This window comes from Epinephelus fuscoguttatus, linkage group LG21 (genome assembly GCF_011397635.1).
Source record: "Epinephelus fuscoguttatus linkage group LG21, E.fuscoguttatus.final_Chr_v1".
NCBI classification, from domain to species: domain Eukaryota; kingdom Metazoa; phylum Chordata; class Actinopteri; order Perciformes; family Serranidae; genus Epinephelus; species Epinephelus fuscoguttatus.
In genome coordinates, this window is record NC_064772.1 from 20,314,126 (window position 1) to 20,458,304 (window position 144,179).

At 40.9% G+C, this 144,179-nt stretch overlaps 6 protein-coding genes across 7 annotated transcripts in view; 1 reads left to right on the forward strand and 5 right to left on the reverse strand.

Annotated features, from left to right (window-relative positions):
- Positions 1-841: 841 nt before the first annotated feature.
- On the reverse strand, positions 842-60,874 carry vipr1b (vasoactive intestinal peptide receptor 1b). The gene is made up of 13 exons (XM_049564774.1): positions 60,637-60,874; positions 49,900-49,990; positions 44,850-44,960; positions 31,798-31,898; positions 28,034-28,131; positions 23,155-23,287; positions 13,421-13,574; positions 13,210-13,270; positions 13,042-13,114; positions 9,663-9,754; positions 8,263-8,392; positions 7,657-7,698; positions 842-5,047 (listed from the first exon to the last, which is right to left on the reverse strand). The coding sequence occupies exons 1-13, from the start codon at positions 60,688-60,690 to the stop codon at positions 4,853-4,855; spliced, it is 1,335 nt and encodes a 444-aa protein (XP_049420731.1). The 5' UTR covers positions 60,691-60,874; the 3' UTR covers positions 842-4,852.
- A 51,067-nt stretch (positions 60,875-111,941) lies between these two features.
- si:ch211-161h7.4 (neurofilament heavy polypeptide) lies at positions 111,942-123,180 on the reverse strand. Of its 2 annotated transcripts, none has more exons than XM_049564773.1 (17): positions 122,740-123,180; positions 122,212-122,255; positions 121,525-121,586; positions 121,298-121,434; positions 120,730-120,790; positions 120,395-120,608; positions 120,179-120,262; positions 119,856-119,939; positions 119,005-119,181; positions 118,128-118,855; positions 117,365-117,892; positions 116,383-116,962; positions 116,211-116,287; positions 115,660-115,794; positions 113,505-113,665; positions 113,266-113,356; positions 111,942-112,237 (listed from the first exon to the last, which is right to left on the reverse strand). In XM_049564773.1, exons 1-17 carry the CDS (start codon positions 122,761-122,763, stop codon positions 112,155-112,157), a joined length of 3,270 nt encoding a protein of 1,089 aa, XP_049420730.1. In that variant the 5' UTR covers positions 122,764-123,180; the 3' UTR covers positions 111,942-112,154. The 2 variants fall into 2 exon arrangements, with proteins under 2 accessions (XP_049420730.1, XP_049420729.1); XM_049564772.1 differs by having other exon boundaries at positions 119,856-119,942; positions 122,740-123,179.
- A 918-nt stretch (positions 123,181-124,098) lies between these two features.
- Positions 124,099-126,697, reverse strand: LOC125881591 (uncharacterized). The gene is made up of 8 exons (XM_049564775.1): positions 126,515-126,697; positions 125,888-125,996; positions 125,616-125,760; positions 125,339-125,452; positions 125,079-125,223; positions 124,807-124,955; positions 124,568-124,707; positions 124,099-124,344 (listed from the first exon to the last, which is right to left on the reverse strand). The coding sequence occupies exons 2-8, from the start codon at positions 125,985-125,987 to the stop codon at positions 124,193-124,195; spliced, it is 945 nt and encodes a 314-aa protein (XP_049420732.1). The 5' UTR covers positions 125,988-125,996; positions 126,515-126,697; the 3' UTR covers positions 124,099-124,192.
- Positions 126,698-128,280: 1,583 nt separating this feature from the next.
- LOC125881592 (uncharacterized) lies at positions 128,281-131,469 on the reverse strand. The gene is made up of 8 exons (XM_049564777.1): positions 131,434-131,469; positions 131,189-131,302; positions 130,893-131,037; positions 130,681-130,794; positions 129,283-129,427; positions 129,048-129,196; positions 128,822-128,961; positions 128,281-128,683 (listed from the first exon to the last, which is right to left on the reverse strand). The coding sequence occupies exons 2-8, from the start codon at positions 131,286-131,288 to the stop codon at positions 128,532-128,534; spliced, it is 945 nt and encodes a 314-aa protein (XP_049420734.1). The 5' UTR covers positions 131,289-131,302; positions 131,434-131,469; the 3' UTR covers positions 128,281-128,531.
- Positions 131,470-133,818: 2,349 nt separating this feature from the next.
- Positions 133,819-134,978, reverse strand: LOC125881593 (nanos homolog 1-like). The gene has a single exon (XM_049564778.1). It carries the CDS (start codon positions 134,844-134,846, stop codon positions 134,094-134,096), a length of 753 nt encoding a protein of 250 aa, XP_049420735.1. The 5' UTR covers positions 134,847-134,978; the 3' UTR covers positions 133,819-134,093.
- A 1,615-nt stretch (positions 134,979-136,593) lies between these two features.
- Positions 136,594-144,179, forward strand: part of kpna1 (karyopherin alpha 1 (importin alpha 5)) — an 11,740-nt gene continuing 4,154 nt past the window's right edge. Inside the window, exons 1-10 of the mRNA XM_049566080.1 lie at positions 136,594-136,606; positions 139,827-139,958; positions 140,732-140,865; positions 140,975-141,088; positions 141,215-141,314; positions 141,635-141,729; positions 142,730-142,861; positions 143,066-143,154; positions 143,265-143,364; positions 143,562-143,725. Of these exons, the coding sequence (XP_049422037.1) occupies positions 136,594-136,606; positions 139,827-139,958; positions 140,732-140,865; positions 140,975-141,088; positions 141,215-141,314; positions 141,635-141,729; positions 142,730-142,861; positions 143,066-143,154; positions 143,265-143,364; positions 143,562-143,725 (1,073 nt within the window). The remainder of the gene's footprint in view (positions 136,607-139,826; positions 139,959-140,731; positions 140,866-140,974; positions 141,089-141,214; positions 141,315-141,634; positions 141,730-142,729; positions 142,862-143,065; positions 143,155-143,264; positions 143,365-143,561; positions 143,726-144,179) is intronic.

The window sequence follows — 144,179 nt, forward strand, 5'->3', positions numbered from 1 at the left end:
ACTCGGCGTTAGCTGCTGCCTTAATTAATAGTTTAAATCATTGTGTGACTTTTCTGAATCTGAACTAACCTTTTAAAACATCAGTCACACAACGACATTAACCTGATCGAGGAAACAGCAGTCCAGCAACTCCGTTTTCAGCAAGACAAAATTACTGTTAGTATTTTTAGTGGAGTCTGGCTTTGAAGAGAGCATAGATAAGCTGCACCTTTGGTTCAGTTTCCTGTTGTAAAGGAATGTCTGTTGAATGTCTGTAATTTGTAAGCACTTTTTCCACGTCATTTCCTTGTTTGTTTTGTCAAACTTTCTTTCTTGTTTTCTTGTTTTGAATTTTCTCTTTATTGCTAATTTCTTGCAAATGTTTTGGTCATTTCTTCTTTCATTGCTCATTGCCTTCTTCCTGTGTTTTTGAAAACACATTTTTGAAAGAAATCAAGCCAATTTGTTCAGGTTTCAAAGGGTTAATAGTGCTTTTTATATACATTTATTGCTCCATGTGGGTGCAAATGTCTGCAAAAGCTTGTAAAATGAAATAAGCTAATCCTTCTAATTCATTTAAATCCCTTCTGACTGACACAGAGCAGTGTGAATATGTGTGTTTTCTATGAACTGATGTTGTCTCTCATGTTGATGTCCTTGGCCTGTTTGCTGTATAATTTGTTGACTGTACCTTTCGTGTGCTTTGTTGTTTTGTATGTATTGTAAAAAGGGCCTAAAAGACAGTTCATTCTCAATGGCCTTGAAAGCATCTTTGTAGCAACATATGGCGTGGAGTTCTTTTTCATAATCTCCATGAAAAAGTGAACTTCTTTTTTCTGTATTTCTAAATAATTAATGTTACACAGTTTGAGTGGAACAATGTGAAAATTTTATGGTGAGTTAAATTTCCTGCCAACACAAGTCTTTACATGCACTGTATAACAAAATTAACCATGATCATAGTAACAGTAATAATAATATTAATAGACAAAAGAAGTGGTCTTATGTGAGCAGAAATAAAAACTTACGATAATAAATACTGACAGTACATTTGTAGCTTCACAATTTTATGCAGCAGTGTTACACACAAACAAATCTTAAATATACACAACACAATATCCAGTTTGCAAATAAACAAATCTATAGTACACATGCTTCTATACTGAATACTTATTGTAAGTGCACAATTGGATGATTCTTGATTCAATATCACTTCTTAATATTGTCTCACTGGTACAAAACACCATGCCAGGTCACCTTAACACAAGAAGATTACTGTATATTCACCTACACCCGTGACTTGAAAACACTGTATATTTAGATTGTTACTTCAATATGTACATATGTATTTACATTCACCATTATGAGAGGTACAAATTCACACAATTACATTGAACTTTACTGACAACAGAAGACAGGCACAAAACAATGTGGTATAATGAGTCGTGAAGGGAATAGCTTGACATTTTGGGAAATACGCCGACGTGCTCTCTTGCCAAGAATCAGATGAAAAGACTGATACCACTGAGAGTGGTATCAGTCTTTTCATCTGTTTACTAGAAAGTGAATATTTCCAAAAACATTGTACTGCTCCCTTAAGTCTTTATCACAAACAAAACCTCCCATACACTATGAAGGCCTTTGATGTTCATCAACATTAGCGTGTGTTATTTAAAGGGAAAGTTCACCACCTTTTATGTAGATGTCCAGTCAGTGTTGATGCTAATGGAGTCCACTGGAGCAATAAATTCTTCGATGCGTGCTATATTGACCAAGAAAGACGAGTTCTCAGCAGCAAAATCTGTTGTTCTTCCTGCATCTATCGCCATCATTAGATGTGACAGGGGTATAGTTCAATCAGGAGACAGAAGAATGAAGTATAGATAATATTTAATACAGAATATGAGCGTAAGATTTAACAGAAGTCTTTTATTTGGCACTTGGACCCCAGAGGGAGATATATTGGGATCAAGGGACATCTGAGCGACAGCAGGATAAATCCCCCCATGGACTTAAGACACTGGTGGAGGTGCTGGCTGATGACTCTGAGGCTGATGACTGCTGAGGCATTTGAGGCTGATGAATCTGTAAAAACTAGGTGGTGATGACTACTACAGCGAGAAAGAATTACAGCAGAGGAAGAACCATATTTAAAATGAGGAGCAGTGAGATGATAGGCTGACAGAGAAGGTATGAACTGGTTGATTGTGCATCAAGTGAGTGAGCATGCATGCAAGGAGTGGAGGAAACTTAGAGCCTGAGCATGAAGAGTATTGTCTTCCTGACTAACTTTCACTAGAGCTTCATTTGGAGGCAGGGAAGAACTACAGGTTATTCTAGCTTTGATTTCTCCTCTGACTAGCCGGGAGCCGTGCTCTTGACGCCACTCAAATAAAGAACTTCCTTGTTCTCTGTGCTTGTATTGCAAACTAAGTATGTTTCCAACAGCAAAATTGGCTTTGGATGAGAATCTATTTTAAAGTGTTTTGGCTGACTGATATTCAGCTGTATTTATTTGAACCAGAGAATCTAGTTGAAAAAATGAGGCTGTGGCTGCAGGAGGATCTGGCTGCTGGAGCCCCATCTAGAACTTGAGCTGCAGAGAGCAAACACCAACTGGCGGTGCCTTTGTTCAAATTGCCCTCTGATGCCAACAGAAACTAAATCACTCCGCTACAATGAATTAAAGCGTGAATAGTTTTTGTTGGATGTTGTCGCCAACACCGACCCTGAGACAGTCCATGTGTGATTTGTCAATGATGCGATCTGACCAGCTGAGCTGCAGGTGACACCATCAGCCGGCCAGTTCACACCACTGCAACCTTTCTCTGCAACATTCTAAAGCAGTTTTGTCTCTGCATGAATCACTGGTCTGAACTGGGTTTAATACAGTCTTCAGGATCCTGAAGATAAGCTGGAAAAGAGAATTAAGCCTAGCAGGGCCGAGATGGCATCCAACCACTGACTATTGTTTCATTTTATGCTGTTTTGGCTAACAAAGTAATGGCAATGGGCATCAGAAGCTTGTTTGCAGTGGATCCTGGTACTGGGACTGTCTCCATGGCTCTGCAAACAGCAGAACTCAGCGTTCTCGGTATATAGTATAGCACACACTGAGGAATTCATTGCTTCAGTTGACAACATTTACCATCAACACTAACTGGACATCCACATAAAAGGCAACATTTCCCTTTAATTTCACATGGTGGTCTGTGGCAGTCTGACCCTATATCAGCTGCAGGTTGAGCTTATGTTTTTTTTTCTCCAGGCAAAGCCGGACCTTCCTCTGTTCCCTCTTGCATGAACATGCAAGTGACTTTCAAGTCCAACCTCATAAGCTGAAAAGCTTAACGATAGCATCGCTGTGACAGGACCAGTCATCCTTGTCACCTTGCTTTGCTTTACATAGCGGCTCTACTGACATGTCAGCTTAAACCTGACAAACCAACGGAGGATTCTGGAAGAGATTCTGACAATTTAGGATCTACTGAAGCAGCACCAAGTCAGCTTCTCTGTACAGGTCTGAGGAGTGTTTTAAGTGTAATGCAGTGCCTTTTATTTAGCTGTTGGCATTTAGCCACAGACTGCTACATAAACAAGCTTGTTTAAATATTCCTTTAAATCCCACATGTTGCAATAAACAGCAATAACATTACTGATATCGGAGCCACAATACGATCGCTATGGCACAACAACATGTTTTTCTGTGTGATGTTTAAGGACACCTCCCACATAAATGTAAACATTCAAGGACTGAATTGCTTTAAGGCATTTCCTCTCCAGAGCAGCCGGTGAAGATTCGACTGAAAGTGTCACTTCAAAACACTGAAACCAGCCACTCGTCAGTGATTGGCACAAAACTGCCACAGTGCCTCAAATAACAGAAAACAAACCTACAACAGGCTCAGAATCACACAAGAGGAGGGGCTGTGCTGATACAAGGGAAGGCAAAGGGCAATCAGTCTCTGGTGAGAGTGATAGTGCAGAGAAGGGCATTTATACTCCAAACCCATCATTGTGAATCAGCATCACACTGGTCACCCGGTCTGAAGCTGCATTCATTTGGCATTTATGGAAAAAACTTTTTTCTGTGTTCCTACACACAGTTTGGTTCTTTTTAGTCGCATAAAAATGCATTAAAATGTGTTTTTTTTTCTATCACCACTCACATTCAAACACTCCCCCATAATGCATTTCTGGTAGTTTTCTTTGCCCGTGGTGTCGCTGCACACTGTAACAATGTAAATAATGTGATTCCCTGTTGGAAAGCGTCAGCTCCTTTTCTTCAAACGGCTGTGTCTTCGCACCAGCCTTGTTCATTTGGCACTGCAGGAATCCACTAAGTGATTTTTAATCAGCGCGTAATTACATCTAGTGCGGGGCTGCTGGTGCCATTCACATTTAGATTCCCTCACCTAACCCCATTATTATGTGACATTTTGCCTTGCATCGTGTCTGAGCACACGGGGAGCCTAATAACAACTGACCAAACGATCCGTAATGGTAAAACTCACAAATTCACCTGTACATGTGCACTGAATCATGGAATACAAAAAAAAGTGAACAGTTCTCATTTAAATGTGCAAAAGCTGTGTCTGCAAAGCAACGCGCTTGTATCTTTGTCACTTCAACCAATTTTTTTCAAAAAGCATGGAGATTAAAAGCTGCTTAGAAGCCGTCACACTATTTTCTTATATCTTTTTGTCTGCTGTCTCAACACTTTCCTTCGTTCACATCACACTCAAGTAGCACTTCCTCCAAGAATGCATTTGCTAATGAGGGAGTGCGTATTTCTTTATTCTAGAGCTCACAGTCTGCCTAATGTTTGGCACCACAGTATTTTTTTTACAGCACGTATCGCTGTCTGTGTGCGTCATATGCTAGACAGGTCGTCGTGACAGGAAGCTGAAGCCCGCCGTGTTTTCGGGCTGCATCGCGTCAACATGGTGATCTGGGTGCTGAAGTTGTTGCTGCTGCTGCCGATTGATGGATGTTGGTATTTGGTGTCGGAGCCCATGTATCTCTGCAGGTGCCACCTCCGCCACTTCCTCTTGATCTCTCCTTGGACCTGCAATGGATTAAAACAATATCACTTCAATACAGACCACAATTTTACCATGTAGTGTTGTGTAATTGAAAATACACACTGCATGGGAGGTGAAATGGTGAGCGATCTACGATAATATTTAATCAGGATGTGCTGTTATGTCAAACCAATTGTAATTCTTTTTGTATGAGTTATTTTCTTTCAGTGAAGCAGAATGCCACCTTGTTGGGAGGCTTGGCACCTATGGTGAGGTCCCTGCACTTAATGCATGCGAGTAAAAGCACCAGGACACGAGTGTAGATTGCACAATTTTGCTGTTAGTATTTCTGTGTTGCACCTGAGGTGAATAGGTGGTGGCACCCCTGCACACCCCTCAGTGTAGTCTGCCTCTCCATGAGTGGCTTCTGCGTACTTCTCCTAGTTTTGTTTAGTTTAGTTTTGTGTTGGACAGAATATTCTATCTAACCGGTGGTTTTAGATTTTGGATCAAGACTCTTTTAAGCTAACTGTGATAGAAAAGTGGTTTAATTCCCCCTTACTGGTATTTGTGTTGATTTGACTACTAATGTTTTTTTCTCCCAGCAACTCCAGTCCCTGTTTATTTGCTCATTTTGGCTAAAGTAGATAAAACATTTGGTTTATTTTGACTTCACGTCTCTGTCCTTGTTTCAGTAACAAGTCTGTGTGCACTGTTTCTAATTTTCAACGCAATTTAAAATTCTTGAAAAAGTATTTCCTGGGGTGGGATTCCCCCAGGTGGCGTTGTCGGTCCTCCCTACTTTTTCCACTTATTGCCACCCTATGATTTTTGATTAAATTTGAGTTTGTCTTTGAACACAGGCACATTTCTAGGGTGGCAATCTAAATATATCACAAGGACCCATTTTCTGCCTAACATATAGCTGGAAGGCCCTCATCCCATGGGTCCCAGTGCGACTGCTCTACCTGCACTGTCTATATTTACGTCCCTGCTTAAAAGGTATATTATGCAGGAACTGTCAGATACTCTTTGTGAACATAGTGTCTCAAGGTCTTGTTCACAAGTGAGGTTAAAATGGAGCGCGTGATTGACAGGCGGATTGGTGCGGCATCAACAGTAATGAGGGCATTGTGCTGGTCCATTATGGTGAAGAAGGAGCTGAGCTGGAGGACAAAGCTCTTGATTCACCAGGCCGTCTATGCTTCGACCCTACACTATGGTTGTGAGATTGGATAGTGACTGAAAGAATGAGATCACAGATACAAGAGGCCGAAATGAGTTTCCTCTGTCAGGTGGCTGGGCTCAGCCTTAGAGATAGGGTAAGGAGCTCAGACATCCAGAGGAGCTCTAGTGGAGCCACTGCTTCTTCGCGTCAAAAGGGGTCATTTGAGGTGGTTTGGGCATCTGATCATGCCTCCTGAGAGCCTCCTGTTAGCGCTTTTCCAGACACCTCTAACTGTTAGGGGGCCCTCGGGTAGACCCAGAACACACTAGAAGGATCATACACCTCATCTGGCCTGGAAATGCCTCAGGATCCCCAGGGGGAGCTGGTGTTACTGGGGAGAAGGGCATTTGGAACGCCTCGCTCAGCCTGCTGCCCCCACAACCTCATCCCAAACAAGCTGAAGATAATGGATGGATGGATGTTTGTAACCAGTTGTGCAGCTTTGTCCACTTGGCGTTTTGCCTTGCTATATTTGCTTTTTTTGGCGCTGTGTCTGCGATTTTTCATGGTTTCCTCTTGGATGCCTGCTGCGTACAGTCTGGTACCTGGATGCTACCTTTTTATAAAGTTCCCACCTCACCTGTGCGTTGCACCCAGGAACATCCCGAACATAGCAAAATATGAAGACGATAAGAAAATACAGGCAGATGGCAGAGTGAGAGGGATTTCTTTTGTGTGAGTCTGTACATTGTAAGGAAGGAAACATCCTGCACAGTACACTTTTAATAAATAAATAATAATTATTTCTCTGACTTTCTGTCTCTTGCAGAATACTTGCCATTGTTATTTTTGTGCCATTGTTTTATTGTAGTTTACATGTACGTGAATATAATGCAATTTCTGCCATATGTCGATATTACATGTCCTGTGTTTTTGTCGATACCAGTAATATGACAAACAATGAGAAATGATTCCAGGCCTGTAAAGCATTCCTGTGGCTCGAGTAATTTTAAAACCCTACACGCTAGGTTTAACACTTCACAAAGGATACCTGAACATTGCACTGGATTAAAATTCCGGCAGCATCGTGTCAAACCTTGCCATCCAGCCCATCACTGTGATTTAATCTGGCCCAGCACTGGGAACATAACTAACACAGAGAGCCTCTGCAGACATCACCGAGTACTAGCTCCCTGCCAAAAAGGCTGTGCTTTTTACAGCCTTCCCACCCTGCAGGCAGAGTGCAGAAAATATGCTGCGGGGAGGTCCAAGGGAGGCGTTGAGCGCTTGGTGACTCATCCTCACAGCTCCATCCACCTTTCAGGACTGTGTGTGAATGTAAGTGGTGCACCGAGGGAGTCAGAAAAACTACAGATAAGCTACATTTTCTGAGAATTACTGTAGACTGTCTCTACATGGAAATCTTTTAAAAGTGTGTTTATACAAAAAGTGTTTACATCACTGCGAGGGGGGGGGAGCACCTACCTCTCCGTTGAGGAAGCAGTAAAGAACTGCGACCACAAAGCCCTAAATGGAAAGAAAAACATAGATAAGATAATGGCGTGTGTCATGGGAAACTTTCCAGTTGCATCTGTTTATCTTGTCTTTACAACTATTTGCACACTGAAGCAAAACATGTGACATTCATGAGACATATAAATGGAAAAACAATGCAAAGTGTGTGACGGTTAGTTTACAGTCATAATGAGAAGAATGATGGGAGGAATGTGCTGGAAAGGTTTCCTTGGTTTCCAGGCAGCCTGTAATGCAGCTGTGCTGTCTGGCTGCATTCTCCATCATTCCTCATTATGTGATGAACTGAAATAACACTTGGGGTTTAAAATGGTAACACTGCCACTGAATCAGCCAGCAAAACCCCTGGAGACCTGCCATCATTTCCTGCAAGGCTTCCTTCAATAGAAACACTCACAGGTCGGAGCTGACAGGACGCCAAATCGCTACTTTAAGCACTGAGGAAAGTTTAATTTAAAAATGCAAGAAAAATGTGTCTCGGTGTTGAATGACCTTCATGCAAGTCATCAAATACAAATTCCTCAAAGTAAAATTGTTCCCAAAAAGTTGACGTTTTACCTGAAACGACCCCAGAATCAGGTCAAAAACCAGCCGCAGCTCAGTCTTCACTTGCTCTGGGATGAATGCAAACACGATAAAATTGATTCCAAACAGAGGAATCAAAAGCAGTGTTGATTTCGCCAGCCTCCTGAAACGACAGAGAGAGAGAGAGAAAAAAGGGAAATTTCTCCCTCCGGTGAAACCAGTTTTGAATCTGTCTCTATATGTGCCAATAATGAAATGCAACTCAAGAGTACTTTTCATTTTACATTTCAGCTTTGAGGACCGGAGATGGGGGGAAAAACACCATTAAAAAGAATCAGTGGGAAAATAGCTCATGCATTATGACCGGCTTATGAGACTCCCTCCATCACAGGAGAAAACACTATATCAAGCACTATATCTCTGTGCAAAGCAGCTGTCAGAGAAAGGCTACTGTGATGAGTATCGCATAAGGCAGGCATTGAATTTCTTTTCTGATGTTGAAAAAGGATTGGTCATCCCTGCATTGCTTTGAGCATTGGAAGTTAAAAGGAGCCACGGACAATAAATGGAATTCACAGCAGACTGGACCAACAGGACATATATGTGTATCTTAATATCAGCTTCCTGTGTTGATTTGAGATACTCTTTTACTTTTGTGAATGCAGCTAACTTTCACAGAATGTGGACCCAGGACAGAAATTGTTGAAGTGGTGTAGACTTTCCCCAACGTGTGGAGACAACCCATTCTCATCCAAACTCGTCAAATAACCCAACTTTGTCAGTAGACGTAAACGTCAAAATATGATGCCATAGGTACCCTCCTGCATCTGTTTTGGATGTTCAAGAACAGTGGCTCAAATGACGCTTGTAAATGCTTTGCCTCTTTTGAAAATACACTTCTATTTTCAGAGGAAATGTACATGTTCCATGTATACAGCCTGTTCAAAATGAACTTACAATGTACGTCAAACACTTTTTTTAGGTTTAGGCAACAAAAGATCATGGTTAGGTTTAGAAAAAAACATCATGGTTTGGCGTAAAGTAAGTAAAGTAAGTAGTGTTGTCGGAGTGTCTCGCTCTACAGTAGTTGCCGACAGCACTAGAAATATCTGCCAGTTGGTTTGTATCATATTGCCGCAAAGAGTATCTCTGTGTTGGTGTCTGATGCTGCCATCCATTGACAAAGCGGCTGAATTTAAGAAGTTTGGTTGTTGCCAGCGGCATCAAAAATAGCTGCTGCCTGGTGTGTATCGAACCAGCACGAAAGGTGCCTCTCTGCGTCGGCATCTCACGCAGAGATCACAGAACAAGCAGTGGTAATTGATGAGTTGGGAGTGAGAACGGGCTGATAGGGATCGATAATGTTTCACCCTATCTGACTTAGTCAATAATACAAATTTAAAGCATGGAAAAAACTATGGAATTATACTTACGAGTACTGATTGGATTCATTTCTTCCAATATCTGGGCAGTTGATCTTCTGGCGAAGTATTCGTATGATGCAGATGAATAGAATAAAGTTCATCTGTGGAGGACAGTATAGCAGTATTTTATAATCTAAATGGGATTTAGTGCCGGTGGTACAGGAAATATCAATCAGAAACATAAAATCTTTCCAAAATGAAATTCCTACATGGATAAAAAGCCCATTTTAAGGTCACTTCCACATGTTTTCAGTGTCTAATCTAAAGGATATGAAGCAATGTTTGAGAAATGCCTCTCATAACAGAAGCTTGATGCCGACTTTAATCTCACTCTGACTGGATTGTGGCGCTGCCCTGTGGGGAAAAGAGCATTTCTAAATTGTTAATTTGTGTTGGACCTCTGAACTGGCAAGACATCACAGTCAGAGCTGCTGTGGAGAGAAGAGACAGAGGCATCTGACAGCCAGGCTGCTGATCCTGATCCTAATGTGAAAGAACACAATTAAACCTGCTGTGTCTGCTGCCAAGCAAAGACCCACAAAGCAAGGCATTAGCAGACATCAGTAGAAGAGCGTTATCTCAGAAAATGTTTTCTGCATCCCATAATGTCCTCTTAAAACTCTGGTATTTGGTATAGTCTTTATGTAACTCCCCAAAACGGAACTAGTAAGTAAATTCATAGGTAGGTTCCTAGAAAGGACATTTGGTATTAACTATGAGGTGAATGGAGACAATGTTAGAAACAGCACAGTCAATTAATTCTAATTATTTTCCAGTGTAAGACACTTTTAGTGGGCTGGTTCTCAGAACTTTTATATTTTATTCTTTGCTGTACCCTGACTTTTTCTTGCGCACCACCATCTGCGGCTATCATCACTGCTGATGATGAGAAGACTGGATCTTTAATGTAGCCTCAAGGGCCTAACACAAATGTGTCTGGGCCTTATTGATTGATATCAATCACCCTCCACTACCAAACCTACTTGTAAAACTGATCAGACCCTGGCTAATTAAAAAATTTTTTTTAAAAAAGCTGAAGCTATATAGAAAGGAAAGTGTTCTGTAATAAAGGAATAATGAGGAAACATTTCCTTTGAATGAAATGGAGCAGTTCTTTCAAAGAAATTATTTGAGGAATCAAAAGCTAAATACACACTTATAGCAGCTAATTAAACTCAATGCTGTTCTCTATTGTCAATATAATTACTGCCAAATTAAATAGTTCTTTCAAGAAATAACAGACCTGGGGAAAAAAGCATTCAATGAAGCAGTGCAAAAATACTGGGCAGAGACGCAGTTCGTTTACTGTAAGTACTTTTCCTTCTCACCACTTAACATACTCTACTGCAGCTTCTTGAGTGCTACTTGTTGAAATAATCTTAACCCTCCTTTTGGCATCTCTTCGAAAGTGTATCTCACTCACGGTGACATACCCATACAAACACACAAACACAAACATGCTGCCAATGCAGATTGCCGTCTCTTTTTCTTGTGAGATAAGTGGTTCAATCTGCAGTTTAAAGCTCAGGGAAGTTCAACCTTTTCGCTTTCATATCAGGGCACTAAATATGAAGCGACAGCCAGTTAGTATAGCTTTGCACAAAGACTTATAGGGGTCAAATAGGGCCAAGCAGCCAACTTGGTTATATTCTACAATAAAAAAAATCCACCCACTGGCACTTCTTAATATACCTCTAACCAGAATTACTGCCCCACGGTTGTATCCCCCTGTGCACCAGTCAAGTTTCTCTTACAGTTAACATCCATTAGTGCCACCAGTTCTATATCTGACCAAACACCCCGCCTTCTGTTCCTGAGATATGACATTAAGTAATGGCCAGAAAAATGTTTTATGCAGAAAATTATGATGTCACAGTGAAGTTGATCTTCAACCTTTTGGATAGAAAATGACATCACTTCATCATTTTATCCTATTAGACATTTGTGTGAAAAATTGCCATAATTAGATTATGAATTCTTGAGTTATGGCCAAAAACATATTTTGTGAGATCACACTGACCTTGACCTTTGACCTACAACCACCAAATTCCAATCACTTTATTCCTCAGTCAAAGTGAATGTTTGAGCCAAATTTGAGGACATTCCCTTCAGGTGTTGTTAAGATATCGCATTCAGGAAAATGAGACAGATTCAAGGTCTAAGGGGATGTATGTGCCAAATTTGAAGAAATTCCCTCAAAGCGTTCTTGAGATATCGTGTTCATGCAAATGGAATGGATGGACAACCTGAAAACAAAATGTCTCCAGCTACAGCTAGCCCCGGCGCAGAGGCATAAAATATATACATATATATATATATCATAATAAATAGTGAGCTTTAAAAGGTGCTGGTAGTCAGATTGTTTTTACCTTTGGACAGAACTAGGCTAGCTGTTTTACCCTGTTTCCAGTCTTTGTGCTAAGCTACGCTAACAAGATACTGGGTGTAGCTTCACATTTACTGCACAAAAATGAGAGGTATTGATCTCCTCATAACTTGTGGCATTAGAGCAGTATGGATATTTCCAAAAAATGCTTAACTATTGCTTGGGGAGCTTGGCAGAAGGCAGCTTAGCTTAGCATTGAGACTAGAAGCAGGCAGAGACAGCTAGCTTGTTTTTCTACAAAGTTGTACCAACCAATATTATCTTGAAAGCTCACCAAGTAACACAGTAGGCTATATGTTGCTTGGTTAATTCGTACACAAACAGAAGAGTTACATGCTATTTTTCTTGGCTAACAGCAGCTGAGCTGTTTTCCCCTTCTGCTGGGCATGCTAAGCTAGGCTAACACAGCTCCGTATTTAACGCACAGATATGAGAGGCACAGGTATTGATCTTCTGATATATATCAGAAGATCAATACCACTCTCATATCTGTGCATTGGATGAGCAAATAAGCTTATTTGGAAAAATGTCACACTAATCCTTCAACATCTGAGGAACATCTAAATGTCAGACTATTTTTCAAGGTTAATTCAAGTGCATCTACAAACACTGCTAAACTTATGTCCACAGATGTTGATGCTGATGTTGAAAATGGAAACTGAAGGAAAAACAGCAATGAAGGTGCTGAAAAATGAGGTAAATGATGACAGGCAAGTCAAACTAATCGATGCTGACTATCCTGCCAACTTTCCAAAGTGAAATGAAAACTTTGAGGTCGTAGGCTACCTCTCAGTTGTGTTGACGTACAGCAGGAATACCAAGGAGATGAGTTCAAAGGAAATCAGATAAATTACACTGCAGATAAGCCTGAGGTGGGCTGATAATAACTGACAAATATGTTCCTTCTGTCAGTGGCAATTAGTTTTACTTAAGAAATGTCTGGGTTAAGAGTGTGAACAGCTCTAGATGCATACATGTTAAAAGAGTAATCTGTAAACTTACCAGGATTGACGCCAAAATAGGGGTTTTAATGATCCACCAGAAGACATCAGTGTTCTCGATTATATCCCAGCACCTGGTGAAGAATGAAACAATATTCACATACAAGATGAAATAAAAGCAAAATCAGACCTAGATTTACACTCTTGAGTTTCCTGGTGTTTTTCTTACCCCACATCGTTATAGTAGGCTTTAGTAATGCTCCACGCTGTGATGAAAATTGTTGGACCTCCTAGGGACATAAAAAATACATAAAAGTGTGCACCTAAAGTTATTATTGCATCCCAGCAGCACGGGTCACAACCTGTAGCTTGTCTTCAGCTGAGGTCTCACTCCAAACGGAGCAGAGACGTATCAAAGTAATAAAGGAAGGTGATCTCACCCCAGCCGATCAGAATGTAAGCCCAGAAATACTTCCTCTCGGAGAAGAAAGAGACAGCCAACAATGCATGAAGATAAAGGCCTTCCACCAGCAGCCAGAAGAAACTGGCCATTATGCAGTACTGGAAGAACACAATCACGACTTTGCAGCCAACCTGGCAATGGGCACAAGACACAAAAGCATGAATCTCACAACGATGTCCTTTGTGGAAACACTTATACTGAATACAGACGGTAAAGACATTACAGTGCAGAATGATGGCAAAATTACATGTAGAAAACAGAAGAATGCATATATTAATTTTCTCTCTTTCGCTCAGGCTGCCTGTATTTAACCTCTGAAATAAGATGATACATTTTTGCACACACAGATCCATTCGTTTCTATTAGTTTCTATCAAACAAGAACAAATTAACCATGAGAGCAAACTGAAGGCAGCACAAGCTGGCTGACGTGCCTGTGAGCAGTCATTTTACATGTTAATCAGACAAATCCACTTCAGAGCTGTCAGTGAATTAGAAGTGATTGCAGGCTAATAGTGAGGTGGTAATAAAGAGGTTATTCTGCATCACAGACCATAGGTGTCATTTAGGTATGGCGAGGTATGGCAGCTGCCATACCTTGGAATCACGAGAAAAAAAAAGAGAGAGGTTCTGTAGTCATCTTACTTTTGAGTGTCCTTCATATTTGTTGCAAGTGATCAGATATGATATGTTAGATAGTCCGAGGCGCACTGGCTGGTTGTTTTCATTGTATTGCGCTTAAATAGGTCAATAATATGCTCATCAGTGAATACGAGTGTTAGTGAATCAAAATTGTTCGCCACTTCGCTCCTCCACGAGTTATGAGTTATGTGAGTTATCTGTGTGTTGTAAAATCATTTTGCTCTGCTGCTGTAGACAGCCTGTCTAAATGATGTCTTGAAGCCTGTCTGATTGTATGTGGGTTTCTTTTCTTCATGTCGGCATGTTAAGCTTGTATTTTCGGTCTCTGGAGACACTCCAATAAATTCGCCTATACAGTATTGTACCAAATTGGCCTTTGTTTTACTGTGTTTCATACACCGGACCCCTTGGTTATCTTCTAGAAATGAGCTTGTAATTAATTTATTTTCTTTATTTTCTATGAAGTTAAACACATGACTAATGATAATTAAACATCCGCTCGCTGTCCGTGGTGCTGAAATATGCACCGAAATAGGTCTGATGTTTTCACTGCTCTCACCAAGTCGTGCATTACATGCAAACATGAGGTATTATGAATGTGAGAAACAGCTTCATGTCCTTTGAAACAGTTTTCAATAGCATAGTATGTACTTCTGACAGGTCAAAGACCAAAGTGAAGGTTTATATAAGTTCATATTTTTGAAACTCCATCATCAGTAGCTCTATGACGTCATGTCATATTGCCATACCTTAGCTTTTGCTGAAACGACGCCCCTGATCACAAAGGTAATCATTTTAGTCTAATATCAGCAGCTTTATTCCCTTAAAATATGTCTAATGACAGGAGTATCTCCCGGGGGCCATTAAAATGAAGGAGCATGATGTCAGAAAGGACATTGATTTGAACATGTGAAATGTGCTTCAAGCACACTTTGCTTTCTTGAAGTGTGTGACATGTTGAGCTTGAAAGTCATTCAAGAATTAATCTGTACCAGAGTCCTGCATCGGGTCAGGTACTCAAGAGTTCCAAGCAGGTGACCCACAAAAAAGGTGATTCGCTGCTGGTATTTTGTAAGGATTGAATATGAAATATTCATTCAGTCATTTGGGAGTCTATCCCAGCTGACATAGGGCGAGAAGCCGGGTACACCCTGAACAGGTCACCAGACTATCACAGGGCTGACACACAGAGACAGACAGCCATTCACACTCACATTCACACCTACGGACAATTTAGAGTCACCAATTAACCTGCATGTCTTTGGACTGTTGGAGGAAGCCGGAGTACCCATAGAAAACCCATGCTGACATGGGGAGAACATGCAAACTCTGCACAGAAGGGCTCCTCCACCCCAAGGCTCGCACCAGAAACCCTCTTGCTGCGAGGCTACAGTCCGATGTGAAATATATTAAAATAAAATGACAATATCAATAATTTAATTTAATGTTTTAACATGTTTTTCTCCCGACTACTAACTTTGTGTCACCTCTCTTTGTTTTTGCGCTAGCTGCCTAACCAAATTATTTAAACAGTGCATGGTTAAAAGGTGATTTGTGGTGACAGGTCGAGTTGTAAAACTATTGGGCGGGTGACAAGGTGGATGCGATATCCCACGTCACAGTTCTGGTTCGGAAGTGGATCTTGAAAATCAGACCCATGTAGAACTCTGATCTGTACCACTTATTAATAAGGCAACATTTATAAAGAATATATGAACCTATAGTGGCCATATTATTGGTCAATAAGTCCATTGATAAGAGCAACTTTTGGGCCCCTTGGTTTGTCCTCCTGCAGGCAGTGTGACACTTGATTTGTAATTTCACAGTAGCCAGAACTAAAAGTCACTTTTTACAGTAAGAACTTAACATTTACAACTGCGACTTTGATTAAAATATTGACCAGACAGCCAGAGACATTTGCCCTGATGCTGTGCTTATTAATGGGTACTAACAAGTGGTGTAGTGGAGGGTATACACCAGTATACAGGGTATACCCATCTCCCTTCCTGGCTGTTTACCTATCAGGCTAAAAGCCACTGGAATATGCAGGAGAGTATTCCCACTTCCTCCCTGGTAACATACTGACATACACTAACCTCATCAACTACCACCACACCCCTGATAAAAACTAATCTATCAAGTATTAATGAACCAGTAAAGCCATTAATTTCTACTTATGTAAACCTCTGTAAAGGGTAACTTATTAGAAAATGGGACCATCGAATCATTTCAAAAATGCAGAACTTTGGTTTCTTTACCAAACTGTGTTTTATGCATCAGATAATTTGCACTGACAGTTGGTACCGGAGAGATATAAGTGATACAGGCAACATATAATACAAAGTGCAGAGATGTTCCGGCAGATATTGCAGGGAGGGAAAGGACAAGAGAGGAACAACTGAAACAACCACGCAGGATAACACACTCAGATCTATTCTGGTTGGCTGAGAGCACAAAACTTCCATCAGGAAGGGTGAATTCATTCAGAATTCAGTTTGCTGCTGCTGAACACCGCGCTGCGAGGCTGCTATTAAACTTGTTACACAACAAGAATGGGTATAAAAGGTTCATTTTCCTAATGATGTGGGTGGGCTGAGCGTGTGGCTCTCTCACAGGTCCAAAGCTGATACACATTTCATAAGCCACATATAAGCTGTTTTGGGATCCTAGCAATCCTACAGGGAGGGCACCAAGTAGATAAGAAAAATCAATACTGTGCCCATTGAAAATGACTCCGTGAGAGTGAATGCATTTAGCACTTTAGCAGATATACCAAGATGCGAGACACAGGATGAACTGCGAGGAGGGAGAAAAGAACATAGTGTGATTAGGAACAAAGTGAAGCACATGACAGATATGGCAGTGTGGATAGCAGGGCAGAGAAGTGAAGGCAACACAAATATGATAAAGACACAAAACAGAGTGGATGAATGAGGCAACAGCAGGAACAATCCACTGACATTAGAACAGAATCAAGGACAAACAAGCCATGATATTACACTGAGAAAGCCCCACCTCTTGTCTCAACCTGAAGTCCTAAGAATGATGAATGTGTAGGGAGGTGTAATGCCTGAGCTCCTGCAGAGGAGTCGTACTGTTCATGGAAACATGAGCACCATTAATCATCAATGAAGATGGAAGACATGGACGTCAAGCTGCTTCTCAAAGTTTAGTGCACTGATACTTCACTAGGTTGTTGAATCTGGGGTGGGCAGTTTTCTTAAAAGGCAAAAAGCACCTTTTCACCAGATGAGTACGGGCATATGCACATGCTTCACATAGTAACCCAGTGTTTCCCATACATACACTGACTCATTTAATTTTATTACACTGTAGAGCTCTCTCTGTTTATCAGACCACAAATGAGACAAGAGTTAGCTAGTTACCACACAGTGCGATCCCTCCACCTATGAACTGCTTGGGGGAGGGCAGGCAGTGGCTCTGGGGACTGACCTTAAGTTGGCAGCTGTAGCAGCTCGAAGTTAGTGGTCACAGTGGGCTATTGGCCAGTGGGTCTAACCCAGGCATGCCCAAAGTCTGGCCCGGGGGCCAATTTTAATCGGCCCTCGGCTTGACTTATACCATATGTGGCCCTTTACACAAAAATGGTTAATCAAGCAAGATCACTTCGCATTTTTACCCTTCACCTCACAACGACAGGACTATCATACAGTATGTACACAGACATCAAGTAGTAATAGTTCATTAAAAGATAAAAATGGTTGCATTTGTCTCACTTTTTTTTTTTTTTTAGGGATGCACCAAATATTTAGTAACCGAATATATTCGGCCGAATTTTGCAAAAAAAACCACACATTCGTTATTCGGTGGAATAAGTGAAAAGCAAGGCCGAATAATAGCGGCGTGTTTTGATAATGCAATCAAACAGCGTGCAGTGACGGACGGAGTAAAATGTTGGCAGTGTGGCGATATTTTACTCTGTCTGTCACCACACTCACATTTGCGACTAAAAATAGTTTTGTTCGAGCAAAATAAATTATTCAGCACGCTGTGCGAGTACAGATTTCAACCAGCAGCAGAAATGAAAGGCGAATCCTGCCGGTTGTGGGTTGAACAGGGGTCACAGACACAGACAGGAATGTATTCCTGTCAAATACGGCGGCCATCGGCTTACCGCGACGGAGAAGTCCGGCTCCAATAATGTCCTCTTCTTGGCGTCATGACTGCCCAAAAGTACCTGGACAACCGAGCCGTGGCGGCACACAGGTATGTGACGTGTCAGAAGAGAAACGAGCCGTTCCATTGAAATATCAGTGATGTATTATATAGAAAAGTGATTTATCTTTTTATAAAGGACGAAAGGCACATCTGCCTCATTTTCGCTGTGGTATCGTGATACTACTTAGAACCATGATATTTTCATTGGTATCATACAGTGGGTCCCAATTTTGGTACCCTGACAACACTAATCTGGAGGGGGTTCATCTGCAAAAACTAATGAAAAACTAAACAACGATATTCGGTATTCAGTACTCGATATTTGGCCAAGCGTTTAATTTTATTCGGCTTTGGCTTCGGCCACAAATTTTCATTTCGGTGCATCCCTATTTTTTTTTTTTTAAACCCATTTGATGGGAGAATCTGTTGGCCCCCAGGTATTTTCACGTTGTTCTATCTGGCCCCCATTCAAAAAAAGTTTGGACACCCCTGGTCTAACCCCTAGCTATGGCAGCAACAGAGTCAGGAAGTCAGCGTGGTCCAGTTACATTGTGACATTGCTACATTTTTGTATGATAAGCATTTTTAACAAATCAGGTATCAAAAAATCTGTAAAAAATATTGATCTTTACATTTTACACACATTCTGCAAATGTGTACCAGAAGTATTCGTACAATCATTTTGGCACACCATCAATCAATACCAGACATGGTAACATGTAGCTGGATGCAACTGGTGTGACGGGGAGCTACGGACTTAGTTGTATTGCTACTTTTACTTAAAGGTGACCTATTATTCTTTTTCTTATTTTCTTATATATGTTACTGTGGTGTGGTGGTAAGCACTGTTGCCTCACAGCAAGAGGATTCCTGGTTTGATCCCAGGAGGGAGCCCTTCTTTGCAGAGTTTGTATGTTCTCCCTGTGTCAGCGTCGGTTTACTCTGGGTACTCCGGCTTCCTCCCACAGTCTAAAGTTGCCCATAGGTGTGAATGTGAATGTGAAATGTGAATGGTTGTCTGTCTCTATGTGTCAGCCATGTGATAGTCTGGTGACCTGTGCAGGTTGTACCCTGCCTCTTGCCCAGTGTCAGCTGGGATAGGCTCCAGCCCTCAAGAGGATAAGCGGTTACGAAAATGGATGGATGGATATATGTTATCGCGTTAGATGTTCATCATAAACATGGCCAAAGTTTCAAATAATGAGGTAAACGTATGTAAAAGAAATCCCACATCGGGCTTCAGATCATCCTGAATACTCTGTTTTAACAATTTTTCTACTTGGCTACAAAATGACGTCAGCTCATGATGGATATTTTAAAATATTGTAATCTGCTCCAGGTTTAGATGCTTTTATCAGTGATTTTTAACAGTAGAAAGTGCCGCTTTATTCCAGTCATTCCCCCGGCTGAAATTATGGTGCAGAGATGCTGGGAGTTCAGATGTGGTGGAGCTGGAAACACAGTCAAATAAGAGCAGACAGAGCTTTTTCGGGAGGGGGGCTTAAAGAGACAAGCACTAAAACAAGCGTCTCAGACGGAGAGTGAATACAGGTGTCCCAGCACGGACAATATAATGAGTTTTAAACACTTAAACATGTTCTAGGGGAAACCCAAAACAGAAGTATGAACCTGAAAATGAGCACAATAGGTTCCCTTTAAAATATAAGATCACACATCTTCTACTGTTATTAGGACGACTTGCTGAAGCAGGTTATCAGTGTAGTGAGACTTCCTGGTATCAGCTCTGCCTCTCATATATAGCGGGTGAGTTGGCTTGTTGGATCTCATACACCTGGGCCACTGGTGGAAATTTACACATATAAATAAAAAAATTGTCTTCCTGTGTTTGTTTTCTGAGACCCACTACTACTACATGGGGGTAAAGTTCTGGAGAGCTCATTAAAACAGCTGGCAGTGAAACTGACAGGGATTTGGTCGTCTGTACAAATTGATTCCCACTTGGCATCTTGAGAGGAAGAAAATGGACCCAGATGGGTTGTCTGAAGTTCTCTGCTACTTCTAATGCATGCAAATCAGTACAAATTGTTTGCTGGAGCTCCATTTCAAAGAGCCTGTCATCAGTGGCATGTGAAGGAATGATGCCTCACACACACTCACACACAGTAACAAACACACATGTACCTTAAATAATGCATTTGTCATATTCCTCCCCACAGCGGTTATATCATGAATTAATCTAATGGGTGACTACGGCAAACATCCAACAGTGGAAGAAGGGTAACGAACCAAGCACGCCAACACCTACATTCACAAACATAACATGCACACCTATACACACACACTGGAAGCGACAGTAACTGAGCCAACAGTTGTAATGGAGGTATTGCCGGGTTATGATGAGCCTTGCAGCACCAAACCTGTCCCTATAATGTCGTTTCCATCTGACCCATGACAGCAGCTGGCTCCCGTCAACCCAGTACTTCCATTAACACAAGAGAGAGTGCGTTAATAAATACCCTCAGAGGCTCCTCTTGTCGTGTGGCCACATTATTATTATGTAACATAAAGCTCATGGTCTATGGTTCGGCGGTATGCAGTGAGGTGGTGGGGGAAAGCTGATGGGAACACATCCAAACATTGTGGTTTGATATAAGTCCAAGCATAAATGGCTTGTAACCCTCACATTATTTAAGGGCAGCCTTGTTCCATGTGTTTAACATCTTCAGCTACTGTTTAATGCAGTTTTGTCTGAGACCCCTTAACACCTTGAATCAAAATGCATCTTCTATCCCGACTGTATCTAGATAACCTGGTTACATTTACAACTGCTATTAGCACCAGGTTTGTGTCTCCAGTGTCTTTAATGAGATACAATCACTCTGTCTTGCTAAAATAAACAAATGTTTGTAGCCGTTCTCCACCATTTGCTTAGCCATTGCTCCATGTTAAAAGTCCATGTAACTGAGGAATTCAGCTGCTCCATTTATGCTGGTTTTAGTCTTTTCCTTATGTGTTTGATGACTGTATTTCCTGTCTGTAGCGTTTTATTTCTTAACTGTAACTGGTGTGCTCTCTTGGCCAGGTCTCCCATGTCTCTCTCCTACATTTCTCTCCCAGGTCTCTCCCAAAAGAATCATCCATCTAAAGGGACCTCCTGGTTAAATAAAGTGTAATTAAATGGCTCAGTTGTGGCATGAATTACCAAGTTCTGCTTGTATACTTTTGTCGAACCAAAGTCAAAGCAGCCACTTTATCCAAGAGTGTCTTGGATATTTGTAAGCTTACTTGCTAGCTTTTTGCTAGTAGCTCAATAACTGGCAAAGGCTGCAACTGCACTGGTTTGGAACAGTCTGGATTATATATTTCCACCCATGTAGCTGTTGTATGTGAATTGAAAACACAATTGCATTTGCTATTGTGTTTAATGTGGTCACAATGTGTCTCTGTGGTTTTGCCAATCAGATTACAACCTGTCCTTAATATGTTGTGGTTGCATTCACACTTGTATTTTGATGTTGTCGAAAAGTATCAGAGTCTTATATTAGCAGTCTTTCAGGTAAACAATTCACTCTGTTATATATATATATAACAAATCCCCTGCTCTCATCCCCAACCCCACTGGGGGTTGGTGGTGTGTCTTCCTCAAGCCCGGGACCTCTTGGGAGTTTGATCGTTCTGCACAGTACGTTAGCTGTTCCTAGGACTGCACTCTTCTGGACAAAGACCTCAAATGTTACCTGGAAGAGGGTGAAGCCACTCCCAGTTTGTGGGCCACAGCCCCCAGTGCTCCAATTACCACTGGCATCACTGTTGCCTTTACTCCCCACATCTTTTCTAGCTCCTCTTTCAGCCCTTGGTATTCTTGAGCAAACTACTTATGTTCTTTCTTCCTGATGTTGCTGTCATTGCTGCCACTACCTTCTTATATTGTTTCTCCATCAACACAATATCTGGTTGCTTGGAATGGTGTTTAGATATTCAGTAACTGTCTTGTTTTTGTTATCCATTACACACGACTTGAGTTCGACAGTGTAAAAAACCTTTAAAAAAAACCTATGAATGTGATTGGCATGACTGGATTACCCTTCTCTGGGCTCCCATTCACCCACCTTTTCTTCCTCTCCTTGCACAGTTTGTCTAAGCTGGAATACTAAAATACGGAATATGTATTATACCAGCACAAAACTGAAATAATTAGAGTCTTAAAACTAGACGTTGACACAGGGACTCTCTACGACACAGGGCCTCGAATGATAAATTCTACCCTTGTTATATCTGTAGATATTGTACCTAAGTGCTGCGAACTCCCAAACAAAATTTAAGCACAGTAAACCAGGAACTTTAGGGGCCCCTGGAGTTCTGAGGTTGGTAAACCAGTCTCACTGATTGGCCTCAAAAGTCCAGTATTAGTTGGGCTCTAATAAACAATTCCTACTAATGATGCAAGAGAATATCTACTGATGCAACAGAGCAATAAAGCAGACTCAAAGAGTAATTTAATTCATATCCCTTAGCAATAAAGTACCTCACTTGACTCAGTTATTTATGGTCAAAGAGGATACTGAGAATTGTCTCCTGCTTGAGGCTCATATTATGTACTGTAAAACTTTTAAATCATAACTAATTGATATCTTCACTTGATTTTTTCCTTGTAGTAATGAGAGTGGTCATTTGACAGAAGCACTCAGGTTCCCTATTTCTCTGCTGTCAAACATCAGCACTACAGGGATCCATCTTTTCATCCCCATCTGAGCTGAGGAGGTCTCTCATTAATGGTGGTTTAATGTGGATAATAAGCCTATCACTGTCATGTTCACTCACTGAGCCTCTTACGGAGTTTGGCTGGGTTCAAGGACAGCAAGAATCCCAGAGTCTTTCATCTCACAACACCCACAGCAAACGACAGCAGCGTCTTGGGTTATTAACTCACAGAGCCTGAAGAGCAGTTGTCCACCTCCCCGACCTCGTAGAGGACAACATCCTTGATGAACACAGCGATGGCCTTCAGGATGAATGACACAAAAAGATGCATGTGGATGTAGTTCCTCGTGCAGTGGAGCTTCCTAAGTACAAGAAGAGATACAAGAATACAGGTCAAGACAAAGAGACACACACAATTGACAGAGGGTCGTCATGCTAATTATCCAATGTCCTTGGAGTAAGGGCTTAAAAAGACAACAGATCACAGAGTGACATCACTCATAATTGAGCTCATCAGCTCCTTTTATAACTATGTGGGTGGATCTGCTTCAGCGCACGATGAATGCATTTTCCAGTCATTCACACGCCTCGCCAATAAAATCAAGAGAGGTGGATCTCAAAATGGCTAATCACAAACATTTAGAAATCCTCCTTTGAATTTTTTCTGACTTTCTGATTGCATTATCATACTTCAGACGGTAAAATGATTAGGGAGAGATATGAGCGCAAACGTCTGCAGTCGTGTCAAAGCTCCCATTAGCTCAGATAATTTGCTAATGCCGGCGATGCTTGTTCTCAGGGTGGTGAAATATTCAGCTGTGACACAGCACATTCCCAATCACTTAAAAATCCCCTCTGGAATCATTAAAGTTTCATGTGAGCTTATCTCACAGCCAGGAGAGCTTGTTAACACTTTGTCAACCATTTAAAAATGACAATATGCAAACTGTGACTATTATTTCATTAAATGCTTGTTTTCAGCTGCTACTGCAATGTAAACATCAACATTTCCTGAACATTTTAGATATTAAGAACATTTTTGTGGCTGAATGAAATCAGTCTAACTGGCATATACTGAAACAGTAGAAAGCTCAGCAGAATGAAAGTGATGAAATACAACAGGTTTAATGATTTGTTTGTATTTTGGGGGCGAACGTGAGATCTAATCTCCAACATGATGCTGGCCGCAGTCCACAGACCTTTCATCCACTTCTCTTTATCCTCCAGTTTCAGTATGTAGTGGCAATACACCACATCTTGTATGCTAATTAAGTAATGGCCATAGAGTCGTACCAAATGTCACTTTTTTACATTCAAAGCTTCTTCTGATGTTTTTTGAATGACAGTTTGAAGGTTTGTCATCATAATCCTCCCTTTGAGGAAAGAGGATCGGGCCCATTGTGTGGGAGAACAACAGGGGTCAACAGACGTTTGACGAAGAGAGTCCCTTCTTTGAGAAGAAGCTACGTCTGGGCAGTCAGATGGCAGTACTGGCCCGTAAGGTGGCTAAGCTGACAGCCAATAGCAGGAACCCAAGCTCAGACTCCTCCCTCATCTCTACCACTCCCACTGAGCTGAGTGCCATGGGGCATTTCATCCTTTCTTCTCCTCCAGCAACAACAAGGAGATCATCTCGTGTCTCAGTGATGGCTGTCAAACTTGATAGAGCAGGTTAAACTGAACAGACAAGAAGGTAACTGATGGATTCAAGCTTCAATCAACTACAACTGAAGTGGAGAAACTTGTGAAAAGACTAGAGAAGTTCAAGTTAGTCCACCACCCTCCACCTCAAACACCAGCAGCACCTTGAAGGTTCCTGGCACAAAGAGTTCCCTCTAAAGCTGCCCTGCCCAACAGAGGAGGACCTCATTGTTGGACCCTGAAGGTGACACCCAACTTTCCAGCACCTCCATCAAAAGCTGTCCTGCCCAACAGAAAAGGACCTCATCATGGGACAAGCCTCTGTCCCCAAAAGGCTGTCACAAGCTAAGATGACCTTCAGCCTCTGGTCAGTCCAGGAGAAAGCCTGTCCTCAGATGACTGGTAAGACATCAGCACTACAGAGGTGTAGAGATAGGCATCAAGACCAAGAAAGCCAACATGCTACACTCCCTCTTGGATGACAGATAAGTACGCCGCCCCAAGGATCTTCAATGCCCCCTTCATGCCCTCACAAACCTGCCTCATACATGTGGAGCAATCTGTCTGCAGGTCTTGGAACAGATAGTGGCCAAGAGGATCTTCTCAATGGACTCCTACCATCCTGACTCCATCAAGGCACAGGAGAGGGTGAGGTGTTGCTTTTCTGAAAAGCTCATAGTGCAGGGTGTGGCCACCAGGAAACCCCAAGACTTCATGCTCTCAACAAGCAGCAGCTCTGTCAATGGATGCTCAAGGTCTGGGGGAGTAAGGAGGCAACATCCCAGTTGGCAAGGTGCATGACAGCTGCTTTTATCACGGAGGGAACAGCTCATCAGCTAATGTCATAATCAGATGGAGAAATAAGTTGACTGATTCGTACCTAGGAGACTTAAATGAGGTCTTGTGTTGGCAGATTGTTTGCCAAGAATATAAGATACTATGCACTGGGGTGTTTTGTGCCATTTCATGTCAAGGCCACTGGGATCCATGCCCTTACTCTGCATTCACACCAAAAGCGTCATGAGCGTCATAAGTGGCCGGCAGCCATTCATTTTCAATGTACGCTTGCTACGAAGGGCGTCTGGAGTGTTGACAACAGCGAGCAGCGTGATGCCAGCGACCGGAGCGTCACTGTGAAGTTGAGAGAAGCTCAACTTTATGCAAATGAGCAGCGCTGCCGCCGAAGCAGCAGCGAGCAGCAGCCAATTGCAGACCGTGAATATTCTCAAGGCGGGACAGTGAAAGAAAGAAAGAAAGAGATCTTCTGCAGTGCAGCTTGAAAGCCCCGCCCCTTGGCAGCCTTCTGCAAGCCCTGCCAGCGACCTGAGCGACTGCTGGCGCTCATGATGCTTTTGGTGTGAATGCACAGTTAGTCAACCAGGAGGAGATGGACAGCAGGGTTATACTCCACTTGCATCATGCCGGGAAGCTGGGCTTCACGTTGGCAGTAGTGAGAACCCCGGACACCAACACCTTCCATTTGATCACTGGTGTCTGGTAAAAATGAGTCTGGCTTTGTATGTTGTCTAGTTCAGGAGTTATGATTATCTGTGCCACTCCTGTGGACATCAGTACAAGATGTCAGCCAAACAAACCCCATGGGCCAATGCAATCTCTCTAAATGAGAGCGTGCAACAGTGGAGGTAATGTCATGCTGTCCATAGTAAAGCTTATATTTCAACATACGGTAAACGGACTCATACTGTTGCTCTGTACCTCTTATCAGTGGTGTCTTTCAGAAACAGGTGGGACTCTCCACATCCCACCAACACTCATTAATCTCCCTCACTGTAACCCCCTCAGCTCCCATCACCTCCCACTGCCCTGTCATAACTCTCCTTCTGGCTCAAACCTGTGGTTTGCCTTGATTTCACACTTTTCAGTTTTTCTTTTTTTTTTCTGACCTTGGCGTTCCTTGTTGCAAACAAAACTCTCAGGTAGATACACTTTCACACCTACAGTGGGAAAACATGAAACGAAGCTCTGATCAGTGACTAACTCACACCGTGTGGTAGCAGAGAAACTATTTGGGAGATACATGAAATGCTACCCCCAAAAAGCAATTTCCTGTTTCCCTCCCTCTCCTGTGGAGGTGGGTACACAGCAGAGAATGGACGGCATCACATTACTTTGGCTGTGAATTCAGGGAGATGAAGCGAACACAGAGGACTCATGTAACAAGAGGAAGTGTTTTGCAGCTAGTGTACTTGTGGGCATTTGTGCAGCAGAGCAAAATGTGTTTTCACTGACAAAATGAATCTTATACAGCTGAGATAGACAAATTACGTACAATACAGAGAATTAGCTACAAGTTGTGCACATACACTGTGTATATTGTCTATTTATTGTCCTTTAGAATGAAGTATTTGCAACTGAAATCTGTTATCTCTGTCATCTTTGAGGAGTTTTCAATCAATCCCTGACCTGTCAAATATCAAACATGAGTCTCTTTAATCCTGCTGTACTTTAATCTCCAAACCGCTGCAGAAATATGCCATCAAAAGATCAAGACACTGAAATGCATGATAGTATTTGTATCTTTCTCCTTGCCTTTCATAGTTTAACAAAAGCCTTGAAGCTGCGCTGATTAGAGATGATCAAATCCCACTTCATGGTGTTTGATGTGTGACACTGAAATGTATATAAACTGTCATGTTGTCCATATGCCCAGCAGGCATATAATGTCAGTGTCAATGTGCTTTATGATAAGCAGCAGTGACTGCTTTTGTTCTTTTTCTTCTTTATTTCATCCTCTTATGCTTCTTCTAAACAACCGACCACACAAGGCAAAGAAACAAGTTTATCTGTCAGGAGTTATCAAAAAAAGTTAAAAGTGTGAATTGTTGAGTGAAACAACTGCTGTCAAGAGTTTTCTTTTTCAGACTTTCTCCACAAACCACCCACTTTGGGTCAAAATTTGTGCTCCTTCTCAGAGTCTTCACTCAGTCAAATCTGAACACAGAGACATGATAAACATATTTATAGATTCAGTGTGACTTACACTTTCCAGGGACATCATTCTTGCTTCCAAATCAAAGAAAAAAAGATGCTTGATAAACTCCAGATCTTACATTTTCCCCATTTTTCCCCAGTGTCGAAGTAATCCAGTGATAGCCATGTGCACATCACTGAGTAAATTACATATAAGTACTGCTAATACTGTACTGGCATACCTTTAAAGGTCCCAATTTCAAAAAAAAAAATATGCTAAAAGCTGTAGTACACAGCTGACTAACTGACTCCATAGCAACATACTTCCTGTTTACATCCCCCAAAGCATTGTGGGAAACTGGTGCAGGTGGCTAACAGTACAAATTGTAAACTGCTGTCAAGAGTGAAAACATTTCTTTTACTTTTTCAAACTTTCTTGCAAAGTTTTATAAATTGACCATGATGATGTTCCTGGGGAGGGCAACAGCTGAGCTCTGTTGTACAATCGGGTACCATGTGACTGTATTTCTATGTACCTGAAGAGGCAGAGGATCACGATGGCTGTGGTCAGAGATATGAGGGAAACACTGTGGCCAACCGTGTAGCCAATCTTCACTTGCCAGAAAAACTTGCCCTGAAGAAAATAAAACAGGTCAACAGTGAATGAAATTGACATGAAAGGTTAGAATATTTTGTATTTGTATATTTAAAATACATCAATTTGGTTTAATAATTAGTTGAAGCAGTCCTTCTGCTTTATACTGGCCTACAAAAAGCAGTCATTGCAAAACTACAAACCATTCAGAATGCTGCTTCTGGGGTTTTCACAAAAAGTAAAATGAGAAAGCACATAACTCCTGTTTTATGTAACCTGCACTGACTGATTTTAAAGTCCTTCTCTTAGGCATTAAATGGCCGTTCCCACTTTTATGTCACAGACTCCCTGTCGTTTTATGATCCTCCACAGCTGCTCTTTAAACTGTTCCCAAGGTCCTCACAAAAACCTTTTGGGGGGTGGGGGGGGGTGCTACTTTTAGGGACTATTCCTCAAAAATATGGAGCACAAAAGTGTAACTTTTTAATATGGCCTTTAACTAACATCTGTCTGTTTTATGGTTTCTCTTGAATCTTTTATGATTTTCTCTTCTTTTTATTTAATGTCTTTTGTATAGTTATATGATTTTAAACTTATGTTTTTGGTGGTTTTGTGTTTGCTGCTGAATTCTGTGTGCTGCATGCTTATATATAAATAAAGTTTGTTCATTTCATTCATTCGTAGTTGCTAATCTTTTTTCTTGATACTGTATTTTACTGGCCTCAAACGACAACTCATAAAAATTCACTGTGATAGGGGGGTTGCAAGTTGACATATTATAGAAAGGGAAAGAGCAAAGGAGGGTCAAACGTAACACCACTGCAAAGGACAGCACCACTTACGTCTTTATCTGTAGAAATTATCATAAAAGTAATGGGAAAAAAATCCTCATACTCTTCTGAAAGTGAGCTAATTCCTGACTCCAGTGACCTTCAAGTGTTTAAAATTGAGATTTCTGCCCCCAAAAAGAATCAATACAACTGGCTCTGCTGACGTACTCCAGGCTTGTCCAATATAACAGCACACTGGATTGTTCTTAAGCACACGTGGAGCCTTTCAGAGTCTTACTGCCATGTCACTTATGTTTGGTGCTTTATGAAAATGAGATTAAGAGCTCTGCATCCTGTGGCACCCCACGGCATTAAGTATGCAGAAATACAGACATCGAATTCCTTTTAGTGTACTCCACCAGCCAGGTCCCTCCTGACTTCCTATGTGGCATACTGATGAGGCGGCTGCTGTGACTCAGAGAGCAGAGTGCCCACCAAGAAAGCTTTTACCACCCTGTAGCGCACATCCACTCTTCACCCTGCTCCACCTCCATCAGCACAGACAAGATTAGATTTCTCTGCATTAAAAGTAAACTAAATAAAAGCAACATCTGATGTATTCATTCAGTTCCTATCCCTGAAGGCAACATGAATAACCTCTAATGGCTCATAATGCTGATAATAGAGGCAGGAACTACGAGCTGACTCGGCCTTGTCAATGACAAGTTTGTTGTTCTTCATAGATGTGCCTGCTTTGGCAAATAATATTAACTTATTGGTCTATTCATTTTAAATGTAGTCAGAATATTGTTGCTTTTTAGGTCATGAACTCTATAAAAAACCTAAAGAAGTAATCAAACATTTTTAATAATAATAATCATAATCAATTATTTTTATAATTACAGTGGGTCAAAGCTCTGTGCAATGTGAAATGAGTCATTCACTGTACCAACCAGCTGATAATTATCACCTTAATCTGCAGTTCCTCTCAGTCTTTCATCCAAGGCACAGTTAGGGACTAAATGGTGGACAAAGTGGAGCATATAGCTGCTAGACAGCGAGAGATATATTTCCCTCAGGAGTTGGTCTGGAGAGTGAATATTGGCCAGGAACACGACTCCTACTGAATGCTAATGTTGCATTAAATTGCTGGATGTGTAAATAGCCAACTGTTTGTTTACAAGTTTGCCATATTAACTTAAAAGGTGATAATTAATTAATGTTGTGTTGGCGGATTGTTTCCATTACCCCCAGTTGGCTGAAGAAATTAGGTATTGCGGGTTTAAGTATGGTACAGTATACTTTCAGCTTTCTAGTCGTCAGACCACTCAAAGCGCTTTTTACTCTACGTGTTACATTCACTCATTCACACACACAGTCATACACTGGTGGCCGAGGCTACCATACATGGTGCCACCTACTACTCAGTTGTTTTGTTTTTTTAACACTCTTACACACCAATGGAACAGCCATCCACAACCAGTAAGGGTTCGGCATCTTTCTCAAGGATGCTTTGACATGCGGACTGGGGGAGCGGGGGATCAAACTGCTGATCTTCTGTTTAGTTGACGACCCGCTCTACCTTCTTAGCCACAATCAATGAATTAGCATTAGTTAATTAATTAATCAACCATACATTAACATAATGTAAGAATTACAAACCAGGAATTGTGCGATAACTTTCTCTTGGTTAACCAGTGGAGGCACTGCACAGACATTTCTAAAGTCTCACCAAAACCAGTGGTCACATCAGTCAGTCAAAAAATTTTCGTTTTTATTTTGTATCAACACAGAATATAATATGGTTTTTTTGTAGTTTTCACTTTCTTTTTTTCCAACACAGAACATTAATTTCAACTTTAGAATTACAACAATATTTAGCAAGTAGAACAAGCTGTGGTTTCCGGCCACCAGATGGCGCTATAGAAATTGGGATTGCTGCTGAGGCTGTCAGATGATAGACTTTATTTATTATTTTATCCACTTTGCTTCAACCGATCACCACCAAAATTTTATCATCTGCTCCTTGTCCCATTATCCACCTTTCCTGAAAATTTCATTAAAATCTGTTCATAACTTTTTGAGTTATTTTGCAGACAAACAAACAAACAGACAAACAGACCAATGCCGGCAAAAACATAACCTCCTTGGCGGAGGTAACTAATGTTAATTAATGACCTTTAGAGGTATTGAGAGGTGCATTGATGGGGAGAAGCTGTGGCTCAGGAGGTAGAGCAGGTTGTCCACTAATTTGAAGATCAGCAGTTTGATCCCGGCTCCTTCAGTCCCCATGTCGAGGCATCTTTGAGCAAGATGCCAAACCCCAACTTGTTGGTGGTCGTAGCGGAAAACACGCTTTGAGTGGTCAGACGACAAGAAAGCTATACAAGTGCAGGTCCAAATACACCATTTCCAACTTTGGAAAGAGCCTGCTTCCAGTCTTGCGATGTCTGTGACAGGCTAGCTCGGCTAAGCTAATAACCAGCTAGCTCCAGCCTTGTATTTAACACACAAGAGTGACATACTATTGTTCTTTTCATCTGACTATCGGCAATAAAGTAAAAAAGAGCAAATTTCCTACAATAAGTTCCTTAAATAAAATTATTTATTGTAATAAAGTATTGTTAGTATTGTTTTTGAAGCCCTAGCATGGACATACAGTTCAGAGTGTCCTGCTGTAAATTCAGTACGTCTGTTGTATTCAACCCAGCCCCTCCATGCTATTCACAACAAGGGGCAAACACTGGAGTTGTGAAACCAACAATAACGAGCTCTTATCCTGATGGACCCAACAACACCCCCCCACAGAGAGAAGAAACATTTCCTAATTCAATTCTTCCTGCCCACTGGCTCTCCACATGGTTTCCCACTGTGCTGCTGAGTTCACTCGCAATGGGACCATTGGGTCTCTGCACTGCTGCCGTGTCTTACTCACATCATCGCTGGTGCTGTTGAGATTATATCCACAGTTCATTGCGATGTCAATGGGATGCATCTCAGTCCAGCCATCTGCTGTGCAGGTTTTGGAGAGGTTACCTGGAGATGGAGATGACATAAAAAGGTCACGGCCACCCAGACTGTAGATTTCTCTTTTACCTGCTCACCAAGTTCAATTTGGTCCAATGCTTCATGTACTGCTGTGAGACACACTGTGACATTGTCAGTGACCTCATGTGCTCGGTTGTTGGGTCATCTGCAAAGAAACTGCAAAGCCTTGAACTCCACAAACTGCTGTATGACTCTCTCCAGCTGATGTGAGCTGTTACTGACTTGTGCATTATGTGTGCCTGCACAAAGGCACTTGGCTGTTACAGATATTGACATTCTGATCCTTCCATTGTCACTCATCCAGTTGCAAGTGAAGATTAACATGCTCTTGTTAAGGAATTGTATACATGACATATAAGGAAATGTCAAGTCAGACCATGATGTATTAAAATTCCTAAACTCTAATAAATCACTGTAAATCTGGTTAAAACAAGCCTGTCTCCTACAACAGACATTCACAATTTCAGTTGTATTTCTTCCCTTATTTCTTTAGGCAATAAAACTACTGACCCACTGTAACTGAGTGCTGTGTGTGCATCAGTAGTATGCGGAAGTTAAATCATGCCTGTGTTGCTCTAGCAGCTAAATTTTTCTTTCAGTCTAACATGTTGCTACTTGTCAGATTATGTTAGTTACCAACACCTTATTATGTTGATTAACAGCTTCCTCATGTCATGTCTGGTTTTCACCACCTACTGTCTTTGAGGCCAAATACAAGCAGCAACATACTCAGATGATTCAGAAAGCAGGCTGTATTGATATTGTTTTGTAGCTGGACTGGCTAAGCATTTTGTGTTTTCTGTCGTGCTAAGGTGGGATTTTTGTCCTTTTGTCCGTGCTTTTATTTTAATATTTTCTTTCATTTCTATTCTTACCTGTAAATTTCCAATCTGTTTTTTTTTTCATAAGTCCTGGCTCTGTGATGATGAAGGATATAAAACAGGGCCATCTAGAGTCATGACCTCTCTGGTGGTGACGCTTCCTATTACGTCATTTGCATTGATTCCCTATAATTGAGATTGTGTTTATTCTTAGGCGTGTGCTCGTTATTTGTTGTTGCTGGCTTGGTTTTCTTTTGCTTCTTTTGTCCTCTGTTGTCAATGCATAAATTTAATCAAAAGTTGGTCACAAGATATAAAGACATGATTGTTAAAGTGTTGAACACAGATTATCATTTCTTCCTCCTGTATTAGAAATAACCTCCTGTTTCTCTGCCAAAGACATGAACCTCTCTGTGAGAGGAGCACCAGAAATAGTCTGTCATAGGGCTTATTATTGGGGTTCATTAATGGTTAACTCATTTTGGGAGCATTGGGGTTTTTATATAAACAAACTCAAACTCAAATGAGACCTTAACTACAATGTGACCGACAGCCCATTTGCTCTGTGTAACTGATTAAAATGTTGTTTTCCTATCATCACTGATGTGGCTGAAATTGAGTGTCACCCTGGGATGATGTTTGTGAATTTGCCCTCATCTTTTGTTTTATTTCTCCTCAATATTTTCTTTTATTAAAGGGAACCTATATTGTTTGTACTTATATTCTATCATGTATATATAATGCTACAGTGTCGCATGTTCATATTAAAAGTGGCCAACGTTTCAAACAATGAGGTAAACGTATGTAAAAGTAATCCCCATGAGCAAAACCTCAGGCTTCAGACCATTCTGAATACCAACATTTTTTACTCCTTTGGCTACAAGATGACATCAGATTGTGACAAATGTTTGATATGGTCTCCTCTAGGCATGCTGATGCAAGTGTTTACATTACGTAAACCACACCCCTACATGTAACGACATGAGGGCACTGTACAATCTTGGGTGCTGATGTAAAATGTTCCCCGATTTCTGATATTTCCGCTGAAACATGTGTGGTAGTTGAGATTTGTTTGCAGAAGCTTTTATTTGTGATTTTTAACAGTTGAAAGTGCTGCGGCCCGGGTTCGATTCCAACTCGTGGCCCTTTGGCAAAAATACCCCCCAAAAATATCTTAAAAAAAAAAAAAAAAAAGAAAGTGCTGCTCTAAACCTCACAGTCATTTCCTTGGTTTCAATGACAGAACAACGATGCCAAGATACGGAGAACTCACAAAGCCTGACCAATCAGAGCAGACTGAGCACTTTTGAACATTTAAGCATGTAAACATGTTCTAGTAGAAACCCAAGATACAAATATGAACCTGTAAATGAGCATGATAGGTCCCCTTTGACCACTGTCATGATTGTGTAAGTTACACACACACACACACACACACACACACACACACACACACACACACACACTGCAGGAAGGCACAGGCTGAGTGTCGTTAAAAACCCTGAATGGAAGCACTGACTCAAGTAGATTTGGAGTCATCTGTTTGTAGTCAGCGGGGTGAGATTCAGTCTTTTCAACAGCTTTATTGCTGCACTGCAGAACTGCAGAAAGGGGAAGGACGCACAAGCACCTGAAAGCAGAACAATTTTACCTGGACTCAAGGTCGTTTCACAGACAGAATATTCTGGCAGCTTTAGCAGATTTACACATGCACAGGTTGTGAAAGCCTCATGTTTTGTGTGCAGGACACCATCCTGCCTGCCTTCTCATCCAACCTCTTCAGCTCTGTAAGATAAGAGATCAACCTGTACTGAACTTTTGAGGGCCGTATCAGTTTTCATATTTGACCCTTTGAATGTGGGCTTGAATGTGTGAAATGATATTTTATGAGAGGACAACACAACAGCTGTACGAACATGAAATGTCCCATGCTGGCAGGAGTAGAGGGCTGTTCCTCACAGGTCGTCTCTGACCTTAATCCCATGTTAATTTGCCATAACCCTAATTTGTCAAATGAAAGTTCCACTGCAAATTACCTATCGTATTTTGCCGAACATAAAGGTCATGTCATAATATTAGTCTTGTGTGAATCAGTATCTTGTGATTTGGTGTCTTATTTACAGTTTTGTGCACCTTTTTTCTGCCTCTTTCCAGACTGGAAATCACAGAGGCTGCGTTGGCAATAATCAAAGTTTTGACAGCATTTTGAATGCAGTAGGCTCGTCTAGCTACAAAGCACGGAGCCCCGTTCACAGAAAGAGCAAACTAAAATCCTTCGGAAGAGCCAGATTTCAAAAGATGATGAGATGGGTAACATGACAGTGTGTTTTCAGTGGAGTTACAAATGACTGTGCTGGCAGTCTTGACTTATTCCGTGTGAAACCACCGCCCGAAACACAGGCATAATTTCTCACACGAGGTATATAGAATTTAACAAAACAGACAGATTGATGTCATTTCTGTGCTGGTCCCTCAGGTCATAGTCAGACTTTAAGTGTCCTCTTAACCTGGAAATGTCAAATAGTAAAAAAGCTCAGCAGACAATCTGCTGTCAGAGTCAGTGTCTGTGTGGCTACGTGTGAAGAAAGTACAAAAGAAAAGTACGAGGGAGCTAAACTTGGGACAGGAAACTTTAGTTTTTGAAGTTGTGGATTTAGAGAGATTTGTGCAGCCTCAGTCTGTGTCTGTTTATCTCTCCGGTGGAGTTTATGTCAGGCTGTTTCTGTCTCATTATAGATGCCTTGAGTTTGGAGGTACATTCCTGCAGTATTTGCATGCACTGTCATCCTTGTTAGCAGCGCCATCCTCACAGGAGTTAATACCATCAAACCTGCACCAGTTTGCATTTTATTTTTGCAGGTTTCTAGAAATTCACACAGCACTCCTGCAATAACCTGATACTAGTTTCTCACATTCCATGTATGTTTTAATATACTGGATTAGACCTTCAGGACTACTGTTAAACGAACATGTCTGCATGGTTTTATGTCTGAAATAAATAAATGAAAGACAATTTTAGTTAAACCTGAAATTGAGAGTTAAGAAGAAAATGATTTTTATGGATTGTAAAAGTCTGTCAGCATGCCTTTGTACTATCAGGCTGAGAGGTGTTTTTATCAAGTTGTGGCTTCGTTTTGCTGCAACTTCGATTTTTTTTTGTGTATTTGCTGAATGTGCAAAGTTCTTTTCATAAAACGCAGAGGTGAGCTGAATCAAGGCAAAAGCTATTCCTCCTCATTGAGTTTCTTTATTAAAGGTAAAGCAGTCACACAGGAGGAGATGTATTAAAAAAGAAAAAGTCCAAATCGTGTTTTAAATCTAAGAGACAGTTGAGATGTGGCTTGTGCGAAAAGGGCTGCAACTCAATAGGAGGAAAAGGTCACAAATACTTTTTACTTTCAGCATATCAAAGTGAGAAATTTCATTATAAAATGACATTTGCCTTCGACTGAAGACGCCTACACCACCTAGTTTAAAAGAACAAGGTTATGCACCTTTATTAAAATCTGGTTTTATGCCAAAATCTATTTTTCTTAATTGTTTTGTTTTTTGTAAAAATGGTGATTCACTCATAACAGCTTTGAAAATCTGACGCTGACGCATAAAGACAGACAACCATTCACACCTATGGGTAATTTAAACCTGCATGTCTTTGGACTGTGGGAGGAAGCTGGAGTACCCGGAGAAAACCCACACTGACATGAGGAGAACATGCAAACTCCACACATCCTGGGGTTCGAACCTCCCACCCTGGGTTTGAACCAGAAACCCTCTTGCTGTGAGGTGACAATGCTAACCACTACATCACCGTGCCGCCCAGGGATATCCTTGCAAATAATGAAACGTAATGCAGAATGAATGATTCTGTAGGAGCGTGTGTGTTGGTGACCCCAGTTCATGTACGTGGCTAATTTACTGTGTCAGCTTTACATGCTTTAACCACAATTGCTTGTGTGATATAGGTAAGGAAATTTAGTAAAGACTAATTTATAATTCTAAATGTTTTGGCAAAACAATGATAACTAATGTTCACGGATGTTCATGTAAAATGTATATTTGCTGAGACACTGACAAGTGTTATTAGTACTCACAAACAGCACTATAAATGCAAATTCAAACATGTTGTTTGGACCATTTATCATCGTCAGAACTCATGTCATGGGTTGTTCCACTGTATACTTCTACTGATGATAAAAATGACAGCAAGGCAGTTGTCCTGTATTCAGTTCTGCCTCAGTGGGAAAACAAAGATTTCAGGACAGGTCTTTTATGTCATTTATTCTCAGGCCAACGAGGAATCAGGCAACAAATTATTTCAACAATAACAACAGGAAAAACTGTTTGTCCGGCACAATGTTACGAGGCTCTCATGGCTCCCAATTAGATGAAAGTATGTCTCCAACTCACAAAGAACTTGTTCTTATTAAAGCCCAAATGGCCTATTATACTGATGTATACCCACAATAAATATCCAAGGGGGGATTCTCTGATGTGCTCTACAGAGGACCTACTGATACTGATGTGTGTCTACTGCAAATCACTGTCACAGTGCAGTTTACTAAAAACTTAAACCTGATAATCAAGCCTACATTAAGAATGACATAAGACACATAAAAGAGTTGTTGGCCATTTTCAATATAGCATTAACACAATGCAATGCGCATGCAATTAACATCTGAAAAATAATGCATCATTTTTTAAAATCATGTTAATCCTGAGCTGCAATTTTGTCACTACGTGTCTTTCAGAGCTAAAGATGGCTGATGATACTGGTATCATGTGAAACTAGAAGACCTAAAAAATCCAGTGGTACCAACCCTTTTATGCTAGCTTTTCAGGAAGGGAGCTAAATAATACTCCAAATTTAGGCAAGATTTTGGTGAGGGAAAAACAGCATGGCCATTTTCGCAGAGGTTCCTTGACCTCTGACCTCAAGATATCTCAATAAAAATGGGTTCTGTTGTTACCCATGAGTCTCCCATACACAGACATGTCCACATTATGTTAGTCCCATATAGTTTGGGGAGTTTGGCACAAACTATGCACTTTTTTGCATGCAATGTTGCACATTAACCTGACACACAGTGCTGAGCTGTATCTCAAATTAATCTTCAGGTTTCCAGCTTTCAGGTGATATATACCACTTCTATGTAGCATATACTGTTGACCTGCTATCTCCCTCAAAAGATCCCCTCTCCGCCTGAAAAAATACAAAAATTGGTCTATAGTTTGTGGGTCTCAGAGAGTTGATTGCGTGCTACAATTTCGTCTCTTCGACCACACTGTTGTAGCAGTGCAGCAGATTTGGAAGAGATAAATCTCAAAGTCGAGACCATAAAGTAAATGTCTTTGCATTCATTTGATTTCTAATCAGAACACACTGGTAAGAACTGCTTCACCTTATTAATGCAGACTTCAAAGCTTCTGAAATTTTAAACCTGCAATCAAAAAGTGCGAATAATCGCGATTAATAATGGAAATTCAACTATTAGTAGTGATTTTTAAAAATGAATCGTTTGACAATCCTAATTCTAAGGTATTATCGAACAATTCTTCTGCTCAATGTCTGTGGCGGTCCATTCAAAGCGTTCTTACCCCAGATTTTTTTCCATCAGCTTTAAGCCAAGACACACCAAACCAACATTAAAGAATTAGCAGTGACAAAGGCCGACTGGAAGACATACAGGGTGGATTCATGACGCTAGTTAGCCAGTTAGCATATTAACAATACACTCGATGAAGGATATTCACTGTGCACTAGCAAACAATAAACAATTACAAACCCTTTCTGCCAAAGAGAAAGAGTATGTTTTGATCTTGCCCTCTTGACTTTAGCTGTTTGTTTACTTTCCTCACTTCTTCTCTCATGCACTGAGCTAAACTGACAAACACAGTGATGATCATTCACTGACAGGCTCCAATGTCTCAAACGTAGATTCAACATGCTGAATAGGTTGCAAAACAGCCAACAAAAGTTGACTAGTGCCAACGGTGCAGGACACACTGCAAAAACTAGATCAACAGAGGCTCACAGATGACCTGGCACTCACCAATGGTCAACAGTCAGCTTGGTGTGTCACGGCCCTAAACTCTACCATGCTGCCACCGATTCACGTAGAGTTTAAAAAGTGCATCCTCCATCTTTGAAGTGTCACATTTCACTGTTTTTACTGCCTGTATGAGTGAAGCAGCACTTCAGCGTACATTAGGATGCACAACTTTCTTAGGTGAGATAGATCAGTGGGAAAATAAAGATTTATTCACACCCACAGAATATGCAAAGGCACAGTATGTGGAAGGTTTCAGGATCCAAAAGTGGAAAAGACTGTGGAACTGCGGTCAAAACTTTAGAAACTTTGTCTGAAACTTAATTACAAATTAAATCCAGATTTAAAACTAATCCTTCTTTTAAATAAGCATAGAGATATATATGGTTCAGCATTTAAACACTGATGATGCCACTCTCATTTAATATTAAATAAGGCCTGTTAGCTTAGCTTAGTATAAATACATGGAAAACAGATCGCCTGGCTTTGTTCAAATGTAGTAAAATCTGCCTTTGTGTACCTCTAAGGATAAAGCCCGGCTAGCTGTTTCCAGTCTTTGTGGTGATTACAGCAAATCTATGGTATCTATATATGTTTACAGCATGAACTCATTATTTTTTCCCTTGTGAACAAAGTGAAACTAGGAGAACAATGGAAACAGAAGTGACCAAGATTCAGGGGAAATCAGAATGATTAATGAACCAATTTACTGTAACACAAGGTTTTAAAAAAGGTGCAGTCTTGAAATAACTGTGAGAGCCAGCAATTATTAACGCAAAGGTATAAAGTATAAGGGAAAAAAGGGTGGACACAGAGAGGGTTATTACACATTTACATTGAAGAATTTGAAACTAATGAGAGGCTCTGTTCTTGAAAACCTGCTGTGAGTGCAAGATTTCTTCCCAAGTTAGTTTCTGACTCAACTCATTAGAGGGTCCAGACAGTATATATTTCACAGTGAGGTGACATCTATAAGGTAGTGGAACCGTAAAAAGCCCATCAACCCCATCTCCACTAGTTATGAATAGTTGGATTATAGCACATCTCTCAGTCAGGGGAAAGAATAAGCATTGACTGGCTGGGTCACAGAGACAGGAGCAGGTATAGAGCTGGAGGCAAATAGCCCAGAGGTGCTGAAAAGAAGAAATGGATATCCATCAGCAGAGATGTGAAAATAACTCTGGGTTGAGGTAAAAAAAAAAAAAAAAAAAAAAAATTGGATGTGAAGGAGAAGTTTGGGTCAGAAAGCATAACAGAAAGCTGGTACTGATTTGCACTACAGTCAACCCCGCTGTGATGATTATTAACCCAATATTCAGTTCAAGTCAAGTTTACAGTCAGACAGCACAGGACAAAAACCTTTATATATGTGGCTGTGATGACCTCTGGCCTTTGTACTCAGCCCCATTTAAACATTAAATCAGCTACAAGGAGTTTTTGTCTGGTTATCAAACAGTTTCAGTTTAAAAATGATGCCTTCATTTGACCCACATTAGCTAACAGGACCATCAGACTGGCTTTTTAATGTCTGTCCTCGGGTTTTAAATTCCCAATGAACTATCTGGTAAAATTTCAGGGCAGGTATAAAGATATTAAAAATTACACACTGCCCAAGCCTAATTTAAATGCAAAGAGAGTGACTGCACTGATGAACGCATGCATTGCAAATAAACAAGGAAAGGTCCTTTTTATTTGGCAGTGTTCTCACGAGTTAAACCACTTAAATGCTAATCAGATCACATACTTCACTTAGGAGGTGACATGAGGAGGACCAGGTCAACACAATTCACTATGAAGAGCATGTCATTGGTCACTTTCAGCAGGACACTTACACAATTATCCAAAATATGACGTTGGTCTGAGAGAGACAGCGCTAAGTAAAAAAAAAAAAAAAAAAAAGTGACATTTTCAGGAGAATTAATGTTAAAATTTCAGCTGTCAAATTTAACACATTAATAACGAGTCAATGCAAATTCCTTTTAACGCCACAATTTCTTGATGCGCAATTAATGCATGTACTTTCTGTGATGATGACCCTCTGCCAACCCCGTAGTTTGGGAAATCAGGAAGTGATGCAGCAGTAACGTGTGGCTGCAAGCAGAAACAAACCTCATGAGCAGAAACGGAAAACCAAAGGCATGTTCAGCTTCAAAGCTTGGCCAGATGGTTCTCTCGACAAGACCAGAGTTATTTGAATTTGCTGTTGATAGGAACTGAGTTACCACTGGAGTACATCGAGCTGCTTTCAAAAAAAAAAAGGGGATATTTAGTTAACATTTACAGGAGTAAAGTTGGATGCTACTTTGTGTTTGTATCACTAAGAAATGTTACATTCAGGTCAAAATAATTCAGGTATGTCTTTGTGTTGTTGCTTGTTGGCCTTGAGTTTGCCATGAATCCGCTTTTATGTCTGGAATCTCCCGTCTACAACAGGCTTGAGACGCACCTTCGTTGAAGACTTGGCTCAGATTCCAGAGTTACTCTCTTATCCTGAAGCCTCCTTAAGGAAGCTAATCCCGTTTGATTCGGCGGGGGGAACCTATTACGTCTGCATTCCTTTGCTGATGTCGACCCCAGCAGGACTTGAATTCGGGACCTTCGCATAGAAGACAAATGCTCTGGAGAATATTCTGGACAGTATTTGTCGTCGTTTTGGGTTGTTGCAATAACAGTAATCATAAATTTGCACAAAGCAAGCGTATTTGTCCACTTCCATGTTGATAAGAGTATTAAAAACTTGAAAAATATCCCTTTAAGATACAATTAGAACAAAAGAAATGTCCAATTAATATCGATTTAAGTATGGACAATCATGTGATTAATAACTATTAAGTATTTTAATCAATTGACAGCCTTAGTTAAAATGTTAAAATGCAGAATAATGAAATCAGTTTAAATGAAGGGCATGACAAGAAGGCAATGTCCAGCTATCGTTAACTTAGAAACCATGTTCTCACAATCGCGTTGACATAATCTGCTGTGACATCACTAACTGAAAGTTTCTACCCACTGTACAACACAGTAAAGCATTAGATACACTGATTCACAAATGTGGCACAGTGTACACAGATCACTGGTGATATCAGGGCCATTTTCATTTCCTTTCATTCATGAAGGCGACAGAGTCATGAATGAAAACGCTTATGTTACACTGAGCCAGAAAATAATTCCCTGGTTGTTGGGTCAGGTTGCTGAGGCAGCAAAAGTTTTGATAGTCTGAGAGGAGAAGTTGATGTAACCCAACGTGCCACATAGTTTGTTCCCATGCCCCCAGGAGCAGCAGCAAGCTTTGAAGCCAATTTAACATAGAGGCAAAATGTGGAATCACAATGTCCAGGTTTGTCACGTGATGTCATGGAGCCCAAGAAGACGTTTTCCCATAGACTTACATTGGGAAAGAGATGTTTGTAAATCAGTTGATGCATTTTTTAGCATCACAACCCCCACAAAATGACTCGTTTCACTATCTGGATTTGATCAATACAGTCCAATAACATTAAGGTCTGGAAAAACTGCACGATTAAATCATTTTTATATCCATCAAAGAAGAATGCCAAACTGGAAGTTAGCCACTTGGCTGGTGAAAGTCTCCAGTGCACTTGCTCTATGGGCCGCAAGACATGAAAGATTCTGGTAATTTTTTACTCAGGAAGCCAAACTTTTTTGGCTCCATGCCCCACTGAACAACTTTCGACCAGGGCCCCACGTCTAAAGCTGTATCCAGGGCTGTTGATGAAAACTGTTTAGAAAAGGGCAGGCACTTTCGAAACATACTTGGCAGGTGATTGCATGGATTATCTGTCCATCACCATCTATCACTGGCTATCTTGAACCAATCAGATCAACCAAAGCAAGTCAGCAGAAGCGTGAAAACAACCTTTCCATTAAGAAAAGCCTTCGGTGCCAATCTTTGCTCTTCATTCAGTGAAGAAAAACTCTTCAGTTTTGACACAACTGATGCTATTGCAGCATCTGTGCTAACCCACAGTTGCCTCTTCATGCCAACACAAACACCTAAACCACACCTGTAGCTGCCAGCAGCTCCGCTAATGTCTAACTTGCATTATGATTCAATCCCATACCAAATATTTTATTTTCTGTGCCCTCAGTTTGGATCTGAGTGGGTATGTTTGCTCAAGGGATGTTCTGTGCTTTGAATCACAGTAGTGCTTCACATAATTGCTTTTAATAATCCCCATGGTCTCAGAACATATGATGAGACCGAGACATTGTTTTGACCTGCCAACATGTAAGAGCCTGTCCATTCGCATCTACTTGTCTCTCTTTAGAGCACGCCATGTGGAATTACTATTTCTATGACTGTTCTCTTGTCTTATCTCGCCCGTGGGTTAACCTCACTAAATCGAGGTGCAGTGCTTGCACAGATCTGATTGGCTGAGTAGCTGTGAGATGATGTAACACAATTGGTCTGTGAGTTTCCTGGTCACTAAACCAGTGCTACAAATGCTGCACAGGTTAAAATAGACACACAGTTATGTCAGTTAGAGCCATGGGTCCGCACCTGAGATGGAGAGGGATGGCAGTTTAACAAGGAGGACGTATTTTGGTCAGTTTGCTAATAAGATGTTCCAACACTACCTCCCTCAAATCGTCTACCGTCACAACACAAATGCGAGTTAAGAGTTGATGCAGCAGAGCGACAAACAAGAACACAAGGTTTTAAAGAAAGGGAGGCAAACAGTTGAAATGCAAAAGACATTCAGTGGGACCATTTACAAGATTAAAACATCCTTGGTAATCTAAAATGAGCCAAGAAGAAAATAAAGCCCTGTTAATGAAGCACAGGAAACTGATGAGGAACATTTTCAAAGCTCCTGGTACAGGGACAAAAGGTGATTCAACAGAACACAAAAATGTTTCTAATGTTTCTCTTCCTTATCTTTGGTAAGTGAATCATCGCTCTCCCTCCCCCCTCTCTGCCTGCGCTTGTTCCAAAATAAAGGTTAAAGGATAAACTGAATTCCTCCTTGTTTGCTTAGACCCTGACTGTAAGCTGCGACTCAGTTTACATGTACATTTTTTAAATCTGGCTCCTGTAAATGCCGCATACTGTTTACAGTAACCTGGATCAACTGTGATCCTGGGTTTGGGGTAGCTGAAGAACTCCCAATATCTGTCTGATTTTTTTAATGCACCACAGTAGTTCAGAAGGTCAGCACTATTGTAAATGACCCCCCCCCCCCCAATCCCCACCCCTCCCCAGAGCATTGTGGGTAAAGCACTGGTGTAGATTAGGAGGGTGGTCTATTCTTCTCGCTCTTTGCATTGATAGAATATTACACAAATGAAAAAAGTTCTGAAACTCTACGTATCATACTTGTAAATACCAACGATGTAATAATACTATTTATGAATTAATATTATTTGCCGTGAGCTTTCTGCAGGGTTTCTAATTATTTTCCGATGTCTGCAGGAGGTAATAGAAAAAAGCACCGGTTTGATGACGTTAAAATGTCGATTTGTATGCGAGCAACACATTAAACCTTCGCTATCTACCCAAAGGCTTTACTGTATGCAAATACACTTTTAAATATCAAAATACTCACAGCTATAAAAAATGGGAATAAATGAAAACATATAAATGTGCTGACTGGCCCAGAGCTGATAGCAAATGACAGCACAAGGTCCAGCGTTGGCACCTACAGGCTTGTTGGCCTCCAATTAAATTACTCCGCTAACACAACATGATTAAATTACAGATATTTTAAATTATGAACACTGTCTCTCACTGCTCTTCCTGAGGTTTCTACCTTTTTTTTCCCCGTTAAAGGGTTTTTTTTGGGGAGTTTTTCCTTATCCGCTGCGAGGGTCATAAGGACAGAGGGATGTCGTATGCTGTAAAGCCCTGTGAGGCAAATTGTGATTTGTGATATTGGGCTGTTTAAATAAAATTGATTGATTGATTGATTGATTGTCATTTTCTTTTTCTCAAGCTGGGGTTTGAAATGATTTCACTGTGGAATGTTTATCCAGTTTTGATTAAAGGCAAAGCAGAGAAAATATTCCTCATGCACGTTGTATTTACGTTAAGTGAGGGAAGATGTGTTTACCTTTGTGCTCGTCGCTGAAGTAACTGAAGTAAGTGGGGCAGCTTATTGTAACCACCTCTCCGACTCTGGCTGAAGGCCAACAGGCGATGATGTCCCACATGCCTTGGCAACCTGCCAGGAAGAGACAATACCATTAACATGGCATCACTCACACACACATATGCAGGCTGCAAGGACAAAATTAGATCATGTGCTTAACATGACACCCAATTACACACACACACACACACACACACACACACACACACACACACACACACACACACACAGACACACACACACACATTTTTTCAGTTTTACTTATGGTATAAATGTGGCACAAGAGTTGATCTATCTTCATTCTCAGCTTTATCAAATAAAATTGCATTCCTTCATTTTCACAGATAAAGAGGAACACAAACAATCTCAAGTTTTCATTATCCACTTTAAATTTGGTTTGAAGACATTCAGGCCCTGTCTGCATGTATATTTTCTCTACATTTTGGCCTCCCGTCCACACCCAAACAGAGTTTACACTAAAACTGATCAGATGTCTTTAAAAAGGCTTTAAAGGTGCAGACTTTTCAAAACTCCAGTTAGTGTGTATTGATGTGGACATGTAAAACGAAGCATTTGGAAAACAATGATGTCATTTCCTCAGTTTGTGCTTATCAATTGTCGCTTTGTGTAATGAGCATGCACCAGAAACAGTAATGCCTGTCACCTCTATACACATGTACATGCAAATAAAAAACGGTATGGTACCTCTGGAACCAACAGTAACCCTTCAGACATGGTAACGAATCTCAAGCGTTTCCACAGCAGACAGTTCTCTTAAATGTGGGCGGGGTTGTCACTCACTGCTCCGTCCAGCACTCAATGTATTTCCTCATTACCAGTAACACAGATGGAAGTCTGCACCTTGTTTATCGTCCACAGAACAAGGCTGCACGCCCACATTTTCAGACCAAAATAAAACAGGCTGCAGTGAGAGCATCTCTCCATGGGATATTTAAAAATAGCGGGTTTGTGCATTTAGTCCTTCGAAGGCAAGCTCAGGGGTTCAGTGTTCTGTAGACTGACATTCCAAGACAAGTGAGGATCGGAATATATGCAGTTCACATAATCCAGTCATAATTAATACATATAAATGCTTGGAAATCCACTTATGCCGTCATATAAAAACTAAAGTAATGGTCAAAGCTGACACATGGAATTTAAGTTGTGCTGATGGATTCATGTCATCAACTCATGCGTCGAGGAACATTACAAGTAAATGTTTTATTCTGACTGCAGTTGCTGCAAGAGCCAGCAAAACATCCTTTCATTTTATAGTTACAGTTACTAATAAACTCTCCACGCTATCAACAGTGGTTACATGAGCTTCAAAACCAGCCACAACTCAGCCCTGAGCAGAGTGACCATCTTCTATTGACCAATCAACAGACTGCAGTGTTCACAGCTCCACCTTTTAGTACCAGATCTGTGTGCTAGGTAGCCCAACAGAGGGGGGACCAAAAATGGGGACGGTATAGAACGGTTCCATTGGTACTATCCACAACTTGTCACAGTGGAAATGGAAAAAAAAGCACATATACCTGAACTATACTGTACTGAGAGAAATACGACTTAAACTACCAGTTTGTTTAAGTTTTGTCAACACTGCTGATTCTAACTTCTTTACACCTTAACTTAGTGCTGCTGCACCACTTCACAGACAAATGAAGACATCTGCTGCACCTAATGTTATTTCATCCACCTCAGCGTCTGGGGTTCATAACAGTTTTAGATCAGCAGATGGAGGGATAATTCCAAGAGTCGTATTGTTGTTGAGGAGGTGTGGAAGAAAAACTTTCTCATGTCCAGAGCATCACTCATATCTTTGAGTTGGCTCCTTTGTCCTCATACTGAAGTGTAATCAGTGGTAATGAAATCTAGTTGTTTTGAACAAGGTGACGTTAGCCTGTGCATTTTACCACCTTTGCAATGAGGGGAGACAACTGAAGAGAGCTAACTTTGGTGAGCATTTGGAAACTTTTTTTGTACTCTAGTGTTTTTGGAGATATTTTGTAAAATGAAGGCCATGCGGGCAGATTTTTTTTTTTTAAACAGAGGGGGAAAATATCTGTTTTTAAAAATATCCGTATGCATGTAGACAGGGCCTCAGTCATTTAGGTCTGTGGTGACTGGTTAGACACAACCTAACAATGTCAACCTCCAAATGAACTCCATAATATACTCTGACATAGCATCTATTGTGGCATCAACACACACATGCCATTAGGAGGACAGTTTTTTGTGCCTATATGTGCAATCACAATAAAAGTCACAGCACTGAGCACAGAATCTGAAATAACAAAAACACAAGTGATGAACCATTTCTGACAGATATTGATCTGAAGTTGAAAAACCGATAAAAGCACACTTATAAACAATTCAGAGTGCAGACAGCTTCTTCAGAACATCTTTGAATCTGTACAATGAACTGTGTGTGTGTGTGTGTGTAGCGCTACATTAACGCTGCACACCAGAGGACACGAGCTGTCAAGAAATTTTTATGACTGTTCTGTTTCAAGGAAGTCGTGGAATTGCTGGACAATCTCTATATTTAATATGTTGCATAACCGCAGGCAGTGAACGTATGGTTTCTCACAAACGCGCACACTAATTCATTTATTAGGGACGTGACCTGTGAGAGCAGTGTGCGCTACCTTCCTGTTGAGGAAGCAGATAGGGAAGTAGAGAGTAATGGCAGAGATAAGGAGGAGAGCTGTTTCCACGCGCACAGTTCATGCATATTCACTTAATGTACAGTATGTGCAGTGATTTTTTATTAAAATGAGACAAAATGGAGATAGCAAGTTAAATGATGGCCATCTTACTGAGGCGTGTTCATCCAGACTCGAGGTCGGACTCTGTATATACTTTATACATCCACTTACTGCTGCAGACACAGTGGGTGAGCCAGTGTGTGTTCAACTCTAACGTTAATCACTATGACAGACAATGACGTTATCACGTGTTTTTGTGACCTTGCGTGGGAGTATTTAGTTAAAATCCCATCATATGCAAGGTTATCTTCATGCTTTGACCTTACAATGACTGGGTTTACACACACACTAATATTCCACTGTCATTCCAAATATGACAATATTCTAAATTTGATAGCATTTTCTGAGGGATATGCCGATATTTTTTCGAGTTTTAAAAGCGATATGTTCACAGCCCATTTAGAATATATGTCTCAGCTAAGGTTTCTACTTCAGTTTGAAACACACGTTCCAAAGAGAAAATACCCTATTTCTGGTAGGGAGAAGAAACATTATAAAAGATTCTTTAAACATTATAAAAGATAAAGATAAAGATTCATTAGCCAAAAAAACAGCTTAGTAGAAACATTGTATTTTTCGGAATAAGGGCAAAAAACTGAATGTTTTGTGCATGTAAATGTGTCAAAGTCATGTCCATCATGACAAAGTCCATCCTTGCTAGCTATGATGGCTCTACACACTCACAAAGCTGTTTTTCAATTATTCTGATGCGACACTACACCTGTCAGTGATGACACAAAATGATGATGATTCATAAATGTCCAAAATCTCAATTTATTACTCATCATAGAGCAGTGAAATAGAGATAGTGAAACGTAAAAACATTAAAGTCCCCCTCCACTCAAAATATGTTTTTCTTCCATATATATTCCCTCAATTGTCTGACCCTGACTATTCTGACTTGTATCTGTGCAAAGTCTGTCGCAAGAGAGGTGTTTTCATAATCGTTTACTGAATGTACGCCGGGCAAGCTAGGTTTGGTACATCACTAATATGGAAACAATCGCTGTCTAATACTAGAGCTCAGAGTGGACTTATGAGTAATCTAAAAATCTCAGCAAGACGGAAGATATCTTTCTATGAACTTTGATTAGATCTCTGGTATATAGTTACGCAATAACAATGTGATAACGTGAACACACTGACATCATAGCAGATATTATTGTATGTATTTACAACCGTTTACGCTCTGTCAGTCACTGCCAGTTATAACCTAACAAGCTAACAAACAACATAAACAAATAAAAGATGCTACATACCCTACTGATTCTCAATTTGTCGCCAGTTATGGTGCTCAACAGACTCTTTATCTGAGTCTAAATTTGATTGAAACTCAAAAATATTTGACTGAATCTCTCTGGTGCAATGTTCATTCACTCCTTAACATAGCGCAAGCAATGTTGGTGGGTGTGGCGGAGGCCATATCCAGAATTTCTCAGTGGAGGAGATTAAATATCATGTGGGAAAACCATGTTAAACAAGATATTAATCATAGCAGAGTACTTTTTACATACTTCAAACATGTCTTGGGTGGAACTTTAATATCTCACCCCTACAACTTTTTTTCTTTGCTGACATTTTTTGACATTTAACATCATTAAAAATATGCCAAATTAGCTATTAGCAGTTTGTGTTTGCAGCGTACCCATGGATATACAGACAGCTTACACTGGATTACTTTGACACTGAAGAAAATTTTAAAATGTGATGAGGCTCAGGCATGTTCTGGAGTTCAGAGGAGCATCTTTTTTCATGATTTCTCCGCAGTCTTTCCACCTTGCTACAGAGTAAATGATTGCATGTCTTTTCTGGAATAGTGTATGAGTGAACAAGGGAGTCACCCAAAATCTGTATAGTAATAGAAAATGACAAAAGCGTAATTTGTCCTGCCCTCAAAGGTGCAAGAAAACTGGGAGTTGGGATGTGTCAGTCAAGCAAGGTCACACCCACCCAGCCCTGAGTGGAAACACCATCCTTCAAGTGACTACATATATGCACTCTTTACTTTGAAGTGAGGCGTGATTGTAAGAGCCATCTAAAGTGAAGTCGGCATAATTCAACTATTTCTCTGGAGAAACTGCGGCCTGTATTTCAGCCAGCTATAATGATGCTTCATCTATAAACTCCCACACCGTATCACCTTACCTCTCCATTTATTTACTCATGCTGTTTCCCATTTCCGCTAAATAGCCTCCTGCATACTCTAAACAGAGAGAGGAAAATGTGTTTTCAAGAATGACCTGAAGTGACGTTCCCATAGGTGCTATTCTCACAGCGCTCTTTCTCCAGTCTGATGTCGTTCATCACATCGCACATCTGCACCGATGACACCTGTGGAGGAGGCAGAAAGCACATTTAGGTGTCGAGTACAATGTGCATTTATCACACTGCAATTAGACACTGAAAGAAGTTGTAATTAGTGAGGCTGAGTTCAGCAGACAGGTGACTATTCTACCTCACATTTCCTTTTATCACATTCCCGTAGCTATGGCTTTTTATGTTTTCCAATTAGACTGGACCCCCAGCTAATAATACACAGAAATGTTCTCTATGTCTGAAATCCCTCTTGCCTGGCAAATAGATGCTATCATGCAAATGGATTAGGAAGCGGAGAGGGGAGCCACTGAGTAATCTACCACGATTGTTCATCTGTGTCAACAAAGGCTGAAAAATGCGGGCTGACAGCCACCGGCGCAGAGCCGCTGGGTCAATGAAAATGTGTAAGACGAGCAGCAAGGAGCTTGAGAAGGTCAGCGGAGATGAAGAGAGAGAGAGTGTATTCTTGAACTCGCGGTGAAGAGCTTCACCCTGCTATCAAAGCTACAAGACTCAAGGCAGTAAAGGTCACAGTGAGAGGAGCGATAAAGCCAAAAAACACATAATATATTAACAACTGTACAATTCATGTTCTGATAATTGGTCCTTATAGATGTCTTCGTGAGAGCCTTCACCACCCCTCTGCTGTCAAACACAAAATGATCCCCATCAATCATCCACAGATGCCCTGTTTAGTCCGGGGTTGAGCTCCCAGTAAACCTCACACAGTTGTAAACAGCAGTCTGTAGCACACTGCTCACCTCAGACAGGACGAACACACCATCATTAATTTAAATAGCACTTCTCTCCTTAAGCATATGCATGGTGGTGAAATGACTCAATGTAATGAGGCAGAATAACCCCAGAAGTACACTTTGTTTGTCATTTACAACAAGGAGTAAGCACACTATCTACACCGCCTGCTGTGCTTTGGGATGTCTGCTTGTGCAGGAATATTTGAGAGCACACAAACATCAGCACAAAATGGGATTTCTGCAAGGAGCAGATGGTGCAGCACAACGTCAGACACAATATTTGTTTGTGACTCGTCAGGGTGTAACACCAAGCCAGTTAAACTTCAGCGATATCAATCTGTCCATTTAGGAAGCCCAAGTGATTGTGAATCAGTTTCAGCTGCTTTGGTGCAAATGAAAGTGACAACAGGTGTAATGGAGAGGCAAAAAGGGAATGATTTTACATGTGGTGGCCACAGACAGTTGCTCTCCTCATTCTTCCTGGCTGATTCTTCTCTAGCTTTGTGTTCTGCTAGTGTCCATGTCACTATTGGTAGCATGAGGCGGTACCTGCAGCCCAATCAGGGTGCACAGGTAGTCCAGCTCCTCCAGGATGTCACATCCATACGTGCGGTCACAGAGAGTTTCAAGAACATGGAGGAGACACCAGGAGACCGGCTGTTACATGAAGAGAGCTGGACAGGGCCATAGAAGGGCATCAACCCAGCTGCAAGACCGGTATCTGCTCCTCTGTGTGAGGAGGAACAGGAGGAGCACTGCCAGAGTCCTACAAAATGACCTCCAGCAGGCTACTGGTGTGCATGTTTCTGACCAAACTGTCAGAAACAGACTCCATGAGGGTCCAGTGCCCTCTAGTGGGACCTGTGCTCACAGCCCAGCGCCATGCAGCTCGATTGGCATTCACCAGAGAACACCAGAATTGGCAGGTCTGCGACTGACACCCCATTCTCTTCACAGATGAGAGCAGGTTCACACTGAGCACATGTGACAGGTGTGAAAGAGTCTGGAGACACCGTGGTGAACGTTATGCTCCCTTTAACATCATCCAGAGTCAGTGATGGTCTGGGAGGCATATCCTTCAAGGGTCGCACAGACCTCCATGTCAAAGCCAACAGTACCCTGCCTGCTGTTAGGTACCGAGATGAAATGCTCAGAGTAATTGTCAGACGTTACGCTGGTGCAGTGGGCCCTGGGTTCCTCCTGGTGCGGGACAATGCCCAGCCCCATGCAGTCAGAGTGTATGGACAGTTTCTGGAAGTATCATTGAGCGATTCTTTCTCCCAGGGATTCTTGTTTTACCACCATTTGAAGTCATGCACAATTTCTACTCCAAAATGTGCTTTTTAATTGTTCTGTCACTGATGTTGGAGCTGAATGATGCATGTTGTCACTACTACTGGAGTGCAAAGCAACAGGAGAAAGACACAAGTGCAGATCGTTTATCAGTAATTTGTTTAAGAGTTCAGCTTACTGTCAGGTAGAGACACATGCATTTGCAGGTGTTTGTACAGGTGTCCAGAAAACAACAGCATGAAACAACAATGTAGTGTAGCAACTTTGACAAACTGACAGAAAACAGGACTAAATTAACTGGTATATACACCTAGGCTGATTAGAGAAAGTGGGAACAGGTGAGGTGGGTGGTGAAGGTCAGGTAACTAGCACTGGAGGGAAAGAGGTTACTGCAGGGCTGGAGTCAGAGTCAGTCACAATACTTTAAATATTCCTAAAACATGTCTGAAGGAGACCTTTAAATTCACACAGGGGCTTTAAAGATTTGGCTCAATGTAAAGGTAACTGATTCGCTGTGCTGCTGCAGCTACATTAAAGCCAAACAAGCTCCTGTTGATTTGTAAGCATTACAAAAACACTACATCAAGGGCAACAGCTACCTGTAGGTTAACAACATTCATGGGAAATATGAAAATGAAGGCACTGCATACAGTACAAAACATGTCACACCTCTATCATTTCTCAACACAACATTTCTGAGGCTCATTTGCTGCCTCACTCACTGCCTCACTCACTCACTCTCCCCCCCTGTGGATGAGGTCGTCCTGACACTATCACAATCTACAGAACTTTGCTCACAGGAGTCTTTGCCTGCAACTGATTACAGCACAAAAATCCAACATATCCTGAAGTAATAGCAGCAGCTCTGGCCGGGAGGCAGGAGAGTCATCTGCTAACATTATCTGAGCACAGCAACAGGGACGGAGGAGGAAATCTCTTGTTGGCCAGACCCTTTGGTAACCTTATTTTTGATTAGCATGAAATTGATTGTCGGGCAACATAGCAACAGAGAACTCAAGGGAGAATTTGAGTCCAGAAGCCCCTCAGAGGGAAAGGTAATACTTTGTGATCTCTGTAAACTTAAAACAGAGAATATAATATTCCACATGTACAAACTGGTCTGTAAGTGAGTTTTTAACTGTGTGGAGAGATGAAATGGACGGAAAAATTTCAGTATCATGATTATACTGAGCAAAGTTATAAGAGTTATCAGTATTATCACGGTATTGTTAAAGATATACTATGCAGAATGTTCCTACTTTTTCCTTTTACTTTACTATTTTGCTTCACTACTCTTAATAACCTTGTTTCCAGTTGCAGCAGGCAGGTGTTTATAGTCGGAGAGCTCTGAGTTAGCGGCTAATGCGAACTAGTGAGCTAGTGGAGCAATGAAGCTAAAGAGATATTTCCCTCAGGGGTTGTCGGACACAAAGTTAAAAGGAGGGTAAATACTGGACTTACATTTCTCAGGTGTCCAGAAACGTGACTCCACATAAATGTTTTCCATGTCTACTGGATTGGAAATGAAGCAAATGTTTGCTAAGATATTAGCTGCATCAACTTTTAGCTTGTTCAGCTGCTCCCTAGTGGCTAAAAGCAACAGCAAGAAAATAGATCCGTGGTTTGGTAGCAGTAATAAAACTCTGGTTGTTTACCTTAGAAGACAGAAAAGATGAATACAAAATAATGAATAGAAATGAAATGCAATAAATCCACTAAATATGTCATATAGGTCTGTATAGGTAGATTTATATGTATATAGATTCACTCACATATTGGCAAATATATTTTTGGGATCTTATTGCTAGCTTAATATTTTATTGTAAAATCTCATACAAGCAATTGCAGTTAATATTTACTTAGATTGTTGTGCTGTTCAGCTTGTGTAATTTCTTTATTCCGACATTAGTAGCAATAGCAATAATAGTTAGGCTTATGAGAATCACAAACGTGGACATTTCTATTACCAAGTGCCGGCCAATGTATTGCAAAGACGCCTTTTCCTCATTGAAAAAACTGAGCCTGCAGGTATTGCTGATGCTTTGTAAAAGCAGTATAGTGCTGAAATGAAACACAGCAAAATTTTGAGACATTTGGTTGCAAAAGCACAGCTGTAAATATTAAAATGGCTCAATGCCATATTGCTGCTCCGGTTTCAGGTTTCTGCTGTTGTGCATCCTGACACATCATCACAGTGTCATGACTTCTTAAGACAATTGAATATAAAAGAGCCATGTGTCATATTATATACTCTATGTATTAGGACGGCGCAGTGGTTAGCACTGTAGCATTGTCGCCTCACAACAATAGGGTTCCTGGTTTGAACCCCGGGGTGGGGGAGTCCTTCTGTGCTGAGCCTGCATGTTCTCCCCATGTCAGCATGGGTTTACTCAGGGTACTCTGGCTTCCTCCAAAAATCCAAAGACATGCAGGTTAATTGGTGACTCTAAATTGTCCGTAGGTGTGAATGTGAGTGTGAATGGTTGCACCCTGCCTCTCGTCCAGTGTCAGCTGGGATAGGCTCCAGCCCCCCGTGACCCCCAGCAGGATAAGCAGTTATGCAAAATCAATGAATAAATACTGTGCTTTTCCTTTGACAAGTCAAAATGTCTGCCGTAATATAAGACAGAAAAATGCTACTCAAGGTGTTTCTAGTGGGACGTTTAAATTAGGGGTGCTGTGACATAATGTTACTGATACATGGTAAATAAATTAAATTCTTGCTTGGTCTCCCAGTGCCATGTGGCTGACTTTTTACTATACATTCAGTGAAACACTTCTTTTATTTGATTTTGCACAGTTATGGTGACAGACTCTTTTTCCACCTCCCTACACTTGTGAATGAATGATTTGAATGATTTTTTTCTTTTTTTTTTTTAGTGTCATGCCACCTAGTGGCCCATCCCCCATGGGATTATGTGACACCTTTGCAAAACAAAATAACAATATACATTTCATAAGTTAAATTTCCAGTCGTGCTGGTCAAGCATTTGATAACAACAGCAACAGAAAACCAATTTACTGAAGTACAAAAGTAAAGTTATACATCTACTGATACAGTGCTCCCTTTCTCATGTCCCAAGCTTTCTCCAAATACTTTGCCAGTCCAAATATTTCTTTTTCAAACAGCCAAGTCAGTCGTTGTGAATCATCCGCATTTATGCAATTTACCTTAATCTTTGTATTACTAAACAACTCCTCGCAGATCTTCCAATAAAAAGGACAGTACAAGACAAAATGATAGTCATTTTCTACTTCTTTAAGGTCACACATTGCGCAGATTCGACTGTCTTCTTCCAACCCTACATACCTCCCGGTTTCATGAAGTGGCAAAATGCCTGCTCTGATCGGTGCACAGAGTGATCTGTGTTTCTTTGACAGGTTATACAGAACATAATTTTCAGTGAAGTACTCATATTTTATTTCACGGTAGGTACGTAGCTTTGGTTTACTCCAAATCTCATCTGCCCACTGTTGTTGAACCTCATAAAGCAGCCTTTCCTTTAAAGTTACACTGTCAGTTGTTGTGAGGAATACTTGTTCATATCCATATTTACAAAACAAATCACACATGTCCATTATCCAACGTTCATTCCGTTGTATATCCCATTTGAATATTTTTTTACTAATCTATTATCATCCATATTGAGTAACCTATTCCATAATCTGGCAGCCCAAACCTTCCAACGGACTTCACTAGGTATCAAATGGCCCGATAATGTACAGCTACGCTCTTAGGATAACTACCATGACCCCAGATCCCAGCTCTGTAGTCCAGGACTGGACAGACACAAGCCTGCAAAAGTTTGGTATATGTAAGGAAACCAATATTTTTGAGTATCTTAATTTTACCAATAACTCCCCCTAGTGCTCTACCTGCCGATTCAGAGAGGACTGTTGTGCCTTGAACAAAATTCATGTACTCATCTACATAAAGACCCAAGTATTTCACTTGTATTCTTAGTGTTAATTTATCTGCGAAAAAGACACACAATAAATAAATCTCAATTTCACGATGAATTTGGCAAATAGAATTTTTTTTTCAGTTTTTCTACAATTATTGCGACAATATCATTATATAGATAATCATGTAGTACAAATCTGATATATTGTGCCAGTCCTAATTTTAATTTTAAAAAAATCTTAAAATTAAGGCACAGACTGGGTTTTTTTTCCAAACTCAAGTTAACTGGCATTTTAATTAAATATGAAAGTGGGACGTTGCCATTACCGCAGGAAGCAGGGGTGCTGCTGTTGTTGGCGCTGCAGCACACAAAAATTATCCCCCCACAAAAAACACACGCAACAATTGAGTCAAAAAAGACTGGCACGAAAGAGTCTGGCAATATTTTGGGCAGCCTGGACATTGATGCCCTAATGAGGACCTTCATCAGCGTCACCCCAGAGAGGAAGGCAACATTTGGAGCTCTGTGATGCAGGCGGTGCGCCAATTACTGCATCCGAAATTTCATACAGTGCCTGGGGGAGTGCATGTTTGTTTGTAGATAGGCTATTTTATGCAAAAGTTTTTACAGAGAGGGGGGCCAAAAGACTAACTTATTTAAACTTATTGAAACAAGTTTGGGCTGCGTTTCATTCGCTCATTAGTTTATTAGTTCATACATAAGCTTGTATATTGTAACTAGATACACAAAGAGGGAGGCCGATGATGACATAAGAGTTCAGAGTGTGTGATTTATGGGAGGGATCGAATGTGGGGTACATTTACTCATGTATGAACATACAAGAGATGAGTCGAAGGGTCCTGTCCCAGTGATTTATACTCACTGTGGCAAATATTAAGTCCCTGCCAGTTAGAGATGCAGAGAACTTACCTATCTGAAATTTGGACAGCCATGGATATTGCTGTAGCAGGCAATGAATCAAATTGTCAATCTCAAACTATGCTGATGATAAGTGGGCCTCTGCAAAGCCTCAGGGACACACACAGTGTCTCCATGAGCAAAACATCACATAAATACCTGCCAACTCTGATACTTTGTTAGCACAGAGCTCATCACGAGGGCCGCCGGGCTTGTTGCTCCAAGTTTTTAGCGATTGTTGTCATTTCAAATGGCCGCCGGTCTTGCTTTGTTTGAGTACAAGATAACGATCAAATAAAAAACGAGGAGAGCTGACAGGAAAATGAAATGAGGAGCTCGTGTCTGTGTGTGGCCACGGAACGCAGAGTAATGTGTTTATCCCCATCCTACACTTCACTGGAGAGTAACATCTACATCCTGCGTGTGCCTCTTCAGCCTCATGTTGTTTCACTCGGGGTTCATTCGATTAAAAGATTAAACACTTTCCCAGCCAAACAAACATGACAGGACAGAAAAATGCAAGTGTGCAAAGTGGAATAAATCGAGTCAGTTGCTCTGGACAATAGCATCTCCCAAATATGTATTAAAGAAAATTGTTGTGTTATATCACTCTCATGTCTGCATGACGCTGAAGCCGTAACAGCTTATCCTAGCAACTCTGACTCTGTCCAATGTCAAAAAATATGCATACCTGAAGGCTAATTAACACATCATACCTTGTTCCTTTATTGCACACACAGCGAGTTATGTGCTGGAACTATTCCTGTTTGAGTGCTTTGGATTCCAGCGAGAGGCACAGCTCTAGAAAATTCTTGATGAATTGAAGTCATAGGGGTCTGCGTTTAACAACAGCAACATCAAAAAATCTGTTAACAAGCTTGTACAACTCGAGCATTAGTCCATAATCCAAGCCTCAGTTATACAGTTGTATGCTCAGTGTTTCCCAAACACATTACATTAAGCCTCAGAGTCATCAGCTACCACCACCAGTGTCTGGACTCCATGGGGGGGACTTATCCTGCTGCTGCTCAGATGTCCCTCGATCACAGAAATCTCCCTCTGATATTCAAGCGCCAAAGACTTCTGTTAAATCTTAATCAGCACAAAGCATCTGCTAATCTGTACACTCATATTCTGTATTAAATATTATCTTGACTTCAATCGTCTGTCTCTCCTGATTGAACTGGATAAATAAGACTCGCATTATACTGCATGAGTTGTGTAACAGTTTGTAAACAGATGTTTTGATATAGGTTTGCTGTTGCTAAACTGTGACCCAGATAACTTCAATTCATCAAGAAGTTTTTGAATTTTTGGATTTGTTGTTCACCAGAGAGGCATGGCGCTGCAGTGGTTAGCACTGTCGCCTCACAGCAAGAGGGTTTCTGGTTCGAACCAAGGGTGGGGGGTTCAAACTAGGGGTAGGTGAGCTGCTCTGTGTGGAGTTTGCATGTTCTCCCCATGTCAGCTTGGGTTTTCTCAGGGTACTCCAGCTTCCTCCCAAAATCCAAAGACATGCAGGTTAGGATATTTGGTGACTCTAAATTATCTGCAAATGTGTTGTCTATGTATCAGCCCTGTGATAGTCTGGTGACCTGCCCAGGGTGTACTCTGCCTCTCATCCAGTGTCAGTTGGGATAGGCTCCAGCCCCCCGCAACCCCTAACAGGATAAGCACTTATGGAAAAATTATGGGGGGGTGAATAATTGATATACAAATTGTCATTTTGGGCCGTGAAGTATTTTTTTAAATGTCATTTTTGTACAGCTTACATTTATTTTGTGTTAACATGTTAAGGCTTCTAGCTGACACGGTTACTCAGGTTTTATGGTGCAGCCTTATTTGAAGCTAGCCAGTGATAACAAAGAATTTGCAAGCACTTTTGCACAACACATAACTCCCAATAAAACTTCTTAATTTTGAAATTAAAATGAGCCATGCTAGCTGTTTGTTTTCACATTAATCATGGTAGCTATGATTTTCTGTTTAAAATGTTAATTTGGTTTCTATTTGGTGGTTTAATGTTTAGAAAAAGGCAGGAAAGAGAGGTCTTTCCTGTCCGACCTCCACACTCCTCTCTCCTCTACTCCCATCTGTATTGTGTTAAACGCATAACGGCAGCCACTAACATGCTCTTTAACCACTTATGGGATTTTCTGCGCTGCCCTCAACATCACATTTCCTCACTAGATATATTGATGAAACATGTCAGATTGTGTTATTGTAAAGCGGTCGCCAAGGACCGTGGAAAGCACAGGAGAGCAGCGCACCAGGAGCACACCAGCAAGATGTTTTCCACACTGGTGCCCATAAGAGCCACTAAAATATGTCAACAAATGACGTATCTGGTTGATCTTTTAAAGCCTCGGGGCAGACCAGACATCTGAAAGTTGTCAGAGGTGAGGTGGAAGACATTTTCACACAGTCACTCGAGTGTTCTAAGTCTATTTTGCTTTGAAAGAGCTTCACTCACAGGCATTAAAGGAAATCATAGTGAGAGTCAGATTACTAAAATCCCTCCAAGGACACAACCTGTACCATAATCTGATTTTTTTCCAGTTTGTTAAATTCAGGCTTCTTCTTGATTTTCTGTCACATATTCCTGAAATTGTAACAGAAAAATGTTCATTCCTGATAATTACCCTGATACCTGGCTGTCAGAGATAAGAAGTTAAATAAATCCCTGTCAGGAGCTGTGTACGGGGAGAGAGGAGCAGCAGCAGAGCACTTCTGACATTTCTTAATGGAGATAAAACATTTCTGGAGAATAAGACATAACTGCGGATGACACCTGCCTAGGCCTAATGACAAAACTGAACTCCCAAGATTACTTAGAGCCACAGATGTTCTCATGTGCACAGAGTATTCCTTGCAGCAAAGCTCTTCTGCACTGAACGGTGACTGAATGCTCAAAGGCTTCCCCACCAATAATCCAAACCCAGAGAGAGTAATGCAAATATATACTGTAACACTGTGAATTCAATAGCGATAAATGACTGTACATGAACCTGATGGGAGATTAGAGGGAGGCATAACATTGTTGCTCATGAGATGTGCTTCAATATAATCACCAGATACTAATTCAGCAGGATTAAACTGAAAATGTTGCAGCATCACCTTCAGTGATAATATAATTTTCTGACTGAAAAGACTTCTGATGAACCAATTATCCAATTGCCCTTAAAATGAGACCTGTAAGCAGCTCTTTATGGTAATTATTCACATATAAAGTAGGCAAAAAACAGCAGAAAATTATACTTTTTATCACAAAGGGATTACTGACATCAGACTGCATGTACAAGTGGCTAAACTCAGACAAACACCTGGTATGCAACGACCCTAAAAACTCTATCTAACAATCCCAATTCAGATTATGGAATAAAATATGTCTGAGAGAGAAGACATCATGAATTGAGGACATCCTCAGACAAAATATGAATTAAACTGGCTTGTAAAACAATGCCAAATGATATCACTTTAAATACAAAGGGGCTTAACATTTTTTTTTTTTTTTACGTTGGATCAGTAACTGCAAAAATCAAATTCATATCGACTCATAATTCACACAGCAGCACAGCAAGCAGCTGGATCATGATTTCCAAACTCATCTAAATTGGTCTGTATTAAAGGTTTACCGTCCTCCTCCGCCTCCACAGTGTTTAAAGTGGCTTTAATGTCAATACAAAATAGTTTAAGTGAACCGACTCTTCACCACTAACCACACAAGACATTTTCTTTTTAAAATAAAATGTTTTTTTTTTAAAAAATGATAAAATAAACGGTTACTTACTTTTGGCAGGTATCCGTAGAGCAGCAGCAGAAACAGCAGCTGTGAAGCATCCATTCTGTCTTTAGTTTGTGGACTTTTCTCATGAAAGACTCCTCGATGTCTGTAAACCTCCCCTGATAATATGTAAAGGTGTGTGTGGAAAAGCGAGGCTGTGTGTGTGTTGGTGTGTTCAGATGTGTGAGGGAAGATAAAGCCTCACCGCTGCTCTATCGGACTGCGCTTCTCTCTGTGCGCTCCTCCAGCAGGAGAGCTGCGTCTGTTTGATTGTACCCGCCCCCCCACCGCCCATTCACAACTCCTCAGTGTCCCAGGAGGCAGTTTGTTAACAAGGCTGTCAGGCTGCTGGTGCGTGCCAGGCTAATGTGAGGTTAAAGGAGGATGCTGGAAGTAAGAAGACCACTTAGGTTTATTATTAAATGTTGGGAATACGTTTGTGATGTAAGAAAAATAAGTTTCCAACCAAATAAGGTGCAAATTTTAACCGAATTTTCAAAAAATCTGCAAAAGAAAATGCAGGGCTTTGTCAGGAGTTGGTTTATCAAGATGAGCAGTAGGTGGCGCTAATTTTCCAGGTGCCATAGCAGAGGAAGACCCCTAAAGATGAAGGCCAGATGGCTTAGGTCATACATCAACGATTTCAGCTGAAAACGGTAAACTTTAGTTGCGTTTTGGCTCATCAATACAACAGCAGCATTTTGGGTGCCTGAAAATGCAACATTTTGGAAACAGCGCCATCTCCATTGTCATGTAAACTTGCAATATGCAGTTCCTCTGAAAACAGAGACTTTTCGCACATGCGCATTACGGATCCAGTCACTAGGCATGCGCGAGAAAGTCGACCATCACAACAACAATGGCGGACTCTGTTTGTGCTGCTCACCCTGCTGATTTTATCAACGCTTCGCCAGCAAAGTGTAGATCTACTGTGGCTACTCTACCTCGTCGTGGTCCTCTCCGCTCCTCTCAAGTCAAGTCAAGTCAAGTCAAGTCAAACTTTATTTATAAAGCACATTTAAAAACAACCTCAGTTGACCAAAGTGCTGTACAGTTATTGAAATATAATATAATCATACACAAATATCATAATAAATAAAACAATAAAGGAAATAGTAAGAGCTCAATTAAAAACTAAAATTAGAATAAAAAAAGAAATAAAAGAGTAGAAAGAGTAAAAGCCAACAACAACACCTAAACACCCGTTCTGGGATACACAGTGTCGGCCCGCCCGGCCTGACCTCCGTTGCCATCCCTGGACAGATGCTCAAGTGTGGGTGAAAGGATTGGAGAGGACTGCGGAGGTCAGGCCGGGTGGGCCTCAGGCTTTCAGGCTCTTTATAAAGGATACCGACCCCTGGCGTGAAGGATATAGTGGCATCTAGCAGTGAGGGTGCAGATTGCAACCGACTTCTCCTGCATGTCAAATGTGTAGAAGTATGGCGACCAACTTGAAACCATGAATGGCTCTGTCTAGAGCCAGTGTTTGGTTTGTCTGTTCTGGATTTCTGTAGAAACAACATAGTGGACTCCATGAGAGACGACCAGCTCTGTATGTAGATGGCTTATTCTAAGTTTTACGAAAACACAACGATTCTTCGCTTCCATTGATTATAAACAAATGAAAACATATTTATGATTATCAAATTCCACTTCTGCCAATAGACGCCTCCGAAACCCACACACTGGACCTTTAATTTGAGGAAGGTTACTGATGTTTTCGTGTTGATTCATTGGACATTTATATCAAATGCTTCATTAATTTGCTAATCGGTTTTCATTGAACTTTGGTGCAATTTGCTTGCCTCAGCTGAGCATAAAATTTGTTTTTAGCCTTTCCAACCAGTTTTTAATACTCATATTGATAATGCAGGTAAAATCAGACGGATGTAAACACACTTTGGCCCCAGTCACACAGAAAGTGTTTTAGCAGCTAATTGTTTTAATGAGAATCTAAGCTTTTTGCTCACTCTTTTTGTGTTGCTATGTGCCTCGCATTTCTGCACTCTAGGCGTCTGGCATTTTTGCCAGAGCACTCCTCAAACTGAACAAACTTCAACTCAGAGCAGAAAATCACCCAATTTTCTAAATTCTTGTATTCAACAGTTTGGAGATATGATGTTAAAGATATGAACAACAATGATATCAGAAGGCGAGAGCTACAGACAGACTTCTGGAAGTCCAGTTGTGCTGTGGAATAAAGTCGGAATAAAGCTGCGTGATTTGAGAAGCAAGCAGCGGGAAATATACAGTGAGGCATCAACTCCACAGCTGCTTGCTTTGATAAAAAGTCCATTACCCAAATTGCACCTGTGCATCCTCTTGTGATTGCTAATGCATAAAGATGAGAAAGGGTTTTTATGAATGAGATGTCAAGCAAATCCATATCAGTCATCAACAAAACAACAAAGCAGAGAGACGAAGACAGAGTTTGTGTCCATCCCTTTAACTGCTCATCTCAATTTAGTTAGACGCGAAGTTGAGAGAGGTGGTGACAGAGGTCATGTTGGCTTTTTGGGGTCAAAGGGAAGGATGCAAAATGATCTAAAGACCCTTGCAGCATCTTTACAACCCATCTGTTCCCTGCACCACAACCCCCTCATCCATTCCAGATTACTGGCTACAGCATCAGACGTCCATCTCCTCCATCTTTTTCTTTGGCCACAGTCCCACACCATGCTCGTGCTGTCAGTGTCACTGCTGATCGACTGCCGCTCACAGCTGACAGGACCTCACAGCACAGCTTCATCCTCAGTCTCTGTGACAGGCTGAGCTCACCCTGCGAGGCATTTCTCGGCATGAGCCCGCCCATTAATATTGATGGAAAATATGCTTTGCACGAGCCAAAACAACAACAACATGTTTCATTTCATCTTTTTATTTATTTATTTTGTGAGATCACAGTCTATGTTTGTTGTTTGGCTTCACTTCATGGTCCAAATCTGATTTGAATGCTATCACGCTGTCCACATGTATCTGTGTGCACTGCACATGCTGTATGTTAGGGTGAGTATACTGTACATGCAACCACTGGAAAAAATATAACAATGCATGCTGAAAAATGTACATACTGCACAATGTACATGTGTTGAAATAATATGACACACAATATGTAACTTAATCCACGCATTCAGATGACATGTCTACACCTTTTAAACACATTTTTCGCCAGTATAAAATGATATATTAACGTATATACAGTAAACAGGGTCTTGTATAACTTGATTTGTGAGTTCTTGTCCTGTTAAACGTCTACATATTGTGTATTTGACGCTGTGAACTGACATACCTCTCTCCTTTCAGATGGATAACAAAGAGCAGCCTTATTGTGGGAGGAGAGCATTTTCTAAGTCGTTACATGATTAGTTGCATTTGAGACAGATTTGACCTTTGAAGCCAGGAGGGTGATGTATTAACAGACTACCATGAAAAACTCAAGGATCCAAATGAAGGATTTTTTTTTACCTCAATAAGGTCGAGAGTCTTTCGGTACTGAATGAGTCTGGAGCTACCTGTGTCAGGATAATAAAAATAATAAATAACTTCATTTGTATAGCACCTTTCAGAACAGAGTTACAAAGTGCTGTACAATAGAAACAATACTGGGATAAGATAGAATAATAAGAAGAAGAAAAAAAGAAGTCACTGAGTTTGTCTGCCTGAGATCTTCAGGCAGAGAGTTACACAGTTAAAGCTCGGTCACCTGTGGTGACAAATCGAGATTTTGGAGCCATCAGGAGAGCCTTGCGGGAGGATCTCAGGCAGCGATCAGGCTCATGGGGAATTCACCGGCACGAGCCTAATCATTCAAGTCTTTAAAGACAGGCAGAAAAATCAAATAATCAATTTTAAAGCTCACAGGTAACCAGTGATGTTGTGACGTGATCAGTGATGTGTCCACAATGAAGAGGCAATGGATGAGAAAGAATTAACCAGCTCATATAATACAACATTGATTAATAGCAGGATAAACTGTTCCTCTAGGTCTCAGAGAATGCCGTTACACTTTCAACGGGCACTGTATAGGAATTTCTCCCATCTAGTGTTGAGATCGTATATTGCATTTAAACGGATAGTGCACTCTAGCGCCTCACTGTTTCAAACGCATATTGCAACAACAGTAGCCGCTGTGTACCAAAAAGCTATGATAACATTGATGAAACCATGTCATCTGATATATGGAGTATTCATTCAGGCTCCTACACAGACGCACGCGACGCGAGTTGACAAACCCCCTCCTCACCATGCTGGCTGTGTTTACAATGTAGGACTGTTGGGCCGGGTGTAAATCGAAACAAACCAATCACATCTTGTCTTTTGACAACTGACAAGTGGCTCAACCTCACACGCCTCATCCCTCTCCTCACAACACCGCGTCAGCGACCAGCGACGCTAACAGCACTAACAGCGCTAACAGTGGCTAACAGCTGTTGTTAGCCGCTGTTAGCTGTGATTCTCCTTCAGCAGCTCTCTCCACCTGGGAAAGGCTATCCCGATGTTGACCCTCGTTTTTTGAAATCGCCGGTCACGTTGCGTTTTTGCACAAAAGTGAAAACATGAAAGGCGATTCCGTATTTCTCAAGTATATCCCTGTACGTACCTGTATTTTAAAGATGCCGCACGTACATGATGAGACACCGGTCACAATGTAAATGTAAATGAGAATTTCGGCGCTTACGGACATACTTAGATATGCAGATGGAGGTAAATCCACATGTGCTAGGACACACTTTTGACTGCAAAATTTGTTTGTCTCAAAGAACAACTGAAATTGTTATACATAGTGCCTTATTGTTAATACTGTTTTTCTTTTTCCAAACACTGTTTGCAGGGTCAAAAGTGATGATGTCATGTACCTATTTGTTACCATGTAAGATTAATAACTACAATATGGCAAACGGTGGTGTTTAAGCCACCTCTGTTAATCCATATATTGATGTAAAACAATATATTCCATCAATTAAATAGACATATTATGTTTCCATACCTGTCCAGGAGGAAGAGAGCTGATTCAAGATTGGTTTTGAATCCGTCAAAATCCCATAATTTTCTTAATCCTCTTGCCAAGGGTGAATCATGTTTTCAGCCGTGCTCTGTCACTGTCCCCTTCAGTTTTTTGTCAGTCCTCTGCCTCTTTGCTAATCCTGCCCGTGTCAGCCATATTCACAAAATATAATGTCAAATATAAAATTCTCTGAAGAAAAATCTCCTGCTTCCTTTTAACTGGCCAACATACTGCTCTCTGTGAAACTGTAAAATGCCTTTTTGAATATTAACAAGATCTAAAGTCTGTGTGTTGTAAATTGTTTCATCTGATTTCATTGGAATCAGACCTGGGGACAGGCATTAAGGGCGTTTTCATGTTAGGTACTAATGGTTTTTACTGTTTAACTTTTACTATTGCCCCCCCTGCTGTCTAAAATAATGGCATTAGTATTAAATTGAGATTGTTTCATAGTTTCAAGTTATAAACTCTTTGTTGTCACGTTAAATAGCATTCCACTGTAGCGTTTTGGTACAACTGATGTACGAGTTCACGAGTGAGAGCATGAGATGGATTGGCGGTTTGGTGCAGCTTCTGCAGTGATGGGGGCGCTGCGCCTGTCCATTATGGTGAAGAGGGAGTTGAGCCAGAAGGCGAAGCTTTCGATTTACTGGTCCATCTACGTCCCAACCCTCACCTATGGTCATGAGCTTTGGGTAGTGACCAAAAGAATGCGATCGCGGATACAAGCGGTGGAAATGAGTTTCCTCCAAAGGGTGGCTGGGCTCAGCCTTAGAGATAGGGTGAGGAGCTGAAGGGAGCTTGAAAGGGGTCAGTTGACATGGTTCAGGCATCTGACCAGGATGCCTCCTGGGCACCTCCTGCTGGAGGTGTCCCGGGCACATCCCGCTGGTAGGAGGCCCTGGGGCAGACCCAGAACACGCTGGAGGGATTACATGTCCTGTCTGGGCTGGGAACACCTTGAGGTCCCCCAGGAGGAGCTGGAAAAAAGCATTGCTGAGGATGTCTGGGGTGCTTTACTTGGCCTGCTGCCCCCGCGACCTGGCCCCCGGATAAGCGGATTAAAATGGATGGATGGAATAACCTTACAGAAACTGTGAATCTTCTCACTGATGGTCTGATGGCTTCAACATTAAATTGAGACTGTTTCCTAGCCTGTTAAAAATCCTTGAAGTTGCTTTAGTTTAAACATTTCTTTTGCGCTTCAATCATTTCTGTCTTTAGCATAATATAGCATGTCTGTTTTCAAAGGTGCCTTGAAACAACTCCAGATCCATCAACACTGTATCTAACGTGTAGAAATACATAAGCAAGATATCATTTAACAAGCAGCCAGCCAACAGGGGATATTACTGACCATTAATAGCTAACGTTAGCTTAGCCCTGGTGAGCGACTGCATGCAGCACGACTGTCTACAACTCAAGCTACAGGTGGCTAGCTGGTAGCTGCGAAGACACAACATTTAAATAAGACAACTTTTGAGTTCCTGGAAGGTGCAAATTACTACTTTTAATTGGTTTTGTGGACTATTGCCTCGAGTTTGGCATTTTGCCTGCCATCTTGTTTATTTTGGAGCCAGAAGTGACCATATTTGGACAACAGAATGGAGAACACACACCTCTACACCTCTATCCTGATTGACAGGTCACCATCAACTTGTCAATGACAAGACAGCAAACCCTAAAGCAGTGGTTACCAACTGGTGCAGCTACGGGGTCCAGATTTCTCCTTCGTCATTAATTCAAGGTCCACACAGTTTGGTATATTCAGTGTCATACTTCCGTTTGGCCATGTCTCAAGCTAGCTTGCTGTCTCTGATAAGTAGATGTCTGTTATTCACTCACTCTACAGCAGGAAATGGCACTTCAAAATAAAAGCTGCGTGCTGGAAATTCACTGTATTTAAAAATAAAGTGTGTCACTTGCAGTCCATACGGAATAGACCCGCGACCCACTTTTGGACCACTAGCAACCGGTTGGCAACCACTGCCCTAAGGCATACAATGCTTTATCGTCTATTTAACTCCAAAGGGTACTATAATTTTAAGAATGCACATCATGCTGTATAGGAGACTTGAAACCAGCCATTGAGACCATTAACTCTTTAGATAAGAACTATGTTCGCCCCCTGCTGGCGGTTTGAAAAAATGCAGATTTAAGGCACTTGGGCAGTAGTTTCACTTTTCAGACCCAGAGAATTTTACTTGGTCAAATTGCATTTCCACACCATAGACGGCATATAAATATGTACGACATGAAAGCTCCCCAAAAGTGAAGCCGAAACATCTCGTTCGCCCGCTGCTGGCTGGCTGCAGTATAAGGTTATAATGCCCGTCCCCTCCATGTAAGTGGATGGGACATGGGCCAAACTAAAAACTTGAGGACATGTCAAATAAAGTTTTCCAAACATGGTTTCTGTCATTTAAGATTTTTTAATTATACTGCTGTATGTTCAAGTGTTTATTTTTAATTAGCCATTTAATGCTATAAAACAGGGACTTAACTACATGACTGACAACTGTGTGAGCCAATAGGTGGGCTTGCATTCAGCGGTGTTGCTCGCACTTGGTCGTACAGGTGTATGGGCGGGAAACTTGATCCCACAAACTCTGGCTCAGAATGACATCACCAGAGATGGCAGCGGCTGTATTCAGGATATTTTAGCTTCACCTCTGTACTTCTGTGGGGGTAAGTGGAGATGTGTCATCCATCTACAGTCCATGCTCAATACCTCTTGTTCCTGTACCTGTGCCTAGCTAACACGTTTCTGAATCTGTGAACTAAAAGAACATTTTAACGCTCATAAAAAAGCCCAAGTGTTTGTACTAAACCATTTCGAGCTGCCATGTCTTGACCACTTCAGATTTATTGTACATTCACTTTCATAAAGTGTGTGCTGTAGAAAAGTAAAAAGTGGTGCTAGTGGGATTTATGTAAATCCTTTGCATGATAATCTTGATTCCATCTCTTTCAGTTTTGATGATAATCTGTGAACTTATCAAATATTAAATACCCCTCCTTTTTTTCCTCATTTCATCTTTGCCTGCCAGTTACTATCTGAGCAAGTCAGCCATATTAATGTGTGAGAGGGGTTTTGTAGGCATGATAATGAAAACCAAATGTAATATAAAACATTAATGAGTGTGTTAAGGTTTTTACTCTCAAAGCGGGAGTCACATTTCATCTATTTTTGTGTCCCAAACAATAAAGCGGAACAATTTAACAGTGACACCGGGGTTGCAATATGTGTGACGTCATTATAACCCCTAGTTATTATGTCCTCACAATGCTTTCCAGGTAATCCTCCCACCTCTGTGGCTGTTGTTTATTATCTGAGGCACCGAGCAGCATCTCTTCTCAGCCTCCATTAAAAAAAAAGCCTTAACCCAAGGTGAAGGCGAGAGCATTAGTATGTGTATTATTGTTTTGTGTGTGTGTGTGTGTGTGTGTGTGTGTGTGTGTGTGTGTGAGAGAGTGTCTGTGTATCTGAGTGACATTGTCAGCTTGTAATTCAAATATGCAGGCAGGACGTTCGCCAACTGAGCCAGGTCACAGTGAATAGAGGAGGAAATTGGAAGTGAGTTTCCACACCTGCGTTTTTTGGCCATCACACATGCATTTTACATTAGAAACATATGCTCATATTTTACATCACTTATATGTGTGCGTTGGCCTATATGTCCTACCTATATCTGTGTTATATACCTCGATCTATTGTTTTAAATCATTCCAAGTTGAACATTTAAGTGCTACCCCTGCCTTTCGTTTTGCAATCCTGTGTTGTATTATGACAACAATGCTGAACCTTGAAACCCTGAAACATTCCTTTGTTATCTGTGAACAATGAGAACAAATGAGTATGCCATTATTAATTCAGATCAAGTGCATTTATTGGGTCTGAATGGGAAGCCTGCAGCCAGAGTTTTCATTATTGTTCAGGTACACAGCAGAGACACAACGGAGGGCAGCGACAGCAACACAACCTGAGAGATGACAGATGATGAGCTTTGAATCAGCATGGTTTAGAGCTACAACACTGAGAAGAAAACTCTGATTTTTCATTTGGAGATTGATAGCTTGATGCCTCTCCAGGTATTGTGTAGATAACTACTACTGTCAATCGCATCTCCATTCATCTGGCTCTTTGTCTCATTTGTACCGCAGGCACTTGTGCAGGCTGGGAATCTAAAAAGAGAAAGAGGAGGAAGGATACGAATCATGTGAGTGGCTTGCTGCCCTCAGGCTTGATTTTTAATGTCATCAATCCAAAGATCAAAGAAAACACTCCACACTGTCTTTGGCAAATTGTTGAATCAATATGGTTTTATCTGAGCTGCTGCAGTCAAGAGGGCAAACTAAACAGCTACTTCCTGCACCCTTATGTATTAAGGCAACAGCGCCAGTGGCAAAGTTCCCCCCTTGGGGGAAAACACAACCTGGTGATGTACAAAAACAAATATGCTAGCATTTCCCAAAAAGAAGTACGTTACATAAAGGGTTTTCTCCCTGCTGTATTGTATATAGACTGTATGTCTCAGCTTTTGTTTGGTTTACAAAAGAGATTCACTTCCATACACATGACTCCAGGCAGTTGGCTTTGCAGAAAGTTTTTTGCATATCAGTAATGGAGGTACGTGTTTACGTGTGAGTGCCAGACCTCAATTTCCAGCCCTCAGCGCGGTCTGGAGGCTTAGGATAAGCTCTCTTTGCTTAAGGGCTCCACATGTCTTGAAGGGTAGTTTGCACTTTGGCTTCTGTGCTGTTTGCAGTGGAGATGTGCCAAACATTGCTGCAAGCTGCTGGAAGAAGCGAGAGGTGAAAACATGATAAACATGGTGCATCATAATGGAAGTACAGTGGGGTGACAGCAGTCATAGTGACAGCCAACTTGATTTTCTCTGTGGTGAGGTATGGAGGAGCAGCCTGCCAGCTGTGGTACAGCCACTCAGCTGTCATTCTTTATATTCTAGCTGTACATTCTCATTTATGTTTGTCTCTGCATGCACCAAACACACATCCAAAATGGTGGAACGTAACCAAGTAAGTACTGTATGTAAATACAAATCTGATGTATGTGCATTTCAGTTGAGTATAATGTTATAACTCATTTAAGTTCTGTTCTGTTCTTGTCTTTATGTGTACATAATGTTTTGCATTAATTTACCTGTCAAAATTAACAATAAACATAGTAAAAAAAGAAAAAAAGAAACACTGCCTTTTGCTACAAAAGGAGCGAAAATTTGCATGTCAGCCCCAGGTTCGTGTTTCCATCACTGCCAATTGGAGCTGTAGCCAATAAATACTTATGACTACTACAGAGTCATTTGCCCTGGGAATGAATGACGATGATTTCCTTTCCCACCAAGGACAAAAGCCAGATGTTAGTGAGTGTGAGTGGGATTTTTTGTCCAGTGGTAAAGGGGCGTAATAGAACAGCTAACAGTCTGGTTAGTTCAGAAAATTACATCACTTTACTGTAATGCTGCCTTTAAAGCCAGGAGAAGAAAGCACTTACGATATTAAGATATTCTAAGACAATACTTAATCTCATGTCATGGACTGATATAACTATATAAACTAAGAACAAAAAGGAAAAAGGAAAGTTATGTTTGGTAGATTATTTTTTGTTGTAACAATGCCTCTTGGGAATAAATCTTCTACCATTGGAAGCCTGTTTATTTCCCTTTTAAATGGTGCCACATTTGTAAGGAACATGCATTTGTGGGATGAGCAGCAGAGCTGAGTATGTGGGTTACACCCATGAAAAATTTGCCAAACCTTCTCTACCGTTACCAAACAGCTTTCAGATTTATATCGTAGTGATTTCTTTCCATTAGTGTGACTATTACTCTGACAGAAACCATTTTGCCTTTATACCCAGTCAACATTTGTATGTGGGGCCCATGTGGGTATGGACTGAAAATGGGCTGTATATGGGATTATTCACAGGTTCCATAATGGCCCCATGCCATTTGCCAATAAGGCTGGGTTTACCTAAGTGAGCTCCAGATAAGGTGCCCATTTTGGTTTCATACACGGTTGCGATCCATGTAGCCCCTGCATAACCCATTTGGAACCCACCCTTGTGGGCAATTGGTAGGGGGTCAATATGGAACTCACAGACAGTCCCATGTAGGGCCCATTTTACAGCCCATTTACTACCCACATGGGCCCCACCTACAAATGCTGACTGGGTATTGGTGATTGATTAGTACTTAGGATTTAGTGACATCTAGTGGTGAGGTTGCAGAACTAAAAGTTCTCCCATGGGCCAAGGGTGTAATGAGGCCAAAGCGAAACTGTGAATGGCCCTATCTTGAGCCAGTGTTTGGTTTGTAAGTTCTGGGCTCTCCTGTTCTGTATGTAGATATAAAAAGCTCATTGTAAGGTAACGAAACACAATGATTCTTTGTTTCAGGTGATTATACACATAAACTCATCTCTGCCAATAGATGCCCCTAAATCCTACACACTGGAGTCCATGCAAGACTTTTACTTGCAATGAAGTATATTACAGTTGTTGCTTTTAATCAAGTAAAGGATCTAAATACTTCTTCCAACACTTTTTTCTCAAAGGTGACGCCGGTGTAAAGCGACAACACAGACAAACACAAAAGACAATGACTTGATAAAGCAATCTGAGCCTGAATAATGGAATGACTGCAGCATCTCTTCAAGGACAAACAGAGGGCCTCTTTCCACTTGTTTGATTTACCCTCATAGAGTACTTGGCAATCATGAAGCCATTAACAGACTGCTGCTGGAGGAAAGAAAGTGTGATCTTTATGTTGTTTTTTTTTGTCACTGAGTTACGGGTGACATCAGTAGTAAGTGACCCAATACAAAGACAGGCAGAGATTGATCTGCAATCTGCACAAGATGCTTTAAAATGCCCAACCACTGTCCTGACAAGATAAAAGTATCTGTCACTTGGTTGAGGATTTGAAAATGATGGTGGGAGCGAAGCGACTGTAGCCTTCCAAAGTCACTGTCACTGTATCCTCCTCCACCAAAACTCATCTGTTCCTCCAGGTACTTCTGTGTCCATCTTTGACAAAGCACTGCTCTTTACTCACACCTCCTGGAGGGGAAATTAGCTTGGCTGAACGTTATTTCACATGGAGACCTCACCTTTGCCCCAGTGTAATCATTGTGTTTCTGGAGTGTAAAACGGTTATGGCCTTGAAATGTAATTGGAGGACCTGCGGTGTCACAATGTCTGGAGAGTAAAGAAAAAGATGTTTGGAGGACCTGCAGTGTCACAATGTCTGTAGAGTAAAAAAAGAAAGAAAGAAAGAAAGAAAGAAAGATGTGTGGCAGACAAAAGCATTACTGATGCCCTAAATACTTGTAGCTAAGGATTTATAGTATACAGTACTTCACAAATTAATTAAAGTTAAATCCTCTTGCATCAGTTTTGGACGCTCAGGGATAGCGTGTTAATTGCTACCACTTACAGGCATAGAGACTTTTCATAGAGAGCTCTGTGTTCACAGGAAACTGGGCTTTGTCACCAAAACTTTTTTAGGCAACAAAACGACTTGGTTAGGTCTATCAGAGTGAACGACCTTGTCATGTGATGTATGTATTGTATGTCACATGACATTAACTACGTCAAAGTGCCTTTGTTGTCATTTTATTGAGAACAATACAACGAAATTAAAAGTGCTGCGTTAGGTGCCAGATTCACATACCTCATCTCAGATCATACATACATAGATAAATAAATAAATAGATAAAGCCAATCAATAAAACAAAAATATTGCACGTGGAAAAGAAGAGTCAGTTATTTGTATTGCACGGAAGGAGCATTAGTGGTGTGTGGTGTGTGTGTTATGAGTCCGTTCAGGGTGCGTATTGCTGTCGGAAAAAAGCTGTGATTGAATCTGGTAGTCCGGGTTTTGAGTGATCTGTAGCACATCCCAGAGGGCTGAAGGTGGAACAGATGGTGACCAGGATGCGTACAGTCTGTGATGATGGTTGAGGCTCTGCTGAGGTAGCGGCTACTGGCAATGTCATTTACATAACAGTAATAAAAAAATAATAATAATAAATTAAAAAAAAAAGATTTCAATGTTTCACACGGGACACAAACAGTGGTCTCCTGAGTTAAAGTCCTGTGTTTGATTGACCCTTACATCACCACTCCTTCCCTCTCTCTCTACTCAAACTTTCTCCCTCTTTATACAAATTGAGCATAGCGTTAGTTCAGACAAGACACAATGTCAAGCTCAGCTCACATCCCAGCTACATCAGCTAATCTCAAGTAGCTCAATCAACTGATGGAGCAGCTGACTGATGGAAGGGAGTCAGCTGATAGATCACATGATTCCTTTCTATGCAACCAATTGGCAAATCTCATTCAGGGCGCCCTGTTTAAACTGCTCTGGCCTGCCTACTGTTGCTGCTTCCTCTGCAAGCTGCTTTTCAACCCACCTCCACCCCAGCTCCTCCTTTCCATGCTGTGTCTGACTTATCAGTGTCATTTCAGTTCGTCATTGATGCTGCTCTGTTCTGTTCCCGGAGGTCTTTGCTGCTGCTCCCTTTGCCTTAGGCTTTCATGTAGACGCATGGAAGGGCAGGGAGGTTTGATCTCTCTGCCTCAGGCTTTCCTTGTTTGCGCATGGAAGGGCAGAGAGTTGTGCTCTCTCTACCTTAGGCTTTGTAGAGACTTTTTCCACCAATATTTTTTATACACAAACAAAATCATCTTTTCTCTCAACTGCTGCTCAATAATGTAACAACAGTTCTTCATGTTTCTCTCCTGCAACTTAATTGGATGCTGTCAGATTGGTTCAAATTGGAAGGGTCTACTTTCTGGGAATGAATAGTGTTAATGTGAGTTGATTCAGGAAATGAAAGGAGATTAATTTATTTGTAGCACATTTTTTAAATAACATACTTTTTCATTATTGGGCTTGGGGGAAGAAATCAAGTATTTTTAAGTCACAAGTGACTCTGCTCCATGTTTCCCTTCTCTTTTAATAACCAGTAATTCAGGTGCAGCTCAGTGTGTGCACTAACAGGAAGATCTTTACTGCACACACTCTGAAAGGACACCCGAAGAGCTGCCTCGACAATCAAAATGAAACTGGTCCATTTCTAAAAGTCGGCTCTGCAGAATAAGAGTCATTTTGCTGAAAGTCTTTGATAAACAGCTTTCAGTTGTCAGAGCCACGACAGTTAAAATGGAAACACTGCAGTCCAGTGTCTAGTTATGTCACATCTGTGTGAGCAGCTTTTGATTCTTCCAATCACCTGCCAAATACAAAAACCTTAAAATTATATACACTCATAATCCTTTACAACATAATGAAATACTGGCACGATAACAACAGTGCGGTATGTGTCTGTGTCCAGGTTTTAGAGTTGGAAAGTTGCCACAGCTGTAAAAACTGTCGCTGAATTTGATGAAGTGAGTATCTTGCTGCACAATCAGATATTCTCTTTATGCACTGATATGAACTGTGACACCTGTTTGCTGTGGGTCAGCTCCACCGGTGAGTAACATTTATTTTAAACCACAGGGAGTCAACAGTACCGTCTGGAAGCAGCAGGACAGCAGAGCTCTGAGACAGTCTTCATGAAATATACAGTTAAAGGATTTCTGGACTTGAACAATAAATCTTGATCTGGCCCGAGTGTTTGCTCCTGACACCTGAAGAAGAGCTGATTTAACACGCAGGTATTGGCATTTTGAGAGCATCTCAATCAGTCAGTGTTGGTCTAATTTAGTTCAACTAAAACTGGTGGTTTGTCTTGTTTGATTGATTTAGACTGAAGCTGAACTGAAGACATCAATGCAGAAGAAACTGTATGCAAAGACATCCAAGCTGTAGGCTCTACATTCATATCTGGGGGGCCACTAATACTGGGGAGTGCAGTTGCCATAACCTAATTAGAGCCACGAAAAGGGTTGGGCCTCTTGATGATGCCTTCGTCCAAGTATGTAGCTGTCATCATCTATCAGTCATTGAGCACTGAGTCACACATCATGCATTGCTTGCTTAAAAAGCAACAATTCTGACACATATACTGTAGAAGCGAAAATCGGTGCCTGGAAGTGGGCCAGATGGCTCCTGACCTCGTCTTCTACTTCTCCTGCAGATCGTCCTCTGAGTTGATTTAATATCTTAGATTCAGTTAGCAGACACTTAGAGAAACACTGGAGTCAAAAAGAATCTGGTGCAATCGAGTTTAATGTGTTCACAAGCATCAACACATACAACTCATTGAGTCAGACTCTGGAGCAAGACTGAAATTTTACTTTCTGCGCTCTCCCTTTTATGCTGGTGAATTCGAGAGAATCTCCACCCTTTTTCCTTTAGTCCTTCCTACCTGCATTCGACCCTATTGGTGGCAGATCTTTTTCTTTTTAGCCCTTTTCCATCTGGGCCAAATCTATTGGTGGCAGGCCCCTTGGGCCCTTGTCCAAACATGACCTAATGGTGTAATCCCTGGGCCTGGAAATCCCCAAATTCTCCCACCATTAGATTTGAGCCTGGTTTCACTTTATTTTTTAAAAACATATGAAACCTGGGGACTTTCGCCATACAATCCCCTGTGCTTTCATGCAATGTGGACACTTTAAGTGTGTGTGATGCAATACAAACGTTAGAGTGTGTGTGTGTTATTATTAAACAGTACATGGTGTGGTATATGTGTGCTCTTCAACATGAGTACATAACCCTCTGTTATGAATACATAGACTTGTATAACAGTGTTTTATCACACATAGATGCATAACAAATGGTTTTGTAGGAAGTTATACATAAAACATGGTTATATAACCTTTACTCTTAATCCACTTATGCAGTATAACACTTACCTGATTAAAGATTAAATCTTACACTACAATACCTGATGAACTGTAGGCCACCAGATGGGAGAATTGGTAACCTTTTAAGTGACCAAGTTTTTTCTCCACCATCATGAAGATTTTCTACTGTCACTGATAAATATCCGCTCACATCTGCTGGACTGACTGCTTTGTCTTTTTAAGAAAAATTCACTGGTAACATTATATAAATATCCTGGCAGGGGGGTCAAAAACGACAAAGCAGCATTCTGGGTAATTTATTAATGCTTAAAATGACAGAAACATCACATGCAATAGTGCATCTCACTACGACTGCCCCTTAAAGTTGGAGATTTGAATCATAAGTTGGAGACCCCTCAGTTGACTGAGACTGCCTCAAGTCGAGCAATTTTTTTTTTTTTTTGCCAGTCAGTGTGCTGTGCAATGTACTTCAAGGCAAAATCCCCAGATTTTGCCTTGGAGGGAGAGCTCTTGACTTTCTTGTTACTCTTAGTATAGATCAATGATTTCCAACTGGTGGGTCGCAGTCCAAAAGTGGGTCATGGGTCGAGTCTGAATGGACCACAAGTGACTCATGAACATGTCAAGTTTGTAAAAAAAAACCACTTTATTTTAGTGTACAGTGAATTTGCAGCTCAGAGCTTTTATTTTGAAGTGCTGTTTCCTGCTGTAGAGTGAGACCAATGGACAGCTCCTTGACAGAGAGAGCAAACTATCTTGATAACATAGCCAAATGCAAGTATTAAGGCCCATTTATGCTCCCTTTACGTACGAAAATGTATACATCCATTTCAAACGATGTTACCATCACTGCCCACATACTTCCATGGGTCCTTTACGTTGGCATGGATGTTAACCAATATATCCACCAGGAGGCAGCCCAGAGTCAAAAGTTTATGACAACAACAAACTCAAAAACAAACATGGTGACTGTGGAGGAGATATTGATAATGTATCTCTTGCATAACAGACAAAAACAGAGGGACCCCAGTCGGAGGGCTTTATGGAAACGTGCAGAAATACGGAGGAAATGAACGCGGAGCACGGACAGGAGGCTCCGTCCATATCTAGATCCGTATTTAACGTTGAGCATAAATGGGCCTTTATGCTTAATATAACTGTGTGGACCTTGAACTAATGACTAAGGAGAAATCTGGACCCCATGGCTGGACCAGTTGGGAACCGCTTTTTTAGACACCTGCAGATGCAACCTGGTTTCACTCCGAAGTTGTCGAAATCCGGTGCTTGGTCAGTGCCTTCCAGCATCAGACAACAACAGAAAAGAGCTGTCCTTTCACGTCTGCATGATACATGACTGGTCACCATTATTTGTTACCGGCACCTAGTCGCGTCAGGGGGGAAACGCAACGGGACATCAACAGAAGTGATTGCTAAGAGTGTGAAGCCAAACCTTGTTCTTATTTTTCTAAACCTAACCACATGCTTTTGTTGCCTAAACCCAACCATGTGTGTGTGTTGGCAAAACGTAACCACGTTTGTTGTTGAAGGGAAAAAAAAGGTCCATTTTGCGGTGTTGTATGCATGTATACATTAATTTTGAAATAGACTGTATGGAATCTGCCTCTCGCCCGATGTCAGCTGGGATAGGCTCCAGCCCCCCCGTGACCCTCAAGAGGATGAAGCGGTTAGAAAATGAATGAATGAATGAATGAATGAATGAATGAATGTATGTAATCTGCACATCTCCTGGGAAAATGGAAGTGTATTTCGAAAACAGACAATGCATGTAACAGGCGTCCCGGAATGTCAACAACCAATCCCCCAGGGTACCTTGCACTTCGCATTGACGTGAAAAGTCCATATGACCAAATATCAATATGTGACGAAGTTGTAGTGAGAATGTGTTGGCGTATGCAAAGCAGTGGCACAGAAGAGGGGGAAGCTTTCCACTGTAAGGCACCAAGGTAACATTATCTTTTCTCCTCTGCTTCAAAGTGGTGAATTTACAGCTCATAAATACTTTACACAATCTCTGGCTTTGTTTGATGTCTAGAGTCGGGCAAAAATGTTGCACATTTCCAATCCATTGTTAGCACTGTTAGGTTGTTTACGATATTACACGAATGCTGCTGTTACACTGAACGTCCCACTGAGCCCTGTTCAAACTTTAAAACCTTATATGAAATACACACACACACACACACACACACACACACACACATACACACACACACACACACACACCTTGGAGAACACTGCCTAATTGTCTCTGTCTTCAGTCTTGATAATTTTGTTAGTGTAGTGCATAAAGTTGGCAGTTTGCTGGTCAGGTCCAGTTCGTGTGGTTGACTAAATGCATTTTTTTGCATCTTCACCCAAAAAGGTAGACATCGCCACCCCCTAGCCACAAGTAGCTCACATGGCTGTAGATTCGTAGTTTTGTTTATGTGCCTTTCCTCTTCAGTTAACTGTCTGTGAATGCTCTAAGAATATGATTATTGTTGTTATTACTAAAACAAAAGAGATTTCTTCTGAGTCAACATCCAACTATTAACATAATCCTGCTCATCATAATATTGAGTCACAATCATTTCCCTTCAAGACATGTTGAAAAGAGATAAAATGGTCTGATGTAGCCTCCATCTCTCAGCAGCCCATCATCAGTCATGCACAGCCTCCAGGAGCAAATCATCAGCACGAACTCTGAGTTTTCATGGAGTGATGGCGTCCAGTCAGTCGGTAACAGAAAGCATTACAATTCAGAGGGAGAATAAGTAGAAGCGCTTTTGTGCAGCTTCAAACTGGAGCACAGGACTTTGTCACGTGTTTTTGGGATTGTTTGCCGCCTCTTCAGAGTGAATTAGCTCTGAAAGCACATATCTGCTTCCACAGAATGGAGCATGAGTAGCATGATATGTTCTGTCTTACCGGATAATATTCCATTATTTTAAAGTCAAGTGATTATCTGTTTTGAGCAGAGATGACACAATATGCTTATGGGATTGTCTGGTAGAATTACATCACTGCTGGGAGTAGCGGGCCATCGCAGGCTGTCCGGGGAAACAAACAAACTAAATATATAAATAAAAACTAGTCACAATTTCAACTGCAGGCGTGTTGAGCCTCGGCCACAGACAGCTGGTGTGAGCTAAAGGCTCAGGGAATACATTTACACAGAGACATTTATACTCTCTGAACTGAAAATGAACCTTGGCCAAGTTTGCCTGTGGCTTCAGTGCTGTCAGTCTCAGTTTTGATCCTGGGAATCAATAAGGTTCACAGGCAGTAGCTCAGTGATTTAAAATAATGTTTATGTATACTCATTAACTCAGGAGACTACAATCAAAGAGGAGCTGTCATACACTAGCAACATGTCCAATGTGTTTCCCTGCCTGGTGCATGCTGGGAGAAGCTTCACAATGCTAAGGCAGTGTGTTTGAAGTGTGTAATCGGGCGCTGGGGTGGGCGCTATAGCAACTGACTGAAATTGCAAACTTTGAATGGGCATATCTCATGCCCCGTATGCCGTAGAGACATGAAACTTTGCACAGAGATGCCTCTCCTCATGAGGAATAAATTTACCTCATAACTTCCGGTTATATAGATTTTCTGCTATTTTTAATTTTTTTGAAAAACACTTAAAATCGATCTCTTCCTAGGAAATTTGACCGATCTGCATGAAACTCGGTAAACATAATCTAGGGACCAATATCTAAAGTTCCCTCTTGGCAAAAGTTGGAAAACTGAGCTTCTATAAGGCAATGAATATTGCGGAGGGCGTGGCTCATCACATAAAGGTGTATAACATCTCAAGGGTTTCACCGATCACCACGCAACTTTGTAGGCATATGACCACACATAATCTGAGGGGACCCCTCCATTATTGACCCCATCAAACAAAATGGGGGCGCTAGAGAGCTAATTTCTTATCTAGGCCTAACCGTCACATCGATTTTTACTAAACTTGGTAGATATGTAGAACAGGACGCCTCAAGGTGACTGGAGACATTTAACTCTAATTGGCAGCTGGGTGGCGCTATAACAACAGAAAAATGCTTAAAAATGGCTAAAATGCGACCGATCGCTGTGGCTCCCCCTGTGGCCCAGTGTTTGTTTTTTCTAATTTTTGGTATGACTAAGTCATGGTATGGTATGCTGCTGCAACGAGGGCTAGCCGCAACACTCCCATGTGAACTACCAGTGCGCCCCACTTTTAAGTCAATACAACATATAAACACTTTAACTATCTGCCTTTCAACGTGCTACCTCAACTACTAATGTACAGTTTTAGCCCACTAACTATCCCACTATTGGCAATGGTACTACTGTACTTTCAATAAAGCAATCGTACTATCAAATTCACAAAAAATTTGTCTGAACACATTGCTCTTCTTAATGGGTTCAGTTGTACGTGGGCAACTGTGCCCTCAATGGGTATGGACTAGTTGTTTGTTAATCAACAAATACACATGACATGTTCATTCGCTGTATGAAATAATTTGGTTTTAAACTATATTAGTGATCAAGTATAATATAATTAATGCCTCTGTCACAAAGACAACTGATACACATAAAAAGGGTGTTATTTATGTGTATCACTTGACTTTATTTACACATTATCCATGTGTTATAGCACATGTGAATGACCATTGAACATGTAGAAAATAAGCGTGAGTATAAGCTGAAAATCGCTGTGCTTCAGTATTTTTTAATGCTACTATCTCAACATAACAAGACAATCCAGGAAAACAAAAGGTTATTTCCTCTTTTTAGGCTATTTGTGTCCAGAGAGAAGCCACAAGCAGAATCACAGGGCAGCGGCAGGAGTAAGACAAAACCTGAGGTTTTACTGAAGTTTTCAGGCAAGGCAAAGTAAAGACCGTTCCAGGAGTCAAAACCAAAAATCAAGATTATCAGGCAGAGGTACAGAGGCATCAGACAAAGGTGCAAACCAGGTAAGCAGGCACAAGTCAAAATCCACCAAGGCAATACAAAGTAGGCAGAAGCACAAACTATGATCTGGCAACAACAAAGGCAAACTGGCTGGTATAGGTACTGAAAGGTAAACGAGCAGACGGACAACAGTTGTGTGGCAGACTGGGCAGGCAGGTCACTGATAGGCTGACAGTCAGGGAGAGCCAGTGGGTGTGGACGGTGTACTGGTGGGAAAAGCTGTCAGCTGCTGACTGGAGAGTGAGCAGAGGGGTGTGTGCATGACAGTTTATAATGTTTATCAAAGATCAGGGGTGGTATTCACACACACTCTGAGAATACTTCCAGAAAGCTCCTTACTTACCACCAAGGAGTCCTAGCTTAGGAGTGATTTAGGGAAATCCTCAGAGCTGAGCAAGGAAAGGAACAGAAACATTAACCATAGTGAAGAGGTGTTATTCAAATATCGTAGTGTTATATTGTTATAGTGTTGGGTGGGAGATGTGAGCGCATCTCAAATGTGATCGACCACAAACATTCCTGCACCATCTAATCGGTAGAATTTCATTAACTCACTGTCATCTCTCCTACCTCTTTATCTGTCTGCCATTTTCTCCTCTGCTGAAGAAACTTTGGAGCCTCTGAAAGGTCATCATCTCTACTCCTGACAGTTTTTCACCGTAGGAGTTCTCTTAAGAGCTAAGATGCTCTGTGAATAACTTTTATCTTTACAAAAGCATAGTCTTAACTTTGAGGGCAAAGTCTTGGAAAAAGTCAGAATTCTAATAATTTTCTTAGAAGATTTTCACTAGGAGAAACTCTTTGTACCAGGAAGCTTCATGGAGACAGCTCCAGAAGTGCAATGCCAGCATGCATACTTAGATGGTGTCTTGACAACAGTAGCAATTGATTTAAGCTGAAAGCCTGTTTATATCTGGTATTAACATGCATTTGGTGATCTGAACACAAGTGGACAGGCGAGACACATTTTTGTTTATACCTGTATCTATAATCCATCTCCAGCTGACTACTATTCAGATTTAATTCCTGCCTGTGCCACTTATCTTAGAAGGTTAAAGGGTCGAGCACACTGTTATGATGCCCACACTCTTGCTAGCATGCTCACTATTCACCTCAGCCGTTGTGTTTGTACAGATGGAGGTATCACTGTCAGCAGAATTCAACACGTCTCCTTCCATAGGACAAAACGATGAACGGTCACACAACACTTTACCAACTCATCATAAAATGGGAAAGTTCAGGGTCAGGGACACATGATGACGCTTTGGTGTTTACACCACAAAAGATATGTGGTCAAATATGCCCCAAACCACCTCGCTAAGTGGTTTCAGTGATCAGATCACAATGTTTTTTGGTGGTCATTTACACTCATATTTAGTGCTGTCCAATTGTGTTGGATCACTCAAGACTGCACATTAATACCAGGTACAAACAGGCTCAAGGAGCAACCATTATTGATCAATGCATCAGACTGTAGGCTTCAATCAGGGTCTAACACAGGCAGAAATTGATTGTGTCTTGACTATGTTTAGGCTGACCAAACGTCCTCTTTTGCCTTGACATGTCCACTTTTCACGTCCTGTCCAGGGCATCCATGGGGTGTTTATAAATTGATGATAATGTCCGGTTTTCCTTTACGCTTCCAAGATGCCGAAGCACAAGTGCAGCTTCATAGATGCAGAAAAAATTTTACCAACTTACCGTCCCGACCCGGTTGGGATATATGGGAGGCTGAGTGCACCGTGTGCAAAGCTGGCACATATGATTCTGTGTCTAATAAACGTGCAGAGGAGCTCAAAGTTGGATTTTCTAATACAGAAGAGGTATTATTCAGAACGTTATTTCATATTATTTGTTTGTCCAGTAAGACTTGAAAAGATTACTATTATTTTACAAGTTGATTTTTCTAATACAGAAGAGACATTATTTCTTTATTCTTTATTCTCATTTATTCTTTCTTTATTTCATTCCAGAGATTTTACATTTATTTTACATTTATATTTATTTTTGTACAACTGAAACTTGTAAAAAATATTATTATTTTAGGCATAATAAAAGCAAGTTGAGTAACCTCTGAGAAGCCTATCTAAATTTCTGTCTTTGAGAGATATTATTTTGTAATATAACTGAATTTTCTATTCATAGGCTACATAAACTTTAAATATATTAAAATTATAAGGCATCTTTGAGTAAACTGCAAGTATCATTTAAGTAGGCTATCTCGTGGCCGGAGCGAGTGTCCTCTTTTTTGGAAATCAAAATATGGTCACCTTATAGTGACTATGTTACGACCAGCGACACAGCAACAGGCTACAAGTCATTTCCAATCGTAACTACACACTGAGGCCCAACATTTGTGTGACATGCTTCAAATCAAAGATGAGCTGGCATCAACTTTTTTCAGTGAAGCCAATCATATGTTTTTCTCTAGTTCTGGCGCTGTGTTATTTAGCTTAGTTAGCTGATGCTATGCTAGCTTTATGTGCATTGCAGTACACAAGGGAATGCAATGGGATGGCGAAGTGTGATGTTAAAATGGGATCAAAAGCATTTTCTGACCAAATACAAACTTCAGATGACGTTCTGTCCAGGTGGTTTTTGGCGAGTAGCAGACACTCACAAGCCTGTGGCGGTGTAACTACACTATGAGCACTTGAGCAAAACTTCACTCGGTGATAATGGTCACGCCATTGCGTTGTCACTTGTATCTTCAACACAGCATTTGAGAAAACATAAGATCAGTTGTCATCATTATCATAAGACTGGAGATAAATGCTGAAATCAGGTGTGATCAAATGAACCAGACATTCATTTTTCAAGTTCTACACAATTATCTCATGATCTCAAGAGAACAGTCATTTTCTCATGATAAATTATTCATTATATTAAGAAAACATCCTTTTGTTTTCTCATAATAATGGTTTATTATCTCATTATCTGAAGATAACAAAGCTTGTTTTCTGAGATAACAAACTAATTAACTTGTGGTCTCTAGAAAACTGCATTAAAAAATGTGTGAGCATGAAAGTTCTCAGCCTCTGTATACAAGTTAATGTTATTTTTGAAAATTAATATGTGATAAATTCACATTATACTGTATGGGCACATGTTTCAGACAAGTGAAATTACATGTAACATAATCATAATTTTATATGTAATATCACTTGGCCTGGAAGTGCAACTAACTTTTTTTTTCTTGATTAGTTCGTTTGTAGTTTTTACAATAAAAAGCCTATTACAAGTTTTTAAACTTCAAGGTGATGTCATGAATTCATGTCGTGTTTTGTCCCAAACCCCCAAAACATTCAATCAGCCATCACATATGACAAGTAAAGCAGCAAATCTTCCCATCTGAGAAGCTGGAGCCAAAGAATATTTGCCATTTGTGCTTAAAAATTGATTCAAAATTTTCTAAAACTCCACATCACTCTACATAAATATGGTTTGCATTCAGCTGAGTCAAAGGGCTGATACCAAGGTGCTTAGTTAGATGTGTTCACTGCATATAAAAGTTAATTAATTGCTAAACAGATGCAATTCTATAATACCAAGGTTTCACCATATTAACGTTAGTTGAGTGAACTGAATAAGAGTCTGCTGGGTTGTTGACTGAGACCTCGACAGCATGTTATTGTAATTAGAGAGACTGGATTAAAGGCTCCATCTGATTCAGTGCATAAACTCACCTCTAAATTATTCCAGCTCTACCTGAGAGCGGCACACTCCACCTCATCTGTCTAACTCCAGCAGAGAAAATCAATGCTTTAAAAAAAAAAAAAAAAAAAAAAATCTATTTCCTGATTAGGGCACTCACTATCGAGTTGTTGACATTTACATGCTTCTATGAACAGTTCAGAGCCGGTTGGTTAAGAAAGCAAAGACAAAGTAAAGTCAAGGCATTGTGGAAAATATACAGCGTAACTAGTTTAATAAGTAAATGTCAGGCTGTGAAGACGCAGTGGCTCTCTGACACTTGTATCCTCATATCATGCAAAGCACTGTTTGGTGCTGTGCAGCCCCAGTGATCACACATACTGGTCTTTCATCTTTATACCAGTGGGATTACATCATAGATCAATATTGTTTCAGTGCCAAAGAACACAGTGCTTCTTTAAACCTTTCTTCTGGGCCACGTCCAAACACCAGCTCAGTGGGCAGAAGAAAATGTTGGTATTCAAAAGTTTTTGCGAACCATAGATGTGTTACAATTGTTTCATCTGTATCATATCAATATTTTTAAAGTAATGAGCTGTGTTTTGTCATTGGAAAGTGGAGGGGATGGATTTCAGTATGGAACCAAAAGTAACCCTTTAGACATGGTACCTAGACCCTAGTGTTTCCACTGCAAACAATATGTGGGCAGGGTTGTTGTCACTCACTGCTCCGTCCAGCATTCACTGTATTTCCTCATTACCAGTGACACAGATGGAAGTCTGCGCCTCGTGTATCGTCCACAGAAGGAGGTTGCATGCCGACATTTTCAGGACAAAATAGAACAGGCTGCAGTGAGAGTCTCTCTCTATGGGATATTCAAAAATAGCGAGTCAGTGCATTTAGTCCTTCTAAGGCAAGCTCAGGGGTTTAATGTTGCCGTAGCCCACAGGAACAACACTCCACGACCCACACTTTTTTTTCTCAGAGTGAGGATTGGGGTATATGTCATCCTGGTCGAAATTAATATATATATATATATATATATACACTTGAAGATCCACTCACTGCTAAAAGTGCATGTCATATAAAAACTAAATAATGGTCAAAGTTGTCACCCTGACAGTAGGTGCGGTTACATGATGGCTTCTCATTCGGAATGAAATAAATCTAAATTAAATCATTCAGATTTAAAGTGTTTCCAGGTAGTTTACATGGGAAATATTCATTCTGAATGAGGGTTTACACAGGAGATCAGTTTAATCGCCTTTATTTGGGTCTGCGCAAGGTTTGGGGCAGGGAAGGTTTCTGATTGGATAGGGGGCGGGGCAATGTTACGTTTACCGGAAGAAAACACTGTAGTCCTCGTTCTGGATAACAAGATGCTTCACAGTGCCGTTCTTAGTGCCTTTTTTTGGGCTTGTTTTGCTTATATTCTTGAAGCAGCAGTACGAAAACAACCTTGTTCTGCAAATACTTCGTTTGTTGAGGAGGAGAAGGGAGGTAGAAGGTCGAAGAAGGGAGATAGATGACCGTGCTTTGGTGAATGGAAACCGGTGAATGCTCCGTGTCCGACTGCTCAATCTCAGCCCGTTGCTATGCACGCTGTATACGTCATCGGCAATGAGCATGCGCAGAAAGAACGGAATGGCTGTAATCGGGTAGGAGGTGTATACAAGACAGAAAACCTCTTCCATTCGGGTTCTGAAAAGGAATATTCCACCCCTGTGCACCCAATTAGATTTTCTTTCGGGTTGGCTGTTTTCATTCGGGTTGAGGTGTTTACAAGGAGCATTTCTATTCGGGTAGGGCTTCTAACCCGAATGCAAAAGGAATACATGGCTCCATGTAAACGCACGTACTGAAGGTGTGCTGATGGATTCATGTCGTCAACTCATGCACTGAGTAATATTACAAGTAACATTCCACCTTAAAAGTCGCTGGCAGTCGGCCCAGGAAATTAATTTTTTTTTTCTGCGACTCCAGCTGCTGCGAGAGAAAGCAAAACATCCTTTCATTTTATAGTTACAGTTTACTAATATATGTAAAACTCTCCATGGTATAAGCAGCGGTTACATGAGCCTCAAAACCAGCCACAACTCAGCTCTGAGCAGAGTGACCGTCCTCTATTGACCAATCAACAGGCTGCAGTGTTCACAGCTCCACCTTTTAGTACCAGATCTGTGTGCTAGGTACCCCAACAGAGGGGGGACCTAAAATGGGGACGGTAAGGAACAGTTTCATTGGTACCATCCACAACTTGTCACAGTGGAAACAGAAAAAAAAAGCGTACCACACTGAACTGAACCTTACTGTACTGCTTGGTGGAAACCTAGCTTAAGACTGCTGCCAGGCTGTAGACCAACAAATAACAAAACCTGTTGTTTTTTCATGAGACACTGCAACATTTCCAACAATGATTGTAAAAAAATAATGTACATAGCTACTGTGGCATCAACCAGTGGTTTCTGGACTCCTGTTTTGAAGCCTCAAGCTCAGCATTTCAGCTGTTGCCATCTTAGTTTTTTGAGCCAGAAGAGATCTGGGCGAAATTCATCCCTGTACAGTTGTCATGAAGGGTGAAATTAGCTAAAGAGACCAAACACCTTGGGGTTGTCTTTATAATCAGGCTGTTACCATGTTTATTTCTGCTGTAAAGTTGGGCATTTTAACATGGGGGTCTGTGGGGACTGACACACTTTTAGAGCCAGCCTCAAGTGGCCATTAGAGAAACTGCAGTTTTTGGCACTTGTGTTCTCTTCAGTTCAACCTGGGAGGCTTCATGGCCAAAATATAATCTTTCCCTAATCATATGAGTTAAGGGGGAGTAGTAGGTGCAAGGCTATGAAAAAACAGCTTACAAGAAGAAAAAAGTTACACCTGCACACTTATTTCACGCCACAAAAGTTTAATCAAGACAAAGTTTCGATCCTACTTGGATGTTTGATCTGCTGACCTGCACACCTCACCTCATCTGTCTTTTTCCTAACCATAACCAAGTGGTTTTTGTGCCTAAACATAACCACACATTACCCACAGCTTTATTGAAACGTTAAGTTGTAACATATCAGCTACATAACAACATACAAATGATACACATCCTTGGTTTGTGTGGTGACTGCGCTACACCCTGCTGCTTTCTGGTCTTTTCCTCTCCACATGTGTCACAACCTTTATTCGTTATCTTCAACTGAACTTTGTTTCATTATTTCACAAAGTGTAAAACTTAATTAAAATGCCGCTGACGCACATCTACCACTTGCTTTCAATCCAACACACCTTTCCAAAAACCGTCTGCAAGTCAGATTAATTTAATTGAAACTCAGAGGTGTCCGTGCGTCAGTCTCTGCATTTATTTCAAAAGGCACCCTCGCCACAGGCAAGCTGCCCAGCGGCCAGCAGCCAGCAGCAGCATCTGAATGAAAAGCATCAGAGACATTGCTTCACCATGACCAACCTACAGCCAAACCTACACGCAGAATATTGATGCAAATTTATGATTCCATGTGAACAAACTCACCATGTAATGAGTTTTGTGGGCATATGTATTTTTATTTTATGACACCATCTCCTCTCCTCTGTGTGTTTGATGTATTTATGCCGTCGCCTCGCAGTACACAGCCGAGCATGCAGAGTGGGACAGAATATTAACTTGCTCAGCTTTTGATGCCGGCTCTAAATGAAACTGCTATTTATCAACACACAACCAGAACTCATGTAAAAGTCATGTGCACCTTCGCCAGGCACTGAGAACTGTGGAATAAATTTCTTTTCACAACCTCCTGCTGACACAACAGGTGTCCAGCAGGATCCAGTTTACCAAAGTACATGGAGATACTTGCATTCAAAACATTTTCTTTGTGCACACAGATAGTCGTGGGCCACGCTGCTGAATTAGCACACCTGTCACTTCAATTGTGGTCAGACAAGAAGATGTGCACTTACTGACTTAACAGCTTCTGGACCGCCGTGTATGTTGGCACTCATCATTGATTCTTGTTTTTACAAAGTGTAAATGGTCTTGATGAATATTTATAGGGTTTTAAATAACTTCTTGGCTGAAAGTACCTGACATCATTCAGTAAATTACCTCGCTTAACCTTAACCCATAATTTCCAAGCATCTAACCTTACAGAGGATAAAAACAGAAAATAACGAAACACGATTATTATAGAAGTTATATAGAACAATAAAAATACCAGCTGTGCTCAAATGCACAAAACAATCTCAGACTTGGGGATCACCTGGTAAAGCATGTACCATTACAGCTCACTCCTTTCCGCAGCAGCACCATTTGCTGCACATCATCCCCTCTTTCCTCCCTGCCTTTCCTGTCTCTCTTCAGCTTTTGCTATTGAATAAAGGCAAATGCTAAAAAAATATCTTGCCTATGATTACATTAAGAAGGATCTTGTCTCTGTGTGAATAATGCTGTCTGTCAGAAGCACAGGCAGGAAGAGTGTTAACAAAAAAGCACAGTATCGAACTTCGATGGTGAAGTTTATGATTGATATCTTGCCTTCTACAACAGTTAACTTGCTTTCTTTTAACCTTGATCACAATCTTTCCATAACCTTTCCAGTCACTTTTCCCCCATAAACTTAAGCCTGGTATACACTGTGCAATTTCAGACTGCCGTGGTGATATCTTTGGTTGTGGTTCTAAAACGGTAGTCCTACATTGCACATTTAGAGAGGTTCAAGGATGGTCTCAGGGCTGCTGTGAAACTGCACCCACCTAGGGCAACAAAAAAGTTCTTCTTGGATGCGTCAGTATAATGGACAACCAAGGACGGCACAGGAGATACCCGCACACTAATATCACTGGGCTGGGCAGCCACAAAAAAGCTTCACAAACTGAGATCGATGCAAAAAAAATAAAAAATAAAAAAGTCAATTTATTTAGAACATCCGTGCACAAAAACGGCAGCACTGATGGTAGTCAAAGACTGAACTCTGAACTTTTTGTGCACGGATGTTCTAAATAAATTGCTTTTTTTTTTTTGCATTGATCTCAGCTAGTAAACCTTTTGCTGTATCTCCTCTGCTGTCCTTTCAGAGGTTCAAGGATGGCAGTTGTCACGGTCTTGCAATCAAAGACTCCCAGAATAAAACTCTAACAGTGTCAGAGATTTGGGATGACCATCTCACTCTGTGACCACTAATACGACCTGCGTCTACTAACCAACCAATGGAAATGTAGCATGAAATGATGCACTGGCACTGAACCCAAACAAATAGATGGATAGCAGCTCACCTTGGATGGCGAAGGCATGACCCACCCTACTCTCCCTCTGATTGGCCAGTACTCCTTGTCCCCATTGGTTGGATTGGTCGGGTTTATGCATCAGGAGTGAGACTTGCTAAGTAGGGCGGTTCATGCCTCAACCATCCTACGCACCGCCCCTCCCGCCTCCCCACTCAGATTTTCGCTAACTTAACTTTCGTCCTTGTCCTGCCGTGTTTCCCCCTGATGCAGCCGGGTGCAGTTAACTATAACAGCAACCAGCTGCGTATCATGGCGACGTTAAAGAACACCTTTTTTCGTCGGTATCTGACGCCACAAGTCGCTGCCTGAGCGCTGCATTTCGACTACTTCAGAGTAAGTCTGGGCTCCCCTCTCCTAAGTTAGCCAGTCAAAATTTGTCAAGATCTCCTTCAGCCATTCCTGTTGCTACTACCAAACTTTAAATCTGTTCTCCTCTTTGCTCCTGTCAGCTGTCGTTTTAGGCAGAATCATCGAATCCAAAGCCCAGGACCAGCTCATCAAAAGCCCACTGCTCTTCACATCCAGATCCGCAGCTCCCTCTTCATCTCATCTCATCACCACCACCAGCTTCTTGACTCCACAGGGGAGATGTGTCATACATCATATGACATCATGATGGGGTCTAATCACCAAAGACTTCTCACATTTCTTATACTTATGTGCACATATAAATAGATATTCATTTCTCTCAGAATGAGTCTCTCCTGATTGAACTACCATAAATGCTTGTTCCGATATAGGGGCCCATAGTTCTTGAAATAGGGGCCCACATCGCTGTACAATTGACCTAAGTGTCCAATATCTGCTGCCAGCTTCAATCACAGCAATAATTTTCTATAACAGAACAAATGACACAATTTCGTACGTTTACCTCAGGCTGTGCTCCACAGTACACCCTCATCAAAAGGACCACAGGCTCAGCCCTATGTCATGCACCCGGGGGGAAAAACCTCCCACACAATTGCTGCTAACAGTGTCATTTACCCTTTACACCCTACACACCACACACAGTGGGTTAGCTAAGGAACTACAGATTACATTAAAATTTAACCTTTCAAAGTGGGAAATACGCATGCCTTTGAGGTGGGTTTTGCCTGCCACAATTATGTTGTGACCTGAATGCTGATGACGTTAACCAGGAAATTATAAATCCAGCTGCTGCTGATTAGTGCAGTCTCATTTTGGGCGTGTCACACGTGCCACACAAACAATACAATGTCCTGCCTAATTAACTGGAACAATTCCTTTCTTATTGGAGAGACTGCAGGCAGCAGAACCAATGACACGAGTTTAAAGTAAACAGAGCAGCTATCCATATATATTTCTTAATCCTGTATTAATTGGCTAAGCATGGACAACATCATATCAGTGTCTACCGTTTAAGCCAGGTACTGCCGTCAGCCCCCAGAATCAAAAGGCACAGGAAAAATCAATAACTCCAGTGGCGGCAGCATCAACAGACCGTAATGCAACACAGCCAGAGGACATAGTGTATTCATGAGTGTAAGAACTGCACCTCTGAAGTGTAAAATCTCACTCGTCTCTTGCCTGTTGAGCTAAAACCTGTAAAACACAGCAGAAGGCAACAAGCCAGTGTCCTTTACTGGAGGTTGACAACAAAGAAGATATGATGAAGGCTGGCTGAGAGAGAGTGGGAGTAAAGTGAGACACTACATCATTTAATAACTGAAGGTACTAGCACAGATTGGTGATACCGAACAGCGGATCCAAAAGTGTGTCTTTCATTTAAATTCATTTTATTGTTCCTCTCAAACTTTGCTCCTCCTCAATAAATTACATTTTAAATGAAGTGGAGGGATCTTTAACAACACAAACCTTTGTAAAATATATTTGTCACCTCAGGCTCTTGGTACCTGAGGGGGCTGACTCAGCATCTGTTGTGGATTAATTTAGTCTGTCGGATGGGTTTCAGAGGCCACTGGCTGCTTTTCAACAGCATTACATACGGCTCCAAATGTCGCATTCACAAGGTGAAAGAGGGAAGATCCAAAGAGCTTTTACACTAATTGGTGGCTTTATGAGTGTGACAGAGAGAGTGGGCAGTCCTCCTTAAACAGCCTCTGACGAGCCTCCTGGCAAAACATCCCTCCACAGGGCGCCAGCTGCCCGACTTTGATTGTAGCCAGAAATAACCCTGAACGTGACTGGCCTGTCCTCAGTTTCCTTCAGTGAACATCCTGTCTGGAAACCCAAGTGGGAGGTGAGGGTCGGTTCAGATGTGAATATTTGATTGATGGGTAAGGCTGGTGATAATATGTTCATGAAAAGACGACACTTGTGTCACTAGCTCTGACTGTGGCTCCTAGCCTCAAACCTAGTAAAAAACACATCTAAAGAGCAGGTCACAAATAGATACTTCCTTTTTTTAACTCAATCATTTTATAAAACAGATACTCAAACAATACTCATTTGGTGCTCTAGTGAGTATTACCAACCGCATCACCAGACAAAAACTTCAACACTGGACCCCAGATTATGCTCAGTGCTTGGGCAGATTAGAATACAATGGGCCCCTAGGCACAGATATGCAAAGCTCACACCACCTCTTTCAGACTATGCTGTGGTTTTACCTCTTTTTTTGATGTTGTTTTGTGTCTCTTTATAGTCATCATGTATCTCTTTGTGGTTTTGTGTTTGTTTAAGGACATTTTGTGTCTCTTTGTGGTCAGTATGTGTGAAATTGAGTGACATTTTGTAGATAAAGGCCAGGGGAGGCCCTGACACTTTGGGTCCTGGGCCCTGTCTGACTCCAAAGTCGTCGAAATGTGGCGCCTGGGCAGTGACTTGTGGCATCAGACACCAACGAAAAAGCCATCCTTTAATGTTGGCATGATACGTGGCCGGTTACTGTCATAGTTTAATGGCGCCTGGCGGCGTCAGGGGGAAACACGGCGAGTAGAGTGGGCGGGAGGGAACACCAACTTGCACCTGGAAGAGTGGTGTTTGTGTCTTGTAAGATTATAAAGCCAAACCCTGTTCTTTTTTCCAAAATGCAACCATGTGTTTTTGTTCTTGAAGTAAAAACATCAATTTGCATTGTTGTACCGATGTAGTGCATTTATTTTAAAAGAGACTGAATGTAAACTGGAAAAAGTGTATTTTGAAAGAAGACAATGTATGTAACAACCAGAACTTCACACGGCGTCCCAGAACCATGACTATCACCTTGTCAACTTCAGCCTGTTACATACATTGTGTCTTTTCAAAATACGCTTCCATTTTCACAGGAAATGTACAGTTTGCATACAGTCTCTTTCAAAATAAATGCACTACCTCAGTACAACACTGCAAATTACCGTTCTTTTCCTTCAACAAACGCACATGGATACACTTAGCCAACATGTGCGTGGTTCAGTTCAGGATGATATAACAGGGTTTGGCATAATATTCATACAGGAAGTGAACACCGGCCTACCAGGTTAAAGTCAGTGGTGGTTGGACCCACCCACCCTAGTTGGACTTTTTGCCTCTTTAAGACACATTGTTGTTTAGCCACATCTCCCTGTGACACCATCTTCAATCCACTATTGCTAGTGTATCCCGGCACCAGGCTACGTATTATGCCGATGTGAAAGGATGGCTTTTTTCATCCATGTCTGACATAGAAGTCACTGCCTAAGCACTGGTATTCAGTGACTTTGGAATGAGACCGGGTTGAAAAATCATGATGAGGTCTCTGGTTAACACAAAGGTGACTGCTAACAAGTGGCTAAATGAGACTATGGAGACTGAAGAGGACATTAACATTATCTATTCACTCGTCCACCATTAGTGTTGGTGTCATTAAAGTCATATGACAGTGGTGTATACTTCCTGATGGCATGTTAACTTTTTACTTGGAGCATTTGTATTCACTTCTAAATCATGAGGGTTTTTTTGTGAAGTTTGCTGAATAAAACATGTAAGTGTCATCTTTTGTTTGCCACAGAGTAGGGAAACACACTACTGGATTTTTTTGCCGATATCCAATATGCCAATATGTAACAACTCGTTTGACTGATAACCGATACTGATATCAATATATCCACTTTTTTTCCCTACCTAATTATAGTGATCATCAAGTCGCCTGTGTAGTGGAATTAACATCATATTATGCATGCATACTTGCACTTACTTGTGATGGCCCACCAGCAGATGGAGACATGAAATTCAATACTTTTCAATGAATGTAATAATTATTCATTGTGGACATTAAGAAAAAGCCGTACTGATGACGTACTGGTATTATCATCATTTTGGCCGACTCCAGTATTTCATATTAAAGCCAATATTAGCCAGTACCGATGATGTGATATTGTCCTGCATCCCCACCACAGAGCTTATTTTGTTTGTAGTTTGTAGTAACATTTGTAACCCAAAAGCAGACTCAAAAGACAGAATAAAGTTCAGTGAGTTTATTTGCAGAGCTGGTTGCTTGTAGATGGCAGATTGGACAAGGCAGAGTCGATGAAGAGTGTAGAAAGGGCAGGCTGAAGCAAAATGGCAGAGAGCAGGCAGAATGGTTTCCTCTTTCTGAGTCCTCTCAGAACTGGTTGCAGAAGAGTGCTAGCATGAGGAGTAGACGCTGGTGAAATCTGAACACAAGGAAAGATCACGTTAGAAAATCTAGCTGATAACAATTAGGAAAATACTCAGACTATAAATAGTCTTAGAGCGGCCAACAATATCTACCACTGGAGCAGACAGGATAATCTGGCAAACAGCGGAGGTGAAGCTTGGGCTCTTGTACTGAGGTTGATGAGGAGGAGATGAGTTGCAGGTGTGAAGTTCTGCCCAGTGCTTGACTGCAGTAGCCGCGCCCTCCAGAGACACATACACACAGAGACAGAGAGGGGAGACAGGAGAGGGGGAGGGAAACACTAGGAAAAGATGAAAACACTAAATCACAGCCAGAACTGTGACAAATTTTCTGCAGTAATCCAAAATCCAATGGAAAAATTCCATTGGATTTTTGTGGAGGGATCATTCCTGCCGCACTCTGTAAGAAAACTATAGAATAACAGCAGCCTCATCCTTTAAATTAAAGATATTTGTGTCTGTTGAGGAGGAAGTTAACACCAGCTGAATGGTGGCCTTCACATTTTTTAAACTTTTTTGGAAACTGAATAAAAACTGAATTGCATTGAACTTTGTCACTGTTAACTGACGGTGAAAAGCACTGATAATTGAAACGTGGTCTGTTTATCCGGGGAAATATTCTTCTTTGACAAAGAAAAGGACGGAAATCGAGAGACTTTTCGTTCATTTATCTGTGCACACGAATTGTACTTCTCTCTCCAATCTCAGTTTTTGACCTTCATGTGCCATTTATAAGATTATTAGTATGAGTGTCATACTCCACGCTAACATTCGTCACAGAAAATAACCACTGGCAGCTCATACTGGACAAAATGTAGAGTTTTATAGCCTGGCAGATTGTATTTCTGGATTTATAGCAGAATGTGTCACCCTGCCCGGATCTACTTCCTGACTCTACCCACTCTGTGGACATGAAGAAGATGTCTTTTTAGGCTTGTCTCAGTGAAAGATGAGTAATAGGATGCAGGAGGAGGGACCCTGCTTCACACAGGGGATTATCTGTGGTGCTAACATGATTATTCACTAAATCACTGTGCAATGATATTGTCAGTTCTCAAGTCAACATGCATGAAAAGAACACAGCAATGTGTTTGCAACGGGATGATATGGACCAGTGGAGTCAAAAATAAATCAGAGGAATGTTTAAGATTGACTGGAGTCAGTCCAAGAGAACAAAAACATTGTCGTCAATAGCAGAGACATGTTACAAATGTAAAGATTTTATTTACTATTTCACACGGAGAGCAGGGAAGAAATAAAAAGACAAAAGTAGCATGAGCTAAAGAGGATGAAATAACTCTTTTCCAGTGCAGCTCAACAGCCTTGAAATATACACCTCGTAATGAGGTAGGATTTAATTCTTTATTGGGCGGTCAGAGAGGTGATCTCTGAGGTATTTTTTGAGTTTGTGAATTCAATTACTAGAAAAAGGGTTCCTGACATGTTGTCTACCCTTAAGTTGTAGTCAGTTCTTAGCACGAGCATTATACTGCATTACATTGTTCGGAGTAATTCTGAGGTCATGCCTCTATTGCAGTTTTTAAATTGTATTGCTTTAAGGGGACAGTTCAACCCCAAAGTTACCCCCAATTTTTTTCCCTCTTACCTGTAGTGCTATTTATCAATTTAGATTGTTTTGGTGTGGGCTGCCTACTGTTGGAGATATCGCCTGTAGAGATGTCTGCCTTCTCTATAATGTAAAAAAATATATATAATGGACGTAGATGGCACTCAGATTGTGATGCTTAAAATACAAAAAAAATAGGAAAAAAGCAGTTTCATGTATGAACTAAACTAAACACAAAAAGTATGGAAATTTGTGTTTGGTTGATTATTTCTTTGTTGTAACAATGCTTCTTGGTAATAAATCTTATGCCGTTGGAAAACCCGTTTATTTCCCTTTTAAATGGTGCCACATTTGTAAGGAACATGCATTTGTGGGATGAGCAGCAGAGCTGAGGATGTGGGTTGTGCCCATGAAAAATTTGCCAAATTTTCTCTGCCAATGCCAAACAGATTTTTATTGCTGTTGCTATTGTCTCTTGTTTTGAGCTTCTGGTAGCCCCAGGTGCCTGATTGGTACCTCATTGGAGGCAATCTCAATGCAGAGAGATATCAAGATGAAATTCTGCAACCAGTGGCAATCCCGTATCTCCACAGTCTGTGACCGAACTCTATCCTCCAAGATGACAACGCTCGTCCCAACAGAGCGGGGTTTATCAGAGACTACCTCCAGAATTTGGGAGTGGAGAGGATGGAATGGCCTGCCAGCAATCCTGACCTCAACCCCACTGAACACTTGTGGGATCAACTTGGGAGTGCTGTTCGTGCCAGAGTGACCAACACAACCACATTGGCTGACTTGTGACAAATGCTGGTTGATGAATGGGATGCCCACAGCAGTGTGTGACCAGGCTGGTGACCAACGTGTGGCTGTGTATGGTTCTTCCACACACTACTGAGGCTCCTGTCTGTTAAATGAATAAATTGCTAAATTGCCAATATGTCTTGTTTCTTCAGACTTCAATCATCCAATCCACCAAACAACACCTAACACGAGTCAACAGCAAAAAAACGCTGTTTGTCATTGGCAGAGAAGATTTGGAAAAAAATTTATGGACGCTATACACATACTCAGCTCTGCTGCTCATGCCACAAATGCATGTTCCTTACAAATGTGGCACCATTTAAAAGGGAAATAAACAGGCTTTCCAACGGTAGAAGATTTATTGCCAAAAAGCATTGTTACAGCAAAGAAATAATCTACCAAACACAACTTTCCTTACTTTTTGTGCTTAGTTTATTTACTTTATATACACCCACCGACTACATCACTGCACAGAAGAAGGTGTACATCTACTGCTAGCTCACCTGGCACCACTGAGCTAGCTAATGTTAGCTTAGCCAACGGGGGACACCATAATTTTTCACATCTCACCTTCAAGTGGTAACCGCAAATTTAACAAAGCAGACTTAAACACTGACAGTGTGATTGTAATTAAATATTGATTAATGAACATGTTGAAACTTGAAATAAAGACATGACCTCAGTGTCCTCAACAGTTTCACCCAGTTGGAAAAGATGCAAACTACTTGACAACAGCGTATCAGAATAGGATTTCTCCTGCTGCAAATCTGATCCAATCTATTGCCACAAAAATGTCAAATCTTGGCACCGGTCGATTTCACTTGAGTACCGGCGTCCTGCCATTGCAATCCACATAAATATACGACACATGGCATGAATATTTTCCTTGCTGTTTCATTTTCATGAAAATTGGTTGTTGATTTCCAATAGCTCTCCCTCAGCAGAGGCAGCAGCTTACATTTCCTACTTTCCCACTCCCCTTTTAAACTTGAAGTCAGACTGTGTTGTTTTTCTGGCGGTGTCCCTGCAGCTGACCACCATTACAAACTTTATTTCTCTCTCTGTCTGTACTTAAAGAGAAAAAAGTCTCCTAAAAAGTCTCTAACGCTAGATTTGAGAGAGACAGATTTAGAGCTTTAGTCACAGAGACAGGGGAGCAAAGAGAAAGAGAAACTGAATAATTTGTGTTTTTTCTGCTACGGCGGTTCTCAACCATGTGCCGCTGAGATTTCAGTCCAGCCAAAAAGCAGCTGATTGGGTGTCTAATGGTTTAGAAGAAGTCTGAGTGTGGAGTGTCTCTTTCTACATTTAAACTAATTAAACTGGGGTGCAGCCATGACATCCCAGTTTCACTTCAGCCTCGGAGCATGACTGTATGTCATCTCACTCACTTTGATTGTTTCCATTCCTCATCATGAGCCAGTAAAGCAGAAATAAACAAGTCACTTTTTAAAAAAGTTAAGTTTCTCCATGTTCGTTTTTTGTTTTTGCACTAAAGATTTATAAACTGTTGTTGCTACTTTACGTCAGAGTTCCCAAAAAACAATTTATCACTGAAGATACTGTGAAAAAGACTTTAGTGTAAGCTGGTAGTAGATGCACACTTCCTCCTGCGCACTGATACAGTTGGCGGGTGTAGTTCGGTAGAAAGGAAATAGTTCCCACATGAAACTGCTCACAACAAGGTCTGTGGATTATTTTGAGTAACCAGGTTATGATTTCTGGAAAGACACATTGCTGTTAGGTTTTTCAAATGTATTTTGTTAATGCTTTGAGCACCACAAGGCCCAGTGCCTTCACATTCACTAACACTTAGCACTACAGGTAAGATATTGCTTTATTTGCTATATGCTATATTTGCTTTAACCATTTATTTATCTCGTCTGCTAACTATTTGAATCTCTGTTAGCTTGCATACAGCTAGAAACTTTACACATGATAGGTATGTTATTAGCTGACTCCAGTTTCCTCAATGAGCTAATCTGATTTGTCTGCCAGGATTTTGTTTCCAGGAACATGGAGAAGGCTTTGAAACAATGTAGTCCTTCATGTAGGGAAATAAAACTAACTGAAATAAAATTTTCTTGTAATTCATAATTTATAAAGGAATTAAGTTAAATACTTTAGAAATGGAATTTCTTGTAAATTATTTGGATTTAGTATTTCATATTTTTACTTATTTATTTTCTATTTTTAATTTATTTATTTTAATTTATTTGTTATTTATTTATTGTATTCATTAACTATCTTTATATTGAATATTATTGGCTTATTCTAATAATTAATTCTATATATATGTAGGCCCATTGCATCTCTTTATGTATGAATTTATTAATCAATAAGTAGTGTTATTTGACCTCAGCATTTCTACAATCCTGCTACTGTGATATGTTTTTTTTAAATGTATTTTCTATGTAGAGTATTCAAGAAAACTGAAGAGTAAAAGAAAGAGTTGACTTTTCTTTGATGCACAGATGACCTCATATCTCTATCTCCCCCTCTTCTTGCCTATGTCTCAGAGGGAAGCCTACAGGCCGTTCATTGATGTCCTTTCCAAGTGATAATTCTTAACAAGCCTATTTAATTAAGTTGACAAAGGAACATGCTAGGTGAAGCCACCAAACCAGCTGTCAAGAGATAATTGGAATTTTAGATTCAAAGGCTGTTTTTACTCCCAGAAGTCTCATCAAGTCTGTAACCCTGAACATTTGTATTATGTACCTTGTATAATTCATTCCCTTCATTTTCAAGAGGAGCTCAGGTCCAACATAAATCAACCCCGTGTGCTTTTCCTTTGAGAGTCCTTCATCTGTGCAATCGTAACTGCAACAGAGGACCAGAGGACCAGGACTCAATTAACATGGGAGACTGTGGGTGGATGTGATGAGAGGAGGCGGTGAGGTGTGAGACAGGGAAGTCACTGAGGTTAAATGTCAACATGGATTTACATTAAAGTGTTCAAGGAAGATACTATTGTATCACAATGATCTCTCTGTACAGGTTAATGTGACGTTTAAATTTTGACAGCATACACTGTTGAGTTGAATTCTCTACTAGCTTTTATTCACTCACAGATGTATTTACACTGGATTAAAGAATTGGCTCCTTTCCTCTTCGCTCTTTCAGTTATTTAATTTATCAATTTTTTTTCGCTGGATGAAAAGAAATTGTTAATGAAGATAAGTCATCTGTGCAAACATCTTCAAACAGTTTATTTAAGCTTTTCAATTTGTGTGGATGCTTTGACTTATCACCCGAATGATCATTAAACAGGTCCGACCAGATAGTATCACACTGAATACATCATGTTGTCATTGTGTTATTATGTTTTTAGTCATCTAGCCACAAAAATGAAAAACCAGTAGATTACAAATGCATCACTTTCTTCACATTCCCCTGATATAAAAGAAATTCAGTCCCTCTGAAAGTATGAGTCAAATTATATGCCATCCCTTTAAAAAACGCAGTTATTATGCACTGTCCTCTCTAACACAGATGATGGTGGATAATGCAGTTTCATTTATTTCACTGTGTGTGATGACGTCAAATAAAAGCACTCTGCCAAGACTCAACTAAAGTTTATCATGGGTCATGTTTGTAGTGACAGTTTGGGACATGTCCAGCTGTGTTTGTAGCAACAGTTCGCCACACATCTAGCTGTGTTTGTACCGACAGTTTGGGACACTTCCAGCCATGTTTGTAGTGACAGTTTGGGACATGTCCAGTTATGTTTGTAGCGACAGTTTGGGACACTTCCAGTTGTGTTTGTAGCGTCAGTTCGGGACATGTCCAGCCAGGTTTTTTAACGACAGCTTGGGACATGTCCAGCCGTGTTTGTAGCAACAGTTTGGGACATGTCCAGCTGTGTTTGTAGCGACAGTTCGAGACGCATCCAGCTGTGTTTGTAGCGACAATTCATGACATGTCCAGCTGTGTTTGTAGCAACGGTTCGGGACACGTCCAGTCATGTTTGCAGCGACAGTTTGGGACATGTCTCTCCATGTTTGTAGCGACAACACAGGACACATCCAGCTGTTTTATAGCAACAATTTGGGGCACGTCGTCCAGCTGTGTTTGTAGTGACAGTTCAGGATATGTCCAGCGTTTTTGTAGCAACAATTTGGGACACGTCCAGCCATGTTTGTAGCAATAGTTCGCCGCACATCTAGCCATGTTTGTAGCAACAGTTTAGGACACGTCCAGCTGTTTTATAGCAATAATTCGGGGCACGTCGTCCAGCTGTGTTTGTAGTGACAGTTCAGGATATGTCCAGCGGTTTTGTAGCAACAATTTGGGACACATCCAGCCGTGTTTGTAGCAATAGTTCACCGCACATCTAGCCATGTTTGTAGCAACAGTTTGGGACATGTTCAGCCATATTTGTAGCGACAGTTCAGGTCACATACTGCTGTGTTTATAGAGACAAAAGCGGGCATCATTCAACAACAGTTCAGGATACGTCTAGCTTTGTTTGTAGCAACAGTTACAGACATGTCCAGTTGCGTTTGTGATGACAAAAGCGGGCATTTTCTAGAAATAGTTTGGTACACTTCCAGCCATGTTTGTAACTGGTTTGAAACTGGTTTGAAAGAACATACAATGCCAACCCTGATTCTGGCAATTAAGTTGGTGAGCACTGACATCATGAAGTGGGCACCAAGCTACATCCTTTTCTTATCAAGAACAATAACAGCTTGCTCCAAACACAACCCTACAGTATGTGCTCAGTCTCAACAGATGCAACACATAACCCAAATACCTCATGTGCAGATATTTCTGGTCCAGTGCTAAACAAACTTATATAAACGATATTACAACATATAAACAGTCTTTCCTCTGCGTATTTCAACGTTGCACAATGGCTGTGTATATCATTTATTGTCTCAGTGACTTGAGCCTTCAGCCTGTTTACAAGAACAAACTCCTCAGTGTAACTGTGGATAATTAATCAATGAAACCTTCACTATCAGTGCACAGATTTATTCAAAGTCCTGTTGTGTCTGTGCCATATGTGTGTCAGTGTCGTCTGTTAGCCGTCAACAAGGGTGTAACCAGGAAGTAAAGCAACAGTAGAGTTTACTCTGGGGTACTATGCAGCCCTTTCTGCTGTTAATTCAGAGTGCATATTTGGGTGTGAAAGTTGCACAAATGCCTTTAATATTCCTGTCATATCGATTGTGTCTTTGTGGAAAAATGCTAAAATAAATATTAAAAAATAATTTCCTGTAATTTGCCTCAACCTGAAAGAATTCCTAGATTGTTAGAGGATGATTCATGGAGCAACACACAACACCTTCACTGTAAAGAGTTTATTATTCGCTCTTGTGCCTGCTGGCCCCGAAAAAAAATTCTCAGAGCCAAGTTGAACAAAGGAAGGAAGTCATACTCAATGCTTGAAGTCTGTTCCAAGAACTGAGACTCACACTAATCACAGAAAACTTGTATAGCCTTTGTGTGCGCAAATGAATTCATGGCATGCAAAGCTTAGCGAAGGTAAATACTGTGTAATTAATATACTCTGATTACTGAATGTGGTCGCCGGCCGCCAGGTCTGAGTGTGACATTGTTTCTTCCTGCTCCTTCAGGCTGACAATGCAGCGCGTGGGATTTGTTATTCAGAAATGTAAATATTTGCAGAGTGAAAGAGGCTTATATTAGCTTTCGCTGCTTTGAAAAATCTGCGGTTTAAATATACCCAAAATATGCACGCTCCAGTTCACAGGCCTCTTTACTTACTACTCTTGTATTCTTATTTCAAGTGTGATATCTCTGGAGATTAAAACGAAAACTGTATTGTCACTGCTGCAAATTGCCATCTGTAATAAAGCTTCTAAGTGTGGTTCCACTGGTGGTTAATTGAGACATTACTGTGTCATATACACTTAAATCAGATGCATTAAGGGAAAGTGATGTGGGAGAGAAAGTGCATTTTGTTTGTGAGGGATGAGATTAAGCGCTGTGTGAAGCAGACTCTCATGAATGCATTATTCAGTGGCTGTCTCACCACTTAAACGTATCCAAGGATGGGATCCTGCATTTGAACTCAAGTTAAGGTAGCAAACACAAATACACAGCCCAAGTTTTTCACCTTTTTGCTAATTAAATGAGCTTTTTATCCACGGCATGGCTATTTGAATAGTGAGGTCAGTCGTTCAGTGGGTCCACTTTGGTCCAGACTGAAATATCTTAATAGCTACTGGATGGTTTGCTATGAAACGTGGTAAGGGAGACTGGGGATGGTTGTAACTGGTCCCGACTGGTCCAGGCATGGGGTCCAGATTTCTCCCAAGTCATCGGTTGAAGGTACACACAGTTTATTATATTCAGTGTCAAACTTGTGTGTGGCCATGTCATTGAGCTAGTTTTCTGTCTCAGTCAAGGAGCTGTCCATTAGTCAGTCACTCTACAGCAGGAAACGTCACTTTAAATTAACAGCTCTGTGCCAGAAATACACTATACTGTGTGTAAAGTGTTTTTTACAGAGTTTGCAAGTTGCTTACGGTCCATTCAGAATGGACCCCTGACCCACTAGTTTAAGAGCCCTCACTCCACGGCAAAACCTTGTGACCAAATCATCCCCAGAAGTTCACTGCGCAGCAGAAAGACTGGCAAACAAACTTTAAGTAATCTCAGTCAACAGAAAGGTCCCTGCCTGACAATTCAAATCTCTGACTTTCAAGAAGCAGCCCCAGAGCGCACTGGCTTAAAAAGCTCCAAGATACACACAGAAATGTCAAAAATGTTCTCACCACCCCCGCTCTCCTCTACTGATACCCGTGTTCCCCATAGGATGAACTGTTTTGACTTTGTTGCTTCCCTGACTTTTCCTTTTGCACCAGCAGGTCAGAGATTTTACTTGTGAAATATGTAGTGCAGCAAGGCAGGACCTGCACACAGAGAACTAAAGAGAGATTCAGACTAAGGTCTAGATTTTAAATGTTTCTATTTGATACATCGCAGGCCTGTACAGACAGTGAAAACATGTGCACAAAGCCAAACATCTCAGTTGATGTAGTACTTTCCTCAGTGCAAAATGAGGCGTGCATGATGAGCACACCAGGTGCACCTCGTCAATAATCTAGAGTTTGATTGAACACACATGAAGCCAATCGCCAGCAGGTCATTACAGACACAGCAGAACAGCATGACTCCATAGCACTGACACACATACTGATGTATAGAAGTGTTAGCTTTTGCACTGCGGAAGGGACCCACTGGTGCAGAGACACCATAAGATCTTCACAGAGCACAGCGTATCTAATTTTTCATTCAGGCCACCAGAGTGTAGCGTTTATAGGTAGAGGACATAAAATTTAATCATCTATTGATCCACATTTCCACCACATTTCTCTTGTTGCTTCCTTTTGTCTCGCCTTCTTAGATACTGTCTAAGAAGGTGAAGATGTTAGACGTTCCAAACACACCTGCTATGACTTCATTAAAATCGTTACATCATTTATTACAGTGTGAGGTTCTCTCCAGGGTTCAATACACAAATACCCGACTGTCACAAATATTCCCAGACACCAGTGACACTTGCAATAGGTGCAAACAGTCACCTGCTGATCATACTCACATGCTCTGTTCCTGCTCAAATTTAACTCATTTTTGACATCAAATATTTAACACACTTGGGACAGTTTTTGGCGTGAACCTTAACCCTGATCCTCTTAAGGCCTTGTTTGGAGGCCCACCACCTACAGCACCGAACCTCATCTTGTTTAAGTGGAAGTACACTTTTACTCACACAAAAGCTGGCTTAAGGAGATCCTAAACCACCTCGAACTTGAAAAGATTAGGTTTTCCCTAGGAGACACTGGCAAATCCTTCGACAAGACCTGGAAGCTGTAGTGTAAGATTTAATCTTAAATCAGATAAAAGCATTAAACTGCATAAGTTGATTAAGAGTAAAGTTCATATAGCCATGTTTTATGTTACGAGTTCCTATAAAGCTGTTTGTTATGCATCTATGTGTGATAAAAACAATGTTACACAAGTTCATATATTCACAACACAAGGTTATGCATTTATATTGAAGAGCACACATACACCACACCATGTATTGTTTAATAATAACACACACACACACTCTTTAATGTTTGTATTGCACGATACACATTCTAAGCTCACATTGTTTGAAAGTACAGGGGACTGTATAGAGAAAGTCCCCAGGTTTCATATGTTTTTTAAAAATAAAGTGAAAGCAGGCCCAGATCTAAGGGTGGAGAATTTGGGAAATTCCAGGCCTAAAGTGAAAGTGATTACACCATTAGAAACGGGCCTGTTCAGGATTGGACAAAAGGAAAAAGCTCGCTACCAATAGATTTGGGTCTGAGTGGGAAGGATTAACGAAAAGAGGTGGAGATTCTGTCGAACCTCCACCAGCATAAAAGAGAGCGCACTGAGAGCCAGTCTTCAGTCGCGCTCCGGAGCCTGACTCAATGAGTTGTATGTGTTGTTGCTTGTGAACACATTAAACTCGATTGCACCTGATTCCACTCGACTCCAGTGTTTCTCTAAGTGTTTGCCAACTGAACCTAAGGTACTAAATCAACATCAGAGGACGATCTGCAGGAGAAGTAGGAGACGAGGTCGGGTGCCATCTGGCCCACTTCCAGGCACCGATTTTCGCTTCTACAAAGCCCTTTATTTTGTTTTGTTTTATTTTATTGTATTGTATTTTAATTCATTTTATGTTATCTTATTTGTTTTATATTGTTTTATTTTTATTTTATTTTATTCATTTGTTTATTTATTTTTAATGTTATTTTATTATTTATTCTATTTTGTTTATTTATTTTCCTTATCTTATTACTATTATCATTTTCTATGTGTGTCTGATGTTTGATTTCAACATTTATTTTATTATTATCACTTTGAGTAAGGGTGGAAGGGGTATATGGATATGGGAGATTAGGGTATGAATTAACAATATGGGTTTGGTTCATGTTCTGAATATTGTAGGTTTGGTATATCAACTAGAGACCAGCTCACTCTGACATCTTTAATATGTCACTGTATACTGCCCATAAATCTGGTAAAAAAAATAAATAAATAAATAAATAAACAGATTTGTGGGGAAAAAATGGAAATTAGCATGATCAATAAGGGATAAGACAAATATTGTTAGCTTATATTTTTCTCTTGACTATGAAACAGAGAAAGCAGCAGTGTGTTAATCTGTTTATTACAGAGCATTTAGCCAATCCCATGACTGTAGTTAGTCTTGTATTCAGTGTATTTATTTATTCATTGACTCAGCTGAACTGAGGACTTCCCTGATCAGGATGCTGCATAAACTTTACAGTCCTACAGTAAACAGACCCAGATTACTCACTCACCAGGTGGCACGTCTCTCACTAAAACAAACTGAACATACAAATCAACACCTTCATCTCAAAATGTTCATTCTGAACACGTAACCTTTCACAAACAATCACTCCCCCTCCTTTTCTTTCACCGGAACACGGAGCACAAGATGCAGCCCGGCCATTCCACTGCACAGATGTTGTGTTACAGGCAGTGTATTTGGTCACAGACATGCTTTATAATTAAAGACCTGGGAGGCCGTCCCTGCGTATACTCTAGTGGTCCAAGCAGCATCCACTCCTCTGAAGGAGATCCTGCCCAGAGGCCAGTCAGACTGCCGGTGCACCGGGCACAGCTAAAACTAGACATTCAAAGATGATAAATTATCAAAGTGGCAGGCTGTTGAAGCTCGGCTGTGGAAACTCTCTTCCTTTGGTTTGTATTCAAGTCAGGGACGTTGATGACTTTAATTTGAGTGGCTCTTTCGGCACGTCTGCACCAGTGGTTTCAAAGCCTGCAGAAACAGACTTAGAGTAGAGGGGGCCGTCATTACGCAATAATCATGCAGCCTATAAAAGATAAATCACAGTGTTATGGATGAAGGCTTATCCAAGTATCAGCTGGAGCAATGCCAAGCTTCCTTTTAAATAACATGTTGGCATCAGTGCGTCATTAAGTATTTAGTGGTATAGATAAATGATAACAGATTCACATACAGAAAGATAATTACAGCTTAATGAAGTAGGTCAGTAAATGTTTCATGACATAACAATGGGTATGACTTTAAGCCCACCAGAGGACTTGTGTTGTGTCAACGATAGATTAACATGATCATATCATCTGACAGAATGATACCACCAGACCTACTGTGCCTTGACCCCAACTCACCCCCAGTTTGTGCTTCTATTGTGTCAGTATATAATTGGACAAAAGAGGTAACTCCACCACATTTCAGAGGGAAATATCGAAGATTTCCTTGTAAATGGTAAATGAACTGCACTTGTATAGCTCCTTTCTAGTCTTCTGACCACTCAAAGTGCTTTCACACTACATGTCACATTCACCCATTCACACACTGGGAGCCAAGGCTAACACAGATAGTGCCACCTGCTACTCAGTAACCATTCACATGCTCTTAAACATCAATGGAACAGCCATCAGGAGTAATTTGGGGTTCGGCATCTTGCTCAAGGATGCTTTGACATGCACACTAGAGGAGCTGGGGATCAAACCACTGATCTTCCGATTCGTGGCCGACCCAACTTGTCTGCATGTATATGACAGCTGGAGTGACGTGCAGGGTTGACCTCCATCCTGCAAAATATTGATTGTCCTATATGGTGTGCTGGCGCTGAAAGAGGGATTACCAGAGGTGTGGACTCAAGTCAGACTCTTTTTTCTTTAGACTTGACAAAATCAAAAAAGACTTGCAACTCGACTGAGATCTTAACACCAGTGACTCATGACTTCACTTGTGCTGTGTCTCAAATCGCAAACTTCTGTACTTACACTTAAGATTTTGAGTGCATAAGTGCGTTCACACTGAGAAGTATGGAAAAATGCAGTGCACTATGAGTACCCGGATGGTGCATTCAAAACGGTCAAGAAGTTCAGTGTAGAGCTATGGACACTTCTCGCCCTCAATGGTCGCCATCTTGGCTACGTAGTGGAAGGGGAGGGACCACTTTTCAAACTGGAAATGGCGGCCGAGGACTGTGCGACCGTGAACGTCGCTGCATTGTACAAATTCACGTTATTTTGCACTAAGCACCACTGTACTGTTGTTGGGTATAAGCCAGCAGTATGTTTATTGGGTTAATTTAGCAGTCTGTAATGATTTGGTACCACGAAAGATAAAGCGAATGCTAATGCTAGTTTGCTAACTAGTTAATTTGCGGTCGTCATTTCCGGTTGGTATGAGACAACACTACCCTGTCAAAATTTGCCACTACGCCAAAAAGTGCATAGTGCACATAGTATATGACATGGAAGTGTACTAATGGAAGTATGTGATTTGAGACACAGCATTGGACTTGAGTCTCTTGACTTGAAAGTACTCAATACCTTTCCCACAAACCCAAAGATTAAAAATGTAATGTTATTTAAGAAGTACATCCCTCATTTCATGTATCAACCAACATTAATGCTGTTTAGCCCGTCAATTCGACACCATTGAAACAATCAGACAGCGTTCAGTCAAGTTGCAGGAGAGAACCATGAAGAACTACCTTTGCATTACCGAGTGCCAGGTGGGGGAAAAAAATGATACCAAAGATAATTTCTTTCATGTGCAAAAATAGGCTATGCAAAACATCCGGATTAAAAATTACAGACGGAGATGCAAAAACTTCCAACAAACTTTTAAAAAGCATTCATGACTTCTGTAAATTTGACAAAGTTATTACTCTGTTGTTAAAATGGCATTACATTTAGTGATGAGTGCATTATGACTTGTTTGGGAATCTAAGTTTAGGATTTGAGAGTTGACTTGGCACTTGAGTGCAAACTTCTTGCCTAATAATGACTTGCCCCCACCTCTGAGGAGTACTGTCCTGAATATCTTGTGCTCTTACACCCTCTGAATGAGCTGCTCAACATGGACTCTCAGTCCTGCGATAGACTGTGGGTGCATTCTGACTGGCATTGTTCTTTTTTATTTTCAGTAGGTACAGCAGCTGCCCTTGCAAAGTATGCTCTGTTGCATGCAGTATTCATGCAGTTTGGACATACAACTACTTCATAACAATGCTCCCTGAACTTTGACCCTTTTATTTAAACATCTTGGACATAAAAAACAGCATTCAGCATGCGCCCACAAACAAGCTGGAGAGTCGGAAAACCTGACTGAACTCAGCTCAGGGTTGGCCAAGGTCTGGATGATACCATTTTCTGAGACAGAGAGCCGGCACATCCATTTATCCATTTTCATTCGCTCATCCAAAGCTGGGTCACGGGAGCAACGGGCCAAGCAAAGCACCGCAGACATCCCTCTTCCCAGCAACGCTTTCCATCTCCTGTTGGGGGACCCAAAGGTGTTCCCAGGCCAGATGACATATGTAATCCCTCCAGTGTGTTCTGGGTCTGCCCCAGGGCCTCCTACCAGTGCGACGTGCCGGAAACATCTCTAACAGGAGGCGCCCAGGAGGCATCCTGATCAGATGCCTGAACCACCTCAACTGACCCCTTTCAACACAAAGGATCAGCAGCTCTACTCCAAGCTCCCTCTGGATGTCCAAGCTCTGTACCCTATCTCTAAAGCTGAGCTCAGACACCCCACGGAGGAAACTCATTTCAGCTGCTTGTATCTGCAATCTCATTCTTTCAATCACTACCCAGAGCTCATGACCATAGTTGAGGTGTGAGACGTAGATGGATAAATCGAAAGCTTTGCCTTCTGGCTCAGCTCCCTCTTCACCACGACAGTCCGGTGCAGAACCTGCAGCACCGCAGAAGCCACACCAAACCACCGATCCATCTCCATTTAACCCTCATTCATGACCAAGACCCTGAGATACTTGAACCCCTTCATTTGAGGCAGTAACTCTCCCCCAACCCGGAGGAGGCAATCCAGCAGAGAACCTCAGATTTAGGAGGAGAACCGGCACAAATATCAATCTATAAGATTTCCTGTTAAGGCAGAGCAGGTAGGCACCCCAACATGCACAAACATTTGGCTGGCACTACACCATTGTGGAAGTTTAAGAAGCAGTCTCATGCCATCGTCATAGGCCACATTAAGTCTTTGCATGTTACACTTCCTATAGGAGGGCCACAAGAGGGCAGTATTCAGCAGGGTACAAAATATTCTAAAAAGAGCTTTGTACACATTGACTGAACACATGCTGAATACAACTTGCAACACTGTCTGTAGATATATTTATCCTCAGATAAATCATTGACAATATGACAGCCAAGATATTTAATCTCATTACACACTTTAAGAGCAATATCAGATAAGAATTCAGGAAATACAAATTTTCTGTCTTCTTTACTTCTAACAATCATAATGTTGCTCTTAGCGGCGTTATATTTGACTTCAAAATCAGCCCCATAGTTTGAGCAAATCTTCAACAGCTGTATACAGGCAGAAGATCACCAAATCATTTGCATAACTATTACGTTATAATTGTAGTGTAATTGTAATTGTGGATTCTTACCTTTTATATTCACCTCCGTAAAGTAAGCCTACGAGTACATAACACTTAAATTAATATGTCTATTATTACCAATCAACTAATCATCCGTCACTGCAGGTTTTTGTCAGCTGTCAGTGAGCTGTCATCTGTTTGTGGCTCAGTTGATGTGACATACCTTCAGCTGCACAGAGGACTGTGTGTCAGAATACCAAAAGAACCATGCTGGCTTGCACACTACAAAATCAGACTGGATGCAGTAGAACATTCTGGTGGTTTTGGCACACTGCATTTGACATACATGTCAGTATGGGGATTGGAATGCAGTGTGTCTCCCTGACCTCTGTTGTGCTCACTTGGACAGGAAGACAGGTGTGTCGACCTTACAGAGCACACAGTCCTCCACAGGGACCCCCTAAAAAGGTGATGTTCATAACGCATCAACAATTTGAGTGTTTTTTAAATTCCATAAGGTACAATTCAAACCCACACTCTCAGGTCTGCTGCTGCCAACCTCCTCTTACCTCCACCAGGACTGACTACCACACCTAGGGGGACAGGGCTTTCTCCATTGCTGATCCCACTTTCTGGACCTCACTGACATGAGAGACTCCCCCTCACTTTCCACCTTCAAGAAATCCCTCAAAACACGGCTCTTGAAACTGCCGACAAACTCTAACAACTGTGTTCTTCTCCCTCTCTGCATTGTTTCCCTTCTTATGGATTATTTCATTTTTGTTTTTTCTGTTTTGTTGCTGTTCTCTGTAAAGCTTTATAAATCCAGTGTATTATTATTATTAAATCATAGACTGAGTAAGTGAATGACATGACAGCTCCTCAAAAATGAAACCATCTAAATTGCCCCCTGGTGGCTGGCTGCAGTATAGGTCAAGAATCCTGCCTGTCCTTATAGAGAAGTAGATGGAACATCGGCCAAACTAAAAATCAAAATACGAATTATCAAATTGTTTTTTTCCCCTTTATACCAGTGAGATAACTACTGTGCAGACTCTGGCTCCAAATGATGTCAGCAGCACAAAATGGCAGCTCCCGTATCTGGGATATTTTGATTTCATTTCTGTACAGTGGCAGGACATGAAGACACTTCGACCATCTTTATATACAGTCATTTGTACAAAGTGGTGCATAAAACTTCACCAGAAATACAATGCGTGTCAATGTCTGACACTCAAAATATCAACAAGCACAAAACTTTATTTGAAATCATTTTTACTGTTTTTCTTTTTTACAAGCACAGCTTCAGATCAAACAGGTTCATAAAAACACTAACCAATGTTTTTATATTTACAACTCAAATTTTAATACAGAAAGTAAAAAAAAATATATACAGACATAATGTCACACATCGCCAGTCTTTTTTTTTTCCTCAAAATTTTCAACATTAAGGGGAGCAAGTCATTACTGAGAAACATGCAGCTGGTAATCCAGCTGACAACTTCAGTCTGAACTTTCTGCCAGGATCCTGGTGAAGTACACAACTGCAGGCTGAGCATTGATATTCTGGATGCTGTAGGCGTGTCCTGTGTGAACAGAGCAGTGACATCATTACAACAGTGACAAAGACAAACAGAACACTTTACATTTTTACAGGTATACATCTTAAATCTGGACATTTACCACTAAAAGGTCACACAAGGACACCTTGACATTACTAAGAAGCAGTTCACTAAGATGCAATTCAAGTTTTTAATTCTGTCTTAATACACTTAAAAATCAAAATGCATCTCTTGTTTCTGCTCCCATTTATCACAGGTTTAAGGTTTTTTATGCACTAAATTGATATATTTCTTACATCACCAGAGCTGTTGCCGGTGAACTGAATGTTCATTTCATGACCACAAGCCGTCTCCTGTGCTGCTTCTGTGAAGTTGGCAGTACATCCACCCGGCCTTTCAGCCGCACAAGTTGCTGGTGATGATGAGCATGCAGATGAGCTTCCCTGAGACGGTTTCTGACAGTTTGTACAGAAATTCTTTGGGAGTGCAAACCATTTGTTGCATCAACTGTTCAGGTGGCCAGTCTCAGAGGATCTTACAGGTGAAGACACTGAATGTGGACTTCCTGAGCTGGTGTGGTTTCATGTGGTCTGTTGTTGTGAGGCTGACAAATTCTCAGAATTAACAATGGAGACGGCGTATGGTCGTGAAATGAACATTCAGCTCACAGGCAACAGCTCTGATGGACAGTCCTGCAGTCAGCATGCCAATGGTTTGCTCCCTAAGAACTTGAGACGTCTGTAACTTCCTTTTGTGTGATCAAACTGCACATTTAAGAGTCAGCTTTTATTGTGACCATCCCAAAGAGCACATGTGTAGTAACGATGTTCTTTAATCAGCCTCTTGATATGCTGTACCTGTCATGTAGATGGATTATCTTCACTCACTAACAGATTTTTACACATTTGTGACCAAATACGAGAGAAATATATCTGTTGAGAGCATAAAAAGTCTCAGATCTTTACCTTAAACCTGTGAAAAATAGGCGCAAAACCTGAAGTGTTGCTTTTAAATTTTTGTTCAGTATATATGTAATAATATTACATTCTTACCACATGGCACCATAAAGGATTGTCCAGGGTGGAAGCGGGACTCCTTGCTGTCGATGACTACATTCACAGAGCTTGTTAATAATTCAAAAACCTTTAAAAACACAACAATGAAAGAAATAATTAGTACTTAAACACTTTCAAGATCTTATGTACAACAGGACAGAAAGGGAGACAATGAGATGACATGAAACTAACACAGAAGTAGAGCATAATCACAAGTGTATGAGAAGTGTACTGACTGTCGTGGCGCTGTGATCCACCCACAGAGGCTTCTTCATGTAGGAGCCCAGCAGGATTTTTCCGTTACAGATTGAGCCACAGTTCAGGTCCACCAGGAAGCCAATAGCTCTGCCTTGATGGAAATACCAATCAAACTGGTCTGGAGTGATCTCAGCGCCTCCTGTAATGATATTAAACAGTAAAAATGATCAATGACACGTCTGGTCAATAATTACTTCTGTTTTATACTGTTTCATAAGAATATTTTGATAATAACAGAGATAAAGTTTCGATTTAAAAAAAGATATGAAAGATAAGATATGAAACACTGTTGTGGGAAAATGAGTCATACAAATACATATTTTGATGCAATTAGAAATGACTGTTATGAAGATCATTTTGTGTATTAGCTCATACATCAAAGGAATACTTCACCCACAAAATGACCGCTTGAAAATCAGTTCGTCATGCTGTGTTACTTTGAACCCATGAAGAAAACATTATTCTCGCATGCCTCCATGGAAAAAAGCAAACACATTTATTTACTGATTTAATGGAGACCACATTTAACAGCAGCAAATCTATATGAAAACACTAATTTACAAACTGCCCACACAACTCTTGCAGTATAATTCAAGTCACATTTATTCAGTCGTGTGTTCAGTACTTCCCAAACACATGGATTTGAAACTTCAGGGCCAGATTCAAATACCAAGGTTTTGGCGAAAACGTATGTGTTTGGATTATACTGCACGAGATGTGCGAGTTTTGTAAATGAATGTTTTGATAGTTTTGATGTTGTTAAATGTGCTCTCAAATCAATCAGTGTGTCCACCGCTTTCCATGAAGGCATGCGAGTACAACTGGAGCTGCGTTCAGAATCACATACTTTCTCTTTTTACTTTCAGTATGTACTGCAGCTGCCCTTACAAAGTATGTACTGTTGCATGCAGCATGCACAAATTCGGGACATCCTACTACCTCATAACATTGCACCCTGACCTTTGACCCTCTTGCTCATACATCTGTTACCTTGGAAGTAAAACAAAATACCATTCACCAGGCTTGCCAGAAACGGGAGTCAACCCAAAATGCTCTGCTGCTGTTACTTTGCAGTGTGTGTAGTTCTCTGTCCGCTATTTTCAGTTGTATCTTTTTGTTGCAATCTTAATGATTATTTTGTTCACTTAAAAAATTATATTCCTTTATTACTATGCCTCTGGTCATCAGTGTCTTGAATGCGCTGTCATCCGTCATTGCGGCTTCTGACAGCTGTCAAAGAGGTGTCAAGCTGTCATGTGTTTGTAGCTCAGCTCATGTGAGGTATCGTGGATCCGAGGATTGTGGGTCAGCATAGTCAGAATAGCATGCTGGTTTGCAGAATGTAGAATGCAACTGACTGCAGTAACGGTAAATGGACTGCATTTGTATAGCGCCTTTCTAGCCTCCCGACCACTCAAAGTGCTTTTACACTTCATCACATTCACCCAGTCACACATGGGTGGCTGAGGCTACCATACATGAAGCCACCTGCTACTCAGTCACCATTCTCACGCTGATGAAATAGCCATCAGGTTCAGTATCTTGCCCAAGGACACTCTGATATGTGGACGACCCATTCTGTCTCCTGAGCCACAGCCGCCCCCAGTGGAATGGTTTTTTTTTGGCATACTGCATTTTACATACTATGTATCAAGACACACTGGATCGCTTTCTGACATACTTAATGGTATGACAGAAAGTTTTAACATGGCATGACTAGTTGATTTATGAATGGTCATTTTGTGAGTGTAGTGTTCCTGGGTTGTTTGATCTCACTTCCAAATTTAATTTCATTTTAATTACCAAAACTACTGGGCTGCAAAGAGTTCTTCCTTCACACAGAATGTAAGGGGAATCTAAGTAACACTGTCATAACACGCAACACACTGTAAATAACAATGTAAACAGGTCTGAAACTTTTTCTTGGAGTAACTTAAAACATGCTCAGCTCCATAACAGATGCAAGTAAACAACACTAGGCACATCTGGGCTTGCCGAGTGACACTTTTGTGACTTGTTCTTCCTTTAAAGAAAGAATAGCCCACATTCACACAGCCTGATCCCTCAAATACCATTTTCATTTTTACTTTTCTCTCTATAGTCATTGAAAATACAGGGACTATATTCTCTTACTGTCAACAGGCCAGAGACTCTGAAACCACTCTGCCAGGTTGGCCTTATCCTTGGGCTGTAACACCAGCGGTTTTAGGGGAGGAGCACACAGATCTGATATGGAGAGAGCAGCAGAGACTCTGGGTAGCGGCGGACCTGAAACAAAGGGATGGCTTGGTGATCAATTAGAAAATTCAAAGTTTTCACAATTTAGTATACACACAATCAAGGACTGAATATTTGTCGTTCATAGTCATATTTAATCCGTAAAATCTGCGGTGAAGTTGCTGTAATTGGACAAAACTGCAAGGTCGCACAGAGTTCACAGGGATTGGCTGAATTTGTGTTAACATTTGCACAACAACCTGGAGGGATTGTTAAGCTACAGGAGCATATTTATAGTAAATCAATGATTATTATTCATTCCTTATTCATAATAATTGAGGTTTTTCATCATAAACTTGGCAAAACAAGGAGTGGTGTTTTAGATTTGTATACTTTATCTGTACACTTAAAATAAAGGGGTAAGTGAGGCAAATATATAAATCTATATATAATGTTTAAAAACATACTCAAGTCATCATCATCCTCTTCCTCATACTGTTGCAGCTCAATCATGGAGGACGGCCCACTTCTGAAGAGTTTTAACCTGCCAAATAATAATTGAAGATAAATAAATAATAATAATGAAAACAATTTATAAAGGGAGGTGTTAAGAGTTTCAACATTTAAGCTGTTTCTTACCTGTCCTCTGACTGTCTGTCCTGTGGGGCCTCATGATTTACAGGGCTGTTGTGCTCACCAGCATCCATACTGAGAATATCTCTGTCAGACTTATTGAATGTTGCACAGTCAGTCACAGTGACGTCCTTGGCAGGATATGCACTGGCTTTATGTCTTTTATTCTTCTGAACTGTCTCTCTGCTGCTGATCACAGTCGGGGTCTCCACAGCTGAGGTGAAAATGTCTTTAACCATGGCCAGAGAGCGTTTGACAGTCGTCGGTTTCAGAGGAGGCACCGGAGTTCCCCCTGGTGGTTTTGACGAGACTGCCATGTTGCCGTTTTTGGGAGTCCCAAGTCGAGGAGACCTGCTCTGTTTGGACTGCTTTTTTCTTTCCTTACGAGGTTTGGGCTCCTGCTGCGAGGAGATGTCCTCGGACACATCATTGACAGCCCACCAGTTCCCGGGAGGTTTCCTCCTCCGCCTGTTTGATTCAGCTGCCCTGACCTGCTCCCTAGGCCTTCTGGAAGAGACAGGCGCTGGTGTGATGGACAGTTTTTCACTGGAGGCGTGATGGTATGCTCTCGGAAATACCTGCTCACCTGTAAAACATCACATATTAGTGAGTAACTTATCGCTTGGTTTTTAGGTTTACAAAACTCAAATACAGGTATTATTTGTACCTCGCTAAAAACACAAAACAGATTTTAGCCGTAACTCAAAGTGCTTGAACGAGTCGGAAATCGCTATCTAATATCAAGATAAAGCGGTGAAAATATTCTAAATATAGCCTACTCTTAAAATGATATTGATTCTTTCCAGGTGGAACTTTTTACATGGCTAAAATATGTTCTGCTGCCCCTGTCCACAGCATTACTCCTGCCTGCTTGGGCAAAACTGGGACTGGCAAACTGGGAACGTGCCGACCACCATCAGCTGTAGGTAATACAGTGACTATTGATGAGAACCTCATAAAACGCCGCCTCCTCCACTGCTGAACTCACCCGAGTGGAAGCTGTGGTCTCTCCGTGTGAGGACCAAAGGACTGGACTCCACATCCAGGCCCTGGTCCAGGATCTCCAGCTGCTCCCGCCCTTCACTCTGCTCAGCCTCAATCGTGTGAAACACTTTGTCCGGTTTGTCTCTTCTTGCATTCCTGTTTTTCTTCTGTGTGGTTTTCTTTTCTCTAGCTTTATTTGTCTTTTGACTGGATGACGGCACAGGCTGTGTCTGATTTCCTTTCTTTAAAACTCTGTCCTTCTTCATCTTTACAGGTGAGGGGACTGCTGCGCTGGGCTCTTTGTTGTACGGCTTTGACTTCTTTGGTGTCGACTGGGTGTCTGTCACCTTTGTTTCCTCTGTGGTCTGATGGTTCAGCCACCACTCTCCAGGCCGCCTCCTTTTCCTCCTCCCAGGAGTCCGACAGTCTTCGGGTGAACTCTCTTCAGACACAGCCGGTAGTTTGCTGTGTTTGTCCTTTCCACCTGCTACATCCTTTTCTGTTTGTGCTTCAGAGTTAATGTGTTCTTCGTCTGTGGGAAAAAAGATATAAATGTATAATGCTGTATAGATGTTCAAGGAGATGCTCAAAGTAACCTCTTTTTAGTTTCCAGCTTTAAAACAGTTGTTCTATTCCCAAATGTTGATGTAATCTATCAACACTTGGGATTTACAACAGCAGCATTTACATTTAGAGACATTTACACTGACTGACCTGTAATTATAACTCACAGAAAGATTCAACGTCAAGACATAGGAGGCCCTTACCTGAAAGAGGACCCAGGTCTTCAGCATCTGCGTGCTCCTCCATGCTTTGACTTTGTTCCTTCCCAGCCTCTGCATACATTGTCTCCTTTACCGCATCAGATCCCTGCGTCACTTTTCTGGCCCCCTTTAATGACTTAGACCTGCTTGTCTTGGCATTTTCATTCCCATCTTTTACAGACTTGGATCTTTTAACATCCGAAGACTTCTGAGCTTTCTTTTCCCTTTTCAGAGTGGGTTTTTCTTCATCTGTTTTCCTGCTGGCTGTGTCTTTAGGCTGCTCCTCTTCCTTGTCTCTTTCTTTAGATGGTACCTTCTTCAGTCGTCTCTTTTTGTTTGGTTTCTCTTCTTCCCTCAAGTCACCCGCAGGAAGATCCTCCGGCCTGGGCAATTCCTCCTCATCACTTCCAGGCTCGGTCACCTCCTTGTTCTTCTCTTTCCTCTTCACCTTCTTTGTTTTCTGACTGACAGTCTGACTTCCCACTTTGCTGTTCGCCTGTTCAGATTCCTGCTGTGTCTGTGCAGTCTCCAGTGGGCTCTCCTTCGTGCCCCTGTCCGTCGAGCTGTCTCTGTCGGTGCTGGACGTTTTGCTCTGTCTCTGTTTCTTGCTGGTGGCAGTCTTACTTGGAATGGAAAACCAAAGAGGTCTGTCATCTTCCAGGATCAGGAAATCATCGTCTGGCTCAGGAAGAGGAGTGGGCACTTTCACTGGTGACACAGACTTCCTGGAACTACAAAAAAGTTAAATAAATGATTTTATGTTTGTATGTTGAAGTAAACCAGCAGTTACTTTGTAAACACATTTTGGTATTTTCAATTTTTCAATAGGAAGACACCATAGTTACAAAATACATTAAGGTGTACTCTTATCACAACTCACCATACAGGTCTGGGCTGTGCAGAGTCCCTAAGCTTCTTAAGGAAAGCGGTCATGTCCTTTTCCACACGGTTGAGCTCCACTGACGGCTGCATGTTAACACGTTCTGAATCTTTTTTAGGAGCTGCGAGTTCAGGCTCCTGTCTCTCCACTGACACAGGTGGGTCAACATTTTCTCGCCTGGGAGTAAACAAAAGTAAAAATAAATGTCATTTTACCCTAAAGGTATTAATAATAATAATGTAATTTCCAGTTAGGTTACTGTTACACAACAATATATTATGTTTTAACTATGCATTTCTTACATTCTGCCACAGGTTACTTATACAATGCATGTGGCATGCGTACACAGTGTGAAAATAATACATCTAAACTACGCAGGATTTCCCTAAAAAAACAATGCATAAGCAAAGAATTTTCAAAGGAACCACTCTCAGCCATCACTTATGACCCAATACAAATGTGTGGTGGTGTATTTATATGCACAGACTCTGCCCTATGCCCGTATTTCCTTATTCAATTCTTATTTTGCTGAGTTTGAGAAGTTCCTGAGCACAGCACGTTAGTGAGATCAACTTTTCTATAAAAATAGCGACCGGGTCCCAGACTGTAAACAGCAGATATCCAAAAAGAGGTAATGAAAACTGCTGATACAGCGTTGAAAAAGTGCAAATATAGTGAACACGCATGAATCTGGGACTGGCTTACATTTTTAGTTTTACCACCTCTACCACCAGGTAATAAATGCTGATATAAATATCGGCACCAGATATCCAGTATTGTGAGATCACCGGATCTAAAGTGAAAGCACAAAAATAACTGCAACTACACATTAAAAAGTCATCACTTCTTACCTTGGTGTTTTTCTTTTGCCCTCCAAAACAGGTGTTCGAGGTTTCTTGGGTGTTTTTTCTTTGACTGGCTGACTGTCTTTGCTGCTGCTGCAAAAAGTAGACATTCATCACATGCACCCAAGTAAAAAATCTAATAATGTAAACATCCAAATGAGTAATACAGGTATCAGAGAAAATAAAGGTCAAACATCAAAACACAATTAGGAACCCTTCACACTTCTATCGCTATTTGTGTTCTGTATTGCAATCCATCAGGTGCTGACAGACTGTTTGTGTGCTTGCAGCCAGCTTATCATAACTTTGAGAATTAGAGAGGCTCTTACCACAATCCCTCCACCTTGTTTTTGCGACTTGACCTCTCAGGTTTGCTAAGAAAGACCTTACTTGGAGGAGACTCCAACTCAGGTCTAGAAGAAAGAAACATGCTGTCAGTTAACAAGTAAAAACATACTTGCTCCTGATGTAAGTGTCGACAATAGACTCCTACACTTCATACAAACATCTTATTTCCTTCATGAAATGTATTATTAATTACTTACTCCTCTTCGACATGCCCGTTGCACTGGGGTTCCTGGATGGGTTGAGGCTCTGTATTTGCCTCTTCCTTTTCATCATCCTCACACGCAAAGAGAACTGGGGACACAACCCGGTGTTTTTCATTGTCCAGCTCTTCTACATGTTCCACCACCATATTGTCTTCAATAGGACTGGATGTCTTCATTGGCCCATGTGCTTCGAATGGGATGTCCAAATCTGCAAAAAAAAATGAAGCATCCTTTAACAAGAAAAACTTTGCTGTAAAAAAGAGCAAAGGATGAGTGACCAAATATTTGCTGTGCGTGGATTTTAAAAGGCCAAGGCTGGAGTCTCTTACCGATGTCTAGTTTAGGACTGGGTGAGCTTGTTGCAGGATGCAGTGCCTCTCCCTCAGGATCCTAATGAATTATAAAATATACATTATAAAAGCACATCTATGGGGGATCAGATCTTGCCTGATGAAAGAAAGGTGCACAAAGCCCATATACAGCTGCTGAGTATAAACAAGCACATAACCAGAAAGTGGAAAACCTCTGTTTCACTAGCTGAGCTGCAGCATTCAGGCACAGTGTGGATATTTCATCCCACATCATGCCAATGTGTCTTGGAAATTTTGTGACTGCCTGACAGACAGTAAAATCAATGTAAAAACAGAAAAAAGAATGTTGTGTAACTACTGCACAACGTAGAGATATGTTGAGCATGTGACAAACAAAAAAGATTTTAACGACTGGCTCATCAAGACTTTCCCATGTGAGGTCATAGCAGGGAACAGCTGCTTATCAGTAACAATAACACAACACTCAGCAAGCACCTCTGCATGTTAAAATCAACCATTGCCTGCTACATCCAACGAGACATCAAACTGCCTCTCAGATATTCAAGATATTTTGCCTGAACATTACCGTTTGACATTTTGGAAGTTCTTCCTTTAAGTGTACTTCCTGTGGGACTGGCGAAGCTATTCTCTCACACTCCATATCAAAGGTCTGGAGCAGAGGACATGGGTGTGATAGGTCATCAATAATATGTGATGATGGATCTGAAAAGATAGTCAAGTATAGTTTAACATGATGAAAATGCAAAACAAACTGCAAAATAGTAAAATGAAGCAATTACACTCTCAACTCACCCAAGTCATCGAACATCTTATCGATCTCTTCCAATGTCTGCGGTGCTGTCCATTCTGGTGGACTGAAAACAAACATCAGGTTATACAAAATATTTTAAACTCCAAAAAAAATGTTACAGAAAAAAACAACACGTAACATATATATTATTTGTGACAGACAAACAGGCAAATATTGGCAAAATCTGGTGATGCCATAGGTATCATGACACAGCGGTTACAATTCAATACACTGCGATAGGCAATGAACTGGGATTTTATTTAAATCTAATTTTACGAAAACGGTCAATGTCAGCTCTCTTTTTGACTGCCTGTTTCATAGGCCTATGTTCTTTGTGTTTGCGCTAGTGATGTGTTGTATGGAAGAAGTCAAATGTCTGAAGATAAATTTCAACACTGAAGGATCTAGCAGTTGGGGGTTTAAATGCAACACAAATGAACCACTGCCACAATTTTTTTTCTTGTAAACAATTAAAAATAGATGGAGTTTGGGGAATCAATACAGTATCACAATACATAACACTGCTATATTCATGTATTGACATTTTCTCACACCCATCGTTCGTGACAAATAGTTTGTAAAAAAAATTTTTTGTAGAAATCCCAAGTTTCAGTTGTCTTGTTTCAGGATTGAACAAACAAAGCAAACTGAATAATGAATAATAATGAATGAATAGTTTTCACACGTACCTTTCCTTGTTTGTGAGGTAGCAGAGTTTCCTCTTTGGTCTCCTCTGTAAACAGACACATGATGTGGAGAAAGTTACCAGAGACGACTGTAATTTGGTCACTTTTTAAATGAGAAATTACCAGCTAACATCACTTAAATATCACACTCAGTTTATCAGGTACACCAAGTCACGATTACCTTTACCGTAATATATGTAATGCAACAATCATTGTTGTAACGGCACAGTGGACAAAATATTAGAAACAGCTCTCAGTTTTACGTAATACCATTTAACAGCATCGCAATGTGCAGCCTCCAAAACGACGATGAAGGTGAAACTTTTCCAACATAAACTGAACACTATGTTCATGGAGGTTTGGGATTTATTTCATGGCGGTTGGATTGTTTTAGCTAACTAACGTTATTGTTACCGTAATGCTATTTGTCGCAGACTAGCAGCCCCTTCCTCCCGCCGTTGTCGTTGACTAACATGTTCGCTCAGCCCTCTTTCCTCAATAGCACAAAAGAAAACAGAAACTCAAACTTACCAAAGTAGCGTAATTTGTCTCCATTTATGTAATCTAGTGTGTCTGTCTTTTAACGGCGCCGTTAGTCGACAGCGAGACCGAAGCTAGCAGTTAGCTAGCTATCATTTTGTTTTCAATAACTGCTCTTTCAAGGTTTGCTTCCGGGACGCATTTATGTGTATCCACCCTTTAAAAGTCAGGAACGACAAGGTAATCTAATATTATGTATAAACATTTATAACATTTATAACATATAAAGCTGGTGAGCCAGCTGTTGGAAAATGATAACCAGCGTTAGCGTTAGCAAAACAATGGCGCTGTTGACAATTTGTAATTGACCCGCCGTCTCGGAAAAGTTGGGGACATTTTGCCCTGAGTTAGGCTCCTCAGGCAACACTATTGGAGCTTTGGCGGACGCTAATCCGCAGTCTGCGCTTTAAACTCCAACATAATCTCGAGTGTATTAAAAGTAAACCATAAACGCAACTATCTGACTGATTGAGCGTATTACTGGTGAACAAAACCTTGGATTGCCATGGACTTGCTGCCTGAAAGACTTTACTCAGGGCGATAAAGACAATGATAATTGTATTTCTTCTTCTACGTTTTTTTCCGGTAGCCTGAGCCCACAGCTAGAGCTTCACCTTGCTGCCCTCCACAGGTCAATCATGCTTAAATCTAACAAAAATGATTTCAAATCTACAAAATATTGATATAGTTACTGAGATAATTCAGATAATTAAACATACTTGAAATTATTATATTAAGAATTCAAATAGTATATGTTTTGCATGATCAATGAGCTTTTGTACCCAACATACTCTGAAAAAGATTTTAACCCAAACAACAGTAGAGAATAACACTTACTTCTCATGATATTTGATAATGTCTATGATGTTTGGATATTTTGGAGTGGTAGGCCTTGTATATATATCTACTTAAATTATGATATTCTTGTTCATCTTGTTCATCATCAGTGCTGCTGAAATGATAACAGTTGGCTTCATGCCTGATGAATTGCAGAATGTGTTTTGGTGAGGAAACTGTTGGAGCATTAATTGGTTTTTGAAATAAAACTAACATTTAATAAACCATGGGAAATGTTATATACATACAAAGGTGGGTGACTACAGTGTTGTCCCTCCGCCTCTGTGTGGTGTTGTAACAGTCTCCTTATCAGAGCTTAATGTGTCATGGTAGCAATCAGTATGTTACAAAAAAGCCATAAAAAGTTCAGAGATCAGTCAGTCAAAGTCGAAAAGCATATTGCTAATTATTTAACTATGCAAATTATGCAAAAGTGCATTTTAAATCACACGGTATGCAATCAGAATTTGATAAAAAATTTATTAGAATTTACAAAATAAAACATTTGTTCCCATGATTATCAACAGAGCAATGCCAAACACCTGCACAGCTGTCTTCTGTCATACATGACATCATCAAGTGTCAGTGTCTTATATCATAAAAATGCTTAGCGGAATATCTTCTTCTGCTTTTCAGCAATCTGCGTCGGTTCCATGGCTTCAGGACTGGCGTCTGCGTAGAGGGGCTGTTTGATGTGTTTCCAAATCACCAAAACAATCCGAATGACGAACAACGCACAGGCTAAAGCCAGCAGCACAGCTAAGAGAAGAAAACCCAGTTAGTACAACTTTAAACAGATTTCCTCATACATTGAAGGCATTAGGGCAACATTTTATTTGCTTTGCAATGGATGTAATTACTGAAAAGTCACAGCATTTTTTTCATCAATATTGTGTTTTGCTGTCCATCATGTTTCAGAGATAATGGGATGTAGACTGTTGTGATTACAACACTTTTATCACTTATTAATCCAGTGTCTCACCAATGAAGATGCCATTGCGGTTGGGTGATTCTGCATCAAAGTTTTTGTCCAGGTTTCCAGACAGTGCCCAGATCACAACCGGGTAGATGACGAGGATGTACCGCACGTGTTTGTCAAGGACAAAGTTTTCCAACACAAACCTGTGAAGCACGCAGCACAAACACATTTGCTTCAGAATTGCAGTAATGATTTTTCACATTTCCTCTTTTATTAGTGTTTTTGTAGTGACGAGCACTGACCACATAAGCAACACGACAGCCAAAAGGGAGTACGAGATAGTGGCTGCATCCGTTGGCGACATCTCTACATTATAAGTCAGAACGATGGTCAGGTTGATTAGTGTTGCAATGGTTGTCCATGTTGTGTAGATCATCACTCCGTTCTGAACCTACAAATGTAGCATTAAAGAGGTGTTTAGTTGAAACAGTGTGCACTTAAAGCACATTATTTTAACGTCATGTGCATGGAATAGGCTCATGTAACCTGGGGCATTCACGCTTGTCATACTAACCAGCACACGCAGGAGCCACAGGTCTGCTTTGTGGTATTTTTTTAGCCAGGCTCCATAAACATGGAGTCCATGGCAGACGAAAAATATCATGGAGTAGTTTGTGCAGATGACCAAGACGAGAAAAACCAGTGCAGCAATCATATCTCTTTGGTGGGGCCGAGCAGAAAGACACACATTTAATTATGAACTGATGTATGACATTTTAAATTAGGTTGCTTAATTTACAAAGAATAACCACAGGGGCCACTGGAAACTCTTACCCTCTGTCCCAAACGATCAGCCAGCCAATATTGAAACAAAGATTGACGCACCAGCTAATGAAGAATCCATAAGGCAGCACTGCAGGGCTGCAGTAAACGTAGCCATAACCATTCCTACAAAAAAAGATTGTTAATTTAGGCTGCTGTTCTTTTCTGTGGCTCTTACAGCTGATGATGCATCCTAAATTTGTCTCATATCTGGTATCCCCTCCCCCCAAAACAAGGGAAAACACACAGTAAGTTTTTGAACAAGAGAATTAAAAAAGTTGGCCCCAACTTTCTGCAAAGTCCCGCGACGATGTATACAATCATCGCTGTCAGCCAGACGTAGATGACGCTCCAGATGTTGAAAGTCCATCCTGAAGGTGTGATCTGGGTGTCAAACACTGCAGACACGTTGGCTGTGGTGGTATCATAAGGACCTCGAGAGAAGAATGCAAATAATGAGTGAGAACGGAGAGGAATGTAACACGTTAAACTAATATTTGTGATTTCCCAACAGCTTTACATTCCCGTCACAATCATACATAAAGTCAAGCTTTGACTTACCAACTCCAACAACTGACAGCCCGTTGAACACCAAGCTTATTGCAAAGCCGGCAACAGACACCACTATCGCAGCGAGGCGTCCAGGATTATGTTTTGCCATTGTGGTCTACTGTGATGAATAAAAGCAAAAAACAGAAATTATTTTTAAAACATTTGCACATAACCACATAGATCAAAGGATTTCAATGGCTTTATATTTACAGAATAATTATTTGGCACATTGTGGTGGTTTTTACTGAAGAGCAAATAGTGTTTTGCTTGAAGAAATGTGTCCTTGATGGAGATATGTTATCCCTTCCTGTTACTGCCGGTGGCCTGCATTTGAACCTGACCTCTGACCTTTGCAAGACAGTGATGATAATCAGAATAAAGTTGTGTCATTCTCAGAAACTACCAGCTGCCTTTTGTGAAGACTGCCACCACAAAAATATTCTTAAAAAGTCTGTTATTCTGGCTACAATATTTTCAAAATACAAATATCAACGACTTAAATCGGGCATCAAAACTAAGGTCCACGTGCCACTGCTGCACGCTGAGCTTCCTCCAGGATAATAAAACTGTGGTAGCAAATCAAAAAGAGTGCCCACATGACAATGACACGATAATGCCAAACAAGACACACCATACCTTTCTTTGCCTGTCTGTGTGTGAGCTGAGTCATCAGTGTGAAGGTCCAGAGAAACTGCGCAGAGGACGGGCCGCTGCCTTTTTTATACAATAGCCAGTTGTGTAAGAGCGAGTTTTACGACCACTCGGATCATCACGTGCGCCTCTTATCTTGTATACATTTCTGCCATAGTGCAGAGAATAATAAACTACTGACAAACTGTTTCCCCCTATATGATCTATAGTAATGAAATGCATTCATGTAGGTTACTCACAAATGAATGACAGTTTATTCACCCTAGAAACAAACATTTGAAACCATGCTGGGATACGAAAGCCTAAAAATCTAATTTTCTTGTTAAGTGAGATGGAGACATCAAGTTCAACCCTAAAAAGTAATCCTTGTTTTTGTGGCTATTCGTCTCACCATGAATTGAGCCACTTTTATCTGACAGTGCTTTAAATTAGACGTAGAACAGGTGATTTCATCAATGCTTTCTCAGTATTAGGCAGGATCTGACTTTATAGTTCCTGTAAGTACAAAGTCCACACAACAACTTGCACATTTTTTTTCTTTGACAGTCAGGACAGAGCAAAACCTTCTGATTGCATAAAAAACACTAGACACCCTGAACGACACCGCAGATCCAGCCTGAGGGCCAATTGTCGCGTGTGCTTGTACCAAAACAAACATGGACACGAGGGTGGAGGTTTCGCTTCAACATTGGGGGGGAAATATATGACATTTTGAGCATTAAACTCTTATTTTTTTATTTTTTATGCACCAATTTGTGCCTTTCCTCTGCATCAATTTATGGTGTCAATGTCTTCAGTTTGGATGAGGCCCCACAGCAGACCCAGAACACGCTCATCTGGTCTGGGAACACCTTGGGGTCCCCCAGGAGGAGCTTGAAACCGTTTCTGGGGGGACATCTGGGGTGTTTTGCTTAGCCTGCTGCGCCTGTGACCCGGCCCCACATAAGCGTCTGAAAATGGATGGATGGATGTCCTTAGTTTTCTCAAAAAGTCCTCTTGTACCTTCATGTTTTTATTGTGGGAGACAAATGCACATGCTCCAAATATTGAGGGTGGACATGTCCCCTGCACCCCCCCTGAAATCTACATCTGTGCATGGACAACCACCAACAGTTTGCACTTTGTGTATTTCTTAATCTATTTCCACTGTGTTGTTTTCAGTCCTTACAAGAGAAGGGGGCCAACAGCTCGGGACTGGCAGCTGAAGCTCGACCTGGGGAGACAGCTTAAATTCCCAGAGAACATCGCAGAGACCACATTCAGGCCAGATATGGTGCTGGTGTCAGAAACATCAAGACAAGTGGTCCTGCTGGAGTTGACTGTTCCCTGGGAAGACTGGACGGAGGAGGCCTTTGAAAAGGAAGAGGGCCAAATATAAGGATCTGGCAGACGAGTGCCGAAGCAGGGGATGGCGGACCCGATGCAACCCTATGTGCTGGATGCAGAGGATTCGTCTGCCAGTCTTTCATTAGGGCACTCAAGAGGCTGGGAGTGAAGGGACTGCACACAAGGAGAGCCATCAAGAACATCACTGACGCCGCAGAAAAGGCGTCAAGATGGCTGTAGATCAAGCGGGGAGATCCGTGGACAACTAAAGCCACTTAAACACAGTATATTGTTACATTTATATGGCGCAAGGCTCATGTTTTAGAGGAGTTCAATGAAGAAAACAAATCATTCCACAGAAGTGTAAAATTGAGAGCAAGCAATGTTTTATTTTTAACACTGTACAAAATAAAAGTTAAAACACATGAATAAAAACAAATATTAACCATCTATTTTCATATTTATGTGAAAAAGCAGGTAAATTGAAAAATTTTAGCACATTATTACGACTCAGTGCAGTTTGAGTACACAATGTACTGACAATTAAGTGAGACAACTTAATCAAAAACTCTACATTGCAATATATACAAAGCATTTAGAAATTCATCTCATACGTTACAGAAACAATAATGCATGATACAGAAAGGTTTTTCATTAAAATATTCCTTCAACAGTCTTACATAAATATCTTCTTCTGCTTCTCAGCGACCTCCATCGGAGACATGTTGTCTACGTTGATGTCTTCGTAAAATGGAAATTTAATGTGCCTCCAGATGACCAAAAACATGCGTCCACCAAACAAGGTACAGGCTACACCCAACAGTCCATCTATAGTGGAGAGATAAATGTCAGAGGGAAGTATTAAAGTGTGCATACTGGTGGGGAACCCTGTAACTGTTAACAGATCATTCACAGTCCATGCAATATTTGTAGAGTTGTGTAATAAGACATGAAGTAGTTCCTCACCAATGAAGTTGCTATTGACAATAGAAATTACAGCATCCTGTTTCTTCATGAACACCCCCGTCAGCGCCCAGATCACAACGAGGTAAGTGGTGATAATGTACCTCACGTGTTTGTCAAGGACAAAGTTTTCCAGCATGAACCTGCGAGACATACAACACATTTGCTCCAGACATGTTTTTTAACAAACTTATTAAAGGTAATGCAGAATTTTCTCCTTTGCACGCACCACACAAACAACACTGCAGCCAAAACAGCCAGCGCGGCGGTGGCAGCGTCTGTTGGGTACATGTTTGCATCATTAGTCAGCACGATGGCCAGGTTAATGATGGATGCAATGGTTGTCCATGTTGCATATATGGCGACACCATTCTGAACCTGTCAGAGACAACAGACACGACTTTAATGCAGAGACGTGCAGAGTTGGTGATGGACACAAGTTGCAGTTGAGCAGCCAAGCTCACCAACACACGGTGAAGCCACAGGTCTACTTTGTGGTACTTGTTGAGCCAGGCGCCATAGCTGTGCAGACCGTGGCAGGAGAAGATTATCATCGCGTAGTTGGTCAAGGCGATCAGGATGAGGAAAACCAGTGCAATAAGCATCAACCTGTGAGGATGAGAAATAGAATAATGTATATTTTATCACAGTGATCATGCCTGCAGGAAAATGGTATGCCAGAAAATGTAATCATTTCAGTCTTGGTGTTATCAAGTCACATGCACCATGTGACTTCTGTGGATTTCCTACTGTTTTCATAGCCTAAAATCAAACACCACAAATTTGCCTCTTAAGGCTTTATAATCTGTACAACATAGACCCTTGACTCAAATCAGGAAAAACAGCTAGATTAGGTATAAATACAATTCCAAGAAACAGATAACAAATATATACAAATAAAAGTAATATTCCAATGTGGAGAAACAGAATGATACATCTGTTTACAGTAGCTGTATGTCTGAAATATACAGTATCCTCCCAAAATTCCTCCACGTTGTCACTAAATTTGTTCCCTATGCAGTCATGCCTCCGTGATCTTATCAGTTTTAGGTGATGACCCATATTTAACCCTATGACCTTGCGGTTTTCTTCCTGTTTCCTCCCACATTCAAAGACACCAACGTCAGGTTGACTGGAGCAGTGGTTCCCGAGCTTTTTTCTTAAAGGGGAACTACACCTATTTTTCTATGAACTAAGACAGTACAAAAATATCAGTAAACATGAACAACTCTCTTCAAAATCCCTAAATTAGAGTGCTAGAATTCAAAATTGTGATGCATAGGGTATAAAATCTGAAGATGCTCCACGGGCAATGAATGGTTCCAGATGACAGTGAGAGCACCCAGAGAAATGCTCTGACTATATGGGTGCAGAAAGCTCATTTGGGTGTGAAAAAGAAAACAAACATCCTGTGGCTCCACAAAATCAGCCTCATAATCACTGTCTATGGTGCTCCAGACTCTATACTTGATGACATCACAAGTTTGAGATTTACCTCGCTGATTTCTCACTATAAGAGAAAGAAGCTCGTGTTTAATGATGTTGATTGAACTATGTAGGCCATAGACATAACATGTTGGGATTCTTAATTTAGGTGGAGTCCCCTTTTCTATCAGTGAGTAAACTGGTGACCCTTGACTATGCTAAATACAATATAGAACAACCAAGCTTTGGTGACCTCCAGTGGAGTTGGGGACCCCCAGGTTGGGAGCCAGTGGAATCGAGACTCAGCCTGTGTTGTTTTTCTGCATGCTCAGTCATGCACTTACAGCCAGTCTGTTTGCTTGTAACAACTAATCAAACATGGTTTCCTCATGACTATGAAATAAACTGCAGTAAATGAAGAAAATGTCCTTCCTCACTTTCTGTCCCACAGGAACAACCATGCAGTATTTGAGGCCAGATTCAAGCACCAAGCTGCAAAAAATCCATGTGGCAAAATAGGTGGGCTGCAGTAGACGTAACCATATGCGTTCCTAAAGAAAGAAAATCACAGAGGGGGAAATGTTTAGGTCACCAAACCAGATACAATCAAGGGAAGAGATAACCATGAAAATTAAATTTAGGTTCTCACTTCCTAAAGATGCCGGAGAGGACGTAGACCAACACTAGAGCCAGAAAGATGTAAATGATCGACCAGATAGTAAAGGTCCATCCTGCTGGTGTGATCTCGGTTGTAAACTCATCTGAGATGTTACCGGTGGACTCCAAAAATGGATCTTTGGAATACATATTTAAAAAATCAGAGCTGAACAGATGCAAAATTATTTTCTAAACTTATTTTGACAAGGTCAAAAGATGCAATGTTATTCATACAGTTGTACAGTGAATAGCTATATCACAAAATGATGCATTAAATCTTGGACTTACGTATTCCCGACGCTGCCAGAGCAGTGAACACCATAGTGATGATGAAGAAGAGCAATGCCAGCACTATGGCGATCAAAAGGCTGATGTTGTGTTTTGCCATTGTGGAAAAGTAATCTAAAAATACAAGTATTATAAATGAAAACACACATTGTAATAAAAAAAAAAGCATGTTTGTTCAGCAGCTTTGGACTGCATATTGATAATTCATTCTTAAAGCCAGTTCGATAAGGAAGCCTTCAACATACCGTTTAAAGTGCACTCTAGGATGAAAGCTGTTAAAGAGGCACACATAGACTGCGGTCGAGGAGGAGATTCTATTGCTTTAAAAAGAGCTGGTTGTGTAATAGTGAGGCTTTTATGGCCCCTCTGCACGTGTACCTGTGTGAAACTTACATCATCAATGTTTGCGGACTCTCTCTGTGTCCTTAATGGTGGAAGCAAAGATGAAAAATCTGACCCAATTACTCTGCTACATAACTGAGTTATAAACAATTACAAAGGCTGGACTTTGTCCTGGTAGTCATGTTTGGTAACAGGTCTGTTTTGGTTTCTGTCCCAGCAGGTGAGACCAGGTACTCTTTTATGAATAGGTAATAAATCATTGTAACTTTGTACAACTTCATCTTGAGAATTTTATGAAATGTTGGTGCGCTGCCCACTGGAGAAAATGTATCATGGAAGGGTGACATTTAGATGCTCTTGCAAAATTAAATCAGTCATGACCCAACTGTCTTACCTCAAGTTTACTTCATGTCATTAAAATGTGCTTTTTATATATTTTAGTGGTGGAAACAAACTAAATAAATTGCTTATTCAATTTTGACATACTTATACTTGAGTATTTCCATATTTCTAGTTGTCTCAGAGAGAAATATTGTATTTTTTTTTTAAATCTAGTTTACTTCTAGTTTCCTTGGATGAATTACTCAAGGGTCCTACTGCACAAAAGCCCAGGAGCCCTAAAGTGTCAGAGGCCCCCTCCTGGGCTTCATCTGCAAAATATCACCAAAATCAACGAACACCAACCAGGAAGTGATTTAAAACCACAAAAGCACACAAGAAGACCGCAAACAGATGCAGTGCAACTGCAAAGTCACACAAAATAACTACAGAAAAGGGCAGAACAACCACAAAAGACACAAATGACGCAAAAGAGACGCAAAACAGCCACAAAGAGACACAAAATTGACTAGAAGAGACATAAGACAACCAGAGAGACACAAAATAAGCACAAAAGACATACAACGACCACAAAGAGACACAAAATGACCTCAAAGAGACACATAACTACCTAAAAATCACAAAATGATGCCAGAGACAGAAAACAGCCACAAAGAGACACAAAATGGACTAGAAGAGACATAAGACAACCACAGAGACACAAAACAAGCACAAAAGACATACAACGACCACAAAGAGACACAAAATGACCTAAAAGAGACAAAAAATGACCACAAAGAGACACAAAACAACCACAAAAACACACAAAATGACCTCAAAGAGAAACAAAATGGCCTCGAAGAGACATAAGGCAACCACAGAGACACAAACAACCACAAAAGACACAAAATGACAGTCAAAGAGACACAAAAGAGACAGAGTTAAAACCACCACAAAGTCTGTGTGTCTTGCTCCTGTGTAGGAGAGGTTGAGGTTGTCTCATAATCCGCCCATGCCAGTTGCATCACAGGTTAGTCTTTTACATAAAAGACATATGCATAGAGTCTGGCACATTGCTATTGTTAAACTAACAGTGTACAAAGAAGTTAAAATAACCTCCTCAGCTACAACGTTAACGTTAACGTTAAAATGCGTTAAAATGTCTTTCACCTGAAAGCATCATATGTAATAATTCAACAATAAGACCTGTGATATAACCAGGGTCATTGTTCATATGGCTGTTTAGTAACAGCAATTTATCACCCGATCAAAGCAGCACTTGGACCAGAGTTTACTCTTTTATAATTATTAATCAGTGAGTTATGAAATGATGACTCATTGCTCCCCTTTTTGCTGCACTGCACTATACTTATATTTTTGAACTATACATTATGACACTCAGTGCACTATTACACCTTATGTCTATCTCATACTATATCACAATGTATTATATTAATGTTACTTTACTTTTGCACCATATTCTGATATATTAATAGACAAACACAGTACCATCCAACCAACACCTGTTGACCCTGCTGTTAATAATCATACACTGACACTTTAACAGTATCACTCACTTTACCATGTCACTTGTCTTCTAAATGCTCTTATAGGTTTTATTGTTTTAATTTTAATTTATTCACATCTTATTTCTGTTATTGTATTACTTATCTGTGTTTATTTCTGTCCCTGTACCACTGCAAGAACTTAACTCCCACTGGGGATTAATGAAGGTGCATCTTTTGCTATTAAAACGGTAGGCTACCTATTATATCTGATCTTAATTATTTAAGTTCAGGTTGCTGTAATCATTTATTTTTAGTGTTAAATCTAAAGTGCATTTGCATATTTAGGTTTGGAAATACAACTATAGTTTCTTATCGAAAATAAGCTGTTAATAGTTTTGCCTGATTTCACCCTCAAATTAAACAGTTACAATGACCACAACAACAAAACTAACTTCAGCCATATTTATTTTTGATGATACATACAAAAATAATTTTCCAAAATGTGAATTTTCAACATTGTTGTCTCAAGGTTTGAAAACATTTTACCTGAGACTGAAATCATATTTAGGCTATTCACAGCAGAGCATGACTGGAGCACAATGACAGTAACATAATAATAATGCAAAGTGCACAATTTCACTTGAATCTCATCAGGAACCTGCAACAGTTTAACATGAACACGTGCCCAAAACAGGTCTCAGTAATTATGTACAGTCCTTTCAGCGTCATCAGTCATTTCAGTTTCCCTTCCGAGCTCTGAGCCTGAGCCACGGCAGGATCCCCGCAGCGTCTGGCCTCCTGGCCTGTGGGCAGTAGCTGCGGGTGTGGGCGTTGTCCCCGGTGGCCTCACAGATGGGACAGGTGTAGTTGTAGAGGATGGGGCAGCTCACCTTCCCGTCCTCTGACTTCAGGTTGTGTGACCGGTACACCTTTGCAGTCTCCCCGTTGTGCCTGCAGAAGGGGCAGTACAGGGAGGAGGCCTCGCTGCAGCTGCTGTCCGAGAGGCTGGAGGGTGAGGCAGGCCCGGAGAGGCTGCTGCTCCTGGGTGACGTAGTCCCGCAGAGGGTGGTGCTCTTGGGTGAAGTGGTCCCGGAGAAGCTGGTGCTCCTGGGTGAAGCAGCCTGCGGCAAGGTGAAAGGTGAACTAGTCCCTAACAGGCTGCTGCTCTGTGACGCAATCCCCAACACTGTCAAAGGTGTACTAGTCCCCGAGAGGCTGCTGCTGCGTGAAGTAGTCCCCAAGAGGCTTCCGCTGGGTGAACTAGTCCCATAGTAGTTTTTGAAATCCTCCTCCCAACATGCCCTGAAGTAGCTCCACGGTGCTGCTGCTTCTGTCTCGAGGCCCTCCATGTCTGTGGAGCCCAGATCATGATTGCTACTCAACATCTTCAGCAGTCCGCCCAGGTTCATGTAGTCATGCCACATGTCGAAGCACTCCCCGTCGGGGAGCAGCGAGCCGTGCAGCCCAGTCTGTCTCAGCAGTTCTTGCATCTTCGCAGAAAATTAGGGTTTTTACGGATGTTGGAGCGTGACATATTTATAGATGTCAGATCTGGCTTTAAGGTGCAACAATATTTAAGAGGCATCAGGTTGGACAGACCGTCTGCACGTGCAGGGGGAGATAAGTACCCACCCCTCAGTCTCCACTTGATGTGCATATAGATGGTTTTCTTTCATCTCAGGATGGTGCCAGTCAGGTTGATGGACTGCTTTAATGATCCTAATGATGACTTTAGGTTAACGCAGGGTCAGAGGTACAATGGAATGCACTGAACTTGGAAACGAACCAGCACTATAGATAAATGGTGAAATATAGATTAAAAAAAAAAAAACTACAAAAAAATGCAATAATAATATTGATATTTTTTATTTTTTTATTTACTGTTTATTTGATGTGGACATCACAATTGCATTGGACGGACCAGATGCATTGTTTGAGTGTTTTAGCACACGTGCTAATTCGCAACACTTGTCCACAGGAGGCTTTTGAAATTATAAAAATAATAAATGTAAAAGGAAAAGAAAAGAAAAAAAAAACATGCAGTGTACAATAACATACAACAACAATAACAATAACAATAACAATATTATTTTATTTATATATTTACATTTTATTTTCTATTTTAATTAATTTAATTTATTTTAATGCAATAACGCTAATTATTATTATCAGAATCAGAATCAGAATCAGAAATACTTTACTGATCCCCGAGGGGAAATTGTTTATGTTACAGGTGCTCCTTGCAAGAGAGGAAAGATACGTGAAAATATAAGAAATTTAAACAATAGTATTAACAAATATAGAGTTAAATAAACAGGAATTATTAACAAACATAAACTTAAATAAATATATATATATATATATACATATATATATATATATTGTAAACTGAACAAGATTATTTACACAAACAAAATATATACAGTCAGGGTGAATGGGGTTATTGCACAGATAGATTAAATTATTGCAGTGGGTGAAATAGTCTCAGGGCCACTCAGAGGGAGGAGTTGTACAGTTTGATGGCCACAGGCAGGAATGATTTCCTGTGGCGCTCAGTGGTACATCTTGGTGGTATGAGTCTCCCACTGAAAGTACTCTTGTGCCTGACCAGCACATGGTGGAGTGGGTGTGAGACATTGTCCAAGATAGTTCGTAGCTTAGACAGCATCCTCCTCTCTGACACCACCATCAGAGAGTCGCATTCCATTCCCACGACGTCACTGGCCTTGCGGATCAGTTTGCTGAGTCTGTTGGCGTCCGCCACCCTCAGCCTGCTGCCCCAGCACACAACAGCATAGAGGATAGCACTGGCCACCACAGACTCATAGAAAATCCTGAGCATAGTCCGGCAGATGTTGAAGGACCTCAGTCGCCTCAGAAAATAGAGACGGCTCTGGCCCTTCCTGTAGAGAGCGTTAGTGTTCTTAACCCAGTCCAGTTTATTGTCAATGTGTACCCCCAGGTACTTATAGCTCTCCACAATGTCCACACTGGCCCCCTGGATGGAAACAGGGGTCACTGGTGTCTTGGTCCTCCTCAGATCCACCGCCAGGTCCTTTGTCTTTGCCACGTTGAGCTGCAGATGGTTCTGCTCACACCATGTGACAAAGTTATCCACAACAGCCCTGTACTCATCCTCATCACCCTTGGTGATACATCCAACTATAGCAGAGTCATCAGAAAACTTCTGAAGATGGCAGGTCTCAGTGCGATAGCTGAAGTCCATGGTGTAGAAAGATGGCAGGTCTCAGTGCGATAGCTGAAGTCCATGGTGTAGAGGGTGAAGAGGAAGGGAGAGGACAGTCCCCTGCGGGGCCCCAGTATTGCTGACCACTCTGTCTGACACACAGCGTTGCAAGTGCACATACTGTGGTCTGCCAGTCAAGTAGTCTACAATCCAGGACACCAGGGGGGCATCCACCTGCATTGCTGTCAGCTTGTCACCCAGTAGAGCTGAACGTATGGTGTTGAACGCACTAGAGAAGTCAAAAAACATGACCCTCACAGTGCTCGCCGGCTTATCCAGATGGGTGTAGACACGGTTGAGCAGGTAGATGATGGCGTCCTCAACTCCAAGTCGGGGCTGATAGGCGAACTGGAGGGGGTCCAAAAGTGGCTTGACCATGGGCCGGAGCTGCTCCAAGACGAGTCTCTCCAGGTCAATGCCACGGGTCTGTAGTTATTATTGCATTTATTTTCATGTGTTATATTTTATTTATATATTTATTTGAATAATTATTTTACTAATAATACTTATGATTATGATAATGATGATGATGATGATTATTATTATTATTATCAAATAAGGTAAAGTGAAAATAAGACCCTACTGATGAGTTTAAGTTCACACGGGGCAGCACTATAAATACATAGTGAAATTCAATTCAATTCATACTTTATTAAAGACACATCTCAAGGAGAGGTCCATAGCACAGAGCAAGACAAACAACATACACAATTTAAAAAAGATAACAACAATACACAATAAAACAGTGATGTACAGAAAATATAAGAGTCACACACAAGTGTACAGGCAAGATCGCCAGTGACTCCACATCTTAGACGTGAACCTGACTGGGCTGAGTGCAGGGTCAATTAGGCATGAAATAATACAATTTAATGAGTTCGATATTCTACATATGAATCTATACATCAGATTCCGTATCACTGCAGCACAGGTAGGGACCCCAATACTAGCAAACATATGACTTGCACTGCAGCTTCTTGGAGCCTTAAGCAGCAACCTCATGCAATCATTGTAAGCCACAGTGAGTCTCTGCATGCTGCTTTTCTTGTATCGACACCACAAGCGGGCAGTATAAAGAGAAGTACAGAATGCTTTAAACAGACAAATCTTTATATCCACTGAGCACATGCTGAATTTGCGCAACAGCATGTTTGCTTGAGCATACATTTTTCGACATTGTCTATGAATATCCTTGTCATCAGAGAGATCATTTGTCATGTAGTGACCGAGATATTTCACCTCATCACACTGAGTCTGACAGAAAAAAATCAGGAAAGATTCATCGTCTGTCTTCCCTACTACGGACAATCATCACATTGCTTTTCTTTGCATTATACTTAATGTCACATTCAGTACCATACTGTGAACATATCCTCAGCAGGTGCTGGAGACCAGCACTATATGGACAAAAGATAACAAGATCATCAGCATACATTAAGTGATGGATGAGAGTATCTCCTACCATGCAAAAAATGAAAAATAAATAAAATAAAATATTAAAAAATATACAAAAAAATGCAATAATAATAATAATATAATAATTGTTATTATTATATTATTATTATTATTATCTTATTATCATCATCATTATTATTATTATCATTGCATTTATTTTTATTTTATATATATGTATATATATGTATATATACTTAAGATTTTATTTTATTTATTTTTTAATTAATTTAATTTATTTTGTAAATGCGATAATAATAAACAATAATTTAAATTTTTTTTTATATTTGTTATATTTTATTTATATACTATTTGAATACTATTTTTATTATTACTATTATTAATAATAAATAAGATAAAGTAACAAGATGCAAGATAGATGGGATGACATCAAATTATGAAATATAATAGAACATACTATATAATATAGCACCATATACATATATAACAAATATGTCTGTGATCGGAAGATAAAAGTGACCATATATTTTATTGTACAAGTTATTTCAACAGACAGACCCTGTTCTCAGAAGTGACACAGAGAAACAAAACATGGCATTGCAGCAAGGTTTTTAGTATGAATGTAGACAGGTTTTGATATTAGTTTATGGATGATGTTCATACCAGCTCTCAAAGCTCTTAAATTATGATGTACAACACAATAACATGAAGGAAAAGTAGGACAAATGGGTGTTATTTGAAGTAAGTTTGTGTTGCCTGTGTGTATTGTGATAAGTGCTGAGGGGTCAGACAAAGGTTAAAGCATTATTTGACCCTGAATGCCAGCAGTCATCACCTGCACAAAAAAAATCTAACATGAAGTAAGGATACAATAATAAAACTGTTTAAAAAAATGATAAAAAAATAATAACTACTACTAATAATAACCATGGGCGGCACGGTGGTTTGGTGGTTAGCACCGTTGCCTCACAGCAAGAGGGTTGCCGGTTCGATCCCGGGAGTTTGCATGTTCTCCCCTGTGTCAGCGTGGGTTCTCTCCGGGCACTCCAGCTTCCTCCCACAGTCCAAAGACATGCAGATTGGGGACTAGGTTAATTGGTAACTCTAAATTGTCCGTGAGCGTGAATGGTTGTTTGTCTCTATGTGTCAGCCCTGCGATAGTCTGGCGACCTGTCCAGGGTGTACCCTGCCTCTCGCCCGATGTCAGCTGGGATAGGCTCCAGCCCCCCCGCGACCCTCAAGAGGATGAAGCAGTTAGATGAATGAATGAATGAATGAATAATAACCATCATCGTAGTGATCATAAGTGTACTGTACAGTAGATTACTTTAAAGATTAGGCTATATGATGATAATGAACAAAGGAGGTGTTATAATGATTATAATAAAGATTATTGTGATGCTTTGTGTGTGTGACATCCCTGCTGGTTGTGCTCATGTGGGCATCCGTCATATATTGTTGTCTGCAGCTGTACAGATGAGCCCCCTATCAAACTTAGGACCGCTGGCGCCCATGTGTCTGGTCCACTGTTAATGGCTCATCAAAATGTTGGTCACCTTAGACGCCAGTGCCTGCCCTCACCATGACCCCTTCACTGATGTTGCCGCATGCTGCGTATATTCCTGCGGCGGATAAATCTTGACATAAAGTCTGCACCCAGTATTGCTACGCAGCTCGTGAGTCAAATATGAATTATGTGTGTTGATTGTATTCTGCATATTGTCAATGGTGTATCGCATATTTTATGAAAAAGATGGAGGCTAGTTTGCAGTCATTTACAAAGCAGAAGCTTCGCGTGGGTGGGGCGGAGGGTCGACGGGAGTGAGGGGGAGTCTTGCGGTGGGTGGGTTTGATATCACGCATGCGCAGTACCATACCGGCGACGGCTGTACAAACGGTGGCCTAGCGAATAACAAGGGGATTACAGAGCCCAATTTGACAGGTCAGTTCACAACAAATACATGTATGTAGGAGTCGATTCCTACTGAGTCCTTATAATCTGACGCTAATTTAATTCCCAATTTCAGCAACATTTGAAAGACACTGGGTTGTCGCGTGAGCTAACGTTACAAAACAGAGCCAACGTTCGCTAATACAGCTAGCCCCTGTTAGCTAGCTAGCTCTCGGCAGTAGATTGTGCTAACAACGGCTATGACATTAGCTAGCTGACAAAGTGTTGCCCTCCTGTGTCCTTTTCCTTGACTAATTTAATAATGTGTTGTGCTTTGCTTGTTTGTGAATCGATAAGGAAGCAGCGCACCTGATAATTAGATAATGATATGTTCGGTTGGTTATTATTCAGTCAAGACACAGGAAGCTAACCTGCTATCGATAGCTAGCTAGTATCCTTAGATGCCCTATTTTGTTGAGCTGTGTTTGAAGAAAAGATGATACCTTATTTAGCTATGTACTACAGTTGACGCTTACATACGGTCGTTTTGCATTAGTTACTCAGTTATAGTCAATGAATGTTTTGGTAATTGTTATAATTAACACATGCAGAAAATTAGTGAAGGGTGCCCTGCTTTCAGCTAACTCTAATACACTTAGGCTAAAGATGCATAACGTTATATTGATGCATTGTCAATCGGTGGGGTACACTAGGATTTGGCCATTTGTCAGCGTAATACTCAGCTCCTGAACGGGAAATTAAAAGTTTCTATGCAAACCTTATTTAAGTCTGTCTAGATAACATACGTTTCTGCATATCTCTAGGCTACACAATGAGTCAGGGTAAGGACAATGCACGACTTAAGAGCTACAAAAACAAGTCCCTCAACACAGATGAAATGAGAAGAAGGAGGGAAGAGGAAGGCCTACAGCTACGCAAACAGAAAAAGGATGAACAGGTGAGCAAAAAGTGGAGGTAGTAATTTAGACCTACCCATTAAAGAATGAGTTTTAATATGTAATATTGTGGCCTAAAATCATCGATATATATATATTATTCTGTTGTAGCTCTTTAAGAGGAGGAATGTTGCCACAGTGGAAGATGATGGCCTCCCAGAGGATGATGGGATGGCAGATAGTGGCTACCTGGAGTCCCAGGCTAACAACATGGATCCACTCACGGTAAAAACAGACACAAAAATATTCCTGCTGTCCATCGAAATGCAGGACTGTATTTTATTATACTTGTGAAATTGGATGTGGCAGCATTTTGTTTGTGTTAAATCAGATCTTCTCTGTGCTGTACAGGGTGGGGTGATCTCTGAAGACATGACTCAAATGATCTTCTCCAGTACACCTGAGCAGCAGCTAATAGGCACTCAGCGCTTTAGGAAACTCCTTTCCAAAGGTAAGGGTGCCGTAGAGGGCTATTATCCCTATGGATACCTAAGGGCTGGATGACAGTGTATAATTTTCCATGCCTTTTGCACGCATACATAAACAGTAAATCAGTTACACAGACAGCATTTTCAAGAAAAGTATTTGCCACTCCAGCTTGTCTTTGTTTTAGCAATGAAATACTTACTTTCACCTTGACTAAAATTCAGTTAGACTGTGAAAGGACCTTTAATCATATAATTTGGAATGATTGTGTAAATATTTTAAACTATTCATATGAACATAATGTTATGATAAGTATTGCTTTATTGTCTTTATTGTCTTGCACAGAGCCCAACCCACCCATCGATGAAGTCATTGCCACTCCAGGGGTGGTGGAGCGCTTTGTTGAATTCCTGAAGAGGAGAGAAAACTGCACATTGCAGGTATATTTCCTCAGTATGTTTTAATATAAAACAATAACAGTAAGTTCTGACCAAGTCATTTCTTCAAACAAAAGGCATTCCTTTAGTGCTAATGAAGAATACATCAGCACAAATGAAGAGTACATCAGTGCTGGGAATTTTAATTATGCATGTATCACTCCACTTTACAGGTGTCCTAAAATGTTAAATGCATTAAACTTTAATTAACCTTCATTAACTGTTGGCATAACAAACTTAACAATGCAAAGATTAAACACACATACACAAATAACATCCGCGTTGAAATATGATTTGTCAGAAGAGCACAAACAAAAGGAAAGAAGCCTGGACACTTCACTGCAACCCACCAGGTGTGCTCACATGACATCAGCTGATGTCGTAATGGTTCTGTCTGGTCAGCTGTTTACATGCTGGAATCGCACATGCCACCAAAGCAACTGTCAACAGACTCTTTTTTTACTGGTTGCGCAATAAATGGAAACACACAGATAAATACACATGAAACGAAGTTGCTGGCCTGCAGTAATATGTAGACTTGCATGAATTTTAATGTGTTGCTTGGCAACAGTCCAATCCCAGTTCAGTTGCAGACCTGTTTGTGTTAATAGAGCCAAGCAAATGATCAAATAAACAAACAAATCATAATCCGGTGTTGCTTATTACTGTTAACTAATATTTGGCACTTGTAGAACTGTTGTTTTGAAGGCAGTGTCACATTCAAGGTCATGTTGTTGTACTGGATCTCAGCATGTTCGTGGTTATCGGTCCCTCTGGTGTGGTATTGCTGAAATAACGGTGCAGGTGTGCACAAGCTGACTAAGCTGGGAACGCTTGAAGCTGCTTTATTTTTCTTGGTTGCTCTTGTCTGTTACAAACTCTTCATGCACTAACATCAGTATCAAACACTGCAAGTGTTGTATGTGTGATGCAGATGGAGAACTGTTAGTTTAAATTCTAACTTGAGTGATCAGTACTTAATAAAACCATTTTATTGTTTCAGTTTGAGGCTGCATGGGTGTTGACCAACATTGCATCAGGTACATCCCATCAGACTCGGGTGGTAATCCAGGCAGGAGCTGTGCCCATTTTCATAGAGATGCTTAGCTCGGATTTCGAAGACGTACAGGAACAGGTAGGGAGGATTCAGTTACACCAGTGATTTTTCTGGTCATCACTTCCTTCTGTTCGCTAATTGTACCCTCACTATCAGTTGCTTGAACTTATCTAATTATGTGTTAATTATGACTTTGATGTAAACAACAACATAGATTTTGTTAGCCTGCCTTGATTTTAATTTTGTTCATTGACTGATCTGATTAATTGCTTTGTACATCAGGCAGTGTGGGCCTTGGGAAACATAGCAGGAGATAGCACAGAATGCAGAGACTTTGTCATAGACTGCAACATTCTTCCTTCCCTGGTGCAGTAAGTAACAACTAAAAGCCACATGACGTCCTCCTGAATCTTCTTATAACACATGAGTATAAAGGGCAACTTTGATGCTGTATCCTCAGTAGAACATGCTCCTTCTGCAGGTTATTGGCCAAACAGAATCGTCTAACGATGATGAGGAATGCAGTGTGGGCGCTCTCAAACCTGTGTAGAGGAAAGAACCCACCTCCAGACTTCACTAAGGTAATTTGCCAAGATAAACACATCACTATGGCAACAGCACACCTCGCACATTGCCTAAGTACATCATATCTCACTTTTCAAGGTCACAAGCTGCAGGAAGTTGCTTATATCTAAACTGGAAAACAGCCGCTCCCATTAAACTTAACATCAACATGTTTACCTAACCGTCCCACCACATCTCTTATTTTTCCCCCCAGGTGTCCCCGTGTCTCAGTGTGCTGTCTTGGCTGCTGTTCGTCAATGACACAGACATCCTGGCCGATGCATGCTGGGCACTTTCCTACCTATCTGATGGCCCCAATGACAAAATCCAGGCTGTTATCGACTCAGGAGTCTGTCGCAGGCTGGTGGAGTTGCTGATGTAAGGCTTTAAACTCATACTTCCAATTCTAAAACATTACATGACTAAGATGTTTAGTGTTGGAGATGAGCGATGTTCTCACTCAGACAGTTGCAGAATCTCCCATGTGTACCACTTGTCACCACTACATTGGGTGTGACAGTCCACATGTGGGTGTGTTGTGAATGTTCCCAGACAGTATTTGAGTTTGAGTAATGCATTACTGGCTGTGACAAACTGAAAAAGTCAGGAGAGGATCCACCACACTCCAAAAATGTCCCATTAGTATTTCCATTTGGAAAAGACTGTCGAGCTGCTACAGCAAAAAGTAAAGTTTAACATTTATTTCTACCATCCTGAGACTGGAGGGCAGTTAGTTTTTAAAAGACAATTGTATCAGTTTCAAAAAGGATGTTTTCTTCCTGTGATACGGTACATTCTTTACAAAATGTAAGTTTCAGAAACAACATCTGAG

Bases quoted from the DNA above. Each gene is read 5' to 3' on its own strand.
- vipr1b (XM_049564774.1), bottom strand. From the start codon at position 60,690: ATGGATGCTTCACAGCTGCTGTTTCTGCTGCTGCTCTACGGATACCTG. The intron at 31,899-44,849 runs GTAAACACATCT...CTCCATCTCCAG, and splicing joins CTTCAGCGACGAGCACAAAG to GTAACCTCTCCAAAACCTGC. The intron at 13,575-23,154 runs GTGAGTTAATAA...GCCCATTGCCAG, and splicing joins ACAACTGCTCTTCAGGCTCT to GTTGGCTGCAAAGTCGTGAT.
- si:ch211-161h7.4 (XM_049564772.1), bottom strand. From the start codon at position 122,763: ATGGAGACAAATTACGCTACTTTG. The intron at 120,791-121,297 runs GTAATGTTCAGG...ATAATTCATTAG, and splicing joins AACTTCCAAAATGTCAAACG to GATCCTGAGGGAGAGGCACT. The intron at 119,943-120,178 runs GTAAGAGCCTCT...TACTTTTTGCAG, and splicing joins AACAAGGTGGAGGGATTGTG to CAGCAGCAAAGACAGTCAGC.
- LOC125881591 (XM_049564775.1), bottom strand. From the start codon at position 125,987: ATGGCAAAACATAATCCTGGACGCCTCGCTGCGATAGTGGTGTCTGTT. The intron at 124,956-125,078 runs GTTAGTATGACA...CTACATTTGTAG, and splicing joins TGTGGCTCCTGCGTGTGCTG to GTTCAGAACGGAGTGATGAT. The intron at 124,708-124,806 runs GTCAGTGCTCGT...CGTGCTTCACAG, and splicing joins GCTGTCGTGTTGCTTATGTG to GTTTGTGTTGGAAAACTTTG.
- LOC125881592 (XM_049564777.1), bottom strand. From the start codon at position 131,288: ATGGCAAAACACAACATCAGCCTTTTGATCGCCATAGTGCTGGCATTG. The intron at 131,038-131,188 runs GTAAGTCCAAGA...TGTATTCCAAAG, and splicing joins TCTGGCAGCGTCGGGAATAC to ATCCATTTTTGGAGTCCACC. The intron at 128,962-129,047 runs GTGCGTGCAAAG...TATGTCTCGCAG, and splicing joins GCTGCAGTGTTGTTTGTGTG to GTTCATGCTGGAAAACTTTG.
- LOC125881593 (XM_049564778.1), bottom strand. From the start codon at position 134,846: ATGCAAGAACTGCTGAGACAGACTGGGCTGCACGGCTCGCTGCTCCCC.